This window comes from Archocentrus centrarchus, chromosome 9 (assembly GCF_007364275.1).
Source record: "Archocentrus centrarchus isolate MPI-CPG fArcCen1 chromosome 9, fArcCen1, whole genome shotgun sequence".
In the NCBI taxonomy this organism is placed as follows: Eukaryota; Metazoa; Chordata; class Actinopteri; order Cichliformes; family Cichlidae; genus Archocentrus; species Archocentrus centrarchus.
Window position 1 is genome coordinate 9,282,784 of NC_044354.1, and position 144,179 is coordinate 9,426,962.

At 38.0% G+C, this 144,179-nt stretch overlaps 2 protein-coding genes across 2 annotated transcripts in view; one reads left to right on the forward strand and one right to left on the reverse strand.

Annotated features, from left to right (window-relative positions):
- Nucleotides 1-3,250: 3,250 nt before the first annotated feature.
- Nucleotides 3,251-120,110, reverse strand: ipo11 (importin 11). Its single transcript, XM_030738305.1, has 29 exons — nt 119,965-120,110; nt 116,378-116,478; nt 112,383-112,455; nt 110,850-111,053; nt 107,956-108,088; nt 107,627-107,685; nt 99,870-99,918; nt 94,332-94,402; nt 93,896-94,088; nt 93,114-93,266; nt 92,454-92,497; nt 90,423-90,513; nt 88,913-88,960; nt 85,719-85,824; nt 73,540-73,666; nt 64,917-64,950; nt 64,680-64,720; nt 64,390-64,506; nt 62,219-62,332; nt 58,342-58,457; nt 56,964-57,040; nt 41,058-41,137; nt 40,860-40,940; nt 40,089-40,184; nt 39,571-39,684; nt 38,927-39,048; nt 35,747-35,842; nt 34,606-34,690; nt 3,251-5,224 (listed from the first exon to the last, which is right to left on the reverse strand). Exons 1-29 carry the CDS (start codon nt 120,100-120,102, stop codon nt 5,060-5,062), a joined length of 2,928 nt encoding a protein of 975 aa, XP_030594165.1. The 5' UTR covers nt 120,103-120,110; the 3' UTR covers nt 3,251-5,059.
- Nucleotides 120,111-131,893: 11,783 nt separating this feature from the next.
- The window catches only part of hsd17b3 (hydroxysteroid (17-beta) dehydrogenase 3), a 21,325-nt gene continuing 9,039 nt past the window's right edge, over nt 131,894-144,179 (forward strand). The window contains 5 exon segments of the mRNA XM_030738137.1: nt 131,894-132,090; nt 132,093-132,134; nt 141,946-141,992; nt 142,253-142,328; nt 142,437-142,544. Of these exon segments, the coding sequence (XP_030593997.1) occupies nt 131,985-132,090; nt 132,093-132,134; nt 141,946-141,992; nt 142,253-142,328; nt 142,437-142,544 (379 nt within the window). The 5' untranslated portion in view covers nt 131,894-131,984.

A 144,179-nucleotide genomic window follows, 5' to 3' on the forward strand; every position in this document is an offset into this window, starting at 1 on the left:
GTCACTCTATTATTGAAAAAGATTTCCATCAACTAATTTATTAATGAAGGTATCATTTTATCAAAACAAATTTAGTCAGGATACACACTGGCATTTTTGTGTGTGATTACTGTGACTAATGTGACATTAGAGTCATGTCTAAGCTATTTACACACTCCCCACCTGGTGCTATTTCTACATAGCATGAAGTAATTGATATCATGTCAGTGCTCTCTGAATAGAGTTGAAATGGGTTAAGCAGTTTCACAGCTTTTGTCGGTTGATTGGTCGGTTCCATACAACTGTCACACTTACCTATAAAGCTCATTAATCAGTGGACCAAAGTGACACTTCAATCAGCAAACTTTTCATATTCCTGTAACACAAGCAGGATTTTGCGCACACACGGATGTACACACAAGAACACACAAGGACACTGAGTCATCAATACGAGGAGTACTCATACACCTACTTGAGGTATGGCCGCATAATGATCGCACATGCCAAGAACTTCAGGTTTTAATTACAGGCTTCCACAGGCAGACAAGAACCGCCACTTCTAATCAGAATCAATACATAGACAAATAGGCACTCACCCACACGCTGTCACTGATACTTTTCTTCTACAAAGCCCGCACACAATCAAAATGACACAATCAGGTAGCTGTTGAGGCATAGCAAAGGAAGGAAATATTTAAAGTATGCTTTAAGCAAATATTTTTTGCTCATATACTCTGCTAATGTGTGTGTGAACTAGTCATGAACAGGTAACTGTAAAGAGAACAACATGCCTGTAAACATGAAATAACAAAGAGGATTTAAAGGTTCTGCAATGAATACAAGAACATTTTTAATGTCTGGTGTGTTTCAATTTTCCAGCAGTTTGGGAAGAACGCATAATGTGGTTATTATATTTGAAATACTGAACCTCATTTTTTAAGGTGATACAAGTGATGTGTAAATATGGTACCCTTAGGACTGTGCCAGGCCTGCCCCTCAATCATTAAGATCAGGTTACTGTTTGCTGGGGTTAGGGTTAGGTGAGTTTTAGCAAGGAAAAAATTTTTAACAAATATTTAAATCCTCAAAAGTATTTTTGCTCACTCTTTTTTGAAAAAGCTTTCAAGGCCCACGTTTTTGTAAGCTAAATGCTGGAACTGTGCAGTGCCAACATCGCAGTCTTTGAAGAGAAATTCTAAAACAAAACTAATAAATAAATAAAATGAAGCATCAAATTTTACTGTGCGGATTAAACAGTTTTTAAATTTATTTTGCGTTTGATATTGTACGTTTCTTTCCACCTACTGAAAAAAAAAAATATTTAAATGATCCTGGGTAATGAAATGATAAATGTACATAAATTAGAAGGCTTAAATGAGAAAATTAGCAATTACCTAAAGTTTTAGAGAGTGAACATGCTGCTGTGTAATGATAATCTTTGAAGTGGGAAGCTAATCCAATGAAGAATGCAAATTATTGATTAGAGTTAATCCTCCTGCTCTCCTGTCATGCATACCATAGGATAATTAACCAAATGCTTTGCAGATAGTCTACCTGCGGTTCTTATCTGCCTCTACAGAACTACACTGGTAGCAATAGGATGAAAGAGAGAGGGAGAAGAAAGATGAATGACCGAGTCTCTTGGATTAATAGTGCTGGCAAGGAGGAAAGGCAGGGTGGGAAGTGAAGATGGGTGCAGAATCCTTAATCACCCCTTCTGCACTCTATAAGCCACTCAAGTGACCAGTAGGTAGAAGTACATTTATTCTCCATTAATTAAGACAAATGGGCCAATACCTGTCACTGCTGGCTTTTAGCAAGAAAAAAAGCCCCCCCCCCCCCCAAAAAATGGCTGTGTGGCTGTTAAATGCAAATAAAAATAGAGTACAATGATTTGCAAATAATTCAAACCCTTTATACAGATGGAAGAGTAGAAAGAAAGCACATCAAATGTTGAATTTGATGGCACCAATATACTCCCAAAAAAATTTGACAAGGACAACAAAAGACAGGAGAACTTGTGTAATAGTGGAATATCTCACAACTAATTAGGTTAATTGGCAGATTACCAAACATGACTGGGCATTTAAAAAAAAAAACAAAAACATCCCAGTCATTTCAGTGAAGCTGCCATTTTTTTGAAGTAAAAATGTGGACAAATTAGTATTTCTTTATAAATACTTTCAGCATGAAGTTACAAAGAATTTAGGGTAAAGAATACACACTGGATCCTCCAGGGCCAAACCAGTAATAAATGGCTGTGATCTCCAGGCCCTTAATGTGTACTGCTTTAAAAACAGACATGATTCTGTTGGGGAAACTACTGGATGGCCTCAGGAGCACTTGTGAAATCCACTTCATATTACTGACCTTTTGCCAGTTTACCCACTTACCTGAGACTTTTCAACCACATGTTTGTTTTTCATCATTACAACTCTGTCCCAGGCTTTTGTTCTCCCCATCCCACCTTTTTTGGAAACAAGTGCATAACTGATGTCTCCATCGACCTCTAAAAATAAACCCCAAACAGACCTGTACAGTGTGAGCACCAATCAAACTTAGTGTGTCTAATAAGCATGCAATTCTGGAGGATTTTTCTAATGACTCTGGTGATTATAGTGAGGTTGAAATTTGTGATTTAAACAGAAATGTCTTGACACTTGAAAACATTTGATACTAAAATGTATGGTCTTCTCAGTATTAGTAGTAATCTTGGTCATCACTTTAACTCTTGCTGTAAAACCATCAACAGTTCATATTTACACTTTGTCTGGCACTTTTATGTACTGGCATCTTTCCTATTGCTTAACCCAAAAGATCCACAAGCATGGCTGTAAAATCTGGTCCTATTCCCCACTAATTGTCAGTTCATTTCCCTGTACTTCTCAGTAGTTATTGCCCTATTTTTCTAACTGACAGCTTCCTTTTTAAATCTGTCTCCCAAACTGACTAGAGCTTGCACATCAGGTACGATGCACTCCCAAGAGAGGATGCATCTAAACCTTATGCTTACAATCATATTTCTCTCAGGCTCTCCCTCTCCTCCTCCTTTCCACTGCAATCAGTGTTTCACTCCTTGATGTTGCAGCATTAAGGATAACTTCAAGTCCATCATATTATCTGCAGGACAATTATGTCTGATCTGCTGGAAAATTACACTTAATAGAATAAGACTATATAAAAAGAGGAAGCATGTCAAGAACTCAATAGGGACTATGGTTTTCAGTTACACAAAATCAGCATTGGAAATACAAAGGCAACTATTTCGGCTGATTACTGCATTTTATTGAAGGCTTTGGAAAAAGCAATAAGTATTTTCCCCATGAAACATAACCAATAGTTATAACCCAAAAATATCGCTCTACTTTGTGGTGCCCAAAGCAAACTTCATGATGTCCATCAACAGTTGACAAGTGAAGAAATCTTATACTGTTAAACTAGTTAAGAAATGAACATAATAGCAAAAAAAAGTGTTTCACAAGTAGGTAAGGCTGAAAGCATAAGGCTGTAATTCTGACTGCTACTCAACTCTTATCACAGTGTCAAAGGAGCTAGTGTCAGGGTCATCACTTTCCCAATGAGGTTAAAACACACCAGGATGGAAGAAAACTGTATTAAACCATTAAAAAAAAACACACACACACACTTTTTATGTAAATGAGTCTCAAACTGCAAAATATTGTGTGTGTAAAAATGCAACTATTAAATACTTAAGTGCCAATATACAGTAATTTATAACTTTTCTAACTTCCTAATTATTAATCATTTTAAGATAGAACACAAGAAAAAAAAATACTCCTCTCAAATATATCAAAATGTCACTAACTATAGGCCAACTGAGAGAAAAAAAAAGGGCGGCAGGAACTTTCCATTTTGATTCTTTTCAGTGGCTCAGAATGCCACTTGATAGCAGCCACACATGCCGCAATTAATTAAAATCTTCCAAATTAAATTGTGATGACGAAGCCTAACACATGTCACATTTGCAATAAGTTTTTTTGTGTGAGTGTGTGTGTGTCCAAGACAACATGGAGATGTGATAAATGGCAGTAAATAAAGATAAAAGTCTTAATGCAACTTCAGCCTTGTTTGCACAATCCTGTCGTACTACTCTGAGGCCTTCTACTACTCTGGTTAAGCATACTGATGTGAAAAGAATTGAAAACACGTGACAGTTTTGGTTATTAAAGTGCTCCGACACACCATCAGTTAGCAGCGGTATGTATGTATAAACATGGTTCAGCACTCAACCATTTAAAAATCTCCCATTTTGCAATCAAAAAACAAAACAAAGAAACACAAGTCTAAACCACCATACAAAAAACCCCCAAAACATTCTCTCAGTAGTTACTTCAGCTTGACCTCAGGTTATGACAAAATTATAATAAAAAAAAAATTGAAGCAAAATTAACATGATAAAAACAAACTACAAATAATGTCAGGCAGAATATCATCCATACTTTACATACATACAAAATTACATTTCTTTTTTTCTCTTCTAAGAATAGATTCTGTAAACACTGCTTCAGGTCCTTCAGATTTGGTTTATCCCCATTTCTGCTACAATCTGTATGTTTTTTCCATAGAAAATAGTCCGAGGCTCCTACTCTGGCACTGGAGACAATTTTTTTTCTTCATACTCCCCAACCCTCCCAACATGAATACAATTTCTTCAATTTTCTACCCATTTCACACCAAAACCACAAAGAGTGGAAAAAAAAAATAAAAAAAATAAAAAAATGTAAGTATTGAGTGGAAGCTCTAGTGCGCTGATGTTCTCATGTGGGTGTTTTAAAAACGTGAAGATACTCTGACCCACATAAACTCAGTCTTTATAAAAAGGAAAGGACATGAAATAAGATTATAATAGAGAACATGGGTTATTAGCTCAGGACAGTCAACAAGGCTAGGTTTTGAATATAGATAAGGCATAGCATGGGCAGAGGTTGGGGAAGTTTGAATTAGGAGTCCACACGTCAGGCAGATTGTTAGCCTTTCCAGTACATTTTCAAAAATCGGGGTAGAGGGTAGCATTAGGCAAGGATGTTTCTGTAAGGTAGTGAAGGACTTTAGATGTGATTTAGAGGCCTTGGAGGAATTCCTGGAGCTGCCTGACGAGCTCTGTGTCCACAGTTTCCATCAGGACCCCAAAGCCCTGGTCCCCCATCAGGGCCTGCTGCGCCTTCAGCTTTTCATAGACAAACTGCTGGAGAGAAACGCTGTGCACTGGGTCCTCCAGGGCCAACTGCAGAAGGACAAAAAAAACATGGAGAGTGGAAAAATTACTGTTAGGATCCCACCTGAGAAAGTTTCTGTAAGGCAGGGCTTTAGAAAAAACACCACCTTTGGCAATGTTGACACATTTGTTAAAAAAATAAAAATAAAAAAATTCTGCATTATTTTTCATTTTCATGACCTAATAACTTTTGGAAGACGTTAGCCTACGTGAGGCCATTATTTTTGGTTCCTGTCTTGGAACAGAGGCTCTTACACCAGTTTTAGATTATTTAATGGTGTATAACTGTGTAAATATATGATTACCTAGCACTCTGAAGGACGACTACACATTTTCTTTTTATGATGCAGGATTATCGGTATTACACAGTATAAACAGTGGAGAGATACCAAGCTTGATATGCCAAGTACATGACAGGAACAAAACAGGAAGAAACACAAAAATTCATGTCTATAGAGAAGTACTCTACCTGAAGAATAAAAAAAGTGTCTTTTAATTAAAAAAAAAACGTAATCTTCAGTTCACTCAAAAAAGAATACAACGTAATCCATAAAATGAGCTGCCTGACAAAAAGGTAAATCCACTAATTACTCTTAATTACATTAATGCCCGCTATGTGTGGCAATGCATTATACCTGGCTAAGTAGGTGTAAAGGACTTTCACTGATAATGCACTGTGGAGTGCTTTTAATCCCTTTTGACAAAAAAGGGAGGAAAACGCAACAGAGACCTGTTACATGTAGTAACTCTGACATATACAACTAACAGAAAACGTCAGTATTCACAGTCACTGTCATTCATTTCATGCCGAAGAAAAGTGCTGGAAAATAATACTTGACATTAGAGTAAAAAAAAAAAAAAAAAAAAGAAAAGAGAAAGAAAAGTTGAAATGTTGACTACAGCCAACACATTTCTGCAGACCTGCACACTGTCATTTATTTTCTGTGAAGTGAAGCAAAAGCAGAGGCAAACAGAACAGATGGGAAAAGCTGGAAAGCCTGGTCTCAGTCTGCAAATAAATTAGAAAAGTATGCGAGTTCTGTTAATACACTGCACAAACAAAACTTCCATGCAGTCAAGTTTTTAAAGATTTCTTTGTGTGCCTGTCTTGTAAAATTAAAAATGACACTTGAAATGCTACTTTATATTCTATATCATGCATCTTTGTAATTTTGATTGTCATGTGATATTTTTTTTAATCAGTAGGGGTACGTTACTATAAAATTTGCACACATACTGGCTCTCTCTTTTTGCTTTGATTACCCCATTGATTAATTATTGTCATTATCATTGTTACTTGAAAGTGGGTCAGTATCTTGAATCCCACAACCTCTCCTTATGATCTCTTTTATCATGTAACACAAACTTGACATTTTGGCAAGTGTGTTCATTCTTAATCACATTCATCACATTGGCCCACAACTGAAAAACAACTCTGGGTCCTTCAGGAAGCACAATATTGCTGTGACAACTCTAAGTCTCTAGCCAATCACTGGAAACAATACTTGCCATACTAATTTGTTCTTTGTCTTTACAATGCTATCAAACTAGTAAAGAGTGGCTGTTGTAGAGTGACTTAATGGAAAAGCTTTCATCTAAGCTGCATAATTACCTTCAGCACAAGGACTTGGTGGAAGTCTGTGTGTGTGTGTGTGTGTGTGTGTGTGTGTGTGTGTGTGTGTGTGTGTGTGTGTGTGTGTGTGTGTGTGTGTGTGTGCGCGCGCGCACTCGTGTGTCTGAAGCAACATCGTATGGCATCTGAGCACATTTTAATCACTATGGTCCTCTTAAGTGTCTACTGTAATCAAAATAGGAAGAACAATATTAACAGGATTCTTCACAAGCCTCAGAAAATCTCAGATTAGTTCAGGTTAAAAAGGAACAGAAGCAATTAAGTAAGTCTGTATGTAGAGATGATAATATTTCAGCAGCAATACAGCCCCTTATCTTGACTGTACACTGTACACTCATATATATTTGAATGCCCTTTTAGAAATACCAGAAAAACACTTTATTAAAACAAAAAGACAAAGTCTGTGCATGTTATAGTGTGTGTATGAGAAAGTTTGCTGAAGTAGCGTAAATTGAAAAGGCTAAATAAAGATAAAGGATCAATGGATAAGGAGAAAGATCCATCCATCCATCCATTCACTTCCGCTCATCCTGTTCAGGGTTGGGGGGGGGCTGGAGCCTATCCCAGCTGACATAGGGCGAGAGGCAAGGTACACCCTGAACAGGTCGCCAACCTGTCGCAGGACAGCGCAGAAAGAATAAAGAGAAAATCAACAGAACGGACACTGACCAACCACTTTATTAGATAACCCTGTTCAACTACTTATTAACCCAAATGTCTAAGAAGCCAGTTACATGGCAGCAACCTAATGCATTTAGCCATGAAGACATGGCCAAGACGATCCAGCTGAAGGTCAAAACAAGCATCAGAAAGGAGAAAAGAGGTGATTTTGATTTAAGAAAGGTTTAAAAAGAATAGCCTTTAAAAGAAAAAAAAAAATCCAGAGAGCAGCAGTTCTCTGGGAGAAAATACCTTGCTGATGCCAAAAGTCAGAAGAGAGGAGAATGGTTAGACTGCTTTATGCTGATAGGAAAGGAACAGTAACTCAAATAACCACTCGTTACAACTGAGGTGCAGAAAAGCATCTCTGAATGAACAACATGTCAAAACTTGAAGCAGATGGACTACAGCAGCAGAAGACCTCCTGTCAGCCAAGAACAGGAAACTGAGGCTACAATTTGCACAGACTCAACAAATTTGGAAACAGAAGGTGCCCCTGATGAAGAGAGAGAGAGAGAGAGAAAAACCTATTTGCCACTTCCAGCACAAAGAGAATGCATCATAGGCTATACGAGGAGGGAAGTATTCAATTTCCACTGCAACAGAAATTTGGTGGTCAGAATTCGGTACAAAACACAAAAACATCGGTCAATCCTGCCTTGTGTCAGCAGTTCAGACTGCTGCTAGTGGTGATGTAATGGTGTGGAGGATATTTTCTTGGCACACTTTGGATCCCTTACTACCAAGTGAGCATTGTTTAAACACCACAGCCATCATGAGTATTGCTGAAGACCATATTCATCCTCTTATAACCACAGTATACCCATTTTTGATGGTTGCTTCCAGCAGGATAACATGCAGTGACGCAAAGCTCAAATCATCTCAAACTGGTTTCTTGAACATGACAAGTTCACTGTGCACAAATGGCCTTCAGAGATGCTATACCCCCCATTTAATAAAGCACCTTTGGGATGTGGTGGAATGGGAGATTCATATATGGCAGTGCAGATGACAAATCAGCAGCAACTGTGTGATGCTATCATGTCAATATGGAGCAAAATCTCCAATCTATGCCATAAAGATTTAAGGCAATTCTGAATGCAAAAGGGGTTCTGAACCAGTTCTAGCAAGGTGTAATAAAGTGACCAGTGAGCGTGAAGATATGAGTTGATATGAAACAGAGTTCTGAGATAGAGCAGTGTACTGTATTTAGGACATGCTTTGCTGAGACTGCGCACACAGCAACACTGATCAAGAGCAGTCTACAATGTGGCTGCTATCAATATAAACAGTAAGCACGATCCATTGCCAACGCAGGGGAAAAACAGTGGCCAAGATGGGAAGACAAGAGAAGAAGGAAAAACAATAAAGGTGGCATGAGGCAATAAAAGGTGAAGATGTGATCGGTATGAGGGGATGAAATATGATAAGGGAACAAGGAGACGCAAATGTGACAAAAGAAGGAAGAATTGTCATGCATAGCAATTGAGAACCAGGAACTGGCTAAGTAACATGGTTCAGAGAACCCCATAAATCCAGTGAGTGATAAAAACAAAATGATGTGGGATGCAGGAGTGGGCAATCACAGATCTACCTCATTGTTTAGGACAGAGAAAAGAGATGAGTGGGAAACATGAGAGTTGAAGAGAGACAGATGAAATGACAGGGCCCGTAAAAGCCCTCATCGCTAAAGAAATCCCGAGACTACTGTTGCCCTTTTCCAAAGCAAACAAAGCAAACAGTTCTGTGTTATTACTATAAAAACATCACTGTTATTCAAATTTGGCCAATGAGGGACTTTAAACAATTCTTGCTACATTAAACACGTTTAATTCACACATCACTTTGTGTGCCAGTGACCAAGATGCTTAATGCTCCCTGAATGACAGGCCCACACAAAGACAAATACGATGGTATTAGTACAATGGCTGCCAATGGTGGCTTAGGGATTGGGATTAACAAGCACATATTACACAGAGATGATAAATTTACAGACTTGAAAATAGTGAGCCTTTTTTTAATCCTCAACTTTCTGATCTCTCAGACCTGTTCTCATATTTCCACTCCTCTTACAGTTTACTACAACAGACTACTCTATTCAATCGAAAAACACATTTGTACTGTAGCAGAGGATATGAAAAGAAACTGAGTCAGGCAGACAAATGCTAACTGGAGTTAATGATGCAATAACCTGTACTTTTCCAGCTTTTATCTCACATCCCGTGATGCCTCGTGTCTAACTGCAAACACACAAACACTGTGCAAGAGTGAGTGTGTGTGAGCACATACACCAACGCCTGTGTGATGTAATGAGCTGTGGGCCTGCATGATGTATTGAAGTGTAAACTAAGAACTGTATTGTGTAAGGCGATGCTGACAGCGCCAGGCTTAGTGGATTACACTGCGGGCAAATGTTAATTTCATCAGCTAATTTATGACATATCATCTACAGCCTCGCCAGCCACTCACCCTCAGAATCTCTAACTAGACTTGTAAGCTGCTCTCAAGTGGTCAAATTTGACTCTGAGAATCATGCTGTTCAAGAGAAGCGGCCATCAACTCAGGTTTTAATGGCATCGTGGCTTACATAAGATAAGAAATTTTGAGTGAAATAATGAGTTTTATGTTACTGGATATAAAAATATGTTTTACAGTAATAAAAAAATAGGTGTCATATTTATATTATATTATAGATATTTTGTCTCTTAAACATATACTGTCATATATTTCAAAAACACTGGCCATAGTAGTGAGTAAGAAAGTAAAAAAAACAACAATCAAAAACTCTATTTTCTTATTGTGTCTGCAAGTAACTTTTCTGTCATGCATTATCAGCGTGGAGTTGTAATGTATTATGCATTACACATAAAAGTAAAAATATTGCATTATTTATTCGTTCCATGTAAGGCGAGTTATCCATTATACTACTCACTTTGGACAAGTGTTAGACTTTTGCACTACTCTGCAACACTCGCAGAGATGCACGGTCACACACGTAGATTGATAAATCTACCTTTAATCCTAACATTTGTACACATATCAGTTAAAAAAATGTAACTTTAAAGTTGTGTAGATACTTTATTACTTCTGTTCAGTCTTTGGGTGAACTGAAATTAGGGTTAGTTAGTTCTTATGCAAGCTTGTGTGAAAGACAAAACATGCATGACTGTCAATATACAGATCATTTGTCTTATGGACTCCAATGGACAAATATTTCATTAAAATTTACAGTACAATATGAGTGCTGAATTTAGCAGCAGTAATATGTTAGACAAATGTAGGGTGATTACATTAATGTGCTACCCCAAACATTGAGCATTAAATGCATTTTATAAGAACAAAATTATTTTTCTATTCATTATTTCATTACTCATTATTTTTCTCTTGGCAGGTAGTCCAAATCTGGTGCATAAACCTTAGCACGGCAATTTCAGCCTGTCTGTTAAACATTGGAAGGGAAGACAAAAACAATCCCATCAAGATACAAATACTGCATAATGAAGGTGATTTTGTAAACTGAAAGCACTTCTCATTTATGTCATTTGTTCAGTTGCCTGATGGGAATGAACTATGGAAATATGATTGGTTCAGGTCATTTGAGGCAAGGTTTCAATTTTGGAGTTTGTACTGTGAGGAAGATGAAACGGCAAAGTAATTGGGGGATGTGGATAAGTGAGGAAGAGATAAAGGCAAGAAAATGATACAGTAAGAAGTGGAAGTGCAATAACCAAAAGAGAAGAAAGTAAACGTGGTTTGCCAACATAATAAGAAGAGTAAAACAACTACGAAGAAAACTGACCAAAGGATCAACTGAAAGGAGAAAAAAAAATTTCCGTAATAATATTAGTCAACCTGGTGCACAAGACAGAGCAAAAACACACAGGAAAGAAATATGAAACCAGTGGAATTTTAGGGGAAAAGAAAAGGAGTAACGATGAGAGAAAAGGACAGAAGGAGAGTGACATGTTTCCTGCTGCAGCTCACTGATAAAGAAGCAATGGTCGCCATGCCACAGACACAGTAGAAGATAAATGAGAGGCAGGAAGAATAGGAGAGACAAATGAGATGTGAAGCAAGTGGAAAAGGTTTGGTAGATGCCTAGTGAGGGGATGAAGAGCAAAAAAAGCAGAGGAGACAGAATAGAGAAGTAGGCGAGATATGCTGAGAAGAAAAAAAAAACTATAATTATGACGATGATAATAATAATGATCCTAAGCGCCCACGGCAGTCTACTTTTACATCATGCAAAATACCCAATAAAAAGAGCCTATACATGGTCCATCTGTTCTGACAGTACTAAGAGATTGCCAAACACCTTTTTCTTGCAATTTTTTCCCCTTACAACCAGTGCTGTCATGCCAACATCTGGTTCAAGGCAGCACAGTTTTACAAATCCATGCCAGTAATATGCAGTAATGCCAGTAATGCCAGTAATAATTACCCTCTACTCAATATCTGATTGTAAGTTGTGCATACACCTTTGTCTGTGAAATAAGCTAATTTGTGCCAACAGGCTGAAGAAAAACACAGCCCACGTACATCTACATGTATACCTAACATGCAGGCTATGAAATTATTTGATCATGTGACCTCAACTCTAGTTGTAAAGTAAATGATCCTGGTATGGCACATGCTGGCTTACTAGTTTAAGGCCTAAAAGGAACAGAGAACTAATGTTTGCAGCTGTTCTTTAGTTGGAAGAGAGTGGTTTTTACTCAGAACAGGGCTTACAGCACTTTCAGAAGTTATATACTATAAAACCTAACTGACAGATGGGACTACCTCAGTTTTTCATGGCATAGATTAAACAACTTGCTACTCCTCAGAGACTTTGGTCCATATTGACATGACAGCATCATGCAGTTGCTGCAGATTTGTCGGCTGCCTATCCATGATGTGAATCTTCTGTTCCACCACATCCCAAAGGTGCTGTATAGGATTGAGATCTGGCAACTTTAGAGGCCATTTGAGTACAGTGCACTGATTGACATGTTCAAGAAACCAGTTTGAGATGATCTGAGCTTTGTTACACGGTGTGTTATCCTGCTGGAAGCAACCATCAAAAGATGGGTATACTGTGGTTATAAAGGGATGAATATGGCAACAATACTTATGATGGCTGTGGCATTTATATGATACTCAATTGGTAATAAGGTGCCCAAAAGTCTGCCAAGAAAAATATCCCACATCATTATAACACCTGCAGTAGCCTGAACTGCTGACACAAGGCAGGATGGAGCCATGTTTTCACATTGTTTACGCCAAACTCAGACACTACCATCCAAATGGTGCAATAGAAATATAGCTATATAGCCTATGTTACATGAGAAATACTTTTCTTAATGTATGTCACTTTTTATGTTCATTAGTTTAACTGGCTGCATAGAACTAGTACTAGTCTCGTCTGTGCCAAACAATATGTGTCATGGTAGATATATGGTGCAAACAACGCCAATTAATTGTAGAAAACTATTCACAATTTAATACCATTATAGTTTTAAGCCATACTTGAATGTAAAATAATTCTTTTTTTTTTTTTTAAAGTCCAGAATTCATCAAGGGCAAAATTATTTTTAGGTGCTGCAATAGGGCTTTTCCGTGCTATAGTTACTTAAAACTAGAAGTGAGTGATGTCCCCAGAGAACCGGGACCCAGTTTTTGTCATACTGCATTAAACACTGAATATTTGTTGGTTTGAATGGACAGTTTTTAAAAAAAAATAAAAAAATGTTGATCTTTTTTTGTTTGGTTAACAAATCACATTGAAAGACCCAAACCAAGATTTAAATCATCGTGTCAAGTGTAGCGAAGCCATGACGTGTCACAGACACGTCAAAAAAAATAAAAGATTGCTGCTGTGAATGATTTTCCTTCAATAAAATAGTCATAGGCATTGTAGTTTGAGTAAATCCCATATACAAAGTATAAATAGGTGCCATGCCCTGATGTGAGGCTGCACATCAGATTGAACTTAAGACTGATTATGAACATCAAAGTATAAGGAAAGCAAAGGATTTCTCCAATGCCAGTAATTATAGAAGCACATATACGAGTGTGGCTAATGAATATTATGCAAGAGAGGCAGTCTATATGTGTGCATGTTTTGTTGGCAGAGTTGTGCTGGCTTGGTGGGAATGGGCCTGCTGAATATCCCGAGTCTGACACTAATCCTATTACCCCTACTCCAACTGCTGCAGATATCAGCTATTGACTGTTGTCCCCACATACACTGTCCTAATTAAAGGACACCTACATACTTATACATGCAAACATATATCTTAAGCCACTGGTTGGGAAAAAATAAACATATATACATGTATATATGGACCTGTTGTTAATTCCATATTTTAAATGTGAAAGAGATCACACAAAAATTTTGTAGCCACAGATATTCCAATCCAATATAAATCTTAAAGCACAATTTCATCTTGGCGATGACAAACACAAACTCGTACATTATTCACATTCAGGTGGAGAGCAATTCAAGTCCAACATTGTGATGCCCACCACAGGCTTTTTATGCTCTTAAAGCATAAACATACAGTGGGTAGAGGGAAGCCTCTTAGCATGGGAGCAGCCAGTCTTTGTTTGCAGTACCACATTTACTCATCCTCTGATAAACTGCAGTACAATCTTTCTGGCTCGTGTGTTGTAATGCATATAAAAACAGAAACATATGCAGAAAATGCGCAGAGTACTTCAAGGAAACCCAAAATAAACCCAGGAAATGAACAGATTAGATAGTTGATGACACAGAAGAAAAGAAAAACCATAAAACAGTTCAAATAAATAAATGAATAAATAAAGAAAATCAAAAAGAAATAAAATACTTTAAAAAATCATGACAACTTGTATATAAGTACTGGAACTCAGGCATGAGAAACAGGCTGCATAGCATTATCAGCCTGAAATCCTCCATGTTGTTTACTCCGCACTTCAGATGAATACAGTTAAAGCGTACAAAGGGTACTAAATATCTAGGAATATGAATGTCGTGTTCCATATCTTTGAAGTGTAAAGAACGGAGGCCAAATTTCATGGCTCAACTCCTTGTGGTTTTGGAGTCTATAGACCGGAAAGGTAAAACCTGATGAACAGATGCCCAGGCGGACGTGCAAACGATATGACGACAAAATCCTCCCACTTTATTTTGTATGGAAGGATAAAAATAGTAATAATTAAAAAAAAAGAGCCAAAAATTGAAAATCCATCTCCCCTATTTTGTAGATGACATGAAGGGAAGAGAAAAGCATGGAGAAGAACCGCTCATGATCCAAAGCATAACACATATGTCAAGCATGATGGCAATGTTATGGCATGAGCATGTGTTTATTGATGATGTGACTGCTGACAGAAAGAGCAGGATAAATTCTGAATAGTACTGGGCTATCCACTCTACTCAGATTCAGCTAAATGCTGCAAAACTGATCGGGAAGTGTTTCACAGCGCAAATCGATAATGAACCAAAGCATGCTGCAAAAGACACCCAAGTTTCTCAAGGCAAAGAAATGGGATGTTCTTCAATGGCCAAATCAGTCACCTGGTCTCAAGCCAATAGAGCATGTTTTAGGTGCAACTTAAAGTAGCTGCAGTAAAAGCCTGGAAATAGTCCTTATATTAAATATATGTTATATAAAGTTATGTGAGTTTGTCTGATTAATTTTGAGCCCATGAAAATGAAGGGGTACATAAGAAAATGGCTGTTATTCTTGACACAAAATTTGTGTAAAACTTCTTGAGTTAAAGATGAAATCTGCACTTCAATCACGTATTGACTGCCTTATTTAAAATCCACTATTGTGGTGTACAGAGGCAAAACTACCAAAATTGTGTCTTTGTCCAACATGTTACAGACCTAACTGCATATTTATAGACTGTGAAGTAATCCCAGTGACTGTGACACTGCTGTTACTCTGTGTAAGCAGCAAAGCTCCCCTTTATTTATCCTCATTAACCTCAGACAGGACAGTTAATCTCATGACCGAATCATTCAGCTTCTAAAAATTTCTGTTTTTTTACATTTTAACATGTTTTATTGTATGAATGACTGAATGTAAAAATAATTTCTGTATTTAATTTTTTTGTATTTATGTAGGTGACCAAGTAATTTATGAATGTGGTTAAGATCTCCATACCTAACCAATGGCTTAGTAATTTACATCAATAAGAAATTTAAGAGTGAGAAAAAAAGATGTTACTTGGTGTTATGAAGTCAAGGCAGTCACTATAACAGGGCTCTTCAACTCCAGGCCTCAAGAGCCCCTGTTCTGCAGGTTTTAGATGTGTCCCTGATCCAACACACCTGAATCAAATGGCTGAATTACCTCCTCAGTATGCAGTCAAGCTCTCCAGAGTCCTGCTAATGACTTCTATATTTGACTCAGGTGTGTTGAAGTAGAGACACATCTAAAAGTTGCAGGACAGGGGCTCTTGAGGCCTGGAGTTGAAGAGCCCTGCACTATAACAATGAGACATCCTAGTCTCTCCCATCTTGCTGCTGAGCAGATTTTCCCTTTCACTGCATCAAAAACATTTTGTCTTGACTTGCATTAAAGAGCACTGATTGAACTTGCACCAGTGGTCTCCCACAGCTCTGTTTAGAAGTGCTCAGGGCCTTGCTATTAGTCAGTGGGGTAACATTAGTGTTCTATGTTGCCTGCAGTCTGTCTCTCACCATTTACAATGACTGATGATTTTTAAGCACTTTAATTCAAACAATCCAAATGCGACTGAAGTGCAGACTTTCAGCTTTAATTCAAGGGGTTTAACTGTTTAGGAATTAGAGCAATTTAAAAAAAAAAAAAAAAAAAACAGTCCCTCCCAACTGCACTTTAGTCACATCTTGACTGTTTGACTTCAAATCCACTGTGGTGGTGTACAGAGGGAAAACTGAAAACTCCAGCCCCTAAAAATATGATTCTATTCCATCACATCGGACAAGTTCATCCAACAAATCTTCATATCTAGTGAATGGTGAACTTCCTCACCAGCTCACTTGTTTACATCACACTCAACTATATAGTCATATTTATACTAATAAGGCATTTTCAGTCACACATTGTCCACAAAAACTTTTAAGACAGTACTGCTTACTACTACTTTAGCATACAGTACTGACAACCTTAGAAACAGAATCTGCATTACTTTAAAAACAAAAATAAAAAGAGATCTGTGTTCCTCTTCTCTCTGTCTGTCCAACAAATATGGAGGAAAGTGTTGCTTGGCCATTTACTGAAGATGCATGACCAATGCTATAATGCTATCCACAGGACACCAAGGCAAACTACAAACAGCAACCTTCACAGAAAACCATCAGAGCCAAAGAGCACTTTACATCTAGTCATCCAGTAACCAGTACCAAGAATGATTAATACCTAATATCAGAAACATCACTGAAGACATATTTATTGCAGAAATAAGAGTCTTGAGGGATTGTAATATTGATTGCTTGACTAATGCTTATGAATATTTAAATGGGATTTTCTGCATACTTAATTTATCTCAATCAGTGAACCTGGCAGGCCAAATCTAAAGAATCCCTCAGGATGAACCATTCAATTTTAGGAACCTGAAAAGAGTATTTTCACATTTTTAATATAAATGTAATTGTAATTACAGCACGGCAGCACGGTGGCGTAGTGGTTAGCACTGCTGCCTCACAGTTAGAATACCATCTGGAAGGCCTGGGTTCGATTCCACCTTGGCACAGGCCTCTCCCTCTCTCTGTGTGGAGTTTGCATGTTCTCCCCGTGCTTGCGTGGGTTTCCTCCGGGTACTCCGGTTTCCTCCCACATTCCAAAGACATGCACTTACTGGGGTTAGGTTAATTGGCTAATCTAATCTAATCTATAGGTGTGAATGAGAGCATGAATGTGAGTGTGAAAGGTTGTCTGTCCCTCTGTGTTGGCCCTGCAACAGGCTGGCGACTTGTTCAAGGTGTACCCTGCCTCTCGCCCTATGACAGCTGGGATAGGCTCCAGCCCCCCCGCGACCCTTAACAGATGTGCGGAAGCGAATGGATGGATGGATGGTAATTGTAATTAATATAATTGTTCTAAAATTTGGGGTGGGCATACCTCGCCCACCCCCAATTTTTTGTGCCGATACAGTGCTGCAATAGATACTAGCCAATGTTTTCATACTCCATCATAAATTATTAGATCACAACGACAAGAAATTAATTTCATGGGCTTGTAAAAAAGATATTTTATAATTGGAATTTTAAAAATGAGATCCACATGAAGAGATAATGGTATATATAGTCTGGAGTAAGTTTGGACACCGTTACTCCTTTAAATGAATGGCTAAGTGTGTCTAAACTTTTGACTGGTACTATATGTGTATGTGGTTTTTGTGTAGGGTCTGTAGCTCACTTTGCATTATTGTGAGTTTTTTAATATAAAATTTGAAATGTCAATGAAATATCAAGAATAATTTTTTATACCTGAGTACCAAATTTCATCATGATAGATGAAAAATTCACTGAGATATGAATTTTAAAATTTCACCAATGATGGTAGGGGTTTAAAAAAAAAAATTGGTGACCTTGACCGTTTCCCTCGAAAATTAAATTGTAGGTTCTTGGGCCCCTAAGGAATATTTCCACAAAGTAATCAATTTTGGGTCAAAGGTTTTCAATATAGGGGTAACATTCACAAATTTGCACTCTCTCACAATGGTAAAGAATCCTTTTAAAAAGTCCTGGATGCAGATCATGATCTGGATCACCACCAAAATATAATCAATTGTTCCTTGTACCACCACAAACTCCAGATTTTTTGAGTTAACTGCTAAATGATGGACAAACAGACAAATGTGACCGAAAACATAATCTCCCTCCACCTATTGGTGGATGAGGTGATAATGACACTGATCACACATAATTCCATTCAAGTCAGGTTTAATTGTATGCTGCCAAATCACAACATTGACCTCAAGGCTCTTTATATTATTAAGACCCTATAGTATTCTGGAGAAAACCCTGGCAATCAAGTGACCCCCATGAGCAAGCACTTTGCCAGCAGTGGGGAGGAAAAACTCCTTTTTAACAGGAAGAAACCTCTGACTGAGCCAGGCTCAGGCAGGGGCAGCCATCTGCTGTGACCAGTTTGGGGTGGAGGAACAGCTATCAAATGCTGCACTGAGATCGAACATGACAGGCACAGAGATGAATCCACTTGTCAGAGGCCAGAATAAGGTAATTCATAATCTTCACTAGTGCAGTTTGAGTGCTATGGTGAATGCTAAATCCGAAACTCCTCAAATAGACCATTCCTTTGCAAATGATCATTTAGGGCTTTCAAGAATTTCTGAAAAAAGAGGAAGGCTGAAGACTGGTCTATAACAAGCAAAGACAGCTGGATCAAGTAAAGGTTTTTTATAATTAAAGCCACCTTGAAAGCCTGTGGTACACATCCTATTGATAGCGATAAAATGATCATGTTTCCTGTTTTCCCTTTATCAGTGACATATAAGATGTCCTGGCTTTAAAAAGGGCTTTTTTAAAATAGAGAAACAAAACATTTTTCCATGCCAAACAAAGCCCATCTAAAGCTGTCAAGAAAGCTTAGGAACAGGATAGAGGCACTAAAGAGGCATCCCATTTGGTATCATTTAGAGCAGGGGTCAGTAACATGCGGCTCATTCAGGCTTAATCTGTGGCTCTGTGCGGCTCGCAGAAGTAAATTATAAGTATCCAATTGAAGTGCATTTTATTTTTGTCAGTTCAGTTTTTGTTGTAGCTTTAAATTGGAACATTAATTGGAACGTCACTCGTGGTAGTGGCTACCGACTTCCGCTAGGTATTTGCGGCTCTCACTGTTTTGTTTTCCGTGGAAACCGGGTTCAAATGGCTCTTTCCGTATGACAGGTTGCCAACCCCTGATTTAGAGAGATAAATAAATGCATATCCCTGGTCAAAAAAGCTCAATATGATTATTACTTCAGTGTGGTCTCTAATGGTTTATGAATCATAGTCTTATGGTTTATGAAATGAATCATTGTCCTCTAGCAACTATGTCACTATTGGTGGAAAAATTTCTGAATTTCTGTTTCAAATCAATGAGATTCTGGCTGGGCTCTGAATATAAGCGGTTATTGTGAATTTCTGTGTATGTAAGTGTATGGATTTTCAGGCCAGGCACCTGACAAGGTCATCGGAAGCGTAGCATTTTTTTAAGCCTAGTAAAATAACAGTATACATTTCCTTATGTAGGGTTCTAGTCAAAAAAATTTCACAGGCCAGAGCTATCAGATGGGGGTGGGGTGGAGGGGGTCCCCTCGGTACCAACCGGGCAAATGACCGCCTGCTAGTGCTAATGGCCACGCCGCTAGCTAACTGTGATGATTGCGATCTGTTCCAGTAGCTAACAGCAGAAATTCTCAGCTCGGTATGCCCCCTAAAGATTCTACTGCCAGGAGACTGACGAGTAGCATTGGTGGCCGCCAGTATTTTTATTTTTACACAGGTCCTTAGATTCATGTGGAAGTTGTCTTGACTTACAAATCAAATTATTTTTTTCCTTTTATTTTTGGACTGCAGATGCCCTCACAACGTACTAGTTCATGCAATATGCATACTTTACAGCTCTGCCTCAATTCCAAAGGCCTTGAATGTTGTTTATTATTCTGCTGTTAGGTTTAGTACTGGTGATGTTTATTGTACATCATTGCATCTTATGTGAAAGACCTGACAGGCATATTACATTGTTTATCTGTTGAAGACCCAGTGGGAAGCTGTGACTTTACATCACTTATACATTAGACTTGTGCTCTGGGCCATATCTGCACTTAGCTCAGATGAAATACTTTGGAAAGCCTTGGTCCATTTAGATTCATAATTACAAATCATTATTTTTTGTTTGTACCCTTTTCAAGAGCTGCATCTCCAGTATCAGTGCCAGGATCATGAATCCTTATTGAGGTATATTTGTATATTGTTAACTTGGCACTTAAAAAAAAAAAAATTATACATTTTAAACTGTACCCCGACATAATTGACTAGCCCACAACACAGTTGGAGGGAGCAGAGTAAAGCTTTACAGACTGCCAACACCAATTAAAATGGCCACTTGTTTGACATGACACCAAATCCTAATGTTTCCTTTGCTCTCATAATGCCAATGTGAATGTAGCATCTCAGTGTGTGATTAACATTTCCACATTTAATTATATTAGTGGAAATAAGTACTGCATTCACAAAGTAGAAAACTACTATGATAAAGAATATAAAAGAAACCAAATAGTATCAGACAGAACAGTAGGTTGAGAGATAAGGTCATGCACATTTGTCAGTATTATTACATTCATGTGGAGCAGACATGAGAGGACAGTGCAATACTCACTGCGACACAAGGACAAAGACGGAAAGATAAATATTTCTGGCAGGTTAGAAAAACTCTTCTTTTTAAGTGCTCTAAGCAATAGGCCATGAATTAGAGGACTCTTTGAACCATGGCTTTGAGTGACAAGCTTGGTCAAACAGTGATATGCGACATCCTGTCTGAAATCTGGTGTGCCATCTGGTAGGCACTAAAAGACCAACTTCTGCATTTGTAAGATGGCACTAAGAGGGGAAAGATACAGTCAGCAACTTTGTTTCAGTTTAAAACTTTGTAAAATCTCATTACATTAAGGGAGTGCACAGAAAAACAAAGCACTCTCAGGCCAAAGACAAGTATTTACAAAGAACCTTTTTACATAGCTAGTTATAAGCATTTCACATATATGCAAGAATCTGCAAAACAATATTATCATTTTTACTTTTACTGTTAGTAGTAGTAACAGTAAAAATAACACACACACATACATAAATACACACAGACACACACACACACACACACAAGGGATGTGCGTGACTAGTCAACTAATCATTGCTACTGGTCGGTTAGCCTAATTGTTAAGATTTTAATTGATGCCCAATGCCGTAAATGGTTGTCCTAAATGTTACGCAGCTATCTGCCCCCAGATAGAGCTGCAGCCCTGACAACATTATAGAAAAATGACATAACTCTGTTAATCTTGGCCTGATATTTTTATTAGGTCTAATATGTACACAGTTACACTATGCCAATTATTCTTTCACAATGTAAATTATTCTATTCTGTATAGTGTGATACTTATTTTTATTCTTCTTATTAATATATTTTTCTACTTATTATTGGCTGCAGGACAATATACATTTCACTGTGTATTGTACTGTGTATAAATGCATGTGAGCTGGAGGAGGCTGGGGAGAGGGAGGTCTGGGCTTCACTGCTCGGGCTGCGGCCCCACAAGCCAGCCCTAGTTAAGCGGAAGAAAATGGATGCATTGTTTTATTACCATTTTAGATTTGAACTTTTATTGAGATGCGTGTCGTGAATTGTAGAACAACTAGCATTGTTCATAATGCGCGGCACAATGCGCCACACTTTAGAGTTGCAATTTATTCATTTTTCGAATGTTATTTTCTCATATTCTCATAGTACCTAGCATATATAATATTCCAATGGTGCCATTTGACCAATTCTTTTCCTTTGACAATACCACATAGACAGTTAATTGTTACTCTGTCAGCTCATTTTCCTAAGAGAATACCATTTGTCAGTGATATTTAAATTACTTAGCTTAGCTAAACATTACTTAAGGGTTCAAGGGTGACTGTTGTACAGCTGTTTGTTGAGATGTAACAAAGATCTATGCCAGACCAGGTAAAATGTGAAGAACCTGTGCTTGGGCTTTAGAGATTTTGTACTGATGATTCCCAGGTGTTAAAAAATAAAACTGTATCTGAGATAGATTATGTGCATGTCTCAAGGGCTTTCCCAAATACTGAAAATCCTATGTTCTAAGATAGACTGAAAAACATCATTTGACAAATGTGACTGCTTATATTCATGAGAATTTGAAGAGAAAATGCTTAAAAAATAAAAGATAAGGCTCACAATGTTCCTTTGACCTCTAAAATGCAATACAACACACTTTGAAAGGACACTGCGTGCAGCATACTTTGCTCAGTGAGGGCTGCAGACGCTGGGTTTTAAAATCCATGTCTGAAAAAAGAAAAATATATAATAAACTTAGCCTTGCATTTAGAGCTATGAGTGAGTATCTGACTCAACCTAATATATTTTAATTGTTAGCAATATAATTTCTGGACTTTATCTTTCGGACATAACTTCAAAGTTCTTAAAAAAAGGATACTGCTCTATCTGATACTGCTTTTAGTGTGACAGATCTTCACAACTGAGCTAAAGGTTTGCCTGCAAACTATCTAGTGAGGATTTGCTACACTGTACCAGACACTTGATACTCAGACCTTACGATTTTAACAGCACTAGTTGTGCCATCACCCATCTTAAAATTGTAGCTTTTGACAGAAAGTATTACATTATTATGGGCAGGCTTATTCCCTTATTCCAGTTTCACAAATAATGGCAGCATGATTTTGTTACCAGCATCAGGAGTAAATTTCATGCTCTAAATCCCTCATGGACTGTAGAGTTTCAGTGTTCACTGCACAGTTCAACAATTTTTAAGCAATCTGTAGAACACTCAACACTATATATATATATATATATTTAAATATATATATATATATATATATATATATATATATATATATATATATATATATATATATATATATATATATATATACACACATCCACACCAGCTCCATAAGTGATAAATCCTAATAGAGGACAAAACATAGTAATTGCCAGTGACAGAGTCTATATCCTGAGGACTTCACTGTGTCATAACTGGCTACAATTCACCCAGAAGACACTTTCAAGATAGTCCTCAATGAATAGCAATTAATGGAGCCAAACAGCTCAAATAATTATTCATATTTTCTTCCAGACAAGAATAACGAAATTATATATATATATATATATATATATATATATATATATATATATATATATATATATATATATATATATATATATATAATGAATAAGAATGAATAAGCTTTTCACTCAAAATTAATATACATAATGATCAATTTTACAACTGAATTGTCAGAAGAAAGCTCAGTTATCCTCATTATTTGAATAAGACTAACTCCTAATAAATTTAGAGAGCTGATAGGTTTAAATATGCAATGTGCTTTTGGCTGCATCATCTGATCAGCAGAGCTGGAATGTAAACACAAAGACTGGCAGAGATGTCAGAGGGCAAAATGACTGTAACATTCCCTGTGGTGCATACATAACATCATACTATCTGGCTTCTCTTTTTAAGAGCACAGTCTTGGTAAAATGTTGACATGGACCAGATTCATCAGTATGCCAACATTTAATGATAAATGTTTAGCACTTGTCTAATTGGTATCAGAATTCTTTAAGGTCCTGAAAAGCCTCATATATGTAATTTATTCTGCCAGATTTGATCTCTACTAAGGTTGAAAATGGTGCATCTATGCTGGAAACTCATAAGGTCATCATACCTCTTGATCTAATAAGAATGCTAAACAAATAATCTCTCCAACACAAAAATGATGGCATTTATGTTTGTTTCATGCATCAATTGAAGTAAACTTACAGGCAACTGATGGATTCACAAATCACCATGTTTTTGTCTGCTGTCTGAATATCTAACACAGTTGTTGACATGTAAGTCATGGAAATGCAGGTAAATTGCCAGAATGGCAGTGTACTGCCTTGTGGTTGGTTACCTTCCAGATTCTTACAGTTTTCCTCGTGACGCTCAGTTGAGAGTGGCTTTATTTAGAGATATACAATATTTCTTTTTCTGCTTTTATTTCCCTTCTGCACTACAGATATAGAAAGCCTTTAAATTACTCAAAACTTTTATCCCTTACCTGATCAGAGCTTGTCATACATTGCAAGTAAAACTCCCATATGCATATTTGGACTTTTCCTTAGCTGCATTGTATTCTGATGCATTTTTATTTGCCATGCAATTGAGTAAAAAGTTGTGATAACCTTCCAGATACAGGGCTATTTAACCGAATACTGTATTCACAAAGAATCCCTTGTCATACCAGTGTGTATTAGTGAAAAAAGTAAAAAAAGTTGGGATGCTGTGTAAAATGTAAATAAAAACAGAATGCAATAATGTGCTAATCTCATAAACACATATATTATTCACAGTAGAAGACAAAACATATCACATTCTTAAACTGAGATGTTTTACTATTTCATGAAAAATATTGTCCCCCAAAAGTTTTGACCATTGCAATAAAAGGCTAGAAAAGTAAGTGGTATTATAAAGAAACAGTTAAAGGGGTATTTTGCAACTAATTAGGTTAATTGGCAACAAGTCAATGACAAAATTGGGTATAAAAACTGAATTAGAGAGGCAGAGTTTCTTGGAAGTAAAGATGGGCAGTGGTTCACCAATCTGCAAAAGACTGGAACAATTCCAAAATAATGCTCAATCTAAAACTGAGAAGACTAAATCTCTCATTATCTACAGAATATCAAAAGATACCAAGAGTCTAGAGAAATTTCTCTATGCAAGCATCATTGCTGAAAATCAGCATCAGATGTCGATGATCTTCAGGCCCTCAGGCAGAACTCAATTAAAAAACAGGCATGATTCTGTCATGAAAAATCACTGCATGGGCTAAGGAACACTTCCAGAAATCATAGTCTGTGCCTTCCACAAATGCAGGTTAAAGATCTATTATGCAAAGAACAAGCCACATGTGAACATGAACCAGAAAAGCTGCTGTCTTCTCTGGGCCAAAGCTCATTTAAAATGAACTGAGGCAAAGTGGAAAACTGTTCTGTGGTCAGATGAATCAAAATTTGAATTCCATAGATGCTGCACCGTTGAGCCTAATGAAAAGCGGTAACATCTGGCTTGTTATTATGCGCTCAGTTTAAAAGCCTGCATTCTCTGACAGTATGGGGGTGCATTAGTGCCTATGAAATTGGAAGCTTGGACACCTGAAAAGGCACCATCGGCATTGAAAGATATACACAGTTTTTACAGCAACATATGCTCCCATCCAGACATCTGATTCAGGGAAGGCCTTGCATATTTCAGCAAGATAATGCTAAACCACATCTGGCATCTATTACAACAGCTACTTCATAGTATAAGAGTCTGGGTGTTGAACTGGCCTGCCTGTAGTCCAGACCTTTCACCAATGGTGAAAGACATTTGATGCATCATGAAATGAAAAAAATGATAAGGACCACCCAGGACTGTTGAGCAGCTAGGATCATATATCAGACAAAAGTGGGACAACATTCCTTTGCCAAAAGACATGTTGAGGGCCACCAAACTTAAAATGCGCTTTTTTTTTTTTCTTTTTCTTAAAATAGTGCATTTTCTCAGATTAAACATTTGATTTGTTTTCTGTTCTGTTGTGAAAAAAATAGGTTCATGAGATGTGGAAATTATTACATTGTGTTTTTATTTACATTTTATAAGTGTCTCAACTTTTTTTGGAATTGGGGTTGTAGATCAATCTATACATCTGCTTTAATTTACCAATAATAATTTCCTCTAGTCAAATATCCAATATGACAATGACAGCACTGCGAGCATTATCTTACAGGCACAATACAATATACTGCATCTCTTAACAAGCCTATTAGATGCTTTTCTATGTTTTTTTTTTTTTTTTTTTTTGCCAATTTAAAAAAAAAAATTGCAATCATGCCAACTCCCACTACTCTCATGGACAATAAAGCTGGGAAGCAACAGAGATGAAAACTAATTTTGATAACTCTGTATGCCTTAGGCAGCACAAAGGAAAATCTTTATATCTTGTGCTACAAAATAACACAGAGAGGTCTGTTATTCAACAAAACCAAATTATGCTGACACTGATGTCTGCTTGAGAACAGGAGCAATAATAAAGCAAGAATGACAAGTCTTCATTACTAATGCTTTGTGTGGCCCAGAGAGAATTGATAACACCCTGAAACTCATTTCCTATAAATATATACCTCTGGAAGACCTTTGGAGGCAGTTTGATTGTTCTTTAAAATTAAATAATGAAAAACCTTTGAAAGACAAGATCAATTTAAAGATTCATTGCTAGCTCATCAAAGCTTCAAATAATACTTTTAGTTCACTCTGAGGAATGAAAGCCCATAATTTTAAAAGTATCATTTCCTAAATTTACTTTCTTGAAAATTCAAGCATCTAAATTTAAAGCAATTTTTTATTTAAGGAGCCAAATTAGATAAATAGGTTCTCTCTCTCTCGTCTCTTTTCAGTTTGTTTATTTTGCAAAATGAAAATATTTACAAGCAAAAACAATAAAAAGAAACACTCTTAGAGTGCAAACCTTCACCATGGAAGCTCACTCTCTGGGTAGTATTTACTTTAAGGGAATAGAATTGTATTTTGTATATATTTATTTTGTTTTCTTTGTTCTTTTTAAATGTAGTTTAAGAAGTTTGTAGAGCAGTAAAAATCAGATATGGTGGGAGTAGAATTAGAAATTATTAGAATTATAAATACTTTAGTGACCCCAGAGGGAATTTCAGTTGTTACAGCTGCAACCATTTATCATATAAAAATGATAAACAATAATAATTTAAAACCAAAACACCAAAAAGAGAAATCTGCAATATGTACACGAAAATTCTTATGAATACAGTTAAGGCAGTGGCTGTGATAATAAATATGAATCTGGAACATACTGTATAAGCAGTTCAGATTATTGCACAGCTGATAAATTGCACAGATGAACCATAGTTTTTACTGCACACTTAAGCATTTTCTGGGAACATAAACCATTAGTTTTGGTACAATTATGCAATGAATGTTTATTCGTTAAATAAAAAAGAGTCTACAATTTTATTTCTGCTTATCGGTGTAACAGCATTTTCCATACCATACCACTTTATTTATAAAGCACTTTTAAAAACAACAGGGCTAACCAAAGTGCTGTACAACAACATCAAACATAAAAGACAAACACAGGCAAAGAGATACAGAAACACAACAAAGATGTAAAAACATAAATAAATAAAGAACTACAAAAGTATCATTAAAATCACAGTCAAAGTCTCACACTGGGTCGAAGGCCAGGGAGTAAAAATGTGTTTTTAAAAGAGATTTAAAAACGACAAGTGAAGGAGCCTGTCTTACATACAATGGCAAATCATTCCATTTGTCTAACAAGATTTATAGCTGCAGCCAACTTCTGTTGTGCCTTGATTAACCATAGAATGGTCACTTTCAAATTCATAGAACTACTGTTCCAAATTTGAAAGTAATTTTTATTACACTATCATATACACCAACACTTTCCAATACCAACTGCAGAAAGATGCACTACTGAAGATCAACTCATTAGCCTAATAGCCTGGAACAAAAACCTCATCAGTTACACATCTTGAGCAAATGCTATAAATGACTAAACCAAGCATTCTGTTCAAATAAATCGAAACTACATTAAACAAAACATTTGGTGTACTCCTCAGTAAAGCACACCAAATTAGACTCATAAAATAAGGATATGTAGCTGGTGTGCACCTGGGATGTTGCAATCCCACTGTCATATAATTACCCATAAATAGCAATAAGTGTAATTGGCATGAGGTCCAATGCCAAGAGCTGCTGTCCAACTATGTCGGAAATTACATGTGTTTATAATTGCACAGACAATTTTACACACATTAAAAAGGGGAAAAAATAGTTGAGTTACAAATGGAAAAAAAGAGGCTGAGGAAGGTGTAAAATGTCTGGCCCCTCGCTCACCTCCACATATCAAAAATGCAAATAGTCAACGCAGATTTCCAGCAGCGGAATGATGCGGGGGAACAGGTTTTCAGACACTATGTGACACGAGAATCTTATTGTAGCCTCTTCAATAGGTGTGTAAAGGAACTAAATCAAAAAGAAGAAACTTTTTTTTTTTAAACTTGGCCAACCTGCCTTTCAGTAATGTTGCGTGCGTAATATACCAATCTCTTAAAGTTGGAGCTTTTGCAAATATAACTCCCATGTAATTGTTTAACCAGGTCACATTTTTGGCAAATCATAAAGTCCTTAAAAAAGGGAATAAAATAGCACAAAGGACACTTCCTTAAGTTCCTTGTCCATATCCTGAGGTCAGAGCTATTTTGGCCGCATGAGAGGAAGCTACACAAATTAATGTTGTGGTTCATTAGAGTACACATTCCTTCCTTAGCAATTACTATTGATTTGCACTTGAGAAAGGTACCTGACTACAACATACACTATTACAAGTAGTACAAGGGCTGCTTATTTAAGTAGGCCATAAAGACGGAAATTAAAGTTTGTGGTATTTAGCTACGCAAATAGGTATTGAATATTTTTTCCAATTTTATGGCCCAAACAATACAATGGAGGCAAATGGAATTTTTTTTTTTGCATTACTCAATGTATTCAATCAAGTCTGACCTTCCTGGATCCCTATTCAGTGACCAGGTTTGGAAACCGGCCAGCTCACTCTACACCCATTTATTTCTGAAGATTTTTTTTTTGCAACAGAGAAGTTGTATTCTTTACTTTTATGTTGTAGTCCAATCAGTAATTGGCATGTACTCACATAAATGCAACACAATAACCTGTATGTGTGCTATTCACATACATTAGTGTAGTGTAGTGAAGAAGAAGAGGAAAAAAAAAAAAGGCTGATTGGGCTCGAGTGTGTGTGTGTGTGTGTGTGTGTATGTGCGCCACCATCACACAACAGACAGAACCCATGTCATTAGTACCCATTGGACAAAGTCTTTGATGTTGCCCATACTTCTTGTTGTTTGATGGTACTGCCCTTGTAGATGAAGGACATGAATCAAATAATGCATTATAAACAGAAGCCAAAACACAGCAGCAATTAGCTTAGTCTAGTTGTCTAGAACACTCAGATTGTATTAAAGGACCCTTACAAGTCACAGGTTGCATCAGTAAGAGTCGAGCACACAGTGAAATGTTAACTTGCATTATTAACCAATCCCCAAAATGACAGGTTTTCGGGGAGAGCTATTAAACAGACAAGGCTGGTAACAACTATGGAGTTTTTGACGACCCAATAGCTAACTGATGCAGTGGCCCACCAGGATTTGTCAGTGTATACGAAAATGGCCAGTACACCACTGGTAAATACAACACTACGCAAGAGTAACATATAGCTCTCCTGACAAAATGAGAAGAATTAAGCTACTTTTTTATGACAGAAAACACTACAAAATCCACCTGAAATTTAAGGATTTTTTTTTTTTAACATTTATAAAAAGTCATAAATGAGTAAATATCATATACTTTGATATAAATAAAACATTGGATTTAGTTCTTTTGTTCAGTTGATTAGTACAGGTGGCAAATTGGGTCTACCTGTGGTACCTGTCAAGAGCTACAGAAAGGATGGGTAGTGTCAGCAGGAGATAAAGCGACAGCAAGAGTGAGATATGGTGTTGATAGCCTGGTGTATATGAAAGGAAGAAGCAGCAAGACAGAATACATGTGTGTAAATGAGAGGGGGACAGGTGTAACAGTGAAGCTGCAAGGAGTAGAGACAGTGAAGGTAGATGAGTTTGAATACCTGGGGTCAGCCATCCAAAGCAACAGAATGCACAAGAGAGGTGGGTGGAGACAAGTGTCAGAGGGGGATTTATGACAGAAGGATAACTGCAAGCGTGAAAGGGAAGGTTTCCAAGATGGCAGTAAGACCTGCTATGATGCATCGTTCGGAGACAATGGCAGTAACCAAGAAAAAAAAAAAAAAAACAGGAGGCAGAGCTGGAAGTGGCAGAGTTGAATGAAGAGGTTAAGATTTTCATTGGGAGTGACCAGAACGGATAAGATTAGAAATGAGGAAATCAGAGGGACAGCTCAGGCTGAGCGTTTTGGAGACAAAGTTAGAGAGGCAAGGCTGAGATGGTTTGGACATGTGCCCAGGAGGGATAGTGGCTATATTGGACAGAGGTGGTTCAATATGGAGCTGCCAGGCAGAAAGAAAAGAGGAAGACCTCAGACAAGGTTTACAGATGCAGTGGAAGAGGACGTGGATAGGGTTGGTGTGACAGGAGAGGATGCTACGGATAGGACAAGATGAAGGCAGATGATCTGCTGTGGCAATCCATAAAGGAAGCAGTTGACAGAAGAAGATGATGATAGGCTGGTGTATGCTTACCTAACCAAAAACAAACAAACAAACAAACAAAAAAACAAACAAAAAACAGTGGTACTAAAAAACTGTCTCAAAGACCAAACTGTGTGTATGAATAACTGTAATTTTTTTGTAATGTATTCATTCCATTTTTATTTTTTTATGTTTAGCATTGCCACTATAGTATATTCATTAAATTATTCCTTTTAAGAGCTACTGGTGACATTTCCCTTGGTTCATTAATAATCACCACAAAACTCAAGTACTGCAACTTTCACTTTTTACTATCGGTATAGCTGGCAAGGGCTGGTATGAAATCAAGGATCCCCTACATTGACAGCAATCAGTCCAATCGAGACACTTCATGATTGTGATTTGCTTCAATAAAAGATGAAGAGCCACTAAAATTACAATATGACTGGTGCTGTCATTTACTGCTGTACTATCCAGTCTGAATTCTAATCTCACACTCCACGGGAGACAGATTTAGGTGTGAGTCCAAGTCAAAAGTCCAGAGCCAATTTCTATTCCCACTCTGCCCTGAGAGGTGGCTACTTTAAAGAGGTAAAAGCTTAGAATACATTATTGCAACGCTTTCCTTTTCAGACACTTGGAAAATTAAGATACATGAAAAGATAAACAGGAATAACCGTACACAACAACTGTAGGGTTGTTTTAACTTATTGATCTAGATGTCAAAAAGGTAATGTGTCAAATGCTCCTGGACATGAGCTCAAAAATCCAAGTAAAAACACTGACAATACAAATGTATATACATTGAATTTGCATTGATTATTCAAATAATAAATAGCACTAAATGTCTACATTCAGTTTCAGATTTGGGTTTTGCCTGTGCTGACTTTATAATTAGAGGAGTAACCAACATGAAAACCAGAGAGCTGTCTATGGGTGAAAAACAAGCAATTTTGAAGCTGAGAGAAGATGCAAAATCAATCAGAGCCACTGTACAAACACTGGCCATAGCCAATAGAACTATTGGAATGTCCTGAAGAAGAAAGTCATTACTGGTAAAGTCATTACCGGTAAAGGAAAAAAGCAATTTCTCTATCATTTCTTCTGCCCCTTCCCGCCTGTCTGCTCTGGTGTTTTTGGTCTATACCATTTAAACATGTAAATAAAGAAACAAAGAAAGAAAATAAAAGAAAGACTAACAAGAGGAGTCTAAAATAGGGCTCCTCTTGGCATAGCAAAGATGTTTGGCACAACAGAGTTTACTTAAGCTGCTGGGCAAGACAGGTTTAATAGTAAAAAATAAAATAAAAACATAGTAAGTGCTGTAAAGAAAGCCCCTAAAAACAACTGTTAGTGCTGTTAGTGACATCAGTAACAACCTCCAGAGGGCAGAAGTGAAGGTATCACAATCTACTGTTCGCAGAAGACTTCATGAACAAAAGTACAGACTCTTCCCCAGAAGATGCAAAACACTAATTAGCAAGAACAGCTAGGCCAGACTGAAATTTGCCAAGAAGTACAGAAACAAGCCTCAGAAATTCTGGGACAAAGTTTGTCAGTTTGTGGACTGATAAGACAAAGATGGGTAGGTTAAAGTTTGGAGAAAGAAAGGATCTGCTCATGATCCCAAACACACAAGCTCATATGTGAAACACAGTGTTGGTAATGTCATGGTTTGGGCTTGCGTGGCTTCTTCAGGGACGGGCTAAATTAATCTTCATGGATAATATCACGCATAATGGCAGCAGTACAATGAACTCATAAGTCTATAGAAACTTTATGTCTGTCAACTTAAAGAAAGGTAAAACTAAACTGATTGGGAGATCCTTTATCATGCAGCAAGATTAAGACCTAAAACACATTGCCAAAACCACAAAGGACTTCATCAGGAGCAGGAAGTGGAAGGTTTTAGACGGGCCTAATCAATTTCCAGACTTAAACCCTACAGAGCAAGTATCACAAAAGATGAATGCAAAAGCTTAGCGATGTCAGTAGGTCACAGGCTTGATGCAGTTATTGCAAGCAAAGAATTTGCAACTACACAATCTACTGGAACTTTATCTGTTCCAATCCTTTTGCTCACATACAATATAAGTGGGTTCAGACAAAAGATGTTATCAGATCTAGATGTAAATACCTAGAAATAAAAGCTGAGTTTTGTCTCATATTGATTTTTTTGATGTCAAACCCAACTGTTTTCAGTCTACAGCAAAAATATAAGATCAGGGTTTGCTCAATACTTTTTCACTATACTGCACGTATCATCCTAGTATTGAAGAGACACTGCATGGTTCTAGAAAACTTGTTTTGTGGTGGTCAATGATAATACAGTTTCTAAATAATCTTTAACAAAACAGAACTCTTTTTGTAATATGCTTTCCTCTAACTCACTGGCTACCAAACCAACATAAAATAAACCAACATATACGGCACTGGAAATCTGCAAAGGTCTCTATGCATAATGTTCTTTCACAATCAAATTAACTTTACAAAAAAAAAATAAGCATTTATATCAAAGAGAAAATTCAAGCATAAGGGCTCAATTAGGGAAAACATGACTACACCACATACCTGCACAGGGAAGGAGTAGAAAAAAAAGAGTCCACTTCTGTATAGGACTTCAGCTCCAGTACACATGTGTATGGAGGTATGCTCAGATCTATTTGGGACTGCTTAATCACCTTCACTACCTCAAGCTTCATCATCCCTAGAGACGTGACATTTCGTGTCCTAAGTGCCAGTGTCCAAGGCTTCTGCCCATACCTGCACTGCACTGCACCAACCAGACCCCTATACCTAATGATGCAGATGGCAGACACGCATGGCAGCTATTGATGAAAGCTGGAAAAACAATGACTCAGTGGAAGTGCACTGACAACATAATCAAGCTATATTGACGTAACTACTTTACATTTTAACACAAAATTACACCATTTTCACAAATGAACATGAATTTTCAATGTCAATGTGAGGAATTAATCAGAAAGAACATGGGAAAAAAATGTCAAACAATTATCTGTGTCACAAGTGCTTTGAGAGCAGCACAAATGTACAGATATTTATGTACCTTTTTTTTTTTAACAAATGCAGAAGCAACTGCCAAAGAAAGAAGGCTTAAAAAAAAAAAGTCAAGCTGGAGCCAATAAATGTTCAAAAATGTCACAGGTCTCCTTTCTCATCAACTTTTTCCTCAAATTGAAAACTCCAACATGTGGGCACTCCCGTGACTTGCACACGTGTTCACGCACGTCTCCAAGCACACAGACCCACAAACATTAAAAAGCAGAGAGAGGTGCGACTTTAAGTCTCCTCTCTTCTCTTCCCTGGAGCAAAAAGTCAGGGCCTGGGCTGAGGTGATAAGTGCACTGGGATACTGCCAAGCAAGAGGCACACACTCACACACAGAGAAATGTAAAACAATAATATAAATATAGCTGTATTTACTCATTCAAACACGAATAAAAATCCCATTTGTATAAAAATTTAATTTTGTCTAAGCACACATTTGGAGAAGACCACAGACACCAACAATCTAGTTAAACAATAGTGTGAAGGAGTGCAGCAATTTGTGTAACAAAGTGATACAGGAAACATACTCATAGAGAATGCATGCTCATACATACATGCACCACTGTTTAATTGGTGTACATCTCCCACCTAGGGGCCATGCATGGGTACTCACTGACATTCATGCTTATCTAAAGACTTGCAGGAGGCTTTGAGGTGGCTCTGAACTGGTGACTGACTACACAGTACATAAAGTGACCATGTTTCTTTTTGCTGACTGGAATAAACCATTTTTCCTCCCTGGGTGCTTCTGCTTGTACTGTATGAGTGCCAGTGCAGCATAAATTATCACAAGAAGACAGTTTTTTTTTTTTTTTTAATTATCACGAGACAAAGAGAAAGATACTCAGATAAACAGAAAATTAAAATGAAAACAAATTTTGAAAAAAAAAATTATTAGTGTAGCTATTTGTCTGTAATCTATAATGAGAATGAAGCAAGAGAAAGGCTGATTTAAAGATTTCTAAATTAGATCTGTACTGTGTATGAATTATGCATTTGACTCACCAGTTTCTTCCTCTTGTCCTGCTCAGTTGGTGGCTCCTCATCATCACTCAGCTTGGGCTCTTCAAAATGGCTCATCAGCATGCAGCTGCAAACACAATAATATTCAACTCAATATTAATAACCGCAAATAAACCTGCACAGTAGGAGACAATTTCAGAACAGGCAGCATGCACACACAGGCACTTCAATTGCTGAAACCTCTGGCACTGTTTTTCCTGAATGCTATTCATATTGGTTCATCTGCATGCAGAGAGAATTACAAGTGAAACCTTTGTGCACAGTATAAAGTCTGTGTATGGTCTTTTATTTCCTTTGTCCTTACTTAAGCCTTATTGTGGGTAGAGATAAGGTAGGGGGTCCTGAATGTCACACTTTGTGATTCTGGTGTGTGGCTACCGATAATTCGTGATCAGAAATTTTAACTAAACTCTAACTAATGACATTCAAAGTGACAAAACTTAATGAACTTATTACAATTTTGAGTAGACAGAAAGCAGACTAGTAACTCATTAAAGAAGCTACAATCAATGTCTTCTACAGTTAACACTCAAGTACAGCACCACGCCAAATTGACTTAGCAACTGGCATGTTATTTTACTGAATTTCATCCATGGCTGCAAGGACTTTTTTTATTTCACACAATGCAACGAATAACACTCAGAGGAAATGTTCAACCACAAGTATATTTTTGCCCACGTCAGACCCAACAGGGACCCAAAACAATGCAACACTAAACTAAACTAAAATAAATCTATCAGTTACATTATTTACTTGTGCATTACATTTGTATCAACAGGTTATATACTTTTTTAAGGTGCAAATGCAGCTAAGTCACTCTCTGATTTGCTTGCACTGTTTTCCCTGTAGTCAGCTACTGCCCTCATGAAATAAATTTTTATCTCAAAATGTCTTCTGAGGTTTGCATTTGATGAATTCCAACTTCAGCATCACATCTGCATTTGTAGTGCTTCAAGCACTTTCGAGCGTCTTCATTCATTATGCATGAGTTTTGTTAAAATTACAAACTCCATTCATTTGTGAAAAGAATGATGGGAAGGTTTGAACTGTATAATTTACAACTTTTTATGCACTTTTTTTTTTCTGGTTTTCCAATTATAAAGAAAAAGAAATGAAAACTTACTCTTTGAAAGTGCCCGTTTCAGGATCTTCTGTCATTACATCATGTAATGCCTCAACACAGATGTTGATGATGCCACAGAACTTGTCCTGGATCACGCTGATAACACAGAGAACAGAGCTTCATTACTCATGAAATTTGTCATTTTAAAACTTGTGTTTTTTAGAGAGTATCAGACAATCGACTCAACTCTGTACTTTCCTTGCAGATCTAAGTGTTACTTTTGGCACCATTAATACCTTTTTAAATACAGACACTGGAAAAATGTGTGTGTGTGTGTGTGGTGGTGGTGGTGGGGTAATGTTGGTTTTTGTCATAAAGTCTCTCACACGAATCTAAATTTGTCATGAAGTTCGACAAAGTTCTCTCTGAGGACTGATATTTTTCACCTTATGTGTCTCTCATATAGGCAGTATCTTTGAGTGATTCTGACAACTAGTCCTGTTGTTACTTCTAGGCTGGACTACATTAACCCTTTAACAATGCGATACACCTGTTACCTGTCTTTAACAGCCTTTCACTGCAGAAATGTCTGATCAAACATACTTTTTATTACAATAATTATGTGACTGTTTGTCTTATGGGAAAAATTCACAGGTTTCCGGGTGAACTATTTGAGTCAGTCTCAGTGGTTAGCGGTAGTGGATAAAATGTGGCTCCCATGTCAACAAGAATGAGGAAGCAGGGAAGGAAAAGAATAAGAAGTGTTAGTATGAGTAAGTATGGGCACTGATACATCAACTGTTCCTTCTTCTGTCAGTTCATATACTTGGTCAGGTAGACCCCAGGCAGTGCTACATAAAGTTCACTGAGCATTAGGTCTAGCCAAAACCTGGAAAATCAGAATGAAAGATGGTTCTGGAAAATACACAGAAAAAGCAAGTATACATAGACTTGTCTCTTACATTGTAAGTGTGGAAATTTTACACACAAACACGCATTATATAATAATAGACTAAATAATGTACTGAATAATGTGAAATATGTTGACTAGGTAGTTCAACACAATACTAATAAGAAATAAAGATTATTGACTTAATAAGAGTTTGTATTTTATAGGCACATAGTACATTAAGTACATTACTACACACACTCGCCAGCATCATTATTAGGCACTTTGTTATTGCCTTCTCATAACTGCCTCATTTTATTGTGGCATAGATTTAACAAGGTGCTGCAAACATTCCTCCAGATTTTGCTCCATATTGACATGATAGCATCACACAGTTGCTGCAGATTTGCCAGCTGCGTATCCATGATACAAATCTCCCGCTCCACCACATCCCAAAGGTGCTCTATTGCATTGAGATCTGGTGACTGTGGAGGCCATCTGAATGCAGTGAACGCAATGTCATGTTCAAGAAACCAGTTTGAGATTATCTGAGCTCTGACTGTTCCAAGAAATTATCCCACACAGCATTACGCTGCTAGCAGAAGCCTAAACTGTTGATACAAAGCAGGATAGATCCATGCTTTAATGCTGTATTCTCCAAATGCTGACCCGACCATCTGAATGTCTCAGCAGAAACTGAGACTCATCAGAACAGGGAACATTTATCCAATCTCATACTGTGAGATTTTCCTGAAGCTCTGCAAATTGTAGCCTCAGTTTCCTGTTCTTAGCTGACAGGCGTGGCACCCAGTGTGGTCTTCTGCTGCTGTAGTCTGTCGGCTTCAAACTTCAGTGTGTGTGCGTTCAGAGATACTTCTCTGCATACTTTATTTGTAAAAAGTGGCTATTTGAGTAACTGTTGCCTGTATCTTTTTCAGCTTGAAACAGTCAGGCCATTCTCCTCAGACCTCTGCCACTAACAAGGCATTTTCGCATATTTTTCTTGTTTTCTTTGTAAACCCTAGAAATTATTTTGCAGGAAAATCCCAGTAAATCAGCAGTTTCTAAAATACTCACACTACGTCTGGCACAAAAAGTCACTCAAATCACAATTCTTTCTGAACTGACGCTGATTTTAAACTTTAGCAGGTCACCTTGACCAAGTCTACATGCCTAAACGTAAAAGGTGACCCCCCCCCCCCCCCCCAACCTTTTCTTAGAAATTTTTTATTTTTTCCTTCTTATGCTAGTTTGCTACTTGGTACTTTAGCACCTTAAGGACTTCAGCATTTCCACCATATTGGAAATGACGAAAGTTTAAGCATTTTTCCACGAGCCACAATTTTTTTGCGGTCTTCATCAAATTTGGTCTACATTTACTTCAGACCATACCAAATAACAGACTGGATTACACTGTAATTTCTCCATGAATTCCATTTTCCAAAGAGGACAAAGGAAGCTACATACAAGCAACATAGCAACCTCCAGGGCAGAAAATTAAATTGAATAAAATTTTATTGGGAAATTTGTCTTGGATAAACAGTATTACACATCTGCAATTCGCATAATAAAAACAGAGAGAAGATACAAATAATAGTAAAAGTTCATCTCTAGCAACACTCAGTAACACAATTTTGGTCTCCACAAGTATATTTCAGAAATATAAGAATGCCCTGCTTGCACACATGCATAATTAGTTATCCTGCACTTAGTATGAAACAGAGAAATTTCAAGTTTTAATGTAAGTGTGTGTGTGTGTGTCTGTCAGCAAATACGCACACGTTAAGTTTGCCTCTTCATTATCATAGTGCACAATAATCCACTAAAAACATACTTCACCTAAAGTAGAAGGCATACATAATCACGTTTCATGCTTTGGCTAAAGCGTAATGAATTACAGACTGAAGTAACACCGCTTGCTATAGGCCTTTGACATTAAGTCATAGAAAGAGAGGTGGTAAGTAGAGCTCATTGAATTCACAAGCAAAATTCTATTTCTGACAATATACTGTCTCCCGTAGGCATGTCTGAAAACCCAGCTGTCTGCATTGGCCTGTATGAAGTGTGTATCAGAAAATACACATTTGTACTGTTCAGCTGACACTCAGAGTGTAAAGCAGGCACCCGTTAAGCTGCTGCTTTGTTCCGCATTTTACAGCTGTAAGGAGAATTATATACAAGATCATTTTACCACCTGTATCTGTAATGATAAACAAGAGCCTAATAAATAATTTTCCAAGAACATTTCATCACTTTTCCCCTGCTGTGCCTTAAAGTCAGCTATGCTGTTCTATTCCTTTCTCACCAGCTCAAAGCAAAATCTGCATGGAAAAGAATTAAATGTTTCTCACCTGTTGTCAGATGGCAGAAGGGAAAGAAGAGCCAGCGACGAGAGCTTCCTCCTCTCAGGCTGAGTTATGTTGTCCATTCGGTCAACCCACATCTCTATAACATTGCCCAACAACTGGTCCATCTGATGAGGAGAGAAAAGGGGAAAGACAAATAAGTAGGACAGAAGGAAGGGGTTAGAGAGGGGGGGGAAAAAGAGAGAAGCTGCAATCTGAATACAGATGTGTCTGAAAATATGCTTTTAGTGTTGCCTTAAAAAAAAATGTTTTTTTTTTTTTTTTTTAAGTAAAAGCAACTTTCCCTACATTTATGATTACAATTTCCTTCCTTGTCCTCTATTGTTAAAAAAAAAATAAGCATGGCATGATAAAAGACAACTTAGAGAGGAACGTCTTTGCATTTATTTAGATTAAGGCTGCAATCTCAGAACTAGGCAAAATTAATTTCTTTGCTCAGAGTTTCACAGTGAAGGAGGACAACATTTTAGGGCTTGAAAATGTTACCATTTGCAATTCCTTGGCTCATTACTTTCAGCCTCGTTCACAGTGATTCCCTTTTAACAGGCACTTTGCATTTATGTCTCACATAGACATTCATTGAATCTGTGCTGAGGAGACAGAAATGAAGGGCAGACATCAAACCTCACCTCCTGGTTGCACTCAGAAGCCATTTGACTAAGCAAAGAGGAGAAAAAACTGGAGTTCTGGAGCAGGACACGACCCATGATGCCTAGGTAGGTGGACATCACCACGGGATATCTCTGTAGATCATAGACATGCAATCGTGTATCCAGACGATGAAACATAACCATGCATAAATGGTTTCACATAAAGCACGAGTCATTAAGCTTGATAAGAGGAAAAAGATGGACCCACTGACACAGCAGAATCCTGTGAATGTGTAACCTTTAACTGAGCTGACTTATCAATAATTGCCACTATACAGTCTTTGAAGAATTAATTTCATATGACAGTGAAGGACAAATCAGAAGAAGGGTCACGACTATTAACACTTAAGGAAGAATTTTTAGGTGTACGAAAATCTTAAAAGACACGTTTAAGGTTAAATATTTGAACACTGAACAGAAATTAAGCAAAACACTTTTATACATCCTTTTATACAGTCCCAGTCCAGATTTGTGCAAGATGCAAAGGTAAAACTCACCTCACCATCCACAATACCTCTGAAGACAGCTGGCAGCAGGGGCTGAAACATGTGGGCTCCCAGTATGGGGCTAACCTTTAAAGCTATCTCTACCACCTGCAGGGACACAGGGCAAGGAAGGATGAAGGGCGACCCTCAGAGGGTGGAGCAAGAAAAAGTAGCAAAGAGAAACAGACAGGAAAATCTCAGGAAGGAGCCAGAAAAGGAGCACAAAGGGTCAGCCACATAAAAAAAGAGACAGAGAGACTGTTGTTACAGGAAAAAGCCTTCTTTATATAAATGGTCCGGTGGTGGATAGATGGTACACTATGCAAAACACAGGTTTGTACTTTATGTTATTTTCCTAAGAAAACTGAATGTTGCTGAATATATTCTTGCATTCACAATCAAATACTGTAATGGTGCAGGACAGAGGTCTAGAGTGAACCATTTGATATTCCTCATGTACCATTTTTCAAATCCTTTATTAGTAATGAAAGAGTCATGGCTCCCCTTGCATTTTTAATGGGGTGTCAGGTAACAAGCAACAGTGCTTGCACAATTTGTGTGTAAATGTTCATGTCTCTTCTTTATTGCATATAATGGCCCTTTCACTGCACCTGCTCTTCAATGGCCACACAGGAGGAAAAAAAAGAAACTCTCACCGTGGCTGAACTTAAAAGGAATGAAAAATAAATCCAGAGAATAAATAAGAGCGAGACACAATCAGCTGTGATTTTGGAAAAATAAAATGTGACTTGACTTTTTGTGAGCAGGAAGGAAAGACAGTACCTTGAGCACTTGCACCTGCCCTTCATTTGTGATGTCTTTCAGCAGGTCACAAAATGATCGACACAAGGATTCTGCGTAGTTCTGGGGGGAGGGGGAAAGGGGTAAATGGTTCAGTTCTATAAAACTTAAGTAAATCATGCCAATATAAGCATTATGTGACATCTGTGTGTGTGAGGGTTTTGTTGTTTTGTGCCTCACTTGCAGAAACTCTGTGGCAGACAAGTATATGTAGGCATTAACAATCTGAAAGCATGTACGCAGGTTCTCGGAGCTCAGCTCTGAAACAGAAATGGAAATGTTGCACTTTACAATTTGGACAAGAGGTAACTGATTTAAATTTGCAAAACAGACAGAAAAATCAAGAACATTAGGCGCATAGAGTTTTTGTTTATCAATAATCCAACCTGGATAAAGGTGCTGAGTGATCTGATACATTTGGACTGTACTGCAAACTTGATGGATTGACTTTATTTACTGACAGTAATCATTAAACAAATAAAGGTCTTGATTTGGCTGATCAATGGATCCAATTAGTATTGAAGAAAATTCTAAACCAATAAAATAATGCACTGACAAAATAGATGACATAACATTCATCCTAATTTTCAGGTTTTTTTCTGGGAAAGAAAGTGTATTCATTAATGTTCTTATATTTGAAAGGAAAAGTTAATCAATGCAAAAAAAAAAAAAAAAAAAAAAAAAGAAAAAAAGAGAGAGAGAGAAAGAAAAGGTAATTAAAAAACACAAAAAAGACAGATGAGCATTTTTAACTACTACATTCAAGACATCAAAGATATCAACATATTACCTGCCAGAATTAACAAGGACATTGTGACTATTAACAATAACTGAATATAAATAATTAAGCATCTTGTGGAACTGACATCATCATTATCATGGCTTTTAATTTGTTATTGCTTTGTCTGACCTTTGCTCCCTACAAAATTAATTTGGAATAGGATTTGCTTTTTGGATAAAAATCATACAGATGTCATCAGTAAAAAACAGCGCTGTTTAAACAAGAATCTACTCCACTGTGAAAATGCATGATTGGTTGTGGCACCATTAGGAATAGGATAGCGTGATGTGTCACACATAACTGTACTGAAGTTTATCAAGTATCACAGACTCCTAGATTATGGAAAAAAAAAAAAATTCTAAACTGCATTTTTCACCATCATTATATCAGCAATTCAACAAGATAAAAAATACAATACAACCAAAACATTTACAGTACCAGGAGAGCAAGGGGGAAAAAAGGAACGATAAATAAAAACGCAATGAATTGAATTTTGAAGAAGATATTCCTCAAAATATTCATGTTAAATGTGTGTGAAAATATGCAAGCAGTCAGAATGGGGCTTGTATGACGTGATCTAAATGTAGAAAAAGGGCTGGAAGCAGTGCAGCACTTCACAGGAGACCTTCAGGTGTGTTTTTGCTTGTCAAGAATTGACCTGAATGCATGAAGGCCAAGAAAACCAATTCAGTGGTTGCTAACCTGAATCAACCAACATTTAACTATAGGCAAGTTTGTACCGCCCGTCACCGTATCAATCCAGCTCACAGAGATGCACTGAAATCAATGCACTCACATTCCCTTCGGCCAAAGATAAGTGTCCAATAAACACGGTGAGTAACCAAGGCTTCAACAAAACAATCAACATACTGGCCCAAACATTTGTTATTCCCTCATTCAATTATTTTTTTAAAGTGGCAAAACCTGTGCCATATGCAAAATATTGCAGGGGGAAAAATGCAAACTGTTGAATTTTATTCACATCCATCATGCAGGTACAATGTATGAAGTGAAATACTATATTTTGCTTCTAGGAGATGCACTCAGGTCAGGTGAATAAATGCCTTATTTGTCTGCAACAATGTTTCAATTAAAAGGAAAGTAGCGCAATGTAAAGGTGAAAGCAGTGCCCTGTTGATTTCATTTTAAGTCAAGTTCTCGTTTTTTGCAGATGCAGTAAATTTAGGCAAATAAGGACGACCAATTTTATTTTGATGCAAAGATCTGCACATTAGGCAGAATGTACGTGACAGTGCAGTAAAACATTTTTGTTATAAAAACAGTGATTAATTCTAACAAATAATCATTTTGGCCATAATCATGCAGCCCCGAGGTTCCAAGAAAACAGGTTCATTTAAGGCAGATAAAAGCAAAATACCTCATTTCAAGTTTGTCAGCTAAGGTAAAGACAAAATAAAAGTTATTCATTTAAACTGGCAAATTAAAGTCAAAATAATAAAACTGTAGAGCACGTAGTATTTCCTAATACAAAAGCCTAAATATAATGTTGCTTCGGAGGATGCAACTGCTTGTTCTTTTAAAGAAAATCCGACCTCTCTTCTGGGTACATCAAAGCATTTGAACCTGATGCGTTTACTTCTCAAAGTTTGTCTACAAGTAGACTACAGTAGAAGGCATGATAAACAATGATAGAGGATCCAGGATGAGCGCACCTGTTTATAAAGGTGATTTTTATGCTGATGTATGCAACATGTTTTCTCCAGCCAACTTTCAGCCATAATAAAGTAGTAATAATGTATTCTGCCATCTGTTATCTTCTCAGGTACATTATGTATTCCAGGAGCAATTTAGTCATCGAATGAGCCAAACATAGTATGATGGTATATTATGCTAAACACATGCAATGAGAGTCGTTAATGAGAAGACAATTATTGAATTTAAAACAAAAGATGCTATAAAGATGACTGCAAATTACAAATAAAGGAAGAAGCAATACAGAGCCATCTTTAGAAACTCAAAATAACTTCAAAGCTGCAATAAAGCAATTGTGTTACTATGTCATTCTGTGTAGCACTGGTACTGGAAGTCAGAGCATTACGAGGAAAGACGGGGGAAAATAAAAACCCTAATGCATTCCTTTGGTCAGCCCAGGTCAGTCTTAAAAATAAAAAGCCAAGCCAACAGATTTCTTAATGGTGAATGAACAAGGAGATGCAAGTTAATTGAACATTGAAAGCATGGCAGGTCTGCAGACAATGGATAAATGTGTGAGTCCAAGCTTACTTAGAGACTGCATTAATCAGCATCTGCATTACATTTACATATTTAAACTCACTTAACATTTCCAGAGGTATCTAGCCATTTTTAAGCACTCTTCACTGAAATATATATAGATATATATATATATATTTCACACTGTAAGTGCAATATACAGTGTGAAATAAGTATACAGTTTATATATATATATATATATATATATATATATATATATATATATATATATATATATATATATATATATATATATTGCACTTACAGAGTGAAATAAGTATATAGTTACCTCAAACCTAGCAAAAACAAAGATGCTGCATTCCTGTTGCACAAATATCCCAGCTACTTCTCCAAATTACCACAATGCCAGAAGCTTTCCTCTCTAAGATTTCAATTCAAATTCCATTATACAGTTGTTTGGTAAATGACACAAAACAGTACATTTGAAGGAACACATTAATTTCATAGCCTAAAAGGGAGCAAAATCAATATTTCAAAAATAAATGTATTCAAATAGATTTAACATGGACAGAAATCCTTTTGTTGTGTCTAATTCATTTTATTCCCATCAGGATAACTAGAAAGGAAAGTAAAACATGTGGGTGGCTGAGCTCTCTTTGTGCTGTCAGTAGCACTGACAATATTATCAAACATTACCAAATCAAATTCAACAGAAAGTAATACCTCCTGCTTTCACAATACCTGCTCCAACTGCAAATTATAGTTTGTACCAACAAGACAATTACTGCATAAATGTTTACATACACAATCATATGGTAAACAGAATAGCCTCAGCACGTCAAACTATTTAAACATTGCTCGTTAGCAAGTTTCTTTTGTTGTGATTTCAAAATAAAACTCTTTAAGCAACTGCGTTCAAGCAAATGATAAATTTCACATCACAAGATACAAAAGGAAAGTTAAGTAGCTCATTCATACATCTTCAAAATATGCCTCAGTTCACACCACATAACTGAAATCAGTTAAAAGTTGACAAAAAATACAAGGATTTAAACTACTGGTGGGCTCTAGCTGGTGGCAGAGCTCCCACAGCAACCCTCCAGTGACAACTGATCAGCATCTAATATAATTGCTTTGAGCTGAGATTCCACCAGCAGGTCTCTAAAGGCCAAGACTGGAACAAACATGGAAAAGGGCTTTTATGAGTGAGCTTAGCGTGAACACCCCAGGCGCAGTTTAAAAGCTACTTCAGTTCATATGACAGGGAAACTAGTGGGGTGTACTAAAAACTGTGACAACAAGGTTAATCTGGTTTGATATGTAACCTTGAAATGAAGGGCTCTGAGAGAAAAACAAATTTTCAGAAGAGTGGTGAATGCCACATTAAGAGCATTTGTCTGTCATCCTACAATTCTGCACCAAATAAAGTAACTTTGAGGGTCATATTGCCACAAATCTTCCCCAAGAGGAACAAAAGAATCGTAAAGAGTTGTCTGTTGGACAGCTAAAAAAAAAAAATTAAATAGCTCTTTGGTATTCTGTTTGATCACAGTTGGAAAAGTGCTACACTTTTTTTTTTTTTTTACATTACTTTAGCTGGTTATTACTTGTATTTCATTCCCCTTTTTAAATGTGTACTTTTCATGATATCTAGATGAGGTACATGGTAGATGGTACCTCAAGAGCATAAAACAGATCAGTTGTGTTTGCTGTTAAGTGGTACTGGAGTGACTGAAATACAAACAGTCAATTCCAAATTAATCTACAATGCACAACATTTGGGCAGGATTATATAGAGGGGGGGGAAAGCTCTTCATATTTTTAGGCAGCAATATACAATAAAAATTGCTGTATTTTCTACAAAAGCAAAATGTGAGATATCACAAACACCTATTAAAGCAGACTGATCAATATGAAATGTAAAAAAGCATAATTTCATAGGCCCTATTTACAGGCAGCTGCGTTCTCAGTCAGAAGCTGCTACAATTTTTAGGAAACTCAAAAAAAAACATTTTATCCATTTCGTTGTTGTGTTTAAACACCTTGAGGCGATTGTTTGTTGTGATTTGATGTGAATAAAATTGAATTTAACTGAATTTAAAATAGTCACCGTTTTACTGAGTTACCAGTCTTTGAAGTGGGACTATACAAGGTTCTAGCAGTACATATGGCCTCCCAACAGAGGACCACCAAGCTGCACAGAAACTAAAGACAGGTACTACTGTGGACACAATCAATGGCAAGCAGATTTTTTGTTGCCTAAACTAACTTGGTTATTAAGCTTCACCAACAAGCTGTACAAGTACAATGCACAGATACACATAACTGCTAATTAGTAACAAACTAATTTCAGACATTAAAAATGAAGTAAACATTTCTTGGATGGTGTGTACCCCACACCAATCCATATTAGTCAAGCCATTAAGTGTCCCAAATTCAACAACAGCACAATCACAGTGGAAAGCTCCAGTTTAATGACCTAACAGTGGAGGTGATAGCAGGCTTCTGCTGCTCCAAGATACCTGTCAATCAAGGCAGCCATGCCCCTAACTCCAGTATCCACATAGTTGAGCCTTAAAATCACCCACCCCAAGTGGTAAGTCATCCATACAGGGCAAAATAATTTTGTACCAGGCTGTAAAGTTGGGTATAAACATGGGAGTCTATGGTGACTTGCTATTGAAGCCAGCCTTAAGTGGCACCTCCAGAAACTGCACTTTTTGGCACTTCTCCGCTGGATTAATTTTTTACCTCTGGAGGTTTGCATAACGCAAACCTTTTGCGTTATGTATCAGCTAAATATATCAGTATAATACGATATTGTCAAATTCTACATCTCAATTAAATTATATTGATATATTACCAAAAAAACAAAAACACCAACCATCCCTAACAACTTTATATAACATACTCTGGCATACCATTTCTCAAAACAAACAAAACGGTTAATACAAAACTACCTCTGCAATACAGTGCAATGCAAATGGAAACAGCAGACTGTAATTTTTCTATGCCTGTGAAAATACTGTCACCCCCTTTATCACACCTCAGTGACACCATATGATTACACTCAAAACTACTTAATCTTACCTGCAAGTACAGTTACACATGCCGCATTGCCCTTTATGCCAAAGGCAAAACGAGAGGTAGATAAATGCTTGTGGCTGTCTCTTCATAATGGTACCACCACAACCACTATCATGTCATGCCGATAAGTTGTGTACATACTCTACTAATATCCTATGAAGTACAGGTCTGTATAGCTATCAACATATAAAGAGGGAGAGGTACAAGTATTCATATAAAAAGAAAAAACAAAACAAAGTATTTAATTCTTATTCTGGGCAGCCCCGGAGAACCGAGGCCTGGACTTGATAAGGCTTTCATCATTCTCATCCCTCTCGATTGCAAATGAACCCAGGCCACCCCCAGTGTCCATGTATGAATACAAACAACCTGACAAAATAACACTGCATCTTTCTGGTTATTGGAAGTAAATTCACTTCCATTTCCTCACAGCATCCCCAGACAATTTTGGTGTGACACTAATACGGCAGGGACAAAAGGACGGAGGATTTAGTGTGACTCAGTTTCGGCATCTTTTCTACATCAACACAACAGTCTGATAAATGCTATTCTCTACCCCAGTTGTTCTTTCCTGGACTCGATGTTGTGACTGGTCATACACCGAAATATGAAAAGTGCAATCGTAAAAGCAAAATCTGCTATAATTCAGTAAAACTATGTTTGTAATGCTCTCAGTTTTGTTCAGATTTTATTGAAACCATTAGAAGGAATGTTAAAATAAAAGTAGGTCTCTTTAATTGTGCTTGTACAGCTCCCATTTAAAATGTGCATGCATCAATATAACCTGAATGGTGTAACATTAATATAGGACAGCCAATAGTTACGAGGTTGTTTTTTTGTTTTTGTTTTTAAACTAGAAATTGCACATTATGGCCTTTGACAAATGATTTTTTGCAGAAATGTATGTGAATAACGCTGGTGATCAATGCTGTCACTGCAGCCCTGAAAATATTAAAGAGACAAAAAACAAGACATTAAAAGGACCAAAAAAAAAAAAAAAAGAAGAAGAAGAGAAATTCTGAGCAAAAAGTTTGCTCAAAATATGTAAACAATCATGATCAGTTGGCTGTCTACATTTACTCTCCTGCATTTGGGGACAATCACCTCAACCACAGATGGTTGCAATATTTTATTAGTGCCATTTATTTCTAATTACTCCTATTTGATGGGTACATGTGCGAAGCCTCATTTTGATCACCCTTCAGTCATCAACAAGGCTTTTATTGTCAAACTTCTGCAGGAACGTGTGGAAAACTGATATTGTGAAATAGGTTTGTATGCACTTATTTGTTGGGTCATCCACAAGCAGAATATCCACTATTTACTGACCAGTCATGCGTGCAAGTGTGTTCTGTATTCTGGGCTGACTCAGTGGTCAAGTTTTGAATTAAGTTTCCTCATGTAATGAAAAAGAAAAAACTACAGTAACATAACGGTAGTGAATATTTTAGGAAGAACACAACAACAAAGACAATAGTATTTTTAGGTTGTCTGAGGTGCTTCCGGTGACTTGGCATTATGTTTTTGTCGCTGACTGAATATAGTTGGGAAAGTAGGCTGCTGCTGTTTCTGTCTAGTTGCTGGTAGACTTTTCTCAGTTCCATTCAGGGACTTAAATGGAAATAACACTCTTTAGACATAAATAATTGTGCTATCCTGTTAAATTAACACTGCTTATTAAAGTTACAGATGGACAAGACTGATAACATTTTACACATTAACATTTACCATTTTATTGTTACTCATAGCTGCTACCTTAATAACTTAACAGACTGCTAATGTGGCAATTAAGTAACTGCTAATGGCTAAATGGCTTAGCATGTGCACTGGCCAGGTTAACATTTATGATAATGGTTTAATGCTATTGCTGTTGAGACAGGAGCTTCACTGGCCTTTCTCACGAGATGTTCAGCTTTATGAACTTCAGCTGCTAGTGAGGAAGAACAGATGTGTGCAGCAGCTATGTGAAGCTGTATGTCAGCTGGAGGAGGGGGGGAAAAGAGCACCGCTGGTATCAATCTGATCCAATAGGAAATTTTATTATATATTTAGTATAAATTTTTGAACCCCAGTGGGAAGTTTAACCCACTTCATTTTCTGAAACTGTAAATTCTAAACACCTCCAAAGCCTATTGGACACAACAATTTACTGACAGTCCATAATCACCTTAGTTGCAGGCATTGTTTTTTTCATTCAAAGCATAACAAGTAATTTAACTGTTTTGAAAAGCAGACATTGAAAGTATATACATTGAAAGCATGTGCACACACACACACCCTTAATTTAATATTTTGTTGCACAACCTTTTGAGGCAATCACTGCAATCAAGTGATTTCTGTAACTCTCAGTGAGACTTCTGCACCTGTCAACAAGTATTTTGGCCCAGTTCTCATGAGCAAATGGTTCCAGCTGTCAGGTTTGAAGGCTGCCTTCTCCAGGCTGCATGTTTCAGCTCCTTCCACAGATGTTCAATAGGATTTAGATCAGGACTCAAAGAAGTCGACTTCAGCACAGTCTGATGTTTTGTTCTTAGCTATTCCTGGGTGTTTTTAGCTGTGTTTACCCTGTTGGAGGACCCATGACCTGCGACTGAGACAAACCTTTCTGACACTTTCTCACTTCTTGAGATTTCACTGTACAGTACCATGAACAGATTCAAGACACCCTGTGCTAGTTGGAGCAAAGCAGCACCAGAACATAACCGAGCCTCCTCTATGTTTTACAGTATGTACAGTGTTCTTTTCGTTGTATGCTTCATTTTTGCATTTATGAAGATTGAGCTGATGCGATTTGCCAAAAAGCTCCATTTTTGTCTCATCTGTCCAAAGGACATTGTCTCAGAAGCTTTATGGCTTGTCAATATGTATTTTAGCAAATTCCAGTCTTGCTTTTTTGCGATTTCCTTTCAACAGTGGTGTCCTCCATTAAGTCCACTTTGGCTGAAACAGCAATGGGTGGTGCGACCTGACACTGATGTACTTTGACCTTGGAAATCACCTCTAATCTCTTTGGAAGTTGTTCTTGACTCTTTGGCTAACATTCGAAGTATCCATTTCTTCAATTTGTCATCAATTTTCTTCTTGAGGCCATGTCCAGGAACCTCTGTGACTACAGTATGTGCAGTATCTTTTTGTTATACTGAACTGGGCTAAAATTGCCAATAGAAACAAAATGCAAATGAAACAAAAAGTGGCCCTGAGGACAAGTACAAATGCTAATAATCAAATGCACATTTTGTACAGGGGGAGGGGGGGGGGGGGGGGGGGGGGGGGGGGGCATCTTTTTATCACAGTGCACAAATCTAACAGGGTAGCAGAGTTACAATATATTGATGAAGTCATCAGAAAACAACTTGCAGCCAAAACACACAAACTGCTCATCCAGTTGTCTTCAAAGATAACTGTGCACTTCCCCAGGTCCCCAGCAAGACATTCACCAAGTATAAAGTAAATCAGAAGAACAATTATTGAGAAAAGTGCAGAACACACAGCTAGGCACAAGGTTTCGTTTTTTTAATTAGTAAGATTTGGATTGAATTGAATTATAGAGAAATTATTTTAATATTTTGTCCTTCCATGCACAGAAATGCCCATGGACAAAATATTAGAAAAGCCAAAGGAATACAAATTAGTCTAAATCAGAATAGGCTGTTTTGCCAAACACCATAAAAGCAATTAAATTTTAACAAAGATGTGGGAAGGGAGGACACAAACACCCTCTCCACACACACATACCGTCATAATCAAATAGTCACAAAAACAGATGCTAAAGCACTGATTAAGCTTTAGTGAGTACATCCTTCATAGCCCTGGGCATATGCTGCAAAATCCGCTTCAGTTATCAACATTAGCAGGAAAATGAGACTCACATCTGACTGCGATAACAGTCCCTGAAGTACCTCTAATGGTTGCTGGGGACACTACTAAAACGTGTGGTCATATTCCAGCACAATTTTCAGTTTATAATCTGTGATTAGGCTGAAAATGTTTGCAAAGTAAGGAAAGTGAACAGATAGCAAAAAAGCTGTGCCAAAATCTGCAATGAACCGCAACAAGGACAGATAATGTTTGTCGGGCTCAGTCTAGTCAGCCAGCTACAGAAAGTTTGAGATCAGTAAAGCCCTAGGCTGGACGTTTAACAGCCTTCAAATGGATAAAATTTAATGGAAAACTGACTAGTCATGATCTCTCTTCAATTCAAAACCTAAAAAAACAATCTCAAAAAAAAGAAGCTCCAAGTGTACAACCTCTAGAAAGAATTTTAAAAATGTGTTCTTTCACTGTTAATGGTGGCTTGCCGCCTAATTAGCTTATTACTCCTCCAAGGTATTCTAAGGTGCAAATCTTACCCTCACAGCCCTATTAAAACAGCTTTTGCCTGGATTTACTGTACACAAAAGATCATAAAAAAACAACATGGTCAAAAGAAAGTGTTTCAAAATGAAAAACGAATATTCCCTCTAGTGTTTGAACAAGTCTTTGAAAAGTCACGGATGAGCAAGTTTGAGAGAAACTACGAAGTGGGCAAAATAAACTTTATAGGAGGACCTACATATGAGATGACAGCAGTCATGAGAAGCTCTCTCTGAGCTCCATATCCAGGAAAAATCTGCAACAACGCGCACTGGTTGATGAAAGAGTAACTCGAGGTTAAACAAGTAAATCTGAAGGTATCAGACTGTAAAGAGTGCTGTGGAGTTTACATAAAGTACCAAAGTTTGCATAAAAATGGGAGAAAAGATTATGTTAGTTTCCTCTATCTATGCATCAAATAAACCCAAATATTTCCAATGTATGTGACAGCTGTAATCACAGTCATTACTTAGAAGGCTGTAATAAAAAGCTTGTCATCTAATGGGATTGTTCACATTGATCCAGGAAACACATTAGCAGGAGCAGTTAACTGTGAGACTACATTATGAGAAATGTTAGCAATTCCCTCAGAGAGCTTTCATAAGCCCTTAGTGGGATGGCTTGAAACGTCTTTGGCTTGCCACACCAATATTTTTGTGCAAGGGCAAATCACAGATCATGATCTCATATCTATAGAATGTGAAAAAACTGATACCAATCAACTTCACTTACAACTTTGTTTATTGTGTCTGGTGTCTCTTTGGAGGGGGGGTCAGTCTGTAACTATAACTGTACAAAAAGAACAACTACATTAATGGTTAATCCCTAACAGATAACCAGGACAGGAACGATCAAGCCCATTCCCAAACTGGCTTTGACAAAAATCCTGACACCTTAAAAGATCATCTTCTATTTTAGGGCAAGCAAAATAAATCCATCTTACCCTCTCCAAAATCTTCAGAATGATGGGAGGCAAGCAGAGGGAACTGGTTGGTGGTATTTCCCAATTTGTGTTTACTGTTAATCGGCACCTTCTGCAAACTAGGATGTCTACTAATGCAAAGAATACACAAAATGCCCACAATGGTGAGCTAACACTTTCCAGGTGCAAATAGAGTGCCTCTTTTTCATCCGTCATCTCCTCTGACTTGACCTTGTGCTGCAGTATGCTGTTACTTCAACAATGTCATGAAGCAGTTCTGTTCCAATTTATCAATGGGGAGGCAGGCTAATAATACTGACACTACTATTCTGATAATCATTTATCAGGGAATGTTTTAAACATTTACTGGTTGCAGCATCCTTGATGTGAGTATTTACAGGGTTTTTTTTTTTGGTTTTATATATAACTGACCATTCACCATCTTAGAATTCCATGCACCCATCCATCCATTTTTTTTACTGGTTATCCAATTTAGGTTTGCGAGGGGGCTGGAGCCTATCCTAGTTATCACAGGGAGAGGCACAGGGTACACCCTGCCTATTGCTGGGCTAACACAGAGAGACAGAAACATCCACGCTCACATTAAGACCTACAGCCAGTTTAGAATCGCCAGTTACACGCATGTTTTAGACTCTGGGAGAAAGCTGGTGGACTCAGAGATAGCCCACGCAGGCACGAGGAGAACATGTGGACCCCACACAGAAAGTCCCGAGCTGGCCGGGGCCATTCTATGAACCCAGAAGCTTCTTGCTGTGAGGAAACAGCAAAAAGCAACCACAGACTTGGGGATGGTCATTTAAACCAAAACAAGTTCTTTAAAAGCATGGACTAAAACAGCAATAGAACAATTAAAAAAATGCAGTAATCACAATTATTTTTTTAAAGGATTTATTCTGTTTTATAATATTTTCCTGTCTTGTTTTATATTTACTGTTGTTTTATATTTTCCTGTCTTGTTTTATATTTTTAAGGCACTAGTACCATTTGTGTTTCCAACCAAAACTATGAAACAGGCAGCTGTTGAGTTTGTCAACACTGGACAGACACAGCAAAGTACAATAAAATGGCTACTTATCTCTATTCCTTGCTCACATTAGTCAGTGTAATGCCAGTAAGAGGGAAAAAAAGAAACTTCTGTGCTTGTGCTCCATCATCACAAGTCAGTGCACCACATACAGCTGAAATGTGTCCTAGTTCAGAGTGCGGTGGCAGTGATACAGAGAGTAGTGCTAGTCTAACAATTTAGCCAAAGCAAGGCTCTTGACATTCTAATTAGGGAATTTTCTCCTCCAGTTCAGCAGTGATGGAGCAGGGCTCTTTATCAGGCAGGCCAGGCCACATACCTGGCAAGCTCCAACATCCTAGCGCGCCAGACTATCTCAATGGCCCACATCCCTCCACTGCTCTCCATGGGCAAAATAAATGAACCACCAGATGTTCCAGTGAAAACTAGCCAAAGATGATGAATTGCTGAAGATTGATGAAAAAGACAGATTAAAAAACAAAGGCAAGTTCTTATATAAAATTTGTCATTGGTATATGAAAAAAAATGCATGTTTTAAAGGAAAAATGTTTCCTTAATTCTTGTCCTCCTCAGTGTAAAAAGATAGCTTTTAAATGTGCTTCCTGATTTTGTTCAAACTCGTGATCATACCTCTAAACCATCATCTTTCAAATTTCCATCCAATACTTGCAATCACAAGCACATTCAATGCAATTAATGAGCTTTAAACATGCAAACATAACCTTGGGAAAAAGTGATTTTCACAAGAACATAAACCAGAGACAGAAAAAGGGAACAAGCTGGGGAGAAAGTACTTAGGTCTGTGACAAGTGGCAGTAATTTTAAAGTCTTATCATCTGGGTTATTCGACTCATTAATGTAGCAGCAAGCCCAAAATAGCTGCACACATGCACAAATGCTACAACAGTAAAAACATCTACTGATGGCAAAGTACTCTCTTAAACAAGTCCACTTGTTAAAGGAGTTTTTGAAAATCTGATAACATCTGATGTAACAGGCGTTTGACTAACTGAGGTTCACGGATCATTCTTGACTTTAAAAACAGCAACAGAATGAAGGCAAATTCAGATTGCTCATTCTTGATATGACGGAAAGGCTCAAAACTGACTCCTGTGTTTAGCAGTAGAAGCAGGAAGAAATAAGTTGTCAATGTGATATGACTGAAAGTTTAATAACTGCTATTAAATGGACCTTGTGCTAAGAATTATCAGTTCTAATATGACATATCAGTAAAGCAGTTAATATGTGCGCCACCAATGCCTAATCTAAATCTATTTTAGATACAGAAGTACAATTATCTGATGTTTTATGCACTAGAAGACATATGCACTGAAAATAACACAGATTTAGCCCAGTTCTTTTTTATGAATATATAAATGTGACTTGTATTTAAAAAAAAAATACAGAAAAGAAAAAGAAAAATGCTTGGGAAAGTAGCAAAATATTGCATGATGCATTTCCCCCTCATTTATTTATTTATTTTCATTGTTAATGTAATCTGGTTTCCTTGTACCTGGAGAAATGTGAAAGCTTTTTTCCTTTTCCTTGCTTTAATGTGTCTGGCATAGCCAGAGTAAAGTGGCACTCATCTCCACTGAACCAAATATTGACAGAAAGGTGAGCAAGGTCTCCTAAGTAAACACAGAAAATGGTAATAATTATAAGCAAATTTGGGTCACAAAATGAGTCACATTATATAGACCAAGAAGGACGTTGGCAAAGCAGGATACATTCTAAAGGGAGAGATATTGTTTCTCTATTGCAGGCTCTAATGAGAAAGATTTATTTGTTTTCACAATCTTAACACATGAGGCTGCTGTTGGATCACTGGGACAATAACCAGATTACATAATATGGAATTTCTGCTTGCAAAACGGCTTTAATAACTAATTTGTTATCTAAATAGTCTATTAATTGCCTAATTTGTGACTAATTGCTGCAGCTCACATTTGAGCCCTTATGAGTTAAACTGCATATTAGGGAGATAAATGGTGATAAGTGGATATGCAAAAGTAAACCTATGAGCTAATGTGCAGTACCATAAAAGTCTCTCATTTCACATGTACCCATATGACTGAGCTCATTTTTCTTCTGGAATCTGTGATTCCACTTCTATCTGTCAATCTTCATCTCTACTGAACCTTATCTGTCCATGTGTATCTGCTTCTCATTTCCCACCAGCGAACCTTCGATTTGTTTCTGTTCTTTGATCTCACATCCTCTTCCCAATATTACAGTCCATCTTCGCTCTTCAATACACTCATTAAGGCCACTTAAACCAGTAATATGGCAGCTGATTAGCATGCACTGATTACATGACAGACCTTCGTCAATCAAGTGGAGGCGATCAGGACTGACATCTTTCAATCGCACTGTTGGACTTCTGAGTGTATAAATGTTATTTGCATTATTAGTTCATCTTCTATGCAGGGAGAAACCAATAAATGTTCAGGAAAAAGCTTCTGAATCATTGGGCTCATTGTGATCATCCCTTCCCACAAACTCTAATCTGAATTTAAAACAGTTTTTCTTTTAACTTTTCTATCACTGGGATTTTGTATGCCCTTTTGCTTTTCTTTTTACTGCTTTTCTTGGCAATAGTAGTTGTTTTTGTCACCTTCCTGCCACCTCTGTAATTTTCTGTGATTGGTCTAAAATGTAACATAACTAGCAGTGATGCTTTACAAAAAAACTATGCTTCCCCTTTCCTGCTGTTTTCATTGACTTGGTTTCCTGTTTCTGTTCAGCACCAGATAAGGGGTTCTCTTATCTTTCCATCCATCCATGTCCAAGCTCCACCAATGCAAACTTTCTTTTTATGTGTCTTTCTCTTTATGAATTTTCCAGCAATCTCTTTTTAAATAATTCCTTTTCATTCACCACCTCCATGCCAAGTTTTATCAAGCTTTCCCTTTTCTTCATCCGCTTTAATTCCCTCCTCCTCAAATTCATCAATCCATATCTGTCACCCTGGGTCCTTTGCTCTTGTCCCATGATTCCCCATCCACACTGTAAGTGATCAAATGCTCCAGCAAGCCAATCAAGCTACACTAGTGATCATAACACTCGTTATGTGCAGAAGCACTAAATCAATACTATTCCTCTTCGCACTGAAAGCCACACACATACACACCACTCTAGACTAGAACATGTGAGGTGTCCCAATGCTCTGGGCCCGTGATAAATCATCCAGCCAGTTCCATTCAGTCTGCCACCCCTCACAGCTGCCTACAGACCTAGAGTAGTGACTCTGATGCCTTGAGGCAACTGCAAAGCCATGACTCTGATCTTTACAAGCTACAATAGCCTGAGGTAATGAAACTATGAAAATTATGTCCGCGGTCATGGATTGCATCAACCTTCCCCATTCTTTCTGATTTTCAACTATTTGATCTGACAACGCTGGCTTGTTGTTGTTTTTTTCTGGATTTTTTTTGATTGTGCAGCTATTTTATATCACTGTTACGACTGTTTTTGACTGTCTGTTTTTTTGTCTCTCTTCAGAACAACACACACACAAACGCATATGCCCATTATACAGAAAACCCTATCTAAAATGCATTACAGTCACATTATTCTCTATATTATTGTGACAGCTTCCTTTCTAACCATTAATTTAATTTGCACGTTAATGTAAAATACCATGACATTATCACGAACCAGGCCACACAGACCAGCAAACAAAGAAACATCATGTGAGCTCACCTAGCAGAGCTGACATGTTCTGGAAAATTCTGAGCAGCTCCGGGGTGATGGCTGGGCTGTTCTCCAAAGTCACCAACCTGCATGATCAGTTGACGATGAGAGGCAGCGAAAGGTGAAGTAAAAGAGAAAGACATGAGAGAGCAAAAAAAGAAAGAAATACAGGAAGTCACAAGAAAGACGTTAATAAGATATAGGTTAGAGACGGCAAGAGAAAACAGGATAAGAAACACAACATGACAAATTGCAGAGAACGAAGCGGACATGGTGATTTAAAAGGGAGGAAAAACAATGTATGATGAAGGTGGTGTACAAAGAAAAATAAATTTATATATTATATAGAAAATATCACAAAAGTAACATGTTGTATAAATTAAATGACTAAGAATTTTGGCTATAGGTGAGGCTCACTAAGCAAATTTAGGCCAGATAGCATCTCTCAGCTCATGTCTGACAAAACAGAAGTGAGCTGTCAAACTAATTTAAATAGTATTTATATAGACCTAATAATAGATACCTGAAAGGAAAGTATGCATAAACATTTAGGTTACTTAAGAGAAAATATGTTTATTGACACATTATCAAGACATTATAAGCATAATACAACCTCAGAAGTAAACAGCTGATGAGGCAACAGCAAGGGGGAAAAAAACTATCAACTGTAAACCAAGCAAACAAATATTTAGGGCACCACTGTTTATCAACTAGGATAAAAGATAAAAAAGAAATACAGGACTGAGGCTTTCTGCTACAAGCACAAATGGCATGCTGAACCGAGAAGCTCTCCGCAGGCAGACAGAAAAAGACAGATTAAGTAGGACGTTAAAAAGCAAAGAGATGATAAAAGAGCAATAAAGGGTAACCTGACAAATTCTCTTCTGCTGAACTGAACCTTTAGCAGGTAATGTGTTTCCAAAAGGGACTATACTGTACTGTAGCAGGCCCCCACATTAAAATGGTAAATTCCCCAACATTAAGATAAAGATGTTGAGCTACACAAACTATCAACATCTTCATTTGCCACAAGAGAAGTTGTTTACGAATGAGCAAATTGAAACGATATGTAACAATAAGCCCATTAACTACTAACCAAAATGTTTGCACTTAGTTTTTAAATACTGTAAAACTCTAAATGAGAGTCAGTGATGAGGCTAGTGTTTAATACGAAAAAGGGCCTCAGGTGAATAAAGCCACACAGAAAAGTCTTCTTTTTAAAAAAGGGAGAGACAAAGACAGCTATAGCCAGAGTATCCACATCTTGTTGTGTATGTGAGTATATACGAGAATAGCGTGCATTAGAATGAGATGTTTCATAAATGTGTGCACCAAGAGTTTCTTGCTATAAGTCATAAATGTCAGTGTACTTTATATGCTTGCATACCAAAGCTCCAGTCCATCCTCCAGCAAATACACATGTGGCGGCTGCGAAACATCAGTGCTCAACTGGATGACAGGAAGAAGAAAAGGGTACAGGTTCTTGCTTTCTGCCCCAAGTCCCTGTGAGAACACAAAGACACAGGAATTCAATGCAAAAAAAAAAAAAAAACCTGACAAAGAATGCACTTAAAAACTGCACTTTATGTGCTTCTGTTTAATGGGTTTTTCTTGCAGATAACCTAAAGCAGAATGGTGTGGAATAGAGACATATCAACATATCCCATCCTGACTCGCCCTTTCCCAGCAACTGCCCTACTACTGGTGAAAGACCATACCTCAGTCAATCAGGTAATTTGCATAGGAGGACCAGCACCCTGAATGACTTGTCATGCTCCCACTTTGAGAAACCGGGGTGTTTCTTTGGCTGCAAAATACTTGCCTTAAAGCGCAAGAGTTGTTTATGGACTTTTTTTTCTTTTTTTTTTTTAAATCCTCATTTTATGTTCCTTTAAAACACTGCGGACCTATTAAGTTCGATTTTTGGAAAAAGCTTGGATACAACTCCTGGAACTAAGTCAGAGGTCATTTTTTGGTCATTTAGAGTTTAATGACGTTTAAGATGACACAAGGGTAAGCATAAGGAATGACGGAATTTCCCCTTGGGAAATGTTTTCCTGGTAAGGTCTACTTCACAAGACCTTTGTTACTAATGCACTGAACATGAGTATGTGCCTATACTGTAAGATGGAGAAAGGGAATGGGCAAGTGAGCAGCGTGTCATTTTGACCTCCATAGTACCATACTGCTTTTAAATCACAGGGGACATAAAACAGTACTATTGGAAGCACAGATGAAGACTTTAAAAACCAAACCCATTTTTCAAGGTACATTACCACAAATATAATGCTGGATTTGACTATAAGAAAGAATACTGTTCAATACAAATTCAGCTCTACATAATATATAGGTATATGTTTCTAGAATAAAATCTGGTCATCTAATAACAATTCTGATTCCCTTTTTTTCCAGATGTGTTTGGGTAACTTGTAAAAGCTGCATATCTAGAGCATGAACACCCATTCAATTATTACTTTTATCTGTAATGTTTTGCATGAAGACTATCACTTTGGCTACACACAGTATAATCTAAATGCCTGAACTGAATGCTTCACTCAGCATAATAGCTTACAAAATACAGAAAGAGATAATACATTTTTCAAATGATTAAAAACTTTTTCTTTATACACTGTCTGGCCAAAAAAAGTCACGCTCTCAGATATTTCATTGGACCGCCTTTAGCTTTAATGACGACACGCGTCTGCCATTGTGTCATTTTGATAAGCTTATGAATCATCACATTTATTTTGGTTAATTTTTTCAACAAGGTTTTTTTAAGGATATTTTTTGGCCATTTTATCTTTATTGGATAGTGAACAGTGAAGACAGAGGAAAGTGTTGTTGGTGGTGGTGGGACGACACACGCAGCAAAGGGCCACGAGTCAGACGTAAACCCGGGCCGGCTGCACTACTGCCATGTGGCATATGGTAGTCTGCTCTCTCACTGAGCCAAACCAGCGTCCCTTTTCACCAAGATTTTGCACTGATGATGGAAGAGTCAGACCACTGCGTAAAGTCATCTTCAGCACATCCCAGAATTACTCACTGTGGTTAGGGTCTGTACACTGTGATTGCCACTCTGTGTGTGAAAATGTCTCTCACTCCCTGAACCTCTCTTTCACAATTTGAGTGGTTGCCCACTATCCTACCAGATTTTAACAATGCACTCCTTAGCTGTCTTTGCGTGATGCATGCAAATAATTTGACCCTTCTGAAACAGACACATATCTTTTCCATGACCACAGGAGGTATCTTCTGACATGGCTGTTTAAAAAATGAGAAGCTCCTCACTATCTATCCATCTACACATCTATACATACAAACACAAACAAACACACACACAGTCTAATGGTTATTGTTTGAAGTCACTCAAACAATAACTGCTATTGAAGTGGCAATAAAAAAGCCATCCAAGTTCAGTTCAAAGCTTGTTTCATAAAAGGCAGAAGACAACCTGCCTTTAAGCAAAACTGTCTGTGCAGTTACTGACAAAGGCAAAGACAAGTATAGACACACACACACACACACACACATCACACGCATAAACACACATTAGGTCAAGCACTTAAAGTTACCACTTCTAGTGCCAACAAACGTGTTTGGTATAAATGATGGATTTCTGAAACATTTTTTTTACCCTTGATACATCACTTCCATCTTCTTCACCCACACCCTCAAAAATCCTCTTGATGAAAACTTAACCACCATCTGACACCATGCCCTTTTTAAGCAGCCTATCACTTTAAGCTTTACTCAACCACTTTGTATATTCAATAAGGACACAACATCATTTGGAAGAGGGTATTGATGAGAGGATGCTGTTGATGTGTGCATGGACTCAGTCCCATTTGGGGGTCTGAGTTCCTTTTTGGGGTTAAAAAGGAGGTACCTTTTACAAAAATGATCAAATATTAAGGTGAAGAATTAGTAAAAGGTTGTGGTAAAGTTAAGATTAGTGTAAGCTTAAGCTATCTTAAGATTAGGCAAGTACTGGTTATGGTTAGGCTTAAAATGCATCCTGCAAAAGTCCTCAAAAGTGTTGAAACATGACTGCGTGTGTGCAGCATGGGAATTAATCTGTGTGAAAGCAGAGGATCCAAAGTAGCAGAAGAAGAAGAACTGTCAGCTCTGTTTTACTGATAGCATGACATTAATTTGGTCTAAATATGCTCTCTCTTGCATTTATGTGGGTGTAAAAGGGAGACAGCATTTCTCTGTGCCCAGATGGTGCAATCCTCTCTCTCCATCAAAAAAAAAAAAAACCTCTTTGCAGGCAAAACTGAAGTTTTGTCAGTCAATATGCCGGTTTTTATACTGCTGGATCACTGACGGACATGAGTTGATTGTGCAAGTCCCAGCTGAACGTATGCCAAACAGTCATCCGTAGCCACTCCTTCATAGTCCTTTGCATGCAGACAACGGGTACATCAGGGTTCATAACAGAAGTCCCTCTACTGTACCTTACATTTTTACTTAACATTCACATTATACTGCATATATTAAAATCTAATTAGTATGTGGCTCCACAGTTGGATAATCGGAGGCCCTTTAGCTGCAGTTTCTCATGCTGTTTGCCAGATGTGTACTCGTGTTACTCTCAGACGAAATGTGTTTGTATCACTAAACATTTCATTTCCCACCATGAACTAATGCAGCCGCAGCCACACAGGGGTCCAAATATTATCCAAGTCTGAGATAAGTGCCTTTAATCAATAACATCAAACTTCCTAGGACAAATATTATTCTCACTATTCATGTTTATGGGATTCCTTGTTACCAGTATCTACAATTAAGTTGCAGATATTTGGAATCTGAAACTTAATCCTGACAAACCATAAATCATGGCGATATCTTTAAATCTTCCAGTAATCAAAATGAGGTGGACATCATTTGATTTTGATTCCGCTTGTTCCAAATTTAATTATCAGGGGGGAAAAAAGACACCAGCTGTGACCCTGGATTCCTTTGAGAAATTTAAAAAAAAAAATTGATATGACAGATAAATACTGGCAACTGTTGCTTGTGAACATTTTGACTGCTCACACTAATCGTAAGGTCAATTCAACAATTTTTATAGTGAAAATAAAAACTACATCTGAAGCACATAAAACCAGCCAGCATTAGCAACATGTGGTCAGAAAAGAAAAGATGCAATTATTGCCAGAGTACCAAAAGTACCACCTAACAAAACCTATGCACAAACACTGAGCCGACTAATGCAGAAAATTCAGTAGCATAAAATGTAACTTCAGGATGCACCATACCTGTACCAGGTGGATAAGTGTAGTGAGTATGGCACACCGAAGCATGTTGTGTTCTTCAGATTGCTTCCAGAGCAGCGGCAGGTATTGAACTAGACAGCCTACATAGGGCCGTATCTGAAGGAGAAGCACATTAAATGGCAAATAAGAAACAAAGAATATACAGTGCAACTCACAAGAGTTGCATTGTGTGACTCATGTCACAGACTCCAGTGGATTTGCAGAAATTAAAAGTCTCATTTAGGAGCAGGAAGAGGGACAATGGCGAAATCTGATTGGCTGTTGCTTCAGCAAAGTGCTATGCATATTTATCCTATGCACAAACACATTTGAAGACTACTCAGGCATATTTTGCCTCACAGGTTTGTTAATATTGTATATATTCTTGGTATAAGAAAAACAAGGACACATGCAATAAGAAATTCTACCTTTTAAAGCTTTTTTTTTTTTTCCGTTTAAGCAGTAAATTGAGATCTCATTCCTTTTATCCTCCTAGGCCTCCCTAGAAGCTCAAATCAGCTACTTCAAAACACATTTCAGAAAAATAGCTTAGTAAATAAAATACTAGACAGGTAAGTGAAAATGCAGAATATTTTTTCTTTTAAATGTGTCAGCTAAGTGAAAATTAAATGTGTCAACTTTATAATCTGCAAAAACTCTCATGGAACCGAATTTGGTTGACACATTTTGGCAGTGTTTGTAGCTCCAAAGCAGCAAAGGAATTAAATCTTACCAAACCATAAAGGATATGAAACATGCACCCTTCATACAAAACTTGACATCTTTATGCGTACCTGCCTTCCACAATACAGCATCCACCACAATAATTTGTTCTTGTAACACAATGGTGTTATATTCATTTTTGTTCATAGATTACATCAAACCTCTTGTTTAAATAGTGGAAATATCTGGGTAGTTAGACACTAAGTGGACTACCATCACTCTCATTCCTGTGTGAAATTACAAAATGTGATGGCACACTGTGCAATTTAGGTGCAGTTACTGTGCAGCCAGCCAACTCTAAGGCATTTGAGTATGGCACTGAATTAACAACTTCAGAAAGTGTTCTGCCTTTTCTTGTGCTGACTTGTGCTAACCCTTTCTATTCCCTGTAGTGGCTATGTGGCCGAGCTGCAGACCCCACACTGGGATTTTTTGCTCGATTACACCTTTATGAGGAGCCACCTAGGAGTAGAGGGAACAGTAAAAGAAAAAAAAAAAAAAGAAAGAAAGAAATGCTGTGGAGCCTTGAGGGGAGAGATAAAAAGTGAGAAAAAGATACCCACAAACCAACCTAGGATGACATTTGTGAGACTGACAGCATAAAAAGTAGCTAAATCTCATCATATCTGTCATCATGTTCATTTCAACTCAAGCTATATTCATGGTTTCATTGCCTAGTTCCTCAACTGCTGCCACTCTTTGTGCATTCAAAATCCCTCGTGAGAAGGGTTAGAATATTAATGGGACTTCCAGTGACACAAGAAGTTTAGCCAGGGCCAGTGACTGGGGAAGACTTAACCAGACTGACAGCTTGCTAGGATAAAAGCCATTTCCGTGAAAGATTTAAGTCAAGGAATTATTTAAGGGATGGCACTTAAAATGGATCTGAATAGAACTTAGGGGGGTCAAGAGGAAAGTCATTTTGTGAGGGTTGGCAGTTAAATGGATTAAGAACAACTTAATGGATGCTCAGAAAATCAAATCCATATGGTTACAAAAGCACTGCGGTGGCAAAGGGGAGACTGTATCTTTGTATCACTGTAAATGAGAGTAGACATCAGAACAAATGCTGCTTGAGGCCTTGTGATTTACAAAGACTCAAGAAATGGGCTTTATCTTTAAAGACAGATGGCTGTTTTACCTTTGTGGTATGGGTATAGCACAAGGTGACTGATGATTTGTATCTGTGATTTGATGTTTTTAAAAAGCTTCACAGATTCCCTGCAGAGTCCAAGTCAATAACTACAATTTGTGGTGTTACACTTCAAAGAGCACTGTCAGAATATATTTTTCCACATGTCCAACACAAGGGCTCCTTCAAAGACACTTTGCAGTGTGCCTCAACTTCACTTTCCATACTGTAAATGACATTGGCACTGTAACTAGATGCATATTAATAGAAACATGCATATTGCTTGGCAAAAACACCTATCTGATATCAAAAATCTTACCTGGATGTTTACTCTCTCGATGACACAGGAGATGACATGAAGCACCTGCATCTTAGTGTCACACTCTGTCACCTGCTGCAACAACTGGAAGAGCAGCCCAAAGATGGACTCAAGATACTAAACAGATAGAGTTTAAATGTTAGATAAAATCAATACTGATATCTGAAAAATAAATTAAAAAAAAAAAACCCAAAGAAACACCCCCCCCACCCCAAAAAAAATATGAAAAAAATATGGTTTTGTGAAACTTTAATTGTATGTTCAAGGGCTCATAAAAAGTTTGTACTCACTGGGAGGAACTGTTCTGTCCGGAACTCAAAGTCATCAACAGGTGATCATGAGTTAAAGAAGAACTCAAACTATAGAGTAAACAGAAATGGAAGCAGTTCACCAAGACAAACTCATACATTGCACATTTGTTTTGGCAAGGATACAGTGCGTTTTCAATCACACTCTAAAGCATGATAAATTAATTTGCTGTTGAAGTTATGCCTATTTAAAAAATAGCGTAGCTCTCAAAAGGATATTGAGTTTCAGAGTTGTAGCTGTCTCGATCCGCACCTATAAAAGGAAAAGAATACAGTTCAAAAGGTAAAATTCAGCATCACATTGTCTACTTAAACCTACACCATGGATTATTAGCTTATAAAAGTTGCAGAGATCGAAAACATGAGGACGTAATTTAGACGTCTGGTGAAGTATGCAAAGATATAACAAATGCACAGATATTAACCAAAGACTACAACAACTTCACACAGTAATAGAAATAAACACAGGTAACTGCAACATCAGGAAGAAAAACACAAACCCAAGTAAAATAACTTTTCAGAAATAAATAAAAAGCCAATTTGCAAGGCAGAAAGTTTGCTTAATAAAAGTTATCAAATGCTGGAAGTGGCTGCTCAGTTTTTCTATATACTAGCAGCATAATCTGGCAGTGTGAGAGTGATGGGAGTCTGTTTGAAAAGAGACAGCTTAGGTCCAGAAAACTCAAATGCCAGTCCACAAACATTTCAAGGATTAAATTCACACGTCTCTATGGGTGCATAAACTAGAACAGCCATAGTAGGTCAAGACCTGTGCACTAACCCGTTTTCCTGCGTTGCCAATGACACGATCAGTGGTTCGCAGATAAACATCAGCACTTTTTACAGTGACATTTAAGCTAGCCTGACCCCCCAAAAATGGCCGAGTGCAGAAAGAAATCTGCTTTATATGCTGTCTATACATTTCAAGCTAATCAGTTCACGTCAAAGTTCAGTCAAGTTTTTGAAGTTACTTGTTCTGGCCAACGCTTAAATTTTCAGGCATCAAACAAGTGGTAGGATCACAATTTTCAAGCTGATGCATTTTCCTCAATTATGAATTGAGTTCTTTAAATATGTAGCAAAACAACTTCCCCAGCTGGTAATGCTTTCCTAACAGTGTGAACAGTTCATGTTTCTGAAGCACAGAAAAGCAAATGGATTTTGAGGCTACCGCCTCATTTTTCATAAAAACAACAATATGACTGCAATAACTGTAGCGTAGCATAATGTGTCAAAGGTGTGCATGCCTTTGATAATTAAAAACTCCTAAACTGCACATCGATAATTTCAACAAATATTTTTCAACAGAACAGTAAGGGAACATTTGGCAAATGAATAAATTTATTTGTACGACAATAATAATATGAACAATAATATAAATTTGTGAACACGAATTTTAAGCACTTGTTCTATGTTGAAAATACAGGAAATATACAAAATAAATTTCAAAAAGGAATGGACATTAATGAAAGACTGATAAATCTGAATTTGAGACAGTCTGGGTTAGAGATGCAAAATCTGTAGCCTCTCTGTCCACATGCTCATAAAATACTTAATAATGTTTTAATAATTCTGTATACATTAACAAGCAACAAAAGGAGTATGTTCATGAAGTGGGCCCAGCAATTGCACTGGCCTTGTTGGCAATTCAAACACTTTTGAGTAGAACTACATTCCAATTCAACAAAGCATTTAAAAAAAAAAAAAAATGGTTTGATAAAATACTCAGATGGATCTCATATAAGCATATCCATAATGTCTGACACTGATTCAGTCACATTAAACATTCACTTAAAAATCTTATTGATGTTCAAAATAAAAAAAAAACAAACATCAGATGCATGCTAAATGTAAAAGTGACTGAAGGTCAAACAAGAGAAAAATTGCATTCAACCAACTACTCCTTACTGAAAAACCAATACCAAATCCCAAACAGTTATTTTAAGTAAAAGTAAACTGATAATGAGCATAGTCTAAGAAAACTGAATGCATGTTAAGTAACACAAATGCATATCCTCTTCTGGAAAATATTTCAGCTAGCACTGATAACTGTTACCTAAAAAAAACAAATTAATATACATGGACCTGGCAGATAAGCAACAACAATTTCCACAAATTGTAGCTACAGCTGAGTTAGGTTGCATTATATGAAACAAGAAAAAACTAATTAACAATTAGTCTTTGCGTTGTCTGTCTCAGACAGATAATTTTTAAACAAATTAAGGAGTTCCACTGAAGACAAAATATTTATGTTGGTGTGGGGACACCTCATGTAACAGGTGTTCGAGCCAAGTTCATTACAATGTGAAAGGGGTATTCAGATGAATTTATATCCTAGACAATCTAAATTAGACACAAAAATTGCTTTTCACATAAACTCTACTGATTGCATTTTAAATAAACAAACTATGTATATAATTTCCAAACTTTCCCACTCCACATCAGCTAAGCAAAAGCTTGACAGGTTTCGAAACTGTAAGGACATCATATTTGGGGGCTGTTACTTATTTTAGAAGCAGAAGACAACATGATTCCTCTAGATCAGACTTTGTTAGTTTAGAAAAGGTATGGTTGTTTTTGATATGATTTTTAGTAATTAAATGTAATCTGCAAAGTTGGCAAGGGATTACTTCAGGTAAATCACAAACTTGCTTAAACTCAAACAACATGCTAACAGTTCATTTTTGCAAATGACAACTGCAATTATTGATGACCAAACTGTGACAATCTGAGACCAAATCTGGCTTAAAAACAAATTCTAGAAAAATATTACAAATTATATTAAACTTGCCACCAAGACTATGTTCAACATGTACTAAGATTCTGTGAGTAAACAAAGAATGCAGCTGCGAGAGCAAAAACTAGAACTAGAAGGAAATGAGGAGAGAAAAAAAAAACACTGTCACAATTCAAGCAACACAAATCTGTGATCTGTGATTTAGCTCATGAATGCCACTGATGGACGCTAATAAAGTATGTGCATGGATGCCTGGCTCACATAAAGCTCCTGGAGTGTGCAGCACAACCTCAGCAGTCTGCATATAGTGTAAAAATTTACACTTCTCAGAGGAAAGGCAATCACAGATATAGTTGCACCTTGAATAACTAACCATGTTAAAACAGTTGTAAATAAATTTTTAACAACTCTTGGATTGTACATGAAATTCACCACATACAGCCCAAACAAATCCTTGCTAGACTCCAATTAAAGACAGACCACTTCCTGTGGATGAGAATTCCTTTAATTATGCTACCCTTTATTTTAGCATAAAAAGTTAAGTTGTAATGTTTAGATTTTTGAAAATATTGAAAGGAGCATTCTTGTAGAATGTGACAAGCGAAGAATGAATCTGACTAAGAGATGAAGAGTACAATGCTTTATCACCCTTTTTAACAGTAAATGAAATCATAAATTACAAAATGAATTTTATATTGTTTATATTACAATGATTGAGGGCATAAACTCATTGAAAAAGTGTTCACAGATCATGTTTTCCCATAGACTGCTACATAATCTGACTTCTTTTTTGACCAAGAGTGTCGTCCTTCATAACAAAGAAGGGTTTAAAGCACTTCAGGATTAGCTGCTACATTTATTTTCCTAATACAATGTGACTATGACAAGGCACTTCAGTCTAATTTTAGAACACAGAATCTCAAAATTAAGCGAATGAATAACTTTCCATCTTAAAAAAGGACCACAAAGTAGCAACATAGATATTAATAAATTAAACTGTTAGATACAAGTCTAGAAGTTTATGATTCATTCATTCAGGTCAAGACTTTCTAATTGGCCCAGACAGATACAGATCAGGAAAGAGCAAGTTTGTGTGAGGAAAAGCCAATGAAATTGTAAAATCCATCATTATTGTAATAACACTTATAGCAAAATCTACTTTATGGCATGAGCAATTTACAAGTCCATTTACCTCCACAAGGGGGTAAGTAAGGGTAAAATATATAAATATATATATATATATATATACCCGTATTTTCGGACTATAAGCCGCTACTTTTTTCCCACGTTTGAACCATGCGGCTTATAGCCCGGTGCGGCGTTTCTGTGGATTTTTCTTTAACCACCAGGGGGCTCTTTAGCAGGATATGAATCATGGGACGTCAAAGTTGGAAATCAAAGAAGAAAGCGCCAACAAGTGCTAGCAGCAGGCACAAAAGAGATTTTTTTCAAACTCCCTCATCATGGAAACCACAAAAAGAACTTCCTATGATGCCGCTTTTAAGTTGAGGGCTATCGACCTGGCACTACAGGAGGGAAATAGAGCCGCTGCACGTAAGCTCGGCGTGAACGAATCAATGGTGAATTGACTTGTTATAACTCAAATTTGGGGTTGTCCTGTCCCCCTCTGCTGAGTGCCGAGTAATTGTGGAAAACCGAGAGCGGCGGAGATACCAGCGGGTTATAGCCCGGTGGCGGCTTATATATGTACGTTTCCAGTTTTTTCCAAAAAATTTGTAGGTGCGGCTATGGTGCGCTCTATAGTCCGGAAAATACGGTATATATATATGACATCCCCACTTTCTCCATTTCAGTCAATAATGGTCAGGTAGATTGAGCCAATCATACTTTGGAGTCTATAAACCAGAAAGGTAAAACCTGACAGCTGGATGGAATGATGACCGTATCCTCTTTATCCACTTTATTTTGTGGCTTTGAATAGTCTGAAGTCCCACTCTCCAAGCATCAAGCAGCATCTCCAAGGCATGCAGGATCTTCACTAGGTCAAAATATTGACCCTACAACTAGGGCTGTGCCGTGTCATATCGTTCACAATAATAAGGTACAATTTTTTTATGTGATATCAAGCTTCATATCATGACATCATGATCTTGCTAGTTTCACTCCATACGACAGGAAGTGCCAACAGCCGATGGAAATCACTGATGTAGTCACATGGTGGTAATGGAGGGCTTTAAGCAACTGATTAAAAAGTTCAACCCAAGATGCAACATCTCAGGCAGAAAATGTATTTCAATTGGATTCACAATATGGTGCAAGCTCCTAAAGAGATACAAGGTTAAGTTACTTTGTTAAACTAAAGTGTTTAGGGGTTATGTAATAGTGTTATAAGGTAAGCACTTCCTAGGCTACTTTTGTGCTTAAATTTGACTTGGAACAACAGATTTCCGCTTGAATTACGCAGTCTGTCATCAATGACAGAAAAAAAGGATGGAAAATGATCTGCATTTTGTTTGCACTAATAAATGCAGTTGCTTACAAGCTGAAATCAGTAATAAACAACATTTAGTATTTTTTTTTTTGCAGGCAGCAAATTGGGTGAGTGTGAGAGGTGGGGGGAGCTGCAATTGTTTTTGATGGTTTGTTCTCCCTAGACATCTGAGGCCGTTACAGCAAAGTTCAGCACTTGGCATAGCACTGTGAATGTCTAAGAAAACCACAAGCATGCTCCCGGTCACACTCCTGACCAGATGCGCCTTCATTAGTCAAGAACACTGCAGGCTCTTCCACTGCAAGGACTGTTGTTTGGTATCTGGGTCGTAACTAAAGATCCAACTTCTTCTCCAGCAGTAAATATCTCTGAATGAGAGTTTGGCCTTTTGATGTAAAAACAAACCTTGCAGAATTTGATATGATCCTCTTTCTGTCCCGTAAAGCAAATTACAAAGTATGAGCTTTTGCAACAACTTGTGTAATCAACGTGAAATCCTGACCTACAAAAATGGCTGCTAGCACCTGTTGCAATGTACATGATTGTGATGTATTCCTTTTAACTGAACGAACAGAAGCACACCCTCAGCTCCACAAGAAGTGAGCCCCTTTGAATCACCTGTTCCAGATTTGATCAGTGTTTCCTATTTGAATTACACTTTAATAACCTCTTCTATGAGAATTAAGCAGAGCAACTTCAAATTGGTCAGTCTAATCTAAAAGCCTTTGAAAGGCCATTGTTTTGTGGTGGCCTGATGTTTTGGAAAATAACAGGATTGAGTAGAGTTCTGGTCTGAACAAAGTAGTCACAGCATTACATCCTACCAACATGAAGTTTCAGGTACTGGGCTTATGCCTAGGACCTATTGCTGTGCTAACGAGCTTGCCCCATTGTTCACGAACATCTTCAACTCCTCACTGGAGGCTTGCCACGTGCCTGTCTGCTTTAAAACCGCTACGATTGTTCCTGTCCCCAAGAAGCCAAGGATCACTGGACTAAATGACTACAGACCTGTGGCACTGACTTCTGTGGTCATGAAGTCATTTGAGCGTCTGGTGCTGTCCCACCTCAAGTCCCTCACAGCCCCCCTTCTGGACCCCCTGCAGTTTGCCTACAGAGCCAACAGGTCTGTGGACGACGCCATCAACCTGACTCTGCACTTCATCCTACAGCATCTGGACTCCCAGGGAACCTACGCCAGGATCCTGTTTGTGGACTTCAGCTCTGCCTTCAACACCATCATCCCTGATCTCCTCCAAGACAAGCTGTCCCAGATGAACGTGCCTGATCCCATCTGCAGGTGGATCACTGACTTCCTGGCGAACAGGAAGCAGCACGTGAGGCTGGGGAAGAATGTCTCGGACTCCCGGACCATCAGCACTGGCACTCCTCAGGGCTGTGTCCTCTCTCCTCTGCTCTTCTCCCTGTATACCAACTGCTGCACCTCTGACCACCAGTCTGTCAAGCTTATTAAGTTTGCAGACGACATGACTCTCATCGGACTCATCTCAGACGGGGACGAGTCGGCCTACAGGATGGAGGTCAAACGTCTGGCGTCCTGGTGCAGCCACAATAACCTGGTACTGAACGCCCAGAAGACAGTGGAGATTATAGTGGACTTTAGGAAGCACACAGCCCCTCTACCCTCCATCATCCTGACTGACACCCCCATCACCACAGTGGACTCTTCTCGCTTCCTGGGAACTACCATCACCCAGGACCTCAAGTGGGAGCCCACCATCACCTCTGTCATCAAAAAGGCCCAGCAGAGGATGTACTTCCTGCGGCAGTTGAAGAAATTCAACTTGCCAGCAAAGACCATGGTGCAGTTCTATACTGCCATCATTGAGTCCATCCTCACCTCCTCCATCACTGTGTGGTACGCTGGAGCCACCACTAGGGACAAACAGAGACTACAGCGCGTTGTGCACTCTGCTGAGAAGGTGATTGGCTGTAACCTCCCATCTCTCCAGGACCTGTACACCTCCAGGACACTGGGGCGTGCAGGTCGGATCACAGCCGACCACTCTCACCCTGGGCACAGACTTTTTGACCCTCTCCCCTCAGGCAGGAGGCTACGGTCCATACGGACCAGAACCTCCGCCATAAGAACAGTTTCTTCCCCTCTGCTGTTGGACTCATGAACAATTACCCTAAGACTGTTACCACCACCCTCCACAAACGCTGATGACCCTATGTCTATGCACCTGTCTGATTGCACTGATGTACATATTAGTGGAATATAGTCTACATTCTTTTATCTTTTAATTAGTCTCTGCACTGTATATTTGTAATTTTGTAATATTGTGCTATAGTTATAGCTCTAATATCTCTGTATATTTGCAATTTGTATACTTGTATATTGTCTTATAGTTTTTATACTTATTTGTTTTTTCTGTAAGCACGAAGTACCGCAGCAATTTCCTAATGCTGTGAACCTGTTCACCCATATGGCAATAAAACCTTCTGATTCTGATTCTGATTCTGATTCCTGTACTTTCATAAGATACTCCTAGAAGGTTCATCACCACCTAAAATTTGGATAAGAGCTTGAGTTTTCACTGAACACTGATGCTGTGGCAGTGTTTCACTTTAACACAAAGTAGTTGAAACTTAGGGCTGCACGGTGGCATGGTGGGTAGCAGCTGTGCTAAGCCTCACAGCTAGAAAAACAGCTAGAAGGGCTGGGTTCGACTCCACCTTGGTGTGGAGTTTGCATGTTCTCCCCGTGTCTGCATGGATTCCCTCTGGGTATTCCAGTGTCCTGGCTCTGGCTCCAGCCTACCCCCCCCCCCCCCCCCACCCACTGAACAGGATAAGCAGAAGAGAATGGATGGATACTTGAAACTCAAACGCACAGTATATTTTGCCAGTCTACACCCAGTCACAAATACATCTACATGTTAACAGTGAGTAGTCCTACTGGAAACAGGATACCAGTCCCGTGTAATGATCGTTACCCAACATACATGAAATTTCCATTGTGTTCTACACATTATATAACACAACATGACAGAATGATTAGTGAATGTTAGCTAATGGGCACAAAAAGCGATATTTAACTACTACCTCTGAGCAAGCCGATCCCTAGCTGCTTGCAGTTTAAATATTTAAATCATAGCTTTAATTACAATATCACATTACTGCAATACATTCTTTTAAAGACAACAATAATCAAGTGCAGGAAACCTAACAAATGCTAAATGTAATTTCAACCTAGATGACAGTGGCATACACAACTTCATTCCAAAATTGGGTCATGGTTTGTCAGGGCCAAGCAATAAAAGCATTAATGGGTAACTGAATATGTTTCAATGCAAACAATGAGTTATCTTTGTAAGAAAAGGTTTTAAAAAAAATAAAATGTAAAAAAAAAAAACTAACAAAAAAAAAAAAACTAAGTAGTAAGAAAAAAAGATGGAAAAAGAACAAACTGTGATTACGTTTGGCTTTTTTTTAATGTAGAAAGATGGCAGCACATTAGCTATGGTTCCATACTATTAAGCAGAAAACTATTTGTGTAGCCGACTGTGCACTTTCACTAACAGCCTATTTCGGTCATTATGAAACTGAATGGGAAGTTTCTTTCCTTTTTTTTTTTTTTATCACAGCACTCTCATCATAATAAGCAGTTTAATGTGTAACTGCCTTACCACCAAGTCAGGATCCTGCATGAGACTTAAGATAACCTCATAGAGTAGAGGTCGAAGGTCAGATTTGAACTTGACAGAGATCCACTGTCCTATTAGCCAGATGACTCGTCTGCGAATCAACTTGTACCTGAAAGAGAGAAAAGGACAGGAGTAACTTCTAAACTGAAGAGAAAAACTTAAACAGATGACTATTCTGGGACTCTTCAATTATATATAATATGGAGAAATTAACCAGCTGGTGCTCTATCTTATAATGATAATGTGAATGCACAGTAGTAATTAAGGATCCATTAAAAACTACTGGGCCTATTCAAATGATGAAATCTACACCATCATTGGTTATAGCTTATTCTGGATTTTTTTTTTATGGTTGCCTCCTATATTCTGGAGACCATTGTATAATTTGTGGCTCTCAGGTAAATATAATTGTTCCTTTGTTACATCCTACAGCTATGTCCAAGGTAGACAATAGTCTGGTTATAAACATCTCTACTTGCATTGTGAAAAGCAGAGATATAATAATACAGTCTCATTATCGCGGTTCACTTATTGCGGCTTCACTGTTTTCACTATATTGCGCGCTTTTGCGGTATATAGGTATTTCTGTAACACATAACTATGTTCATCACTCGGACGAAGAGATCAGTTACGCCTACGCCAATAGTGGAAATAGAAGTTACGGCACGGCGGCGAAGATACTGCACCACTCACCACCATCAGTATGCCACAGCTACATAATTCAAGAGCTTCATCATTCAAGTTGTAGGTAAGAGAGTGGGAAAGGTTTATATGAGTCTGGAAGGTTAAGGTTTTATAAGCTTTTATATATATATATATATATATATATATATATATATAAATAAATATAACTCATTACGGATTTTCACCTCGTGGGGTCTCTGGAACGTAACCCCTGCGATAGGTGAGGAATCACTGTATTATAAAGAAATTAAATTCTGTAGATAAATTTTTACATATGCACAAGCAAATCCAATGAATGAAATTAGGGGAGAATTTTTTTTTTTTTTTTTGCCCTGAATGAGTCTATGTAGTGCATTTGTTTGGATGAACTAATATGAGCAAGAGACTGAAAGCCCCAGGGGACAGTTGAATACTTGTGACTAATGACCAAGTAATTGACTGGCCTAGTTAGAAAACCAGAATATTTAAAAAATAATAAAGTACCTGGGTTGTGAGTGGTTATGTGACAAAACTAAGCTGCACGTTCAAATCGCAAGGCACTGCATGTTTGGAAGTAATTTTTTTTTTACCAATTATATTTAGTAAGCCCGTGTCAGTATCTGCTTATTTTTTTATGTCTACAGACCACCTTGACAGTAATGATGGGGATGGAAGGACAAGGGAAGACAGAGATGAGGATAGGGAGTGACAATATTGTTGGCTTCCTGTCAAATATCCACAGGGAGGCAGAGATCACAGCCTGGGCCACCAGCCAGAAGATGCTAAACAACAGTATGACTCAAGATGTAGAAATGGAAAACAACACTGCATGTGTGCATTAGTGTTGTGTTATGTAGGATGATGTCAGGGATCGATGATGGTCAAGGGTTAATGGCTAAACTTCACCTATTAAGGCAATAAATTTTGTTTTATTTCCCCATTGGATGTGACAGTGATTCATCGTAATCACCATCAAATAAGAGCAAATAGGAAGATTTTTCTGGTTATTGGACTGATTTTAAAATCTGACCTTAAAGAGACTGAATTTACACTATTGTCTTCTTGACTATGTGTGGGGAGGCTATGATGAAGAGCTCAGGAGAGATAGGACATATTTTACACGAGGGCATAGTTGGTAAACATTCTTCATACTGGAAGTAGTGTACTAGTTTGTCTTTTACCCGTGCATTTACTTCGTGTGTGTTTGTCTGAGAGTGTGAGAGGGAGAGAGAGACACTGAGTGGATACAGAGGGATACCATGATGGCATGCTCCTTTAGCACCCAACAGCAACATTATTAGTCATTGCCGATGCCACAGGGGGGGCAACCGGATGACTGGACTATGAAGCAAATCTCCCAGCCCTAGTGTGCATGCAAAAAAACACGTATAAGGGCTTGATCTAAAAAATGTATAGCCATGTAAATTTGATCATGCCTGCTGCATTTAAATGCTTATGGTGTTCAAAAGCACAGCATGACACTTAGAAACTACCAAGTCTAAGGATGTAAGAAGAATAAACTAGCCATTAGAGACTTTTAAAGTAAAACAAAGGTAGCCAGATCAATCAGATTTCTACAAGATGTTGTAAATGCAATAACATGTGATGGTTCCATTATGAGAGCAGACATGGCCATGCCAGTGGCAGTCGACAGGCAATGTGAGCATTCAAGCACCTTTCAATAAATCAAAATGCAAACATCACTGATACAAAGAGAAAAGTGTGGCACTGCATGTGTTGATTGTCTGTTATCACACCATACCACTCACACCAGTTAAAATCTTTGGCTATTGCTAATGTTTGATGTATTCGTTAATCCTTAAAGTCCTGAGAGTACAGTGATTTTTACCCTGTTAGACTTGCACTGCTTTTCATTAATCTAACAAGATTGCAGGCTTGCAGCTTCATATTTAACTCTACTTATTTTCCACAACAGTCTCAATAACGGTTCATTAGTATTTTGGACCTAGTAACATTTCCATATCAATTTCAATACTGGAATAAGTCTAACGGCAAGCATTTAATTAACGGATAAACACGCATATGATCGGGCATCAACAGGCACATCCAGGCATCAACAGGCACTGGCATGGGCTTTAATTAACAAGAGTCTGCCTGCATCCAGGAGAAGGAACCAGCCAGAAAAGTTGGCATGTGGAAGGAGATGCATGAGGCTCAGAACACAAGACTTCAGAAAAGTTTTGAGACAAATGTTCCTTTGACTCCATCACCCACTGCCACAACAGCAGCATGACCACACAAATCAAGACTTGTAAGGACAGTTTTTAAAATCTTGCTCAAGTCTACACATGGTAATTTTTTTGCACACACTATATTATTCTATATTGTAGCAAAATGTGTTCCCGAGTGTATATACAGCTTTATACTTGAGTATACAAAAAACAAGTCCTTACAATTGTCAGCATTATTTCTGACATTACAATAAATATGTTAATGAGTCATTCACAGCTACGGCTTAAGTGAGTAACAGATTACACATCTCCAGGGCTATGTTGCTTCTGTGCATAACTGACTGAGGGGGGAAAAAATACTAAATATGTGCTTCAGCTGGGGAGATTACAGGTGGTACACTCCATTATTAGTGCACTAGCAAAGTGGAAGAAAAGATTAGAGAAGCAGATGGACAGGCAGGTTGACAGAGGTATTTGTCAAAGGTCAGACATGATTCATCCATGCTAAAGCCGTTTCCTCCTACACAACTTCACACAGCTGTCAGGAACCCTGTTCATCATTCTGGCAAGCCCATGGGAAGGAAATCCATGGACAAAAATGAGCCCAATGGAATTTTACATTCTTTTTGCAAGAAAAAATAACCTCTTTTCTGTGGACATTTTGCACATTTGAGACCAAATAAATGTAAACTAGATGGCTTGAATATAGCATGTTTATTTTATACTTTATGCTTATGAATGCATCTAGTGTTATCTCTGCTGTGTTTATGTAAAACTTGATGTTCTTAATGCCGTGTAAATGGAAAACCCAGTTTCCACAGCATGAAAGGGGTAATTTATAGTAAGTAGTTCTAAGTCTGACATATGAAGAACCTCTTACACAGTGGCACACAAAATGTCTGTTTAATATTCCCTCTTTTATGCCGGGTCAAAAAAGTGATTCAGTCTGGGTCTAAGGTATTCATGCTATTTCTACAGCACTACTGTGTAGATTTGAGCCACCAGCACTGTAATCAAAAGGTCAGTATACTCAGCACCAGGTGGGAGAGCTTGTAAGTCACAATGGGAGTAGATACAAAAGACAATGACAACGTCAAAATTTTTTTTCTTAGAAACAGCCAAGCTAAAAACTAACAAGAAGCGGCAATTTGGTGGGATTTTTTTCTGAAACTTGATCCTATTCTTGATACAAACTTACAGAAATCAATCCAAAGTGTCCAATACCAGAAATAAGGGGAAAACAAAAAAGTGTTTAAAAGATAAACAACTGGTTAGCCATGAGTGTTTCAAACTCCAGACAAAAATATCAAGCCATAGTGCCAAAGTGCCAAATTGTTTCTATGCTGGCAAAGTCTGAGAGTAAATAAAAGAACACATAAATCTATCTGTTTAGGTTTACAGGAAAAAGTTACTTAAGTAAGTAAAAATTATTTATATAGCACTTTTCACAGATAAAAATCACAAAGTGCTTCACAAGAAAAGACAAAAAAAAGGAAAATATAAAACAATAGAATACAGCATAACAAGTTAATTAAAAGCTTGTCTGTATAAAAATGTCCTTCAGCTGCTTTTTACAGTGTACAGTACAGTACAGTACTGTACAGTGTAAAAGACAGCGGAAGAGAATTCCATAACCTTGGTGCCACAACCCGAAAAGCCCGATTCCCACGGGTTTTGAAATGAGTGCGTGGGACCAACAGTAACCTTTGACCTGATGATCTAAGAGCTCAGGACGAAGAATATGGTTTCAACAAATCAGAGATATACTCGGGAGCTTGGTCATGTAACGTCTTAAAAGTTAAAACTAAAATTTTAAAATGAAATCTAAAATTTACTGACAAACAATGAAGAGAAGCCAAACTGGAGTGATGTGAGATCTTCTATTGGTGCCAGTTAAAAGTCTTGCTGCAGCATTCTGCACAGTTTGAAAGGCGATCCAAAGCTGATTTGTTAAAACAAGTAAAAAGACCATTACAATAATCCAGACGAGAAGATATAAAAAGGCACGAATAATCATCTCAAGCTCAGCCTTTGGACACAGTAATCTGAGTTTGGAATATTTCCTTAAATGATACAAACAATTCCAAACCAGCTGTTTGGAGTGATGCTCAAGGGACACTGAACCGTCAAAAATGACACCTGTCAATGTTTCAGTTTTATCAGTATTTTAACTGCAGGAAATTGTTGTTTAACCATTGCTTGATTTCTGGTCAGGCAATTACCTAAACTGGACATTTATAAAACTCAGAGACTCTGAAAGAACACTATAACTGAATGTCATCAGCATAGAGATGATAAGAAATATTGTAACATCTTATAATTTGGCCTAAAGAGAATATATAAAGTAAAAGGAGAATTAGACCCAAAAACAGATCCCTGAGGTACCCCACACAACAAAACTGTTGTTTCAGACATCACTTGAATTCATATGAACAGTAAAAAGATCTCGCAGATAAATATGACATGAACCATTCTAAAACAGCACCATTAATCCCAGCCAGATCCCTAAGCCTGTTTATCATGATACTGTGATCAACAGTATCAAAAGCAGAGGTGAGATCTAATAAAATCAGAACTGTGAACTCTCCAGAGCTTGCTGCCATTAAAATGTCACTAATACTTTTAAGTAACGTAGTTTAAGTGGAGTGCAATTTGCGAAGACCAGACTGGAAAGTGTCAATAACATTGTTTTCTTCCAAAAAAAATGGTTAAGTTGTTCTGCTACTGTTTTTTCCAAAATCTTTGACAGAAAAGGCATTTGGATATTGGGCCTCTAACTGTTTGGAAGAGATGGGTCCAAATGAGGTCTCTTTAAAATTGGCTCAACAACAGCTTGTTTTAAGAAGCTGGGAACTGAGCCAGTTTGAAGAGAAGTATTTATCATCTCCACTATGCAGGGGCCAATAGAGTCAAACACACTAATAAACAATGAAGCAGGAAGGATATCAAGGGGGCTTGAAGTCGGTTTCATTCGACCAAATAAAGCACTGATGTCCTGTAAAGTAACAGAAGCAAAAGAGGACCAGGTGTCAGAAGTAAGCAAACTGCAGGAATAATATTGAGAGCATAATGGAGAACTACTTGACCTGACGGCAGCGACCTTATTTACAAATAATTCAAAAACTCATTGCACTCAGACTATAGACTGGTGCATGAGGAATATCAGGAGAGACAACATTCTTAATTGTATTACACAAGACTTTAGGATTTTTCTTTTTTGAAACTTCAGGCTAAACCAGTGGTTCTCAAATAGTGGGGCGCGCCCCCTTTGGGGGGCGCGGTGCGATACCTGGGGGGGCGCGTGTGACCCTGGGGAACAGGCTTTTTTTTGGGGGGCCGTACTAGTATAAAGTGTAATTGCGCATCCACTACAGTAGGCGGCAGTGGCGCTGTCATTGTTACTTCTGTCACGTTTGCGACAGTGCAACATTTTACGACTTACAAGACAACAGGTTTGCCTTGGTTAGCAGTGTTGAGTCAACAGAAAGCTCCGGCTGCGTTCTGCCTATAGCCTCCGTTATTCAACATAACAACCCCCAACATGAAAAAGTTTTTAACAGGGATGAAAAGAAAAGCGGAGAGAGACAAAGATAATGAGACAAAAGAAAGTCACCCGAAAGCTAAGACGAGGAAATACGACGAAGCGTATTTAGCGCTTGGCTTCACTGTCAATACAGTTGGAGAAGAGGAAAGACCGGTGTGTTTGCTGTGTCTAGTTGGTCAAACATGTTTACAGTTTAAACAAGGATTTATTTATTTTTAATTTCAGGCAATGATGCACTTAAAATCTTTTCTGTTGCAGACTTAAAAGACGATTTAATAAAGTTATTCTTTGTAAGTTTGACCATATGTCTTTCTTTTTTTCTTTAATGTTAATAAGGATAAAATGTTATGCAGAGATGGATAGTCACAGGGGGGAGTGGGGGGCGCGAATAGTTTTCTTCTTGCTAGGGGGGGGGGCGTAACAGAAAATAATTGAGAAGCACTGGGCTAAACTGAGATCTCCGTGTAAATAACACTAAAAGAAAAGTTCTCGGTTATGTCCAAGTACAAGCCATGTGTCAGTTCTGAATGTGTATGAGCTTCAAAATGCCTCGCTTGCTCCTGTCAGGCATAATGACTCATCACAGGTAAGACAGCTGTTTTGGCTGAGGCAGAAAATAGTGATAGCAAGTCAAAAATCAAAGTACTGTTACTCATGAGGGCTCAAGTATGACTGTACACAATGTGCATCTGTATAGTCATTATGCCAAATAGTGACAAACAACTCACTGGCTGCCTGAGGCTTAGCTATAGGTGCAAGTCACACACAGCAGCTTTGCTGACAGATTCGGTGTGAATACTTGTACTACTGCTACTTCACACCAAGTGATACAGGCAGACTTATCCAGGGTCTAAACCTATCATGAAACATGCAACCTGAAAGAAGTGCTAAAATTACAAAATGTACAAACAAATCCATAAACAGAGGCTCTGAAGGAGGGTGATCTACCTTTGAGCCATTACAATTCACAACAAAATATCTGGACACAAATTCAAATTTAAGTTGTTCAGTTGTCAAAACCTAAATGCAATAAACCTACTGAATGAGAGGCAACCCTTTAGGTGTCCTTGACATGCACAAGTATCTTGATTTAATCTAATATAACTTAATAATAAATAAATAAATAAAAATCCTACAAACTGACTTTTGTTGGTTGTCACACAAGCACCAACGATATTCAATCTTGGAATGCTGTTTCTGACCTGTATCTGGTTATTTTTAATGGGCCTCTAAAGAGTTAAAAGATGTTTTCTTAGTGACAATACGAAGTGTAAAACATTTAGATGTTTTGACATTAATTGTTTCATTTTTAGAAAACAAATTAAGTGTCTTCGTCTTGTTTGTTTGGCTATACTGAAAATCCTTTAAATCTTTTTCATTTTTTTTTTTTAAAGCACCAATTTATGACTCTAAAACCAGGGCTCACTGAACCTCAAATTTTGCATACCATTCAACCCTAAATAGTTATACTTATTCTGCAGCTGAGCTTGGCAATCAAAGAGTAGCCCATGAATTGATTCTAAAGTAGGAGTGATACAGCATGTGACTCAATATTATTTGAAGAATATATTGAAACCTAAAGAAACAACCCAATACGGTAACTGGCACAGACAATCTGAAACCAAGCAGGAAACAAAGAATCCTGTGAGTGAAAACATTGCCAAAAACACAGATTCAGCTATTGCAATGATATTTGCACGGCAACAGCATATTATTGAGAAACTCTGAAATTCTATTATATGTAAAACTGTGGCCATCACAGTAGGCATGCTATATTAAACACTGCAACAATGAACACCCAGAGGACCAAGGAAGGCAGACAGTGCAGCATCTGGGAATGTTCTGGTAACAGTGACAAATGTGCATCGAGCAAGTGTGTCAGCCAGAAAACCTGCTTTGAATATGACGTCTGCAAATGCCAAACATTATTGTCCCTCTGCTTCTTGTGAGATATTGCCAAGTTAGGGCACTATTTCAGCTATGCTGATGCTGTGTTTTATCTGGTATAGCTGTAGAAAATTATAGCAGATACAACATTTTATAGCAAACCCTATATTTCCTAACGAGTCCCCCCTCCCCTGTTTCTTGTCTTCTATCTAAATGCTTCACACCAAATCAAGTGTGTAGAGCTACTAAAAAAAAAGAAAAAGGGGTTCTTGGTGGCAAGGAAAAAGCAGTAGGAATACAATAGGGGTAGTACAACTCTGCTCAAGTGGCCTAGGTGTGGCTAGCTAGGGAAGAAATATGATACACTACACAGTAGTGTAGACCATGCATGGAACCCTTAACTGAAATCCTCTCAAAACCTTAGCTTTTAATTGCCTGTGTTTGTACAATCAGTCACTAGAAAAATAAGCACCTTAGCTTTGCAAAAGAAGTGGGTCATTCAATACGATTTGCATGAGCACAAATATAGACTTCAATTAATTATTATAGTGAATATTAATTATAAGTATCAAAAAATTAGTAGCATTGCTGTTCTGTGACAGAAAGGAATATTAGAAAATTTTAAAGATGTGGTACTTTGCAAAATGTAGCAAATCAGAGAAAGTTGAACAAAGCAGAGATAAGTCAGGTGGCACAGGCCACTAACAAGTAATTACAAGTCTGCAATAGAACACTTCATGATCTGGCCCCACAATCCAGCAGTATCAAATCCACCTACACACCTTTGGGGTGAACTTCAAAGCAGCATCAGTAAAAAAAAAAAAAAAAAAAAAAAAAAAAAAAAAAAAAAATCCACTTGCAGACCTTGGGGAGCTGTGCAAAGCACTAATGTCTGCTTGGTTAGCTTTGATACCAAGAGCACGACAGCTCTGTGGTTCAGTAAGTGCCACAAGGGTGACAACTTTTTCCAAACGCAGGCCTCCACTGTATGGAACATGGATCTTTAACTTTATGGACACAGAGTGTATATCATAGAGGTCTACTATATAAAATGACTAATTCAGTTCGCTGTATATCAAACACCCTGCAGATCACACAGATTTAGAAGTTTAAAGTGTTTGTATTGCAGTCATAATAAAGTGTTCTTAGTATGCTGCAAATGATGCAGCTTTACTAAATGGTTTTGGATCAAATAGGTAGAAAGAGTAGCAGGCTGTGTTCCACTGGCTGATGCCCTTGTTTAAACTATCCATGGTAAATGTACATTCCCAATACAGAAGCCCCTTCAAAGTACTATGGGAAACGTGACAGAAACAGATTAATTTTCACACAACAGAGGACTCGATTAGAGTTGAAAAGTTTATCTAGTGCCCTCGATGTAACTAACCTTGGCTTTACTGAATCTGAGGGCATCTCTACCATAAAAAAAAAGACATTTGACAGCCAAAAGATGTGTTTGATATGATATGCTTTGTCTCTAGAGACCATGAGTCTGGAATATTGATTGACTGACTGACTGACAGATAAGGTCAGTGCTATAATTTCATGATCACATTCTCATTGAGATTGAAGCCAATAATTAATCATTTATATTGCAAACAATCATCAGGCTGTTCCATTGTGTATCATTCTTTTACTATCATCATAAAACATGAAAAGACTTTTAAAAACAAGTCCACAAAAACATTTTGTAAAATTTATGACAAATTTTTAAGTGTCAAGCTGCTTTGGGTAGGCATGCCAGTGTCTACTGCTTTGATAGCTCATTCACTCAGGAGTGCAAGAAGAACTACGAGACTTCTTCCTCCACCACCTCCCAGCAACTGAAGAGCACCACATATGATATGTTTCCTGAGCCTTAGCCAAAAGGGGTTTTCTTACTGGCTTCTAATTACTGTTCTACTTTGCGGTTTTAATTTCAATTTGGCATTCACATCAATTTTAATGCCCCCACACCAGTAACAGCCATAGATAGAGGCACTGTTTTCTCTGATTCAAGTTGTGCCTCTCCACGTCCCCTCTCTCTCTACTATTAATGTGCTGTCTTTGGGAATGCCTTGAACAATTTTCTTCAAATTTGGAAGAAACATTTAAGTGGACTAAAGGATGAATCTTCTAGATTTTGGTGATAGTGGCCACTGTGACCTTGCAAAAAATGTTTTGGGCCACAACTCAAGAATTCATATGCCAATTATGACAAAATTTTACACAAACTCTAATAGAAAAAATATATAATGACCTTATATACATCCAGAAAGTTGAAGGTCTACTATTCTTTGGCATAACACTCGGTAACAAACTTCCACTTTTGCCTTGTCTTTGGGTTTAAACTATGTTTTTCTAGTTCTTTACATGTAAACTAACTAAAAAAAGAAAAATACACTTTTGATTCAGAGGAACAAGGGGAGCACTTCCACCAAGATATAATGAACTTTGAACACAGATATTAAGGATATTGTGTCACATTGTGTAATCTTGTGCATAACTGTTTTCTGGCCATTAATAAATATCATAATTCAGAAACAGGAGAGAGGATTTTGACCATTTTTTCACATTTCTTCAGATGATGCATTTGTAATGCTGATTTTTGGTAAACTGCAACTTGAATGTCTTCTGGTTGGTGCAGTCATTCAAATCCAAAGCGGGAATTTTCCATTCCATACAAAACTGAAGGAGCAAAGTGAATAAAATGTGTGTCTCTATTAGTGTGTGAGTGCACAAGAAATTGAGAAATAATCAGATCTGGCATTCGACGGTTTTTACACATCTTCATTTGTTTCTCATGATTCTCCAAATTTAAAATCCTCTCAGAGTGTTATTGCATTCTGCATCATTTCTTCATGTTGGTCAAAGGTTAAAAATTAAGTAAAGCTTTGAACAGTCAAAGACTGGATTAAGTTTTAAAGAGATAAAAAAAAAAAAAAAAAAACAGTAAAAGCAGAGGGGTATTTTTTGCACCTGCTAAGTGTGGGAGCAAAACCACCATGACATCAGATACCCTGCACTCTGACGTCAGCACCAACCCTGTGTGACCGACCTTCTGAGTGCTCCAGGCTTTTTGCTTTGATTGTCTTGGGGTCTGTGAGTGTAGGGCACTTCTTTGTTCTTTGTTTCACTCACACCATCTCACTTCTGGCCAGTGTCCCCTTTTTCTAACACCTTTTAAATCCATCCATCTAGCAACTCGTAACTTTAGCTGACTGTCTGTAGAGCCATTATCGAATTCTTTCCCAGTTTTGTAAAAACTGTTTTTTTTTGTTGAGTGCTGATGTTGTCCACATTTGTCTGCTGCTTGTAAAGTGATGTGAACACAAGCAGCAGTTGTTAATGTGACCATGACAGAATAAAAACCATCCCAAGTATTAGTTACGTTTGAGCTTTGTGTTCGCATTCACTGTGCTACAGGCTGTGTGAAATAGCTGGAGAGAGGTTAATTGTCAATTAACTTAAGTACACTGGAAAGAGTGTTAACTATGTAAAAGAACAGACACGGAAATTGAGCTTGCATACAGTAAAACAGCCATTGTAAAATAACTGAATAAAACTGATACGGTTCAATTTGATAATTTAGTAACTTTGCCATATAAAAAATCCTTATAGAAGGCTGTTCAATAACTTACAAATGGTGTCGTCTCTCTGTGAAGCCACTGGTGATTTGGGCCAAAAATGTGTTTTATTGTGTAATGTTATGTATCCAATAATAATAATTAGAATGAAATTCCAAAAACTCATTTCATGGTCAAGTGCTCAACCTATTCTAATTTAGTTAGAGCTGGTATTTATTTATTTTTTTCTATGAGTGCATGCTTCAATGTTTAAAAAAATGAACCAAAAAAAAAAAACAGAAGATGTAGAGAAAACAATAAAAGGGATACCTGTGATGGCTGACTTGTAGCTCTCCAAGTAGCTGATTCTTGAACCACTGGTCAAAGTCCACATTGTCAAACAGTTCATAGGCTGCTAATCCCACTGCATTGTATACTGCAGAGAAAACAACCGAAGTTACATTAGTTACAGTATAAGTTAGTCTGACAGTGTTATATCTTCTCTGCTTCTAAAATGAATTTAGGGTTAAAACCAGAGATGCAGAGAATAACAGACCAGGGACCAGAACTGACCAATGTCCAGTGCTATCAGCTCAGACTGCTGACTGGTCGCCGGTCAGCCTAAGTATCGGCAGGTCACACTTAGACAAAAAAAAAAAAAAAATGGACTTAGCAGAGAAAATTGCAATCAGTGCATCTCTGGTTAAAATCTCTGCTCCTTTAGTGGTTAACCTGTAACCTGACAACTACCAGCTAGTCGACTAGCTTCCCCGCCACCAGACTTAGACACATTTAGGGTAGGCTGGAGTTTAGCTTTGGTTTCCAACAAATTAACACTTGTTGTGAAGCTTTTGTTCTGCTTACAGTGGCTGAATTTGCCAAGCCAAGTTTATTTATAAAGCACTTTAAAAACAGCAACCACTGACCAAAGTGCTGTAAATAAAACACATTTGGACAAGAGAAAATTAAAATTCACAAAGATAAAAGATTTAAAAATTTACACACAAATAAACAACTATAAAATGCATAATTTATCCTAACAATAAATCAATAACATAACACACACAAATAAAACAAATAATAAAAAGCATAATTTATCCTAGAATTAAATAAATTAGAAATTTCAATAGACAGCCGCTCCTATTAATCAAAGGCCAAACGAAATAAGTGGGTCTTAAGAGCAGACTTAAACGTGGCCAATGAAGAGGCCTGTTTAATTTGGTCACAATTCTGTCTTTAAATATGCAGACAGATCATAACATACCAAACATGTATTATCAGCAGCTATAGTTGAAACATACACATTATAGCAACAATTCTATAGGTTATATTTCAGGCAGAAGTGGGTGTAACGGTTACCAAAATGAAGAAGAGTGTGCTGAAAGAATAAAATAAATAAATAAAAAGATGAGATTAGAAAGAAAGTGACAGAATGAGAACAATATAATATAAAAAGGGATAAAAGAACATGCAATACGAGACGCTGCTTGTTACTATTTATAATTTATCTTCAGAAGTAATCAATTTTGAAATGGCAAAACGCAGAGAATAAGACTGAGATGAAAAAAAAGAGTCGATTTAATGAGAATGAAACAAACTTTTTCCATTATTTTAATTCCCTTGTATTATGTAAGGCTGAATGTGGGCAAGAGTGTATTAGAATTTAAGTCTGTGAAAGAAAGAGTGAAACCCCAAAGAAGACAAAACAAGGAAGAGATGTAAAAATGATGTAGGTGTCTCGAAGAAAAGATGGACTGATGAGACAATGTACAGAAAAGACAGATAGGTAAATGGTGCAAAAGCAGAGGTCTTTGCCACAAAAACATCCGGCGAGTTACCACTTTATAGACATATAAAACTGATGAGGGACGGAAGTCTCGAAAGGCAGCTAAGAGTTCTTGTGTATTCTTCACCACAGCTGAGCATTTTCATATCCTGGTATACATAAGTGCTACATTCTCCTCCTAAAAACAATTTTTGAATTTTATTGAATTTTGAGTATTTCAAAACAGGCCGTTCAGATGAATAGTAAATTTATATTTGCTTATGTCTAGCCTGCATCGTTCAGAAAAATAATACGCTGCTGGCCATGCAGGATTAAAAGGACAAACGTGGGACTGTCGTTGGACCGGGTTGTAATTTGTGAACAGTTCAGGAAACAGAGAGGGTCTACATAATCTGAAGCTTGTTCACATATTTACTACTGCTCTAACATTTATAAGAACAATTATGAACTTCAACTAAACAAGTACAACTTTTGAATGAATTCTGCTAAAACTTTGTAGGGGTGTAGAGTGTGGTCATGTTAACAAGTCATTAAAATTCTGTTTGCATGTTCTCCCCATAATTGCGTCGGTTTTCTTCGGGTACTCCGGTTTCCTCCCACAGTGCAAAGACACGCAGTTACTGGGGTTAGGTTAATTGGTCACTCTAAATTGCCCATAGGTGTGAATATGAGTGTGAATGGTTGTCTGTCTCTCTGCGTTAGCCCTGCGACATGGTGGCGACCTGTACAGGGTGTACCCTGCCTTTCGCCTTATGACAGCTGGGATGCCCACCCCCCACCCCCCTGCACTTTCCTGTCTCTGTTCACTATACACTATCTAACAAAGGCATAAAAGGCCAAAAAAATCACAAGTCCATTTAGGTCAAGGAGGATCTCCCCCCACCACAGAAAATCTCACTCACCCTGTAGAGGACCAATCATTTCACTGACTCAAGCTCAGGTATATCACGCTGGGAGCACAGTAGATTATTAAAGGCTTAATTTTTTAATTGTAGTAGCACCATTAAAATTATTTTGTTGTTTATTTCTTTGAAAACACACCTGTTTTTAATCAAGCGCCTCAATGGCTCTCACAGCCACACTTGTCTGCAACTGCTGCTCTGACCACAGCACAGCATCAAAATCCACATGCTGCTTCAACACTGTCAACAGATTGCTGAGATCTCTGTAAGTATCAAGCTTTAACAGAGACACTCTTATCAGGCAATGATTTAGTTGTGTATCCCATAAAACCCTCTCCAAGGTAGCATCCATGTCCTGCCAAAGATTTATAAATACTTAAGGGCTGGTAGACAGAGGACAAAAAGAACGTAAATAAAATTTTGAAAGAAAGAAGAAAAAGATATGAACGTGAAAGATACATGAATGCAAGACCAACATAGCAAGAATGAATCAGAGTATAAAAATGCAACCTCACTCTACTTTGCTAACACTGTAGATTCGCCCTACATTACTGCATATTATTGCCTAAAAATTGAGTTTATGGCGATTATGCTATGAGGCTAACAATGTGCAACTTAGCCTTCAATGACCATTATGCATTCTGTAGCTCTTCTTTCAAATGTCTGTCAAATGACAGACATTTCAAATAACAGTGTCGGTGTACATATGCTTTAATTTATCCATTTGCCCTTCCTCTCACACTGTTTACATTGTTAAGGGATTATGGTAGGAGAATGGCAGACCAATAATTACAAAGTTAAAAAAAAAAAAAAAAGTTTGTGAGCCTCTGACTGACCTGCATCCTTCATTAGCAACTGAACAGAGTCTTCCACACTGGTTGGGCCTGCAAAAACACAAACACACACTGGATTTAATATCACTGACAAGACAGGATAAGTAAGATAAGCATTATAGCAATATACCCACTGTTCAAGTATTGTTCAGTTACAGCAGAAGGTAATGTACAATTTAATGCACAGCAGGAACTTAAACAGGCCTGGGCCCTAATAGATCGGTCTTGCCTTAGTCATTTTGATGGTCTGTTCTCTCCCTCTCTAGTTGTATACTCAGGTTACAAAATCAATAGTTGTCTTCTTTCAACCATAGAATTACCCAAACTGGCGTTTTCCTTGCTCCAGCAAAACCAATTTCCACTCTGACACTTAAAAGGGAAAGTAGCTCGAGAGACAGGGCAGAAGCGGACCTTGTAATCCACCCAAGCGAGCTATAGCACGACCAATTCAGCAACAGAACAAGAGCTACACACCAATGCCCCCGTGAGACAAGGAGCAGTGTGCCACATTTGCGTGTGTACGTGATCGAGTGACTGGAGTTTAAAACGGTTGCTGTAATGATAGTCAATAGCAAACTTGACTTTGACTGTCAGGCTTATATATATTGCACATTAACAGCATTTAACCTTTAATTTAACCTGTGATTCAGCAATATATTAACCGAATTTCTGTGTACTCTGCAATCTGCCTCAGATCATGTGTATGCGCTGCTAATAATAATAAAAATAATTTTATTACTTTATTAGGCTGTGTTAAAAACACACATTCACTAAAATATACTTTATTCTTGCTGCATGTCATCGCTTATCACACAAATTTCTGGATATTTTTTTCCAATAACGGCAGTGAGTTTCTTGTCTTGGGTTGATAGATGAGCTTGTCCTTATGCTTCACCTGCTTCTTTCATATTCTTCTTGTCTGTCTGGTATTCTTTTTTTTTTTTTTTTTTTTGTGGAAACTTTGATGTCGGACCTTTTTTTTCCCCTTCAATGTAAGCCACAGAGCATGTCTCAGGGGATACAGAACTCACCTCCTCCATTACCGAAGCCTGAGCCTTGCCCCCCCAATTGTCATTTCAGAGGAAATATCTTGGAAAGTTGAACCTTCTCTGATACTATTTTTTTTTTTATCTATTTTTGTCAGAAATTCTCCTGCATGAAACATCTCAAAGTTAGTGTCTCTTCATTTAGAGAACTGGGGGTGTTGGAGTATGCAGATCGCAGGTTGTGACTGTGGTTTTATTATGTTTTGGAAACAGGTCTCTCTTGCAAATGAGACACTGAGTCTCGAAGAGACTTTCTGTATAAATAAATAAAGGTTAAATTTAAAAAAAAAAAATTTCCAGAGTGAAAATGTTTCATGAATTTGAATTTGTTTGTACAGTTTTCTGTGCACAATTTAAAACAAAATTCTATGCATATATTAGCAAATGAGGTTTAATTTCACTACTTCCAGCTGCATGAATAAGCTTGTGCTTTGGAGGTATAAAGCTTGAACTGGCATTTAACTGACCCTGGAGATTCTGAACCATATCCAGCAGAACTGGTGTCAGGGTCTGGCTGTAGTTGTGGAAGATATCCAGGAATAATACCTCTGTACAAGGCTAGAAGCAGAAATAGAAGAACAAAAAGTTAAAGGCAGCTATTTGACAACAATATTTACACACATGGGATCATTATAAGCAGAAGCCATTACAGTTTTATAGCATCACAACTCTTCACATTCTTAACAACACCTTGGGTTCTGCTGAGCATTGAGAGGTGGGATGAGGTGGGGAGCGCAGCTATTACATTAATATTTGATAAGCACATATCAAAAATCTTACAAAAAGGTGTGAAACACATAACACAAGTGAACTCAAATTGTTTACACTGAACTCACCTTAAACTAGCAAACACATAACATCTGTTATCTACCTCAAATACCGAGCTCATAACCAGACAGGAGTGGTGATTCCTGGTTGCTTTTCCTGGCAAAAGAACAAGTCTGCCACCAAGCCTAGCCTTTAGCCATATATACATTTAGAGTTTACTGAGCAGCGCATACTGTATGGTTGGTAAATCTAAATCGAGAGTTAACAAGCTCGTTCTGTCCATTAAAAAAAAAAAAAAGTTCCACTGATTTATAACAAATTTCCTTTAAAATTACTTATGAATCATAAGCCCAGCTGTCCCAGCATACATTCATGGATCCTAAGACCATGAGCATTATCCTGAATCTAAAGGTATTCACATGCCAGAGAGTGTAAATTCTAAAGTTACTGCAGTCCAAAATATATAAAGCAAACTCATATTCCAAAGCATATACTGTTATATAAATCTGTAGAGACTGAAATTTACTGTGGCTATAGAACATCCAGTCATTTCTTTATAAAAAAGTCTGTTAAAATGAGGAATTTAATAAAACTGAGATGAAAATTACAATGGACCAGATTCAGATTTAAACTCACAACACTCTTAAAATTTATAACATTTTTTAATTGGGCAGCTGGTGTTTAAAACGCAGTCTTTATTTTAAGCAAAACACCTTTAGGCTAACATATCAAAAACCTATCACTGTGGTATTAAAAAGCAAGAAAAATCATGAAATAGCTGTTTTCTACTTAGAATTCAAAACTATGAAGTAATAAGTGTTTAATAAGCTCTCAGACCGTAATCCCATTTTTCTTCTGTTGCTGCACGTCTTAAATGAATAAAAACTTGTACAAGGCTTGGAGTTCACTGAAAGAATGTGTTACTGTACTTCAAAGAAACAGCAGGGCAGAAGTTTGTCATCTGAAGTGATGAAAGTAAGTGGAATAGGGTACAACACAGAAGGGGGATAGAAGAGAAATAGGACCAAGGATAAAAGATTATGTCATGCATCAGCAACAGCTGAAGATAAGTCTCTAAAACTAACTAGGCTCAAGACAAGCTTTAAAACTCCAGGCACCACTAAATGTTTTATGATGCTGAGATGTATACGGTCTGCCACCATAAAACTGCACTGCGTTTGAGAAAACACAGTACACACTAAAAACCTCTGTGACAATACCACTGCAATTAAATGAAATGAAACTGGCTGTTATGCTCATTTTAATCTACATTTTTATGGTTTTAAAGACTGACATTTGAATTGAGTTCTGTCTGTTCTTGACATTCAGTTTCACCCAAAAACACTGGGGACTGATTTATTTTGGTCTGCTTATTTCCACTGTATTTTTTTTTTTTTTTTTTTTTTTTTTTTTAAATACGATGAGGGGATTATTTAATTTCCTGTCTGTGGTGCTGTTACAATACTGAACAGACAGTTCTTCCATACCAGCTCACAGTGCTATATATGTAACAGTTCAGTGTGCTGGTACTTATATTGCACTTTCCTAACTGAGGACTCAAAGCAAAGCAAAACATTCACTTATCCATACACACTCATAACAGCGCTGAGAGAGGGGCTTGAACCACTGACCTTCTGATTAGCAGATGGCCCAGTAGACCTCCTGAGCCACAGTTTCCCCATTAATTTACCATTTCCCAGCATATATAAGTATGTGTGGCACTTACTTACCCGGAGACTGTATTTCCAAGAGTCGCCACCTGTCTCTTCCACAGCTGGAAAAGTTACAAGACATGATCTATTATCTACCTATTGGAAAATGCTCATCAGGAGGTTATGGCTGAGGGTGCACAGCAGAAATAGCATGTATATCACGATGAAGCACTGCAGTTGCAAATGTTTTCAAACACTCTAATATGTGGCTCTGGCTGACTATAAAATTGGATTCAAATGTCAACAGGCTGAACTCCCACACTGGGCCCTTGTGGTTTTAGCTTTATGAAGTGTTATGTCTGAGTGGTCAGTGTCATTACATAAAGCCTGTGAGGACACTGTAAAGCTGGGAAAAATATAATCTGTTACCTACATGCTGCTTTAGCTACAAACACACATCAAGAGTTTTACCCTGTAATTTGTGTCAATTCACAGTTTTAAGGGCAATCAAAGTAAGCACTATAAATCCCAAAGTATTACTTTGGATGAATCAGGTTTTTGATTACAAAGTGTACTTTTAATATGCATTATGAAATGCCCAAATGCCCAATTTACATAAGGATTAAGGGCATTAATGTATGCTGGTGTAATAAGTAACAATTATTTATTTGCCTAGTAAATCAAAATTCAACAAAATATTACAGAATTCTGCCTGTGCGTTTGAGGATGTGATTTTACCAAAGCTCTCAGGATCCTCTTCCCACATTGCCAGTTCTTCCTCTGTGAGGAGAAAGTAGTGAGAGACAAGTCGACGGCCAATCTCTGTCAGTGTGGGGTGTGTGAAAAACGCTGTCTTGATTTTGTGAGCTTCCAGGCTCTCTGGTTTACTGTCTGAAGGACAGAGATATACAATAATAAATAAAGGAAAAAAAGAACATTTAATAAGTCATGTTTCAAACACGCTTTTATACAACATATCGTTACTTAACACAATCCACACATTAAATTCTGTCAGTACTGGCACTGCATACATTTAGCATGCAGGATTTCCAAATACAAAAGCATGCTAAATGCAGGGCCAAATGTCTTAACGACACAGCAAAAGTGAGATTAATTTTCTACTGTGTGCTTATCTTCAAAAATCATACAGTTTAATAATCCTTATGATGGAAAAAATAAATTCTGGTCCATTAACCTATAATGCCATCAGTGTTGCTATACTTCTCCACACCCCCACCCCCACCCCAAAAAAAAGTACAGCAACACTGATGGCATTATTGCACTGTGCTTTTCAAAATCACTGTAAGCGATGAACATCGAAGAGCTTGTTGTATTTCTATTGACATCTAAATCACACACCTAAAATTTGGATTTGACTGTCTACCTTTCATTTCAATCGTACTTCTCCTCATTCATGTCTGAAATGTTTATTACCCAGCTACATTTTAAGTTCTTCTGTTGTTACATAATTTATCATTTATTCTCCAACTCTTTAGGCTCCTCAGATTCTCGTAACTTACCATCAATGTTCTTGGCAGGTTTGTAGGCATCATTCTTAACAATCATCTTGATGAGGTTCATGCACTGAACAATAAAACGCTCAAAGGTCACTCCCTCTCCTGCAGGTGTGAACACGTAAGTAACAGCAAACTCCAGGGAACGCTGGATTAGCGGTATAAACGCACATGGATGGTATTCCAGAAAATCTAACAACTACAGGACAGAAAGGGAGACACACAAACAGAAAGACAGGTACAAAACAGGGAAAAATTCAAACACTGAACAAGAAGTTGCAATTGTCCAGGCCCAGAGGGAGAACAGTCTTACAGTCTTGTTATGTCCCCCAATAACACTCCAAGGTTGAAATTTTGAATTTCAAAGTATTCTAATGAGTGCCCTATAAAGGGTTAACAAGTACAGGTATTTATTAACGAATTAATATATGAGTCAACTCACAACTTTAGTGTATAATATGATGGTCTTTTCCAGCTTTTCTCTGCATGTACTGTCTGAACCAACCTGGCGACCTGAAACAAAACAACCATGTAGCCTGTTCATTAAAACCATTATTACACTAAACAGATACATGCAGCATTCTTGGAATTCAGAAAATGAGTTTAGATCTAAGCAACATATTGTTCTAACTGTATTACGATATCTAGAGCGCTCTCTCTCTCTCTCTACACACACAAACTTATTGCCAGAAGTATTCACCCATAATATGACGTCGCCCCACCCTTTGCAGCTATAAAAACTTCAACGTTTATGGGAATTTTTGACCATTCTTCCAGAAGCACAATTGTGAGGTCGGACACTGATGTTGGACAAAAAGGCCTGGCTCACAGTCTAAACTCTAATTCATCCCAAAGCTGTTCTATCAGGTTGAGGTCAGGGCTCTGTGCATGCCAGTCAAGTTCTTCCACACCAAACTCACTCATCCATGTCTTTATGGACCTTGCTTTGTGCACTGGTGTGCAGTCATGTTGGAACAAGAAGAGGCCATCCCCAAACTGTTCTCACAAAGTTTGGAGCATAAAATTATCCAAAATGTCTTGGTATGCTAAAACATTAAAAGTTCCATTCAATTAAGGGACCAAGTCCAACTCCTGAAAAACAACCCCACACCATAATCACACCTCCACCAAACTTTACTCTTGGCCCAATGCAGTTAGACAAGTACTGTTCTCCTAGCAACCACCAAACCCACAGTTGTCCATCGGTTTACTAGAAGGAGACACTTGATTTGTCACTCCAGAGAACACCTCTCCTCTGCTCTAAAAGTCCAGTGGGAGTGTGCTTTAAACCACTGAATCTGAAGCTTTGCATTGCACTTGATGATATAAGGCTTGGATGCAGCCACTCAGCCATGGAAACACATTCCATGAATCTCTCTACACACTGTTCTTCAGCTAATCTGAAGACCACATGAAGTTTGGAGGTCTGTAGCGACTATGCAGAAAGTTGGCGACCTCTGCACACTATGTGCCTCAGTATCCACTGAACCAGTTCTGTGATTTTACGTGGCCTACCACTTTGTGGCTGAGTTGTCGCTTCCACTTTGTTATAATACCACTAACAGTTGACTGTGGAATATTTAGTAGCAAGGAAATTTCTCGACTTGTTGCGCAGGTGGCATCCGATCACAGTACCATACTGGAATTCACTGAGCTCCTGAGAGCGACCCATTCTTTCACAAATGTTTGTAGAAGCAGTCTGCATGCCTAGGTGCTTGGTTTTATACACCTGTGGCCATGGAAGTGATGGAATACCTGAATTCAATGATTTGGATGGGTGAGTGAATACTTCTGGCAATATATTGCATATATGTCATGAATGTGAGGTGTGTTGTTGTTCAAAATGTTCAGAAGCTTAGACAGAAAAGCCTTTAAAGATAGAGTGCCTGCTAGATGGCAGCAACAGCCACATAACCCTAACACACACATGCTATCTCCTGTGTTATAGTCCTGTGTTGGCAATATAGTGGCATAACTGCCATAGCGGATTAATGCTTACTCTATTAACAATGTAAAAATTAACTAATTTTTAAGGAAGTTGTTTAGCATAAGCTTTTGGAAGTACTCAATATAAAAGTTGGATAAAGTCTCAAAGTCTGGAAACTTAATCCAATGGGGACCCATCTAAAATCTGTATAATTTCTAATGGCCACAGTTGGAAACTCCTGGTATCAGAAAGTACTTGGACTAAAAGAAAATAACCTAAGTTTGACCTTGATTTGAATAAATGCTTCCCCAATGTGGATTACAATGCCAATTACCTCAATGTAGCATGATGTTCACTTTGTAAATTAGTGTCTTAAAGTAAAATAAACAATGAAATGCAGGTCTTCAAAAGTACCCTTTAATCCAATGGCATCTCTAGTGTACAAAATGATATCCTCAACATAAAAAGGGTATTCTCCTGTGTACAGAATAAACAGCAGTGGGTCCAATACCAAGGAACCCTAACTCATTGATGAAATCAGCTCAGCCAATAACAGTCTTGCACAATCCTCCAACCATCTGTGAGTGCGCAAGGTCATCATTTCCTTTAGCTTCATACACACTAAAGCATCTATCAGCAAGTATTAATTTTACATGACGAAAGGTTCATTCAATAAAGCTAAAAGGTTGAATGATTGCTTTGTTTACTTTTTCAAAACTTAATTGATTTTACTGCATTTAACAGACTTTGTGTTCGTGCCATTGTTTCTCTGTTCATATGCAACAGATGGTAATTTAGTAGATGTGCAAAGTCATCCAAGTTACTAAGGAATCAACATCAAAGCCAACAAAATCTTTTCATCTAAGCAGAGAAACAGATAGATGAATTAAACCTGTATTCATTGTTTCTAAAAGATATGTAGTTCAGGAAAAAATATATACATTTATACATTTATATTACTATTACACTATATATTAGAATATAGTGACTGACAAAAATAGACAGGTAACCTCCCTTGGAGTACAAACCCAAAAGATAAAGAGTCTGACATCAGAAAGGACCACAAACACTGTCCCCAAAAAAACAGCGTATATAGCTGACCTTATCAGACTGTGCAGAGCTGATATTTCTCACCAGACGCACTGAGCTGCCTTTCCGTTTCCCTATCTGTCAGGCCCAAATACCAACAGGACCATGATCCTGTCTCCATTGCCATCAGCAGGGTGAATATTAGAAGTGATAGTACTGGCTGATATTGCTAATGATATTTTTCTGCAACATCTGCTGCTACGGCAGATGGTGGAGTTGTGTCTGAGATTTATCTCAAACTGATTGGGTGCTAGGACAAACTTTTATAGAAAAGAAAAAGAGACCATAAATAGTGAGATGAAAAGAAAAGTGAGTTTACATAACTGCCAATGAACTAAGTAGATCCCACTGGATGGAAATCCACTACCAAGGGGATAAAGAGCCTTTAAACTGGAGGAACTAAACTGCTATATTAAGGGAACACTTGATCATTACAAGTTCTGAGCAAACTGTCAGAAACAGACTCCATGAAGGTGGAATGAGGCCTCAACATCCATGGTGTTGGTCTGTGAGCACAGGTCCCACTGAAGGACTTTGGGATTTCACGCCACTCTCATGGAGTCTGTTTCTGACAGTTTGCTTAGGAACATGCACATTAGCAAGCTTGTGGAGGTCATATTGTGGGTCATTGGCAAACATCCTCCTGTTCCTCCCTGCACAGAGAAACAGATACTGGCCCTGCTGCTGGGTTGATACCCTTCTACAACCTTGTCCAGCTCTCCTTGTGTAATGGCTCATCTCATGGTATCTCCTCCTCTTCAGACTGTTCTGGGACACACAGCAAACTTTCTTGCAATGCCATATACGGATGTGCCATTCTAGAAGACCTAGACTACCTGTGCAAACTGAATGGGCTGCAGGTACTGTCTCATGCTATCTACGGTGGCAAGGATGCTACCAAAAAAGCAAAACTAGAGAAAAAATAAGTCAGGATGGATACGGAAAGAGCAATGGTCTGTGGCCACTACCTGCAAAATCAATCCCCTTTCTAGGGATTGCCTTCTTGTTGCCTCTCCAGTGAATAGTCTTGAGCTTTAAAAAAAAAAAAGGGACTGGACTTGATTCTGACAGATGTTTCACCTCTTATCCAAGAGGCTTCTTCAGTTCCAAATCCAAAAGGTGGATGGCCCCAGGTATTTAAACCCTAGTGCAGGGGTGTCCAAACTATGGCCCACGAGTCAAACATGGCCCAAGCTCGGATTTTATATGGCCCACGTTATTTTTAGCCTGCAGGACCAAGCAATGAATACAACTCAGCATGGGATTCCTCTTTTTAACTCATATCGTGGAACAGATATCTGCCAACTGCTTCAAAAGAAGAGGGGAAGATTGAATGATTGACCAATTGCAGCCGATGCTGTGACTAGTGAGAAATTTAGCAATTTTTTCCCAGTGACTTTTGGAGGCTGTTTGAGATGGCCCGGAAAGCTGAAATCCTCAACCGACACCCTGTTCTGGACTTCGCTTCGGCACCAAGGGGAAATCCCCCCCACCCCACCCCCCCTCGCTGTAAACAAAGCTGCACACGCTTCCCAGCTCTGCAGGAGGTCATGGTTGTCAGTACAGGTGTGCAAACAAAACGGTACGCAGCGATTAGAGCATCACTCCCTGGTGAGTTCAACAACCATGTTTTGATGCTGACCCTGATGACGCTTCACCTGCAGCTGGAGCTGACCGAGCTTCAGTGTGACAGCCGACACCAGCATCTCTCTTTCTCTTGCCTTTTTACCGGTGTTGTGCCAAAAAGTGATTTTTGGTATTTGCCAAAAAAAACTTTTTTTTTTTTTGCTGTATTGAAACTGGCGTAAATTACTTTTTGGCCTATAATCTGTCAAACATATCTCTCATGAATGATATCAATTCATTCTGAGTGAGACTCCTCAGACTCCTGTCAACGGTAGAAGTTGCTATCACATTTTGGCAAAAGTGGCTTTTATATATTCTTTATCAGGGTAAAAACTCATGGAGAGCCAGTCAAGGAGGCAGCAGAAGTTGCAACAAATATAACATCACAGCTCTATAAAGATAGTTGATGTGGCCAAAAAGGACCAGGTTGATTATAATGCAGATACAGTAATACAGTCAAAGTTTATTTAAAAGGCCTTCATAAATTCTGTTGACTACAGTCTACTTACCAATATAAGCAGAGACATTAGACATCAAAAACACAGGGGCTAAGTTAAGCTGCTATAGCTCTAGTTGCTGTTTAAACACTAACACTACAGACACTTCCACTTCATAATTTCATTTACACAGTAACCAAAGCATAAAATATCTAGTATTAGGAAGGGAGTATTAGTATTCAGGGTTTATCAACCACTTTTCTCATCAAATTCTCAGGAAAAAAAAACCAAAGTAAAATGCATAGATTTCTGCCAAATAAGATAACAGATTTACAACAATTATTGCTCAGAACTAGAATATAAAACTATAGTTCCAGTAAAAACAGGCCATTAACCTGAGAAACCACACAGTAAAGACTCATTATCAATGCTAAACCACCAGAACTTCAAGAAAAGGAGACAAAGGATAGGATACGAGGGGCTGACAGGTGGGACTGTTTCGACTTTTCTGGTACTTTGATCTTATGTTCACAACTACGTGCGCATAATTATCCAAAGACAATTCATGACATATTTTACCTGCTCTCCTAAGACAAAACTTTCATAGATTATGACCTCTTTAATCCAAACTGTTTTTTAAGTAAGCAAAACTTGTAATCAGACATTTTCTATCTATATTCTAATACTTAAGAACATAACTTAATGAAAAACAAGGTCCCTTAGGATGACTCTATCTGAACTTTCAATTTTCAATTCAACCATCTAACTTTGGAAATCATAAATTATCCCAGACTTAAGGAAATGCTTTCTGCATGTACTAGATGAAGCACCACTAACTTGTTTATCAAAGAGTGAAGCCTACAATCAGATACTTCAGAAAAAGAAAGCAACGTGTACTCACAGCATTCCAAGAACTGTTTTAGCCTTTCAAACACTGCATTCAGGAACCCCTAGACAGGAAGACAGGGTGAAATAAAGTTTAATCTCTGACATTTTTGCATGTGAATCACTGATGATTGCTTCATTAGTATTTCCCAGAAGCACATTTACTGACATGGGAATAACTTTGGTGTGTTGTTCAGTATATGTGTGGGTGGGCACACTTGCAGCTTTACTCAAGAGTACATATTTATAAAAGCGCCAGTTACTCAGTATGAAAGAGAATCAATTTTCTCTAGCCTGGTGTAGTCATGACTAAGCATGGGAAAATAGATGATAGATGGAGAGGCAATCTGTTTAGTTCTGCATTAATGTTCAGCCATGAGGTCAACAGCAGTGGCATTAATCACACACTGAGGCAACACAGACTAGTGAACAACTAAAGGTCCTAAAAGATTTAGTGAAGAAACAGAGGGTCACTAGTAGAGCACAGAAGACAGCGTGGAAAATTATAGAGAACACAGATCACAGCAAGTGTTTGCTATGTTCATGGTGGGATTTAGAAAGAGAGGCATCGTCAAGGTGGATGGAAAAAGGTAAAATGGAGCAGGAAATTACAAAATGTAAAAGGGAGTGCAAAATAGATATTTTCAACCAAATCAGCCACATCAAAAAAATATTCTGGAACTAAAGAGGAAGAGAATTGAGGGTGATAGCAATGCTAGGGAAGAATGCACAAGGATGAGGAGAAAAGCAAACAAATATCAGCAAAATGTACAGCAATGGAAAATGGATACAGAGTGATAGTCATCAAATGGGTATATCAGCAGTACTGTGAGGAGGAGGAGATGAAAAAGGGAGATGAGTGTCAAATAGGCAAGTTCACTTTGAGAAAAGATCTAAGGGAAAACCAGTGAGTGGCAATTTAAGTAGTGAATGTTTTAGCTCTGTGATCATGTATAAGGGCACAGACCAGTATTACAATAGCTCAAGTGAATGTGCATTTTTAATGCATAATTTTGGGGGGATGGAGTGCCTAAAAGATGGAAAACTCCTGGATGTTATTCACCCAGCTATAGTGTTTTTTGTTTCTGCTGAACAAACTGCTATTGTGATTCTATTGCTACTCTTTTAGTGATTGTTTGACAATCAAGTCAGGAAGATTACCAGCTGCAAAATGAGTTTTACAATTCATCACTGTGGCAGTCTGTGTGCAAAGTGACAATATCCTTTATTCTTAGAGACAGTATTTTCCAACTCACTGCAGTTCTGCAGTAATGTAGCCAGTGTGGTGAGACGAAAGCAAACCTAGTCTTTTCAAAAATGCTCATGTCATGTGTAACGAGATTCATTGTCAAACAGATTTGTAATGGGACCATAAGTATGAACTCCATAAACTACTGCCATAGGGCTGTGACACACCAAGTAGAGTTCATGGGCAGTGCCAAATTTAAACAGATGACTGCACTGCTCATTCTTTTGAAAGTTTTTAATTTGAACACACTGCACTGTAAAACCAATACAGTATTGTGCACAAAGGTCTTGACCCACCTCTCCATTTTTTATATTTTTCTAGGAAAATAGGTGGAGGGATTTATTGAAACGTGCCAACATACATAGACATACAGTATATAAGGCAAGAACAGAGTTTGCACAATTCTAACAAGCATCAAAGTCAATGTTTGGTATGATCACATTTACTCTTCAACACAGCCTGAGCTCTCCTTAGGCAAGCTTTCTTGTAATTTCTTAAAATAGTCTCCAGGCTTCCTGAAGGACATTCAAAACTCTTCTTTGGCTGCCTTTTGTTCCACTCTCTGTCAAGATGATCCCACACTGCTTCAATAATGCTGAGGTCGGGTCTCTGGAGGGGCCAATGCACAACTGATGGTGTTCCATTGCGTGTGTGTGTGTGTGTGTGTGTGTGTTTTTTTTTTTTTTTTTTAATCCGAGTATGGGCAATGTTCTGCTTGGAAACCTTGGGTCCCATCCATGTGGATGTTACATTGACATGTACCACCTACCTAAGCTTTATTGCAGACCCTGTACAGTATTCCCTGATGGCTGTGGCTTCTTTCAGCAGGATGGTGCGCCCTGGCACAAAGCAAAAATGGTTCAGGAATGGTTTGAGGAGCACAACAGCGAGTTTGAGTTGTTGACTTGGCCTCCAAATTCCCTAAATCCAATCAACTATCTGTGGGACGTGCTAGACAAACATGTCCAATCCATTGTGGCTCCATCTTGCAACTTACAGGATTTAAAGGATCTGTTGCTTGGTGCAACTGCAGCACAACTTCAGGGGTCTAATCGAGTTCATGGTGCTGGAGACAGGTCAGGGCTGCTTTGGCAGCAAAAGTGGGACCAACACAATATTGTTATGCCTGATCAGTGTCATTTGGCTATATCAAAGCTTTTCTCCCTCTTTCTCTTGCTTAAGGATGGCTTTTTTACAACCATCTTTCCCACTGAAACCATTTCTGATGAGGCTTCAGGAAACAAATCACTTGAAGGGCCAGATGCACCTCTCAGACTCTGTTTCAGGTCTTTGCTGGACTTTTTCCTATTTCTTAAGGGTATGACTTTATGATATTCTTCATCTGCTGTAGATAGTTTAAGGCTTGCCAGTTCTTTTGTCCTGTTTTTTCTTTTTCTTTTTTTAGGGCACTTCAAACCATGCCGTGATATGCCAGGTAATGTCTGTCCAACCATGTTTGCTTTGGTGCTTTTCATAGATTGAACTAAAATAATGGGAAATTATAAAGTGCTTAAATATCCAATTTAAAATGAGTTCTTTGCTATGTTCTCTGTTATGTGTAGACAATACTGGTTCATCCTTTGAATTAAGTGCCTTTACATGCTTGAATGACTCATGTGTCAGTGTTAAGTGACTTAAAATTCATTCTTCTGAAAATGTACAATAGCTGTACTGAAAATTAGTGAAAAAGCAGCCAATGTCCAAAGAAAAACCTTCAGAATGCCTGGATGACTATTGCTCAGGACCACTTGAATGAATGAATGAATGAATGAATGAATGAATGAATGAAAGAAAATGACACAAGAAGCAAAACAAAGAAATGAAGGGTGGCTCAGGACTTTTGCACAGTACATGAACAGGGACATTCAATGTAAAAAAAAAAAAAAGCTCAATTTTTTTGTATAATAACTTCTGTTTATTCAATAAAGTGGTGCAAAATTCTACTATAGACAATTTTTGAGTTGGTCAAAATTTTGTGCTTTTTGCCTTATTTATTTCTATATTCTTGAGGGCTCATATCTTCATAAGTAGAGGACAGAGCCATGTGAAATTTTCCAGCCTGAAATTGACATTTAGGCTCTATTAAAAATTTCCATCAATTTCAAATCAAATCCATTTCACACCCACTCCAAGTATTACAACCCCAAAACAAAGTCTTTTTATGGTTTACAACTTTTTATTTTTTTCTAAGAGCATTTTGGATACATTTTCCAGGATTTTAATAATATCACCATGTGGGATGTGTGGTTAGTCAAATTAAGTTATAGCGTATAAAAGGTGTCCTTTTTACCTATGATATCAGGCTCATCTTATAGCATTGATTCTTTCTGTGTCAAAACATTTTTCTATTATAGAAAATTTGATATATAAGCCATCAAAATCACTGAAGCAGATCAAGCAACCTGGTAACCTGCAGACACTTCACTAAAGTCCCTGACAGAAACATGAACTTGAAATGGAACTGGAAATTAGATCATGTAATATGAATTAAAAGGGTTTTCTTCATCATTACATCCATCAAAGGAAGAGCAAAATGAGAGGTGACAAGTCATCAAATTCTTCAAGTACTAATCTGATGAAAGAGCATGGCACATCCATAAACCATCGCAGGAGATATTTTAGAAACAGTTTGACATTTTATCTGTCCAAACCTAAATAAATACCATGGAGCATAGTTAAAAACATTCAAAATCATCTAAATGATGATTAGTGGCATTATCATTAGGTGGCATAAACCCACCGGAAGTACAAGTTCTAGAACACATAATTACCAGGTCTCAGTAAACCTTATTGGAGTGCATTAGTATCTTACCTGAGCCTTAGTAACTTAACCTTCAGGTCAAGGTCATGCTTGTCAATAACTGCCTCTTTCATCTCCTGAGACAACTCTCTCCTTAGCTTTCTGTGGTCCATGTTCAGTGTGGTACACACCACAATAACAAACAGCACAGTGACTACTTTTCACCCTTTAAACAGGCAGACTGACTGATTACAAGTTAGAAGACACCTGTGATGTTAATTACACTACACAATTACAGGTTTGACATGTTCCTATGGTAAAATTATTTTTAATCTTTTCTAGGGGTACCATAATTTTTTTTGTCCTGGCCAGTTTCATTAGTTTTGTTTTTTGAAATATTTCTGTTAACCCACAATTCAAAAGCAATGTCTGATTTTCATTAGTTAATTTTCAGTAATTTTTTTATTTATTATTAATTTTGTCAGTTTCAAGTTATTTCAGTGACCATTGTGCGTTTTTCTTTCTTTAATAGATGGGTACCAACAATTTTTCCCATGTCTGTAAGGCAACGGAAAAACAAAGAAACAAAATATTTCTCAAAATCACAGAAAAAAAAATACAAGAAGGTGCAACAGTAGGTTGAGATTGCAACACCCTCAACCTGTGGGTGAACACTTTTTTTTGTAGACATATTTTCCTGTTAACTCAGCATCAGGTGACTGAAAAAACAAAATAATTAAAACTATTAAACATAATAAAGTAGTATTTAGTAAGAAAAGCAACACAATCTGAATATGAAACATTAACTCCAAAACATTACAATAACCAGTGAAAACTATAGGCAGACGACAGTTTAATGAAAATATTTTGACCATCTTATAACCTTCAGCCTGGAAGCTAAAAAGTTGTCTCATTAGTGGATAAACAGGGCGCAGTAAACAGAAATGTTTCTTTCATAAAATGTCCTTGCCATCTACAAGCTGAAAAAAATAAAAAACAAATAAAGCAATAAAAGTCATAAATGACAGAAACATAACAGAAGAAGCACAAAGACAGAGACAGCACAACAGCCAATGAGCACACTCTTAATGTTAATGACTCATTGACCTTTTGCGACGACTTACACTGTATCAAAGACAAAAGGACAAACGGAATTTTTTTCTTTATTTTATATATATATATATATATATATATATATATATATATATATATATATATATATATATATATATATATATATATATATTATGGAATGCCATTTAGGAAATTATTATATATATATAAAAATAAGAGTCTGAATATATTGAATGAAAGTCTGAATATATTGAATGAAAGTCTGAATATATAAAATGAAAGTCTGAATATATTGAATGAAACTTGAATATATTGAATGATGTCTGAATATATTGAATGAAACTTGAATATATTGAATGATGTCTGAATATATTGAATTAAAGTCTGAATATATGGAACGAAACTTGAATATATTGAATGAAAGTCTGAATATATGGAACGAAACTTGAATATATTGAATGAAAGTCTGAATATATTGAATGAAAGTCTGAATATATTGAATGAAAGTCTGAATATATTGAATGAAAACTGACGTCACGGAAGCTCTTGCGCCATCTAGTGTTTTCGTTACGTAAAGCACATAATGTCGCTACAAGAAATGACACTGAGTCAATCTGCAGGGAATTTAGTGGCAGAAATCCTAAATAATGAGTAGCTAATTAACACCCTGGCAAATGCATGAACTGGCCAACATAATGCTAGCAGCAGTGTTCCTAATCATACTACTGATGAAGAGTTTTATTCAGTGAATCTCTCAGGTCAGACAGCTCCTGCGTATCAAGCTAACAATAAGCAGAACATGCCTTCCACATCCACATCTCAGATTCTAGACAGGGCCTGTTGTTGTGGAGGGTGCCTGTGCATGTTCTGCGTAATGTTAGCTTGCATGCAGGAGCTGTCTGACCTGAGAGGTTCGCTGCATTTGGTCTTCCACGATGAAACAGTGAAGATGAACTGCAGATTGACTCATAGTGCCGCTTCTTGTAGCGACATTATGCGCTTTACGTAACGAAAACACTAGATGGCGCTTCCGTGACCACAGGTTTCATTCAATATATTCAAGTTTCATTCAATATATTCAGACTTTCATTCAATATATTCAGACATCATTCAATATATTCAGACTCTTATTTTTATATATATATATAATAATTTCCTAAATGGCATTCCATAATATATATATATATATATATATATATATATATATATATATATATATATATATATATATATATATAGACACACACACACACACACAAAGCAATTTTTGGTAATTTCAAGTATATCTTTATGTCAAAGTTGTTACTGAAAGTCTTTACTTTCAGGGAGGGCAACAATAAACAACCCACACCTCCAATCTAATCTCCTTAATTGGAAAACCTGACTCCTAATAGCTTTCGGTGAAGTCATTAACACAGAGGTTCACGAACATTCTCCAGCCTGTACCATCGAGGATTACTCAGTGCTTTCAAAAAAGGGGGGAAAAAATACAACAGTTTGAGTCTTGTCAATTTCCTTACACTGTATGAAACTTGGAATTGGATTAAGACCACGCTACATTTTAGAATTAGTATTAGTATTATTATTAGTATTAGTCTTGAAGTTAAAAATTCACAGAAAATAAAGATAGATAAATTAAATGGGGGCAGGGGGGTTGCATATTAATCTAGAAGTTCTAAAATTTTATGAAACATAAAAAAAAGAAAATTTTGTGAATATTTTTCACATACTGCATCACATTTGTCTCAGACTATATTGTTATGCCAGTGCTCTCATCTACTAGGGGACCCTGACTAAGTATGCACCCAGAAAAATAAGAAATACTACTGATGGCATTTTTTTTATAAAAATCATTTGTTCTTTTTACTTGCATACGCCTACAGTATGGCAGTTTGAGGTAATATTTTCAGTTATTCAAAAGAAGTTACCTTTACTGCATGTTAGGAAGCACCTGAAAGCTTGAAAATCAGAAACCATAAAGGTTTCTACCTGTTGTTTCTCTGCACTAGTAGATAATTTAGTCCTAAGTGCATTCAATTTGCTTTTCTAAAGAGGTTATCTAATTTTAAAATAAAAAAGTAAATAAATAAATAAAAATCTTCAGTATAGTTAGCAGCATTACAGGATTGTACACAGTGTACTCAAAGTTTAGGTACAGGTAAACGCACCAAAATGCTTTCCATTTCATTTTAGTACATTGAAAATTCCGAGCATGAATTCTCCTGGCAAAAAAAAAAAATCAAAAATTAGTCTTTGAATTCTTAAAAAATAACCAGGAACATGGTTTATCAATTATTCTTGTTCAACATTCATTAGTATTCTTTCACCAAACATGAGATAGTCAGAATGTGACGCTGGAGTTCAAAGAGCTGGGCCAGTTTGTGCAAATGATTCCATTAACTCTGAGCCATGAGGAAACCAAAGCCCTATCCAGACACATGCTGAAGATTTTTTTTTTAAACCAGATTTAAACTAAATTGAATTAACAGTTTCATAGAGTTGAACTTTCTTCACACTAGCAGTGAGAGAAGAGCTCTTGACTCTTTGAACCGAGACAAGGCTCAAGGCACTTTGAATCATCATGGCCATCCATATTTTGCATGCTGTGATTGGAGTCGTTTTTGACCCAAAATATCAACAGGAAAATATCAGCTTTTCCAAAATATGAGAGGTTCTATAGCAGGCACTGCTGAAATAACTTGAGACTCACCATTACTTCCATATTCTGTTGTGGCTCTTGAAATCCATGGACTGTCAGTTTGCGAAGCACTAAAAGGAGCACAAAACCCTTATTATGCAGGATTTTCACTAATTGTAAATTAACTATATTCAACATCTCTACATAATTAGTGTTTCACAAAGTAGCTGCGTATATAAATGTTTCCATCTTTGCATTCAATTTTCTATCTTTTTATCAGATGGTGGATCGTGATTATGATATTACCACGCTGTGTTAATAGATCACTGCATGTCTTTGCATGATAATGCAGGTTTGTTGTGTGTGCGTGCACATGTGTGTGTCTGGGCAAGTGTTGCTACCTTTAAGAGAGAGCAGTGTCCTCTCCAGTGAGCCGAGTGCCGCAGCCTCATCTCTGGCATAGATCTGCTGGAGGAAGCAGTCTGTGTGATGGCTCCACAGGGAGCATGCAAAGCTGTAGATGCCTGATGCCAGCTGCCAACATACACATTAACATTTTGGTCAGGCACACCTAGGTTAATTTGGGTCTTAAAAGCATTTGAGGTCATTTCACTCAACATGTGAGAACAAACATAAATGCGTAAGAAATTCAGGGCCGATACCAGTGTTTAAAGTAGTACTTTGTACAATAGCCTATACTGAAGTTTTTGTTTAGTTCTCATTGTAATTCATTTTTATGTTTATTTGTATTAAAAATATCATTTCAGCAAACCCTCTTGGATCACTTTGCCAGTAATTTAATGTGACAACAGATAAACATCGGCCACTGCCATCAGTAAATGTTTTCTTATTTGTTTATATGGCGATGGCAGGCAAAAAGGCCGGTGTTGATGAACGGCCAATAAATCAGCACATCCCTATAACATCAGAAACTCAATCACTGATGTTAATGCAAATAACTTTCACATAATAATAAATACACAAACAAACAGGAAGGAAAGATGGATCAATGAGTCACAGGTCTAACTTAGCTCTAAATTAACTTCCAATTACAGTCACAGCCATAGTATTACTTGGGACCAAACCAATTACACTTTTTTTTCCGTGATGGCAGGCTCCTGTAGATGCAAAACAAGATCATCAAAGGTAGATAAAAAAACTCAGTTCTATCAGCCAAGTGGGACAATGTCTGCTAGAAAATCTAAAAAATCTGCCAAAGCGAAAGAGTAGGTGTTAAATTTATAAATAAGAGTTTTTTTGTTTGTTTTTTTTAAAAAAGGGGGAAAAATAAAAATGCTAACGATTAAATCTCATTAACTCTTCAAATAGTGACTAGATATTAAAGCATTGTAGCGTTGTGTTTGGCACTTAAGATAAACAAAACACCCACATGAAAATTAGTCTGTGGAAAGTTGTGAATACAACATATCAAACAAAGGAACCAAGTAACTCGTAGCCAGAGGAACTATGTGCTGTTGGTAACACTCAAGAGTCAAGTGGGAAAAATCTGAGAATCAGTGGTTAAGTTGATGTTCGGCTGTTCAAAGAGAAATCCCTACTTTGACAGCACAGCATTGGCTTTGATATATTCTTTAGAGAAACTGCAAGATTGGCAAGTTTCTTCTTTGGAGAGATTTCTCTACAGCTTGTCGTTTCCCATTTCTCAGATCCCAGTCTAATCCAACGCATGGAGCCTAAAAGTGATGAGCCAAGTTCAGAAAACAACCTCATATTGTTCTCATGACTTCCTCATTCTTGGCGTTTCAGTGGCCTGATATGTAAGTGTGTATATGTGACCAAAGTTTTACAGGTTTATTACAAGCTGATTACAGCTGTCTAGAAGGAGGTCTGTCTGCACAACAGGTAAATTACAACAAAGTGGTCAGTACACACTTTTCCAAATACTGTGGGCACTCATGAAAATACCGACCCACTGCAGTCTACAGGTGCACTATAGTCTATTTTCTAATCCCTATTTTACCCCCATTGTACATCTACAATCCTTTATTATAACCTGCTCATCTGTATGTATAAAACAGTATTTTCTTGCGGTCTACATTTCCTACCCCATAAATCAAAAAGAATATCAAAAAAAAAAAAAAAAAAAAAAAAAAAAAAAACTATCAAGGTGCCTTGAAGTTTAAGTCTGTATGATTCTGAAGTGAACCTAATTTCTGAATTAGCTTTCTCCCTAATGTTCCTCTTACACTACAATGACACTGTTAATCTTTCACACTGCCAAACTAAACAGAAGTCCAATGAAATAAGCAGTGTTACCAGTCTTATCCAATTACTATTTGAGAATGTAATTACAGCATAAGGAAAATGTTTCTATGAATAATTACACACATGATGAGGAGAGGAGAGGAGAGGAGAGGAGAGGAGAGGAGAGGAGAGGAGAGGAGAGGAGAGGAGAGGAGAGGAGAGGAGAGGAGAGGAGAGGAGAGATTCTGTGTCAAAGTCATCAGTGCATCATTAAATGAGTGCACTGTTTAATGGGGCTCAGGCTGCCTTTGTTTCTTGTGTTGCCTAAGGGCACACATTTTGGCATACAGGATGCCTCTGCCTTGCATCCAACTATCTGGTCTGAGCCACAGCTTCTCATGTCTTTCACCCTCTGTTGGTCTCTATCTTCCCTCTGCTTGATCATCTCACTCCTCTAAAACCCTTCTCTTCACAAATGGCTTTTTTACTCAAATTTAAATCGAATGTTATATGCTGTATGCTAAAATTCACCAGCTCTTGGAAAGAAATACTAACTCACAAATTCTTCTCTCTCAACACAATATCCACACAGACACAGAAACACGGATAACTATTTCCAAACAAGTCAATCATGCTTGAGTCGTGTATGACAAGGGAATGTTGTTGCTATAAATCTCATATTAAAGATGCCTCTCACAGCAGCTAAACAGCATCTCCTAGAGACAAAATATGAAACTGAAAAAAATGCTATTCTCAGGATAATCTTAGTATTTATCTATTCATTTTCAAAATCTTCTGAAGAGGGGGGAAAAATAGCAACAAAAATACATGTTGCAGACAGAAGGATGCAACCTGAAGAGCATCAAAATTCAGTAGACAAAGTTTTACTGTTTACTTGATTATCTAACATTACCTTTTATTTAGGTATTTACAACTGCTAGATCACTGCTAGATCAATTGTTCTTGAGCAAACACAGCTCAAGAACAATTGTAAATGTCTAATAATAATAATAATAATAAGCAATGAGGAGCAAAAAGGTTTTACTTGAATTTTAAATCAACACTGAAATGGCTAATAATGTGGACTTACATCCTGGAAAAGTCGCCTGTCCTGAGCCAGTCGTTTGGATGCTAGAGTTTTGGTGACATGATAGAAGGTTAACAGCGCTCTGTGCTGCTGCAGGCCATCCTGACCCTTCACAGACTCGAGCAGAATGGGGATGAGCTCCGGCCATTGCCTGGGGCAGTCCAGACGGGCCACCTTGGCTATCAGTACAGCGATCTGGGTTGCTATCTGTTGGAAAAACATGCAGGAAAGAAAAGTTGGCCAGAGGCAAAGCATAAATACAGCAGAAGGTGATTATGCCAGAGCAAACTTGGGAATTTTACTATATTGTTCTGTTTTAAAATAAGTAGTTAGAACAAATGTGACACAGAATGTCAAACTTTTACAAACAACATAATGTATATACAGTATATCAGATGACAGAAATGGAATCAGTTTCATGGATTAAGTTGATTTTTAAAACAGAGTGCTTGTGCCTGAATCACATGACCTGGTCACAGCTTCACTTGTTATGTGTTTTTTTTTTTCTTGGCTCTCCACTGTGCCCACCAGCTGAGCAAATATCACTCAAGTCCACTCATTACTTTAACACAGACTGCGGGTAAGACACTTTATCCTTTGAGATTAATAGCAAGTTCAAACTGAAAAAGACACTTTATACCTCAGGACTTAATGGAAATTGTATAATAAAGATTAAAGCTCCTATTACTCTATGAACACGCAATAATTAGTTGTTGTTTTCTGAATATGAAACAAACATCCAGCCTGGTCAACAAAACACCTTCTCAGATGTCAGTTTGAGGTAGCCTTGTGTGGGTTTTTCTTGTTATATTTGTAGGCGTTTATCTAAGATTATGATTTTTTTTTTCTGTTCAATGCTTACATTTATATACAGACTTGCATTACAGCTGGTCTCACACTACACAGTTTCATTTAACTAAGTAGTTACATTTGCATCCTCACAAATTATTACATGTCAGTAAGTTATTATGTTCAGAAGTTACTGGAACATTCACACTCTCATGCACAAACATAAAGCACCCTCATGAAATTTGGATTCGACAAGAGGCTGTGACTAGTGAGACATATGGTGTCTAAATCGTATTCATTGCTTGCCATATGGACCTGATCAGTCAGGATGGTAGAGAGCTGTCCCACAGGGATATACAACCTGCAGAAACCAAGATGGATGGCCATCATTTAGGGCCAAGTTTCATGTTCCCTTCAGACAGATGTATTACACTGCTTGATTCCTGAATTATTTGTTTGTTCCAGCCTTCCCCACACAGCCCCCCCCCAAAAAAGAAAGGCTTATCAAGAAACTTGTTAAATATCAAACAAAATCCCAGTATGCACAATTAGCATCGTTCAGCACTTTGAAATCTCATTCTATGGAGTAACTTGTGACAGACTAAAATGCATCTTAATGCTTTCAGTCAGTTCCTTTGTTCCTTATATGGTTTTGAAAAAAAGCAATCTTAATCAAAATCAGCATTTCGTTTCATCAGTATACAGGGATCAAACAGGTTTATTTTCATCTCAGTTTTCCCTGCTCACCTGATTGACAGGCTCATTGAAGTTTGTGATGAGACCAGCACGCAATGACGTCTTCTCCTCTTCTGATAATGCACTGTGAACAAAATAACCAAAAAGCTGTTCAGAGGAAGTAAAGAGGTCCAGAGAAATGAAACACTAAAGCTGACAAAAAGACAAAGGTTGCATTTAATAAATTTTTTTTTTTTTTAAAAAAACAGACACATTAGAAAAGATATACAGATAAATAAGTACATTTTAAAAGGATATTACCCTGCAGTAATTTTGCCTCTACAACACTGTGCAAAAGTCTCGAACCACCCTTCATTTCTTTTTTATTTTTCTTCCAAGAGGCCAGACTTTCTTGTAGTTTTTTGTTTTTTGTGCTTGTGCAACACGTGTTCAGGCTTGAAAGTCTTTCAAAGTTTTTCTTTGGACACTGGCTGCTTTTTCCACTCAGGCCAGTCCTTCCACTACTCAAGCATAAAAATGCCCCTAACTCACATGATGAAGTGTTGTGTCTACACATCACAGACAACTTAGCAAAGAACCAACTGACCAATCAACAGCAGATGTATCTGAAAGTCACGTCCTTAAGAAATAGTAAAAAAAAAAATCCTGACATATCTGGCTGATCCATCTACTGAAGCCTCATCAGAAATGATCTCAAGTGAAATTGCTTCTCCTGCTTCCCATTTTTGCAGGAGAACATAAAGAAATGAGTGGCTCAAGACTTTTGTGCACTACTGTACCTCCACTGATTGTACAGAAAACATATTGTAAATGTTCCCTTTTTTGCAGACTTAGTGTCTTTGCTCAGGTACCTCATGTCGCACATTTATTTAATTCATTTTGATTTTAGACACAGTAATCAGACAGTAGTGTGAAGAAACATTCACTCAAATCCTCCACAAAAAAAAACAAAAAAACAAAAAACTAAACAAAAACAGGACCAAGTGTTAAACCCAGAATTTTCTAGCTGAAGGCGAGAATGCCAACTACTGAGCCACCATGTCGCATTATGAGGAGCAAGTGCCAGATACCCTGGCATTGTCAAATGCAGCACATATCCTAAGAGACCCCTTATTATCCCAATTTGGATTCTAGACGTGCAAATCACAAACTTTAATACTATGATAAATATGAATATGACAGAATAGCCAAATTGTTAGGGGATTTATTCAAATCAATTAAATGTGTTACATTATATAGTGTAGGACCTGTGAAATGCAAGATTTAATTAGTAAACTCTGAATAAACCTCCTGCTATCCTCCAAACCAAATCATAGCCTAAGTCATTAAAAAGTCTAAGACTGAAAATAGGGACAAAATAGTGACAATTTGTGTGAATATGTACAAAAATATGTTGTTTTATTATGATTTGCCCTATTCTGACTAATTCAACTGCTGCTGAAGTTAGGCAGACTGAAAGCGTTTGATTTGAAGAAGCGTGAGGAATGACTCATGCTGTAACCCATGGCAGAAAGAGAAGAGAGATGGGTGGAAGTCAAATTACTTGCAGGGAGATTGTGAATTAGTAATACAAGATTTGCTACACACACATATTTTGGGAATACGGGGGTGAGGCAAGCTTTAAAGAAATACAGGAGGAAAGATTAAAAGATATATTAAACGTAAGCAAGTGTGTGCCTGAGCCCCATTTTGTGCCGGTAAGTCTGTAAGGAGCTAGAAAAATCTGATGATTTCAGGGGGGAAAAAAAAAAAAAAGTCAACCAAGCAAGGCACAGAAAATGCACTCAGAATGCACAGAAAGAGGAGATTTCCTGAAAGGGAAAAACTCAACACAAAATTTCTTAGGTTGTTCTAGTTATGTGATTGTTTCCAACCACATAATATGTTGCAGGGAGATGTAGTTTCAAAAACTCTATTTCAATAAATGTAGAACAAAAGCAGATTTGGTGTGAAAACCTCTCCAGCAACTGCAGGTTGCTCAAGTGAGTCATTCACTCAGCAGTAATGCAGAAGAGATGCCAGCTTACATGTAATAATTTCTGTATACTCTTTCATAAACTTTTTTCAGCAAATTTCTACTTCAGCATTATTAAGGATTCATTTTGGTGTTACTTCATCAGAAAGGTTAGTTGCACTTCTTTAGGTCTTCTTAATAATTTGGTGACATTTAGCTGCCAAACTAGGGCACGCTACATTTTCTACCCTGAGATGACTCACATCAACTCCACAAAATAAACTCACCATAACTATTCAGTTAAATCAACTTATCTCCTACCAAAAATGTAGATTAGCCTGTCCTTCATAAATGTCTTTGTTTCTATGGTGTTTGCTTTGGTTGCATTAAGATCAAGGCTTTTCAAAGGCTGTCAATAAACCATACACTGCACATAGCTACATGAAAAGATAGGTTTAACATTAAGTTTAAAGAATTCTGCTTTTGTTGAGGCAGCTTTAAGTTTTAATGTTTTGACTTGAAGCTACTGAAACATCTTAGAAGCAGGTAACAGTGTAAAATTTTTTATCTGGCTCTTTGCCTGGCTTTTAATAAGAAATGGATCAATATTTATTGCATTATCTATTGCATCTATTTCATATTTAAAATTGTATTTTTCTGTGTAGTTTCATGATTTGATTTTAATTCTCAAGCATTTGTGAATTTGCATTACCGTTTACATTTGTACCATCTTATTTAGGCTTTAGTCATAAAGTACAGTAAAAAGGCAGTTGACCTTTTTCATAAGAGAACTTCTGGGCTTGTCACAGCAGCAGAACAGGTGTTGCATTAACATTGATGATGGCACTATTAGCACCAAGTGGCACAATTATGCTAAAATGAGCCAGGATGAACAACATTGGAGCTGGTACGCATGTGATGGAATCTAGTAATACTATTCTGGCTGGAAACAGGCTTTTTTTTAACAATGACATGTTAAAACTATTTATCATTATCTACCTTTCTTCCCAGTACTATAACTAAAAGTCCAAAAAAGTGAGATAAAAAGGCAGGGCTTGCTGTTTAATGATTGCTTGTTAAGAGACTGATGCAAAAACCTGGCATTAACCAGTAACTGATGACTAATTTAAATGTACCTGCACAAAGAGTACTTCAAGAACTCAAGTCAAATAAATTTGGCAAGATACTCTCAGAAATATTAAGGAAAGTCAAAATCGGCCTAAACATTTGACGTGCATTACATTTTTTTTAATGGTTAAAATTAGAAAATTAATTCAGTTCCAGTCTATTACTGTAAGCTGCTGTAACAAAAATGCTATGTAATGTTGCCTACACTTGCTACATTGACACCACATGAATTGTGCTGTGTCACACACTATCCAACCCCTGGCTAAATGGCAATTGTCCAAAGGTAATCGCATCAATAATCCAAAAACCTTGCACAGCACTCCAACAAATGAAAATGAGTGAATCAACTTTGGTAAGAGGAGAAAACTTTACAAAAAAAAAAGGAAAAAAAGAACGCAATAATTCAAAGTGGTCAAAGAGTGGCAGAACCGATTACCTCTGACCAGCTGCTGTCCTGTGAGTTTAAAAGCAAATGTTCAATTCAAACCTAACAGCTAGCCAGGTACCCAAAGAATGACCGTAGGCTTTGAATACTAAAAGCCGATCTTACACCAGACAAAAGAAACACAAAAGAATATACTGAGCATAAAATCAAATGACAATGATATGAATAATCAGAATAGAAGGTAAAAAGAGGGGAAATGGCAGCTGTGAAAAGTGGTGGAGAGAAATGCAGACGTGAGCTAAAACTGGTAAAGGTAAGACAATGGGAAAAATGGAGGAAAAGAGGCTGTGACAAAACAGAAAATTGCAACTACAAATCTATAACAAAAAAGATTTGAGAATAACAAAGCTTCAAAATCAGGCAAAGAGATTAAGACTGATGAATAGACTTGTTACAGGAACGGATGAGACAAGAAAAGAAAAGATGAGCTGCAGGAGAGAAAAGAAAAAGCCTAAAACGGAAAGGTGGGATAGAAAGGCTGACAGCAGCTGGGAATGTGAGAGACAAGCGAGCACTTACTGAGGCGCAACTCTCCTCCAGTATCTGTCGATGCCATTTTTGAAGTACAGAACCGCCAGCCACCTGACATTCACATCCAGCATATGGTTGTTGAAGATATTCTGTGGAAAAGAAACATATATATATATATATATATATGCTCAGTTAACGGTGCCTTGTTAACTCAAATGAGTAGGATTGACTATTTAATGATGTGTGAAAGCTAAAACCACACTTGAGAAAAGGGATCAGTCTAAAGACACAGTCCTCTGATGGTAACAAGCCCTTTAAGACAGGGCTCCATTAAAATACAGGGCACACTGACTTTGTTACAATGTCTCAAGCAACCACACTAATGCAGTTTTACTTAGCATAAATGCCAACATCACCGAGATTTAAAATGTAACCACAGAAAATACTGCTGATTACCATGTTCTCAAAGTCATTCTTTAACACTGCAAAGGCAGGGGCTTCATAAAGAGCTGCGCAATAATATCAAAGATTAGAAACTTGGCTCTTATATTTCAAGTTTAGGAGATGTGGGAATTAACATGACTTAAATAAAAAATTTTAAAAAGCTGAAGTTTTACTGTGTCAAGTGAGCAACAAAGTTTAATTTATTTGACTACGCAAGTCAAAAAAAATTATTAGATCCATCACTGAAACAGTAATTCAGCTGGTTTGGTTAGCTGGCTTTTTATTTATTGACACCTTCTGTACCATCTCTGTTGTGAGAGGTGAGAGATTGAGAGATACAGCTCTCAAACTAAATGAGATGAGACAGTGCACACAGAACACCATGGCCTAATTGCCAGAGACCATGGTATCAGGAACATCTCTTGAAAATTTTAATCATCTGTGACTCCAGAGATAACACTGAACTCAAAGCTGAAGATGATCCGAGATGGGATTTTGAGATAGGGTCCAGCAATATGACCCCACCCCTAATGCCAAAAACATCAAAGCACCCATGCTTTAAAAGTGAGTTAGACTTAAAAAAAAGAAAAAGAAAGTTAATGTTGCTATTCTGTATTGTAAATATGATGGTAATAAACCAGAACAAGAGCTGAAGTTAGTTTTTTGCTTCATGTTATTTCTAACCGGAAATAACTGGTTAAAGGGGGTTGGACCCCCTTTTGCCTCCAGAAATGATGGTTTATGGCATAAATTCAACAAGGTGCTGGAAACCATTATACCACCAGCCTGAATGACACAATGCTGGATGGATTCATGCTTTCACGTTATTTGCACCAAATTCAAATATGGCAGGAGAAATCGAAACTCATCAGACCAGGCAACATTTTTTCCAATCTTTTGTTGTCCAATTTTGGTCAGTCTGTGTGAACTGTAGGCTCAGTTTCCTGTTCTTAGCTGGCTGTGGCACCTAGTGTAATCTAGCCCATTTGCTTCAAAATTCGATGTGTTGTGCATTCACAGATGCTATTCTGCATACCTTGGTTGTAACGACTGGTTATTCAAGTTACTGTTGCTTTCTTATCAATGTAAAGCAGTCTGGCTAGTCTCCTTTGACCTCTAGCAGCAACAAGGCATTTTTGCCCAGAGAACTGCTGCTCAGTGGGTATCTCCTCTTTTTCTGACCAGTCTGTGAAAACCAGAGATGGTTGTGTGGGGAAAACCCCAGTAGATCAGCAATTTCCAAAATATTCAGACCAGCCCATCTAGCACCAACAACCATGCCATGTTCAAAGTCACTTAAATCACCTTTCTTCCTCATTCTGATGCTCAATTTGTACTTCAGTAGGTCATCTCGACCATGTTTACATACCTAAATGCATGGAGTTGCTGTCATTTGATTGGCTGATTAGATATTTGCGTCAGTTCAATTTGCGTCAGTTCAACTTGTGTATCTAACAAAGAAGCCGCTAAGTGGAAAAGTATTCCCCCAAGTTAAATGAATATGAAAGAGGTTGAAGCTCCGACAAGACCTATAACTTTATTGCTTGACCAGCGTGTTTTGGTTTGTAGCCTTCATCAGCATCATCATTAATTTAATACTGCTCCACTGATTCAGTACCTGCAGCATCATCACCAGCAGAATCCATCCATATGTGTCTCCAAAGAAAGAGAGCTCAGCATATTTATCACGTAGCACAACAGTGGTAACTACATTTATTACCATACTTTAAAAAAAATGTCCCAAACAAAGACAGGATCAATCAGGACCTAACAGCAATTTACTTGTACTTCACTTCAGAGAGCTGTCTTTCATAACCAACACATTACAACTCATTTTTGTGATTTACTAAAGTTTACTAAAGTGTACATGGATGCATCAGCATAACTACATAGGGTGGGTTACAGCCTGCGCAGGTCGCCAGACAACCATTCACACTCACATTCACACCTATGGGCAATTTAGAATCACCATTTAACCTAACCCCACTAACTGCATGTCTTTGGACTGCAGGAGGAAAGCAGAGTACCTGGAGAAAACCCACGCAAACATGGGGAGAACATGCGGAAAGGCCCGGGCCAAGGTGGATTTGAACCCAGCTGTGAGGCAACAGTGCTTAACCACCACGCCACCGTGCTACCCCATATAGCTGCCACAGTTAAAAATAAATAAAATAACCTAAAGCGTCAAAACAATCACTTGATGTACTGTCAGATCATTTATAGTACATATTATTGTGCAAGAAGCAGGCTCATTCAATCACTGCTGCAACATCAACACAAATATCACAAATGTCTGAATGATAGAATGACATCACTATACTAGATTGATGAAGCCAGGAACGTAACATACCCTATGTCTTAAAATGGTGAAAGGAATATGAGGAGAGACCGACAACAAAATCTATTGTTAGTTTCACTATATTTCACAACCACAGAGTGGTAGCTTGGAGAAGGGTTTTCTGTGAGATACTCTGACTTGAAAAGGATGTTGCGTGCAGTGTTGTCTCACTTTTCTACACTGTATTATTCGCAAATAAAGGAAAATAATACTTTCCCATGGATGTAATAATCATTCGTGCTTAGCTAGACAGAACACATCCAGAGCCAATTCCTTTACAAAATGCAGAGAGGAAAGTGAAATCCATCTTATCGTATAAGCCTGATTTAGACAGCAAACAAAAAATGCGCAAGCATTCACTGTGGATCCACAAGGGCTTTGTGGTGAAGAGACACCAAATGTGAGGTGCTAGTCGGGGCATTGTTTACCAGCTTTGTCACCACACATGCTCTTTCATATTGACAGTTGACCAACTGTGGTTTAAAAAAAAAAAAAAAAAAAAAAAAATCTGCAAATAAATTTTTAATCAAAATATTAAATGGAGCTTTGAGTATTTCTTATACACAAGCTGTGCTTTGTTGCTGTGATTACAGTTATTGTGGTGCAAAGCTGCCTGGACAAACTGTTCCGATAGAATATATCTTAATCCTTGTCCTGTCCTCATGCTGAGGAAAACCATTTCCATCCTACTAAAAAACAAAGAAGCACTCAATTGACACCGTTTCAACTGGTAATTAAACCCAGTGGCACCTAGCTGTCAGCAAAACACACCACATTCATTAAGATCTCTATTTATGAGGTTTAGTGGTTTTGATGCAGGCTTTATTTCTCTTCTTTGATATCATATCCTCACCAGGAGGACTGAGTAGAAGCCTGGCTGGGTCTCCCACTGCCGGAGCTGCTCCTCCGCAGGCTTGAGCACAGCTGTGTCCTGACTGGTAGCTTGGGTTAAGGCCTGCAGCACCACTGAGCTGGCACTGTCCATATCCATAGCTGGATATATCTGCAAGGAAACATGAGAAGGGAGGGGGAGAAGGAGAGACAGACAAAAGTAGAATTAAAATTTTCTGTCTGCAAAAAGTTCAGGATGAGTTGGGAGTAAAACCTTTCAAAATAGTTTCTAAAGCTGATGCAGTCAAATTACATCTACAAAAAAATGCCAGAACAAGGAATGTCTGTTGCTTTGTCTGGCTGCATCTTTTTCGGTCTTATTTTTATTATAGATCAAGTAGTGCTGAAATCACTGTCAAACTGAGTGAGAAAGAAAAACCCTTCAGAATAAAGAGAAGTGCACCTAATAGAAACACTGACAGTCATCTCGACTGTACAAAGAGCTGTGCTATCCCAGATAGCATTTGAGAACCCAACCTTCACACGTCCAAAAGTGTTTTTCAGTCCCAAAGGAAGTACCCGAGTCACTTTTACAGACTGAATAATAAGCTGATGCATATCCAGACCTACGCTGATGCGATAAATCCTTCACTATGAGCTCATCATTCCAATGAAGACAGGCTTTGTTTGGTTTTCTTTTTTTGTTTTTACTTCTCCTCAGTACAAAACATAACCAACAGTTTACAATACTGAACAAAAACAAATACATTATTTATTAGGATTTATTAGGATTATTCCATATACACTATACATAAAATACATTAAAAAGTTTCCTTTTAATAAATCAGTCAGATTAACACAGAATTCATTTTAAGTGCCATCTGTGAAATCGTTAGTAGTGTGGTGACTGACTTTTCATGACTAGGTTTTAGAAAAGTAGAGTAGGGAACAACAAGGCTGCCATCTACAGTCCAGACACAAATATTCAATACCAAAAAATACAGTGCTTCTGTAACTGCATACACATTAAGGATGCATCAACAGTGTTGTGGCAACAGCAATTTTCACATTACAAAGTCTAATTATTTTAGCAAACAGTCCATGCATTATACATCATTAATGTTGGAGAAAAAAAAAAAAAAAAAAAGAGATTCTGTGATTACAGTAAGAGTAGTACTAGTCGATTCTTAAAGAGAGTAATGAAGGTCATCTATGTGAGCTGCGAGCGAGCAGGCATCTTGTTCATTTAAGATAAAAATTTGCCTTCAATCTCTGATACACAAGAGAGCAGTGTTTCCCCACAGAGACTTTACTTTGTCAGGCCACCCAGGTACGCTAAGAGCCACCCAAGTAAATCTGGCAATTAATTTTAGCATTTTTTTTTTCTTATCTGGCTGAATGAATGATATCACTGATCACTATCCAGGTTGCTATTATGACTATGTGGCATTTAACTGCTTTCTCTGAGAGTGGAAGAACTGATGTGAGCTGGAGGGTCACTCCAACTATAAACTGCAGAAACTGACAACTGATTCAAATGCCGCTACAATGAGCTTATCGAGCCTGCAGAGACCAACAAGGACTATTGTCACCAGCTGCAGGCTCAGATGGTGGAGTTTGAGTATATCTGCAGGATGAAAGGCTCATCCTGCTGAGGCAGCTGATTATAATATTCACATTTATTTTTCACAAAGCACTTGACAAATAAACAAGAATTTATGCTTTTATTTACAGGGAGGGGCACTTCTATAACCCACACTTTCACTCTCATGTACTTAACTGGAATAGCTAACTTCAAGTAATTTTTGAAGAAGTGATTAGTACAGTTCAGTTTCCATTTCCATGACTTCACAGTGAGTGGTTACTCAACAAAGATGGGAAAAGTACAAATTAATAGTTATTAGATAAAGAAAATAACTCCAAAAGGTTGACAAACTTCTTCTTACAACCGTAAAAAGCTAGAAAATTGTAGCATGTTAATATCTACTCTAGGTTACTGAAAAGTACGGTAATGTAGAGGTTTTGAGTTTCCTACATTTCTTCCTATTTTGCTAGGAAATTGGAAACTGTGGGCAGTGATTCATACAGTGCATATAAGGCTTGAGTTTGTGCACTTCTAACAAATTTGAAAGTCAAAATTTGGTATGACCACCTTTATCTTCAACACAGCCTAAAATCTCTTAAGCAAGCTTTCTTGTAACATCTTAAAGTAGTCTTCAGGAATAGTTCTCCAGCCTTCTTAAAGGACATTGAAAGCTTTTTAGATGTTGGCTACCTTTTGCTCCATTCTCTGTCAAGATGATCCCACACTGCTTCAATAATGTTGGGGTCCGGGTTCTGGGGAGGCTAATTCATGACTCCTAGTGTTCCACTGCATGTTTTTTATACCCAGGTATGCTTTTACTACATTGGCAGTGGGTTTGGGATCACTGAAATGCTCCATGTGACCTGTTGCCACTGATTTTCAGTCTGGTTCTTGTGCAATTTGCCTCTCTCAGGTACTGTTTCAGGCCTTTCATGGATTTTCTTTTTTTTATTATTATTTCTTAAGGGCATGACTTTCATATACTGTTCATCTGCTGTAGATTGTTGTTTAGGTTTTATGATTCATGGGTCAGTAAGTGGTTCAACAAAAAAAAAATACATTCATCTGAAAATGCTCAGGTACAAGGACTGAAAAAAGAAAAGTAAACATGCGAAAAAGAAAAAAGGATTTTTGGTTTCAGCCATTAGTTTAAAGTTTAGCAGAGTTTAAATCCGGTCTAAAAGGGAATAAAAGCAGCAGAACCCAGAAGGCTTTAAAAAAAAAAAAAAAAAGAAAGAAAGAAACAGCATGCAACAAAAACTAAGCTAGTACAGAAATGACACAGAGGCTTATGTAGAACATTCAAGCACTGGAATACTTAAAACCAAAAAAAAAAAAAATAGAAATCTGGATAAAATCCAGGTTTCTAAATATTGTATACAGGGGCAAATTTGGCAGGAAGCCTTAACTTGGCTCCAGCGGTAGCAGCTAATAACGTTACACTTAACACCCTCAGAAAAGCACAGGAGGAAAAGACTCTGTCCCAAAACTCCCCCTCGCTGTGCATGACCAATACTGCTGAGGTTAGATCAAAAAGCAAGTGAAGATCTTCAACTCTCTGCAGTCAAACTCCACAACAAAATAAAACTATAATAAAATACAAAAAGTCACTGTTGTTGGTCTTGTGCTTACCATGGCAGCCCAGCTGCACCATAAATGTAGTCAACTCAAGTGAGCATGTAAACATTGTGATTACAACTTTCAAATAAGCCTTGGGATGAGCAATGACAATATCGTGATTTTGGCAGCCAGTTACTATGAATGTCAGTATGGCTGCAACTATCAGTTCTTTTAGCAATCAAATATTCTATTGATTATTCCATCGATTAATAGTATTTTGATCTTATTAATGAAAAATTATTTTAGAAATTGCAATGTTTTTAGTAGTTTAACTGCATGCAACATCTGTCAAAAAAAATATTTTCATATATATTTCAAATATATTTTCATTGTAGTTTCATGCCATATTAAAATCATATTTTTTATAAGAAAACCTTCACTTAAATGCAAAAATAGATAATCACAAGTGCATTAATGTCAAATAAAATAATGTATACATACAACCTAAACAAAAGGTATAAAATAAAAAGGTCTTTACTCTGTCTTCTTGGGACACTTTCTTACATTAGTAGGTCAGGCTCCACATTAAACTACTTACATGGTGACAACTTAGTACTACAGAACAAGGTTATTATTTTTTCCGCTCTAGCAGTTTAAGCTAGGAGTGCCACAACTGTGTGCACCAAGCTGGTCCAAAAAGTAATGGCAGTAGTCTCTGCCAAGTTTCTCTGCGAGTTTCTTTGAGTACGATAGCGAGACAGATAGAAGCGAGTGTCTTGTTGTGGCTGATGAAAAATGTGCAGAACACTTCTCAAGTGGAAAAACCACCATCATCAAAGTCCATCTGAGAAGCGCGTACAAGGCAGCTACAGAAACCCAAAGAAAAGTCCCAGCCGGCACTGCATATAAAACACTGGCACACGACCACAAGGTAATTAACACACAAAATCCAGCTACACAAGCATAACATGACATTGGCCACTTGCGGAGCTTGTGTACATCAGCCTGCAAAGACCTAGCACTGAAGTCTAATTAGCGATCATCTAACCAAGCTAGCTCTTTAAGCAGCTCCAAAACAGAACCAGCTTCATGTGGTGGATAACATCGGGATGCAGCTGGATTTGAGCTTTGATTCCTTCAAAGAGGTCAGTTTGTTTTTGTCAAACATTCGCTGCTTTCTGATGTTATACACATGAAGGTGTTGTTAATCTACAACGTTGAACTTTATTGGAGAGTTTAAGTTTGTTTTTCTTTATGTTTCTCCCTGTTAATGTTTATGTGTCCTTAATATTACACGCATTTAGCACATAATGCAACAATGCAATAATGTCTGTTAACAGTTGGTTGTTGAATACAATTTTTTCAACGGTATATTTTGTCTAGTTTTTATTATACAATAGTCACTCTTGCACCTTGAACCTGACAAACTATGAAAAAACTAAAACTAATGAAAACGAAACCAAAACTAAGCATTAAACCAACAGGGTTCGTACACTTTTCCCAGGATCAAATTTAAGCACTTTCAATGTCTATTTTCAAGATTTTCCAGCACATTAAGGAGTCATTCACAATAATCAACAATTTCCAAAGGGTACAATGAGTACTCTTTTTCAGACCAAAAAGTGCACAAAGAAAATGTTGATCTTTTTTCATGACATTTAATTTCACCTGGTTCTTTGGTATTTTAATGTAATAGGAAGTATTAAAAACACATCCTGGTGTTGAAAAATTCTGGAAATCATGGTATCAAATATACTCTTTCCTATCTATGAAAACATTGTACTGCACTGCATATATGCAAAATGTACATGCCTCACACTGTACACAATGGCAGTGGAGCAATTTGTCATCTGAATAGTGGGTCTTGTGCCAAAAAGTGATTTCCGCTATTTGCCAAAATAAATAATTGCTGGTGTTTATATTGTTGTAAATTACTTGTTGACCTATAATCTATCAAGCATATCTCAAATATTATCTCTCATGAATGATATCAATTCATTTTGAGTCATAAAGAACATCCCTGTCACATGGTAGAAGCTGCAATTTTTGGCAACACTGGCCACCACTGTTACCAACTTAGTGATTTTGTCGCTAGGCCTTTTTTTCCCCAAAAAGCGACTAGCAATAAATTTAGGGACTTTTTCCGGTGTGATCAGGGACTTTTGGAGAGTTTTGGAGATATGCAGGTGTTGTGCCAAAAAGGGATTTCCGGTACTTTCCAAAAAAAAAAAAAAAAAGACTGGTTATATATAAATTGCTGGCCTAAAATCTGTGAAACGTGTCAAACATATCTCTCATGAATGATATTAATATCATTTTGAGCAAGAAACAACACTCCTGTCACAAGGCAGAAGCTGCAATCACTTCTTGGCAAAGTGACTTTCATATATTCTTTATTAATGAGGGTAAAAATTATCATTGACATCAAAAATGTCTTTTATCCCGAGAGATCCATCCATTTTCTTCTGCTTATCTAATTCAGGATCACAGCAGGCTGGAGTCTATCCCAGATATCATAAGGCAAGAGGCAGGGTGCACCCTGGACATGTCATCAGCCTGTCGCAGGGGTAACACAGAGAGACAGACAACCATTCACACCTATGGGGAATTTAGAATCACTAGTTAACCTAACCCCAACTAATTGCATGTCCTTGGGCTGTGGGAAGAAGCTGGAATACCTGGTAAGAACATACAAACTAAACCTAGGACCTTCTTACTGTGAGGCAGCAGTGCTAATCACCTTGCTGCCCCAGCAAGGTGGGGCACCGTGCTGCCCCAGTTTGACGAGAGAGAGAGCGCGAGAGAGCGCAGAGAGAGAGCGAGAGAGAGCGAGAGAGAGAGAGAGAGCGAGAGAGAGAGCGAGAGAGAGAGAGAGAGAGAGAGAGAGAGAGAGAGCGAGAGAGCGAGAGAGAGAGAGGGAGAGAGAGAGAGAGAGAAGAGATAGAGAGAGGAGAGAGAGAGAGAGCGCGAGAGGAGAGAGCGAGAGAGAGCGAGAGAGCGAGAGAGCGAGAGCGAGAGAGCGAGAGAGCGAGAGAGCGAGAGAGAGCGAGAGAGCGAGAGCGAGAGAGATCGAAGCGAGAGAGAGCGAGAGAGAGAGAGCGAGAGCGAGAGCGAGAGCGAGAGAGCGAGAGCGAGGAGTAGCGAGAGAGCTATATCTAGCGATATCTAAGCGATATACATATATATATATATATATCTATATATATAATATATATATATTATATATATCTCTATTATATATATTTTTTTTTAAACACATGTTCTTTTCATGCAGGAACATACAGCATGATAATGTCCTCTATGAAAAAAGGGCAGACTGTGTTGCCTAAACTACCTCTTAGACCAGTGCACCAGTCATTCCCATCACATACTCGTTTTACCACCTCAGAATTCACAACCTTAAACTTGCTTGTCCGTAATGTCCACAATCCAAGCAGAACAGTCTTTAAGGATTCTGGGCAAAACTTCAGCAGAATGGTAAGGATCTGAACATGGGTTATTTGATTTCACCTGAAAACTAAATTAAAAATGTTATGCGGCCAATTAGGGATGTGCCATATCATATAATCCACAATAATACTGGTATAAATCTTTACATGATATAAAAATGTCATATCGTAATACACTATATTACCAAAAGTATTTATTTGTTTGCCTTCACATACATATGAACTTGAGTCACATCCTATTCTTAATCCACAGGGCTTAATATGATGAAGATTCATCCTTTGCAGTTATAACACCTGCAACTCTTCTGGGAAGGTTTTCCACAAGGTTTTTTTGTTCATGGAAATTTTTGACAATTCTTCCAGAAGTGCATTTGTGAGGTCAGAAACTGATGTTGGACAAGAAGGCCTGGCTCTGCTCCAATTCATCCCAACTGTGTTATATCGGGTTGAGGTCGGGACTCTGTGCAGGCCAGTTAAGTTCTTCCACACCAAACTCGCTCGTCCATGTCTTTATGGCCCTTGCTTTGTGCACTGGTGGCATAATGCACTCAGACAAGTACTGTTCTCCTGGCAACCGCCAAACCCAGACTTGTCCATCAAATTGCCAGAAGGAGAAACTTGATTCGTCAATAATGGTCTAGAGTCCAGTGGTGGTGTGCTTTATACCACTGCATCTGACACTTTGCATTGCACTTGGTGGTGAAAGGCTTGGATGCAGCTGCTCTGCTTGGAAATGCATTCCATGAATCTCTACACACTGTTCGTGAGCTTCTATGAAGGCCAAATGAAGTTTGGAGGTCTGTAGCAATAGACACCACAGAAAGTTGGCAACCTCTGAGCACTATGCGTCTCACCATCCATTGTCATTTTATGTGGCCTACCACTTCATGGCTGAGTTGCTGTAATTCCCCATCACTTCCACTTTGTTATAACACCACTAACAGCTGATTGTGAAATATTTATTAACAAGAAAATTTCATGCCTGGAATTACTGCACAGGTGGCATCCTATCAAGGTACCACGCTGGAATTCAGTGAGCTCCTGAAAGCAACCCATTCTTTCACAAATGTTTGTAGAAGCAGCCTGTATGCCTAGGTGCTTGGTTTTATACACCTGTGGCCATGGAAGTGATTGGAACACCTGAATTCAATGATTTAGATGGGTGAGTGAATACTTTTAGCAATATAGTTTGCTCATTGCTATAGCAACACCACACATTCAATAGTGTACGCAATGAGACAAGCCTGGGCATGTCTGGTCAAAAGCAAGAGCCATGTGTCAGCCTCCGATGACAGTTTAGTAGCTAAAAGGGAGCTACTTCAACAACCTCCAACAAAGCACAGTACTTTGCAAAATATGGAAGAAAGCTGTTCCCAATAAAGGTGAAAACAATAAACACTAAACCACTGAGTATAACCAGGCTGTGAAGGAAGAGATCCTAGCAACTGGTGATGTGACCCAAAGTAAACAAATGACTCCACCAAGCATCGCTGGGGCACTCAGTAGTTGCAGTCCATGGGTGGATGAAAATTCCATGGTAAAAAAGCAGGGCTTTATGCAACTGGCTCAATCCAAGATGCAACATCCCAGGCAAAAAAATGTCAGTTTTAGTTATGTGACAGTATTCTGCAGCTCCTTAAGAGTTAGAAGGTGAAGTTACATTAGTTACTGTTAAACTCAAGTGTTAAGGTGTTACTTTATACTTTCACTTAAAATTTCAAAAGAAAATACAAAATACAACCTAGGCTACTCTTATGCTTACATTTACCTTAAGCTGTATCACTGGATATAATGCTGCTGCTGCTGCCGTCACCTTGATTCACTAGATTCACACTTTAAATTAGGTAGTGTGTGATCAGTGACTATAGCCCTTCATTTGCTCACACTTATAAATGCTGCTGCCTGCCAAGCTGTAAGCATTGATAAAACATTGTTCAGTACTTTGTTTTCTATATCATCAGAAACATTATGGAAATTTTTCTTGAAAAATCATGATAATTTGGGGGTTATATCACCACCCCTACTGCCAATACACGAGGCTAATCCAACGGTAGGCAGCTAAACAGTGTTTTGCACATGCCATTGCCTCTGTCGCTAACACTAGCTAGTTGTCAAACGCTGGCTCGCCTGACAAAAGAGTTAGAGGGGTAACAGCATGAGCTAACGAACGGGACATTTATCACATTTACCTACAACTATAGCCAAGTTATCACCTGTCAGGACATATTACAGTTGGTAAATGTATCTACGGACTTTTTGTCAATGCACAGAAACGTTTATGATTATACACACGCAGCCGCTAACATGTCTATGCTGTGGGTTAGTTTGTTTCTGAAGCAGAGGGAACCCAAACAAGCTCAGTGGCGTGGTGTCAGAGTGGGCAGAAGAAATTTCAAACTACTGTTATTCACACCTGACTTTTACTTGCAGAATTCGCAAACATATTCCAATTTGCTCTAGTTTCCTAGTGTGTGTCATATACAATCAAAATGCCGCTCACTCGCTAATTAACCCGGTGTACAGAGTTCAAAATCGCGCAGACCCCAAAACACCAAAGCTAACTTTGTGCTGGCTAGCTAGCGAGCTTGAACTTATTCTATCCAAACAAATGGCTGATGAAAGCGTCCGTCAACACTACGTCGTCTGGCAACCGAGTAAATGTTGCTACAAAATCTATTGAAGCTGCACTCACCTAAAGAAGAGCAGGAGGAAAACAGAATCTGTGCTGTAACAGTGGCTGCTAAAGCGCTGCCTGTGATAATGTAATGAAAGGTGGAAACACACACGCTTGTAGGAATGGCGCGGGGCACAGCAGGCGCGCACTGATGACGTAAGACCAGTGGCAGGCTATATTCTATGGTGGCAGGCGTCTTTCGTCAATCGCAGTTTAGTGTTCTGATACCAAACAATCCGGATGTGAAAACGCCGCTGCGCCGTTTCTTCCTGTCGCTGCAGGCCTTTTGTGGGAACTTCCAATAAAATTAGTAGCATGTCGGAAATTGTGTCAACTTAACATCATTCTAAATCTCTAACTTTATAATATTTATATAAATATTATATTATATTATTATATTATATTATAATTATATTATATTATATTATATTATATTATATTATATTATATTATATTATATCGTATTATTATAATATTAATCTTATTAATATATGTCAGTGTCAGCTTTATTCATACAGCACATTCATGAACGTAAACTCACTATAAAAGATAAAAAAAAAAATTTTATTAAACTATGTAGCCCTACGAGGGTGGGCTGAAAAGTTCATCGACTCTGACTAAGAAGGCATTATCATACAGTAATTAACTTTGCCTGCATTAAATTAAACCTTTACTGATGCTAACTGCATGTTTTCTTTCCAGTTAAACCTACACTGGTACAGAATTGAGGACTTGGAAAAGTGTCTACTAGAGACATTTTGTGAAAATCGATTAAATTTGTCACTGTGCCGTTACCAGTATCTGCAGAAAAGGGGTTACACCCTAAGGACATTCATGCTGACATGGTTTGCTACATTAGGGGATGATGCTGTTTCATTAAATGATATTTTCTTTGCAAATTGCTTGTATTTGTCTTAGTCAGAAGGCCAAGGAAAAGGTTTAAATCTTTTTCAAATATAAAAATTTTGTATTTGCTGAAGAACTCTAAAGGGGGTACTGCTCTCCTCTGACATCTCTGGTCCCTAAATATGGCTCTCTAAACTTGCATCGGGTGTGTAATCATGCACTGGGAAGGGAAGGGCATACAGTAACCTTGAGTTTTGTCAGGCAAACTTGTTTTGAATGTATTATAAACAGGATAGTGTTTGAGTGAGTGTAGACAAATTTATCTTCTCACATAAGACCTAATCTCAAACTGCTTGATTTTAGATTTTGTTACCACTAGGTGGCAGAGTGTAGCAGATTACAGACACACAGGCCTCAGGTTATCCGATCAGAATTCTGACCAACTGTGAAAATTGCTCATTTGAATACCTAGAAGTCCATCCATCCATCCACTCACTTCCGCACATCCTGTTAAGGGTCGCGGGGGGGCTGGAGCCTATCCCAGCTGTTCATAGGGCGAGAGGCAGGGTACACCCTGAACAGGTCGCCAGCCTGTTGCAGGGCCAACACGGAGTGACAGACAACCTTTCATACTCACATTCACGCACTCAGTCCACACCTATGGGCAATTTAGATTAGCCAATTAACCTAACCCCAGTAAGTTGCATGTCTTTGGAATGTGGGAGGAAACCGGAGTACCCGGAGGAGAAACCCACGCAAGCACGGGGAGAACATGCAAACTCCACACAGAGAGAGGGAGAGGCCTGGGCCAAGGTGGAATCGAACCCAGGCCTTCCAGATGGTATTCTAACTGTGAGGCAGCAGTGCTAACCACTGCACCACCGTGCTGCCCATACCTAGAAGTCGTACAAGGCAATGGAGCCACATTTCTCTCAGCCCATTATCTGTGACTCCTTAGATAAACAAACCGTGCAAGAACCACACATTTGTTTTGGCTCCCTGCAAGAGAGTAAACATTCCTGTCTGTGGTTTACCACACATTAAGTATTACACAATAAATTCATAATGATTATAATAAATAAATATTCTTCGTTGCATACAACAATCTGCTATGTGCAGGAAAACCCGTGATGAAATGTACCCCATATCAGCAGTTCTCAAATTCAAAGTAAACTTGGTGGCATAATTTGTGTAGAAAATGCAGGTCAAATAACCTTTAAGGTTTCTTGCACAATAAGCAGACATACCTACAGACATATCACTCGGGTATCCAAGAATGTACAAATACTGTGAGAAATGAGCTTGTCTTCTTTGCACATAATCCACTGTCAGGTGATTTTCCATTTGTTTTCCTATGTTTTTCCCTGGTATCTAAATGTAATTCTTAGTGACGCTAATCCCTATCAGGCCTCTGCTGAATTTTAGGGGCATTTTGCCAGTGTGGAACCTACACTACCCATATCACTGGGAGCTGTGTATCAACTTGCATACCATATAATTTTGTGTAGCCTGTGAAGTAAATAGAGACTATGTCTTGACAGGAATAGTGTATCTAAGCTCTTTGACACATCATAAGGATCAGAAAGATCTTTACCTCTGACAAAGTTGGATTTGTTGGTACAACTATTTGATCACAGATAGTGCAGTGCTAGAATTGAATGGGACTGCCTTGTTTTTTTAATGAAAATAAAGTCACAGACATGTCTTATCAGAAAATTATCAGATTTAACAACATTCTGCAGCTCTCCATACCAGTCTGTCTGTCTGTGTGTTCAGATGTTTTTTTGAAATGGGAGGTTCCTGTGGCAGGGTTATTCAATCCTCATTCCCTCTTTGTGTCAGTCTTTCTCACTGAACAAAAACCTTTCTCTTACAGCAGTCACAGACACAGAGAGACCTGAATCCTGAGTTTTCTGTGCCAGAAAAGCATGGATTTTATGGAGCTGTTTTTCGTTTCACTTGGTACTGCTGTTGTGGTATACTATGGAGTGAAACTATTGCTTTTCAGTAGGATGCTTTTTCCAAAGCTATGGTTTCCAGTGGCAAAAACTTCTTCACCTCAATGGGAGAGTGGGCAGGTAAGAAGAATGTGTGTGTGTGTGTGTGTGTGTGTGTGTGTGTGTGTGTGTGTGTGTGTGTGTGTGTGTGTGTGTGTTGTGTGTGTGTGTGTGTGTGTAATGTATGCCATATGATTTACAGTAGGTCACTGACTAATAAGTGACTAATAAATTCTAAAATTTTTCTAGGATTAAGACAAGGTAGATGTCACATTTGTGATAAACCACTGCATTTGTATGTACTTCTGTATGTACTGTGAGTAATTATAATTTTTGAATGAGTACATTAATATATGACAAAGTGCATGTGGCAGAATGTGCAAATGCAATCTAAACACTGAACATTTCCAGTGGTTTATTCAAGCTGACTGACTGATGAGTGTAAAACTGCATTTAAACAAGCTGCAATAGGAAGATTTCCCTGCCCAGACTTGTTTAAACACACATCATTGTCACACAGGTTAGCTCTTGCGTATTGTTTACCCAAAGGGGGGGAGTCCCAACACTTTAAAAGCCATTTTTCATACTTGCTGGGCAGCTGACTACATGTACAAAAACATATTTATCAAATGTATGTAACATCAAGCATAAATCGCTTGGTTTTCACATAAAATCCATTCTGTGATCAGCAAAATGTTCTGTGTCAGTGTGGTTAATGTTAGACAATAACTGTGTGACAAGGAAACAAACCTGTGTGACCAGCGTGAGAGAAGAACCTGATACAGTGCCTTACAGAGTAAGAAACATTCATCTACCTTACCACAGTATAGTGAGGAGAGAGAGAGAAAATATTACAATTAATTTATTTCTGATTGCATACAGTAATCAGCTCAGTGCACTGATGAAATGTGTCCCATTTCACTTAATTCTCAAATTCTTAAAAAAAAAAAAAAAAAAAATTGTTGGCATGAATTTGTGTAGAAAATCAAATATTTTATGCTTTTTATGTATATGGGAAACTGCCTTTAAGTTGGTGTCAACTTTAAGTTGAGGGCACACAGTAAATACTGGCTCTTGCCTCGGATTGTCTCCCTCAAAATTCCTCTGCAGGTCCCAGAGCAGTCTCACTGACTCAAGAGATTTCCTTTGGCATCTTCTTGAAGGGGTCATTGTCCCACAGTGCTAAAGAAGCCTCATAAAAACATTGGGCTGTACTGGGCTGATCTTGCCTTTCGTCCCAAAGCCCACTTTCATTCCCATTTTCATTCCATTCCAGCACAGAGGAATAACATCTGAACAGCATGTTCTAGCCTGCATAAACGGATTTCTCTCTGCAATTATTGGTCCTGATAATTGGGAAACCCATGTGCATTGCTCTTCAGACTTGAAGCTTTTTGTTTCAAGAAGCCTCAGCTGTGCTGTGTAGTGCATGCATCTATTGATAACATACTGAATATGTTACTTGAATGCTTACAGTATGTATGCATGTGGTAGCTGGGCTTTTTGGTGATGCATTTTTTATGCAGGGCACTTACCTTACACCCACATGCTGCCCCCATAAATGCTATTTATTTAGATTTAGATGCTAACTTTGATGTGTCTGATCATATATAACACAACAGGACTGTATGGCTTACAGCCATGTGATATTTTTTTATGCATTTTCCTGTAGAAGTGGTTGCCATTCTTAATTTACATTGGGACATTAGAAGTACAAATCAGAAATTTGCTCTGGTAGCATTGCATCAACTGCTTAGGAAGTACAGCCATTTTGTACATAATGCCCCATTTCTAGATACTCACAAGTTTTGGACAAATGACTGACTAGCAGTTTCAGTGTCACGTGAGGCCTTTCCTCTCTTTCTTTCATGACAAATGAATGAGATAAAGATCTGGGCTAGATACAAGTGTTGCACTTGTATTTGGTAGTTGTCCACAGGACCTGTCAATATGAGGTCCAAAGAGATTGTCAGTTGAAAGTGAGGGGAGGCCATCATTAGGCTGAAAAATCAAACCCAAATCAGCAGTTTGGCTCATTTCTAAAAAGAATAAAGGCACAAAGAACACTTTTTAAGGAGGTAGTTGAGTTATTGTCAAGGTCTACAATCAAGAACATGAAGACAGAGGTTTAAACCAAAATGCAAACCACTGGTTACACTACAAACAGGAAGCCAGATTAGACTTTGGCAATAAAAACATCTAAAAGAGCTTGCACAGTTCTGGAAAAAAATTATTTGGACAGATGAAACCAAGTTTAACTTGTGCCAGAATGAGGAGAAGAGGAAAAGCATAGAGAAGAAGAGAAACATACCACCTTATCTGTCAAATGTAGTGGAGGGGTAATGTTATGGCATGGCCATGTATGGCTCTTGGTGTCAGTGGGTCACTATTGTTTACTGATGATTCTGAAGTGTAGAGGGTTATAATCTGTTCAGTTTCATCCAAATGCTCCAAAACTGATGATGCAGTAATTCACAGTGCAAATAGATAATGACCCAAAGCAAACTGCAAAACAACACAAGCGTTTCTCAAGCCAAAAAATGAGACATTCTTTAATCGATAAATCAGTCATTTGATCTCATTGACCAAATTGACACCTTATAACTGAGAAACAGTCATTCGTACAAGTGTGGTGTGTATTGTCAACATATGGAAAATACCACAGAGATTTAAAATATCATGTCACATTTAAACTCTGACATCTTTCAGGTAAATAGATTGATCTGAAGGTCAAAGTGATAGCAATGTGATACTAATGCTATATAGAGCTGCCTTGGCAGATGTTTACAGTCTTGGAGTGCTTCTTGTACTTAAAATTGTTGAGCCTCTAAAAATAGGAAACTATGTATAAAGATGGCTGTGATTCCTAAACAGTTAATGCAAAATTTTGTTAAACCCCTGAGTTAAAGCTAAAAGTCCACACTTCACTCACATCTAGATTGTTTGATTTAAATCCACTGTACTGCTGTACAGAGATAAAAGGACAAAAATTGCATCTAAATTTATTTCTCTGCAGTCTTCCTTCAGTATTCATTCTGTCAATAGAGCACAATAAGCTCACTGTGACATATTATAGTAAAGTAACTGTGAGAAGATTTGTGAGACCACAGTGTCTTTGTATAAACTCTGGAGAAGAATGAGAAACGTCATTTACAATGAGTACAAATAGGCTCATGACACAAAAAATGTTTTTCTATTCCCCATGTTGCTCTTGCTGAGTGCATAGCCTCAACACCCTAATTTTATATTGGAAATATCTTAAGTTGGAATACAGTTTTACTTAATACTATCCTACTGGCCTTTAAATGTCTTTCTCGCTGAATCACTCTCACACAACACCACATTTTTCTTTGAAGACAGGTCTCCACAGGCACTGCAGTTCACAGAGCTCATTTGCATAAAGGAAAATGTCACAGTCATGTCTGGATCCAAATTCTTTTCTGCATGTTGATTTAATTCAGTTTGTCACAGAGGAATCCAAATGTTTTATAACCAAGTATTACATAACTATTTATAAATATGGGTTTTTTTACTCTCAGAAAAATAATAGTTCTTAATTGTTCATTAAAAGGCAGTGTGGTTCTTCAAGAACAATCACCAACTAAGGAACCTTTTTTTATTCCAGAAAGTCTCTTTGTGTGCTTATGTATTTCCTTAAAAGATGAAAAATATATTTAAAATATGCTTTTGTAGGGGTGCCTGGGTGGCTCAGGGTGTGAGCAGGCGACCGCGAATGCCGCTAGGTGATGTGCCCGGCACTGGATCAAATCCTGACCGTGACGCCGTATTGCCCCGTGTCTCCCTAACCTGTCAAAATCTTCACTGTACCTCTGTCAAATAAAGCTGAAATGGCCAAAAAGTAAACTTAAAATTTGCTTTTGTCCCTCTCCATGAATTGCCGCCTTATCATGGTGGATGTGTTTGTGTGTCCCAGTGATCCCAGGGGCAATGTTGTCCAGGGGCCACTGGATTTGCAGACTGGGGTGCTGGAAAGGAGAGTTCATCCATTAGTCGAACCTTGGATTTAAGAGGAACAATGTAGTTTTCACCCCAGTTGTGGAAGGGCGGACCAGCTCTTTATCCTCTCAAGAATGTTCGAGTGTGCGTGGGGATTTGCCCATCCAGTCTGCAGGTGTGTTATGGACCTGGAGAAGACCCTCGGAGTATCCTGTGGTGGGTGCTGCGGGAGTATGGGGTATTAGATTACAATTCAGTTGTTACAGGCCATTCAATTCCTCTACATCTGCAGCAAGAGCTTGGTCTGCATTGCCGGCAATAAGCTGGACTTATTTCCGGGGGGGTGTTGGACTCCACCATTGATGTCCATTGATACCAGATTCTACCCAGAATTTTTATGGACAGAATTTTTGGGCATAGCCAAATGGTGCAAGGTTTCTGCCTTAGTGGCCTCAGAAGCTCATTTCTGCTTTTCACAGATGATGTGGTCCTGTTGGCTTCATCAGGTGATAGCCTCCAGTGCCTGTAAGTCTGAGGCCGTGATCCTCAGCCAGAAAAGGATTGAGTGCCCACTCTGAGTCAGGGACAAGTTGCTGCCCCAAGTGGAGGAGTTTAAGCATTGTGGGGTCTTGTTCACAAGTGTGGGGAGCGGGAGATTGACAGATGGATTGGGGCTGTGGCTGCAGTGATGCAGATGCTGCACCAGTCCATCGTGGTCAAGAGAGAGCTGAGTGTAAAAGCAAAGCTGCTGATTTACTAGTCAATCTATGTCCCTACCCTCACCTATGGTTGCGAGTGACCGAAAGAACAAGACTGTTAAAAGACTGGATAAAAGAAATGAGCTTCCTCCGAAGGGTGTCTGGCCTCTTCCTTAGAGACAGGGTGAAGACTGCAGTCATACAAGAGGGCTCAGAGTAGAGCCGCTGCTCCTCCATATCGAAAGGAGCCAGTTGAAGTGGCTCGGGCATCGGGCTAGGATGCCTCCTTGGCACCTCTTGGGTGAGGTATTCCAAGCATATCCTAACTGGGAGGGGGCAGGGCAGAAATAAAACAGCATGGATGGATGGATGGATATACAGCATTTTTGTCTTGAAGTTATCTGATGGGAGTTAATTCCATGGAATGATAATATTCCTGTTAACTGCTCTGGTTTGTGTAAGTGGAAATCATTACTTGTAGATGCTGTAAGTTGCACCAAGAGGGCCTATAATTAAACTATGAAAGGATAAAAAGATGTTGTTTAGTTAAGCAGCTTTAATAATCCATTAAAGTATCACACTTATGGATCATGGGTAAAGCTCTAGTGTAGTTGTCTATCATATATTTGCCATATTTCAAGAAGCTTTCCCTTGTGCAGGCCAGCACTAGCAGGATGCAGAACATGTCTGGGATATTAACCTTCCCACATGACTTTCAGCTCTTCCTATGTGATACTAACAGTGTTGAAGTGTCAACAGAGACTAATGCCATGTTTCCACTAGTACCCACTCAGCGCGGCTTGACTCGGCACAAGACTGTGCCGAGTTAAGTCATTGTAACTCATTGTAAGTTCCCCAGTACAATGTTTTAATGGATGAATGTTATCATTGTTAAGCATTAAAATATGTATGCTGTTTGCGCATTTCAGATGGCTCTCTTGTTGCAAAACTACCGCTACAAACCGTCGGTCTGGGCATTCAACCGAGCCTCTCGGTGGTTTGCAAGCCTCCATTTTCTTGCTGTCGGGTTTTAAAAATGGTGTGGTTGATTCTGGTGAAGGAGTCGCTCTTATAACTCAGCTAGTGACGGCCAATCAGTGGCATGCTGTTCTTCGATGTCACATTTTCGGATCGCTTGGAACCCCGGCTGAGTGAGTACTAAAAAAAAGTACCTGGTACCTGGTAACAGGACCTAATGAAAAGCCTTCAAACCGTGCCGTGCCGAGTAGAGTCGAGCCACGCTGAGCAGGTACTAATATAATCCCTTCATTGTGTTATGGGTATGCAAAAGAAGAGCGCTCAGTTGGACATTTCTCAGGAAGACAATCTGATGATCATCAGAAGATTTAGAAGACACTCTTAAAAGTAAGAAACATGCTAGTTTTAACTTTAGAAGTTTTTTTTTTGGCCACAGCAGCTTGGCAGTGGAGGGAGACAGGAAATGGGGGAAAGACACACGGGCAAATTTGCAACAGGCCGGGACTCAACCTGTACCACTCACATCGCAACGCGGCATATGCATGTGGTCGCTGGCCTCACCACCAAGCCACCCGAGCACCCAATTTTAAAAATGTTTTGGTCTGAAAATGATTTGTAAAGCATTTTCCACAGCATAAACAATTCTTACAGCTATTATACAAAATACAACAAAAAATTTCTTATAATCAATTGATCTGATAGTGAGTTTACAAATATTCATTCAGCAGATCAAAACAAAACAAATGATCTTTCTGATGGTTTGCACAACACTGCCCTTATAAAATCTTTGTATTTAAATCAATGTGTATTAATAAGAATCATTTAACTGATCCAGATAACTGTAGAGAGTAAGTTTGTAATGTAAGTAAATTCAACTTTGGACAGAAGGTTATAACTTCAGGGTAAAAGTTTCCCCAGTCTGCTAAGCCAACAGTACTGCAAACTCGCAGCACAACTTTTGCCAGACAGCTGCTTACTTGTAGCTGTCAGAGAGCCAACTTTCAGTCATATTTGGAAAAAACAAAACAAAAGAAAACATAATGGATTGCAGAGTATGTTGGATTAATGCCTTTATTTTCCAGAGGTATTTAATACAGAACTTTTTAATAGACCCACATTACAGAAACAAGTAAACTTTTTCATTTTTAACAGTGGTAGCATTTAATAATCATGTGTAGCTCCATAGTGGAGTGGTTTTTCCATTTGCTTAACAAGTGTAAAATCACTGGGTTGATTTCCAAGAGAAGACTGTTTTGGGGTTGCGTCAGGATAAGCATCTGGTGTAAAAACTCTGCCAATCTCATTGTACATCCTGTATAATGACAATAAAGGCATTTTATTCTATTCTATATCAACCATGTGGAGCTATCTGCAATATTTACAACCCCTTGTGAATGAGGGAACAGCACCTTCTTTAATCTCTAATTATGCAAGCAATTTTAGATAACTTTTAATTTTTTTAAAGTGGTCACTCTCAAAAATATTTGCCATCACTGCAATAAATGTAATAACATATACGTTTGTGGAGCTCTTGCATAAAAATATCTTAAATTATTTATTACATCTTGCAATATTTTTTGCAGAATCGTGGTACAGGGTAATCTACAATCACCAGTTTTCATAGGGACTATTCAAACTGTTCCTGTCCATTGTGGCAAGCATTTTAAATAAATTGTCCCCCACTCACTTCACTTCCATTGCATTTTGGTGGAAGCAGAAACACCTAGAGTGAGACATAAATTGTAAAAATATGCATAGCCTACTTCAGGCTTTTTGCAATTCTTTTTTTTTATTTATTTAAATTAATCTTGAATACTGAAACATCAAATTTAAGGTTAGCAAGCCATCTAGTCAATGTCTAGGTAAATAACAGTAATAAAACTTCTGCAGACAAAATCAAAGGCCATTGATTAAGGTGGTCTATTTTTGACACTCTACCAAATGAACAATACAACAATGCTATTATTTTTTGATAGTGTTTTAGCATTATAACAGCCTGTTATAATGTGAAATGTTAATTTGTATAACTTGGAGGTACAGCTCAATTTTTTTGATCAAGCATGAAGGGTGGGCTGGAACTGCCATTGCCTACTCAGAGGAATGATCTGCCTATCAAAAAACAAAAACAAACTATGACTGAAGGCCTACTGAAGCCATTTTTTCTGAACGTTCATAGTTTTCATTTCAGATTATCAATAATTGGAAATTTATTTTATCCATCCATCCATCCATCCGTCCATCCATCCATCCATTTTCTTCCACTTATCCAAAGCACCATTCAGTTTCAGATCAGGCAGGCCACTCCCTCCAATCACGTCCCTCCAGGTCTCACTGTCATTGCCCACGTGAGTGTTGAAGCCTCCCAGCAAGACAATGGAGTCACTGGATGGTTCACCCTCGAGCACCCTGCCCAGTGACTCTAACAAGGGTGGGTACTCTGAAATGTCATTTGGTGCATAAGTGCAAACAACAGTCAGGACCCGTTCTCCGGCCTGAAGGTGCAGGGAAGCAACCTTCTCCCTACCAGTGAAAACTCCAACGTACAGGCAGCAAGCCAAGGGGATACAAGAATACCCACCCCAGCTCACTGCCTCTCACCAAGGGCAACTCCAGACTGGAACAGAGAACAGCCCCTCTCCAGGAGACTGGTTCGAGAGCCCAGGCCATGGGTTGAGGTGAGCCCGACTATATCTAGCCAGTATCTCTCAACCTCACAGACTAGCTCAGGCTCCTTTCCCAGCAGAATGGTGACATTCCATGTCCCAATAGCCGGTCTCGATAGCCAGGGATTGGTCCACCTGGGCCTCCGCCCTCGGCCACCGGCTGACACACACTGCACCCGACCTCTATGACGCCTCCTGTGGGTGGTGGGCCTACAGGAGGGCGGGCCCATGTCTCCTCTTCGGGCTGCGCCTGGCCAGGGACCACGGGCTAATGTCTGGCCACCCAAAGCTCTCCCTGGAGCTCTCTCCCCAGGCCTGGCTCCAGGGTGGGACCCCGGTAACCCTTTCCTGGGCAGGGTAAACAGTTCCCTTGGTGCCTCTTCTATAGCGGTATTTGGAATCACTCTTTGTCTGGCCCCTCACCCAGGACCAATTTGCCATGGGAGACTCTACCAGAGGGGACAGGCTTCTGGACAACATAACTTTTATTCTGTTGGATATTTTGAAGAAGTGTGCTCTTTTGTAAAGAGGTTGTGCTGTGCTCCATATCTACTACTGCTGAAGTAATAGTCCTTATTTATCCTATACTGGGCTATGGTGCAGCTATTCACTGTTTTGTTTGTTTGTATTTTGTACTTTGTTTTGTTTGTGGTACTGGCTGCCCTTTGTAAACAGTGGGAGTATTTAGAGCAGTCTGAAGTTTGAGCTTTTGGTTTACTGTGATAACTTTAACTTATGCTGAGTTTATCATTTGAAACTTTGATCATGTTTGATATGCATACCACTGCGGCAGTGTATATAGTCCATGGCGGAAAAACGAAAAAGCAGAATAGGTCCACTTCTTATCACAAGAATCACTCCACACATGCAGAACAAACATGATAGCCTGTTTGTACGCTCTCAGCTAAATGTGATTCTTGTTCACTGTTTAATAGTCTTGAATGTTGTAGGCTCACAGTTGAGTTTGTATATCTAGCACGAACAGGAATGCCCCAGGTGATCATTCAGATGTTTGTCAGACAAGCACTGCTACCTGAGCCTGTGCATTTTTACCTTCAATATCATAAAAAAAATTATAAAAATAAATGCAGAGGATTGCAATACATAAAACTGAGGATCAACGGGAGGTTTCTTTGTCATTCAATACTTTCCTAATTGAAGCAGTAAAAGAACAAAAAAGGATTGTGTAATTTGTTTGTTCAACTGAACCAATAAAAACAGAGGCTTAATTTCAACTTCTGTTCAAGCAGTTATTAGGCAGTGAAAACAGTGATGAAAAGAGTCTGTGATCTTTATAATCAGGGTCAGGGGGAAATGGGAGAGCAGTGAACACTGAGAAACAAGCAGTTCCCATCAGTTTTTTATCACACCAGGGGAACATACTGTTTTAGCACAGTTTGTACAAACAGAATGGAGTAGGGATAAACTAATGTAAACAAATAATAATGCAATCCTGGGATTTGGCTGCCAGCAGAGGAAGATGGATAAATCAGTGCATTACTGTGTAGTACAGTGCCTCTAGTGCTCATAATGGAAACTGCAAGAGAATTTGACGGGAGACATTTGTAATTCTCAGTCTCTCTATTCTCATTTCAGTGGTGACCGGTTCTTCAGATGGCATAGGAAAAGCCTACGCATTTGCAGTAAGTGATTGCTTAAATATAACTGCTTGTGTCTGCATGTAAGACAAACTTTTCTTTTCATAAAACAAAGCTAAAACACGTACACAATAACTATCTAGATTTTATCCAGCATGTGTTGCAGTCTGAGATGTGGGCAATGATGACTTTCTTTCCACTCATCATGGTTAAATTACTTTTCATCTGATGCACGTTTGCTCCTTTTTTCTGTGGTAATTGTGTTTTTATATGTCCTCTTTTCCACCATTACTACTGCTCCTCAGCTGGCTAAACAGGGAAATGAATGTCGTATCATGAGTAGAAGCAAAGCAAGACTGGATCAGGTGGCCAGAGAAATAGGTATCAGTGTGCTTGTTTTATTTTCTTTGCTTTGTAAAATGTATATCTACAAATATGCAGTTCATCCAAGTTAACAGTATACAATGTTTGTCTTTTCATTCTTCACAGAAGAAACCACGGAGCAGAGGGTGAAAGTGATAATAACAGACTTTGCAAAAGAAAATATCTTCAGTGAAATTGAAGAGCAACTGAAGGACCTCAATATTGGAGTTTTAGGTGAGCCTTCATTTGTTCATCTGTTCTTCCATTTACCATTTTAAGAAAAATATTGGCTCACTTTGAATTTGATGGCAGCAATGTGTCTCAAAAAAGTTGATAAAGGTCCATGTTTACCACTGTGCAGCATCCCTTTTTCTTCTAACAACAGTCTTTACACATTTGGGAACTGCGGAGACCAGTTGCAGGACATTTGTGAGAGGAATGTTGTCCCATTCCTGTCTGATAGAGGATTCTAGCTGCTCAACAATCTCAGGTCTTCTTTGCAATATTTTTCATTTCATGGTTTTCCAAATGACAGGCGGGTGACCTGTACAGGGTGTACCCTGCCTCTTGCCCTATGCTAGCAGGGATAGGCTCCAGAACCCCCGCGAACCTGAAATGGGTTTCTGGATTTCAGCACTGATGGTGCCTTTCCAGATGTGCAAGCTGCCAATTCCACAGGTGCTGATGCACCCCCACGCCATCAAAGTGTCTGTTTTAAAGTAAGTGCTGATAACAACCCAGATGCTCCCTTTCCTCTTTAGTCTGGAGGATGTGGTGTCCACATTTTCCAAAAAGAATTTCAAATTTAAATTCAACTGACCACAGAACAGTTATCCACTTTGCCTCAGTCCATTTGAAAAGACCCTTGGCCCAAAGAAGATGGCAGTGTTTCTGGATCATGTTCACATATGGCTTCTTCTTCTTTGCAACATAGAGCTTTAATCTGCATTTGTGGATAGCAGGGTGAACTGTGTCCACAGACAACAATTTCTGGGAGTGCTCCTGAGCCCATGCAGCAATTTCCATGACAGACTCGTGTCTGTTTATAATGCAGTGCTGCCTGAGGAGCCAAAGATCATGGACATACAATATTGATTTTTGGCATTTTTTCCAGATTGGTGAACCTCTGCCCTCTTTACTTCTGAGAATATCTGCCTCTTCAACATACTCGCTTTATACCCAATCAGTTTACTGACCTGCTGCCAATGAACCTAATTAGTTGAAAAATGTTCTTCCAGCTGTTTTTCTTTTAGTACCACTTACTTTTCCAGCCTTCTTTTTTTTTAACACTTTATTTATAAGATTTTTTGAACCTTATACACAGGTTACAAAGACATGCCCCCCACCCCCTGCCCCCAGAACAACACTCTTCACCCCAGGAACACAAGGACAAAAAAATAAAAATAAAAATAAAAAAATAATAATAATAATAATTAAAAAAATAAAAAAATAAATAACTACTGACTGCAGGGTTACAGTGACAGCCATTCAGTATAATGGAAAGTGATTCAGTGACACTTAGCATACTATATGCAAAAACAGGCTTAAGAGTAAAAAGTATCTGGTCCGTACTCCTGGATAATAACATGTAAGTTGTGCCTTGAGAGCAATTTTACTATGACTAAGTGAGGGAGAGTGTAAGAACACACTCAATGAAAGGGCCCCAGGTGTCCTTAAACTTCTGACGGGATTTGTTCCTGTTGTATCTGAGTTTTTCGAATGGAATTAAGGAGAGCACCTCCCGAACCCATTCAGAAAATGATGGAGGTGCTTTTGACTTCCAATGGCGAAGGATAAGCCTCCGTGCTTGTAGTGAAGCAAAGGCAATAAAATTAGCCTGAGGCTTTGTGATGACAACACTCTCATCTG

Bases quoted from the DNA above. Each gene is read 5' to 3' on its own strand.
- ipo11 (XM_030738305.1), bottom strand. From the start codon at position 120,102: ATGGATATGGACAGTGCCAGCTCAGTGGTGCTGCAGGCCTTAACCCAA. The intron at 85,825-88,912 runs GTCAGTCAGAGG...TTTTCTCTGCAG, and splicing joins GTTGCTAATGAAGGATGCAG to TATACAATGCAGTGGGATTA. The intron at 57,041-58,341 runs GTATGCAAGCAT...CTGATCATGCAG, and splicing joins GAGGATGGACTGGAGCTTTG to GTTGGTGACTTTGGAGAACA.